The sequence below is a fragment of the Catharus ustulatus genome, chromosome Z, assembly GCF_009819885.2.
Source record: "Catharus ustulatus isolate bCatUst1 chromosome Z, bCatUst1.pri.v2, whole genome shotgun sequence".
In the NCBI taxonomy this organism is placed as follows: Eukaryota; Metazoa; Chordata; class Aves; order Passeriformes; family Turdidae; genus Catharus; species Catharus ustulatus.
In genome coordinates this window covers 20,741,908-20,885,292 of record NC_046262.2, presented here as the reverse complement: position 1 = coordinate 20,885,292, position 143,385 = coordinate 20,741,908, and the positions used below count along the sequence as shown (strand labels likewise).

The 143,385-nt window shown below is 39.5% G+C and overlaps 1 protein-coding gene across 5 annotated transcripts; it reads right to left on the bottom strand.

Annotated features, from left to right (window-relative positions):
• Nucleotides 1-36,368: 36,368 nt before the first annotated feature.
• On the bottom strand, nucleotides 36,369-110,169 carry RNF180 (ring finger protein 180). 5 transcript variants are annotated; one of them, XR_006163154.1, is made up of 9 exons: nucleotides 110,015-110,169; nucleotides 104,807-104,945; nucleotides 102,635-102,730; nucleotides 99,297-100,244; nucleotides 75,963-76,007; nucleotides 62,467-62,692; nucleotides 57,759-57,884; nucleotides 41,057-41,131; nucleotides 36,369-37,387 (listed from the first exon to the last, which is right to left on the bottom strand). XR_006163154.1 is itself a non-coding variant. In XM_042780149.1 (8 exons), the coding sequence occupies exons 2-8, from the start codon at nucleotides 104,906-104,908 to the stop codon at nucleotides 41,112-41,114; spliced, it is 1,563 nt and encodes a 520-aa protein (XP_042636083.1). In that variant the 5' UTR covers nucleotides 104,909-104,945; nucleotides 110,015-110,169; the 3' UTR covers nucleotides 36,369-41,111. The 5 variants fall into 5 exon arrangements, 4 of the variants coding, with proteins under 4 accessions (XP_042636083.1, XP_042636080.1, XP_042636081.1 ...); XM_042780149.1 differs by having other exon boundaries at nucleotides 36,369-41,131; XM_042780146.1 differs by having other exon boundaries at nucleotides 36,369-41,334; nucleotides 110,015-110,168.
• Between the last annotated feature and the right edge of the window lie 33,216 nt (nucleotides 110,170-143,385).

The window sequence follows — 143,385 nt, the reverse complement described above, 5'->3', positions numbered from 1 at the left end:
GTTTTAGCAAATTTAGTCAAATGTTAGAGAGCGTCCCAACGAGAGACACGAGGATGGTGGAGGATCTGCGCGGGAAGCCTTATGAGTAGCAGCTGAAGTCACTGGTTTGTTCAGCCTGGAGAAGAAGAGCCTGAAGAGAGACCTCATTGTGGTCTTCAACATCCTTGAGAGGCAAAGCAAAGGGACAGGTGCCAATCCCATCTATCTCACAACCAATACCAGGACTTGAGGAAATAGCATCAGTCTGAATCAAAGGAGGTTTTAGTTACATATCAGACAATTTTTAACCCAGAAGGTGCTGAGCACTGGAACAGGCTTGCCAGGGAAGTGTCAGCACCAAGCCTGACAGAGTTCAAGAATGTTTGGACATTCATGGGATTCTTGGGATGTCCTGCACAGGGCCAAGAGCAGATTCAGTGGTACTGACAGATCCCTTCCAACTCAGTATATTCTATGATACTATGACTTACTTTCTGTCTCTAAAAAAGTTCATATTTTGGGGTTCTAACAAAATGTTTGGTGTGTGCAATGCAAGATTGTATTTGTTAATTGTAGGAATACTAATTGAGTGGTGCACACTCCTCTGTGCAGTTGCAGTTCACCAGACTGATGCTCACCGTGTTCCCAGGCCGTGGGCACCACCCCTCCATTCTGTGTCTGTAGCTCCCCTCCCTGGGGGCTCTTAAGGACTGCACGGCCCCAGCACGAGCTATGGCCTGAGCCAGCTTCAGGTTCTGCTGGTCCTGTTCCTCTCTGTACCCAGGGAGCTATGACTGTTTAGCTCGCTTCTGGTATAACTGTATTTATTCAGGCCACTGTTATGAACAAGTTCATAAGTTTTTAGCTTCTCATGTTAAGCTTTTCCCTGTTCTGGTTGTTAAAACTAATGTTAGTTGTTAAACGTTAAATTGTTGGCCCCCCCCATTTTGCCTTAGCCCCCACTCTGTCTCACCTCTGTGTTTCCTTTTCCCTCCGTCGAGTGCTGCTGCTGCTGCTTCCCTGAAAATGGCGCCTGGAGGAGGGTGACATCATGGACCCACATGCAAATGCGGGGAGTGCAGGGGGACACAGGGACATTTTCCAGACTTAACGCCCCTTAGGACAACGAGCCCAAATGACAGCTGGAGCTAAAACCAGTGTCCCCAGGCTGGAAAAGTGATGTGGACCATCCCGAGCTGCTCGGATTTACCACCATGATGTAAGAAGTGCCCCACCAGCATGACACCCCTGGACCACGAGCAGACTTGGTCTTCCCAGGGATTCCCGACGAGGACAGAAGACCCAGCTCTGCCTGCGAGGACACAGCTGCACTCCTCCTCCTCCGGGCCGTCATCGGGAGCAGCGGCGGCGTGCGCATCCCCGCGGACCCCCCCCGAGCTGATCTCACCAATAAAGGCCTTTTCAAAGGAGCTGGTCTCCTGGCCCATTCACTTCATTTTGGGGGCTCGTCCGGGATAGCCACGCCCGAAGAGGACCAGGGACGGACCGGCCACCCGCCCCACCGGACCTCGAGGGACAGCTGGCTACGAGGACCAGGAGATCAGCGCGGGTCGACGGACCAGAGGAGCGCCGGGGTAAGTATAGCCGGTGGCGGGAATAGGAGGCGAGCGAGTGGTGTGTGCATGAGACGGGGGCCGGCAGCTCGGACCCCCGAAGTGAGTGCGGACCCTTCAGTACCGCGGTTCCGGATCTCCCGCGAGGGGGCCGGCCGGGAACAAGGGGAAGCGAGTGAGGCCTACCAAGGCCTAGTGAGTACGTGAGGCGTCTCCTTGGGGGTAGGTTTCCCCCCTCCGGGCGTGCGGAGGAAAACCCAGGGTGTGAGTGGCACGCATTAAGCCCCCCTCCCAAGGCAGCCTAGGTGACTCCGGGCGTGCGGAGGCCTAGGCAGTGGTGTGAGTGGCACGCAGTTTTTGGCAGGGTACCCCCAGGTACTGCCGGCGCCGAGCGTCCAGGAGGGCCCCGTTCCCCAGGGCCGGACCAGACGCGCCGTAGGTGTTGCGCTGTCGCAACTCCAGGGGAGGGTGGAGTTTGTAAACCCGCCGCCCAGAGCACAGGGGCGGGGAGTCAGGGAATCGGGTGAGGACTGGCGAGGCAGGCAGCACACACACACCCACGCATCCCTGTTGCCTAGGCCATCCTACTGGGGGAGGGTGGTCAAGCCGGGCCGGCAGACGGCAAAGGGGTCGGGCCCTGCTTGGGTGACTCTCCGGTAACGGAGAGCTCGCCCCCAGGTAACCCTGGAGAGTTTTTTTTTCGCTTTCCCAACTCTCTTTAAAAACTGAGGAAAGTGACGGCACCAGGGAAAGGACTGCTTGTAGTCCGGGGTTGGACACGTCCGGCCCGGCGGGAGGCTAGGCAGGGGAGGTCCTTAGGGAGGCCTGGTGCTAGGGACCCCGGCAGCGTCGGAAAAAGTGCTCAGAGTCCCGCTGGGGCGAGGCGCGGGGGTACGTAGGGGGCTGATCACTAGGACCAGCCCCAAAAGGTTCAACGGGGAGGGTTGGACCTAAAGCCTCTAGAGGCTTGTCGTTCTGTTTTGTGAGGTTTGCAGTCACTTAAAGGATTGCAGGTTCGGTTAAGCATATTTAAGGTTTACGTTAAGAGTTTTTGGCGGTAATTTAAGTGAATTAAAAGGAGTTGTGTTTGTTAGAATTTAAGTTGCAAAAACTTTTGAAAGGAGTTAATTTGAGAGGCCAGCTTGAGCAGTTTAAGTTGTTTAAGTGTTAGGTTGCCCGTCAGTCTATTTCCTTTTGGGTAGGGGCACCGTTAAATTTTTATTTCTGGCCTGAAAAGGTAGATTATAACAAAGAGGTCTTTCTAGTTGTGTTGCCTATTGATGAATTAAGTTTAAGTAAGGGCATTTTAGATTTTTGGTAAAGTAACTTTTGACTTATAATTTAGAAGGGCCAGGTAATTTTCAGTTGTTTAGAGGTTGTGTTGCCTGTCAGTCTATTTCCTTTTGGGTAGAGGCACCGTTGAAGTTTTTTTTCGGCCCGATATGGAACAACTGGCTTATGTCGCCTGTTGGCAAGAAATTGCCACAGGCTGGGATAATGCCAAGATTTACAAATTACAAAAGAACAAAAAGGACAACAAAGAGGATGAGGAGGTAAGGGAAACAGGCAAGAGATGGGACCCCCTTGAATATTTACCACCTCCTCCTCCTGCCTATCCAGCATTGTCTGAGCCCCCCCTTCCAGCTCCTTCAGCTACGCTTCAGGTTTCTTCCCCCACTGAAACCCTGGTACCCCCACTGATGGCTGGCAATAAACCTCCACTCCCATCCCCTACAGAGTCTAACATCTCTGCTTCTTTGCCATCAGCGACCCAGCCATTAACTGCCCCTGGTGTTCCTGTCCGAAACCCAACTCCTTCACCTACCCCATCCACTGCCCCAACCTCTATTCCTCATTTGCCCGTACTACCAACCCCTTCTGTTGTTCCTTCACATACAACCTCGACCTCATCCCCAGTGTCCCCTGTAATATCTTCCCCCTTGCCCAATACCCTTACTTTTCCTCCCCCAGACTGGGAACTGAACCCACAGGCACTGAACACTAACTCAGCCCCTAACACCTCTGTCCCCCAAGGTAGCGCTCAGGGGGAAGAACCTTACTATCATACCAGCTCTAGGGCATCGAGGGTAGAAAGAACAAATAAAACTCTCAAAAATGGTTTAACAAAACTGATTTCTGAAACTCAGATGAATTGGCATAAGTGTTTGCCTCTTGCCCTTCTACTAATAAGAACGAGGCCCCAGTCGGACATAGGCGTTTCCCCCTGTGGAATGGTGTTTGGACTTCCTTTCCTTGTCACCCCTTTCGGTACGGGGAACTGCATAGAAGGAGAAACAGCAACCCGAAAATATCTAGAGACTATTGGGAGGACATTGGGAAATCTCGGAGGAGGGGGATGCCTTCCCCAGGCTTCCCCCCTCAATGCAGACATGCATTGGATCAGTCCCGGAGATTGGGTGTTTATAATAAAGTCCTGGAGTGACCAACTCCTAAGTTTGAAGGCCCATTTCAAGTGTTGCTCACTACACACACTGCGGTGCGGACCCAGGAGCGAGGCTGGACACACACCTCTTGGGTTAAAGGACCAGTATCACCTCCCAGCAGCAAATCAGATGCTGTGGCACCACCGGCAGATGCCCCTGGATGGACTGCTACTCGAGACCCAGAGCATCTTGGAATAACATTAAGAGGGAAACTAAGAGACAGTTAAGAAATTGACACGGAAAGACTGGTTAGGTCTTGAAAAGTTTGTGTGCAAATGGACATTATGTTGTGGTGGGGACTCTTGGAGAAGACAGGGAATTGGTATTTCTTAAAGTTACCTGGAGTTGTGTTCAACCCATTTTTTCTGATACTGTTGTTGTTGCTTAAAGGGTTTTTGAAGTTCAGAGTTGTAAAAGTTGGCAAGTTCAGTGTTTTGTTCATATGCCCCCAATAACTGGCTAAAAACATTAAAAAGTTCATATATTCTTCTCTGAGCCCAGCACTAATCTCCTACAGAATATTCCCCAAAGGGTGACTAAATTGCTAGGGGATCAGGAGTGAAGGGAGCCAGCCCCTGAGAGAGGGACTGTGGTACGCATCCAGAAAGTTTTTCAGTTCCCTGAGAGGCAAGACCAGGTGAGGCCGCAGGAGATGGCTCATACTGGACTCTTGGGAGGAATAATGATAATTTTATTCCTATGCAACATTTCAGGAACTACAGACGATGCCTGCACTAAATGTTATCATCCCCTGTATGATGGGGAAAATCTCAAGTCCCTCTTAAGGGTGCATACCAACGTAGATCCCAAGTGCTTCAATAACTCCCAGTTAAGCACCTGTTGAGAAGATGGGAAGGTATATTGGCTAGTAAATACAGCCTCTTATAGGCAACACCTGTATGGGGAATGTCCTGTAGGAGATACTCGGCTTTGCTTCGAGTACGAAGCAAATGAAAATGGATTGGAAGTTAACTAGCCAAAGACACACCAAAATCATGTTAATGGAAAGTCGAGAACAAAAAAATCAGAAGCAAGAGCAAGAAGGGGCCAGAGAAATATATGAACAACATCAGAAACTAAAAAATTTTGTATTCAGGAATCAGAGGTCAGTGTTTGATGCAGGCTAAAGCCTGATCAAAGAAATAGAGGGGGGAATTGTTATGAACAAGTTCATAAGTTTTTAGCTTCTCATGTTAAGCTTTTCCCTGTTCTGGTTGTTAAAACTAATGTTAGTTGTTAAACGTTAAATTGTTGGCCCCCCCCATTTTGCCTTAGCCCCCACTCTGTCTCACCTCTGTGTTTCCTTTTCCCTCCGTCGAGTGCTGCTGCTGCTGCTTCCCTGAAAATGGCGCCTGGAGGAGGGTGACATCATGGACCCACATGCAAATGCGGGGAGTGCAGGGGGACACAGGGACATTTTCCAGACTTAACGCCCCTTAGGACAACGAGCCCAAATGACAGCTGGAGCTAAAACCAGTGTCCCCAGGCTGGAAAAGTGATGTGGACCATCCCGAGCTGCTCGGATTTACCACCATGATGTAAGAAGTGCCCCACCAGCATGACACCCCTGGACCACGAGCAGACTTGGTCTTCCCAGGGATTCCCGACGAGGACAGAAGACCCAGCTCTGCCTGCGAGGACACAGCTGCACTCCTCCTCCTCCGGGCCGTCATCGGGAGCAGCGGCGGCGTGCGCATCCCCGCGGACCCCCCCCGAGCTGATCTCACCAATAAAGGCCTTTTCAAAGGAGCTGGTCTCCTGGCCCATTCACTTCAGAGCTTTTTTGTGTTTTGATAAAATGTTCTTGAATCCAAAGCAACATCAAACACATCACACAGGCTAACCTAGTCATGCCAGGGAGCTTCAATATGCCATCAATGGCAATTTGGCAGCTTGAGGAACTCTTCAGGCTCTGCTGAACATTACTGTAACACAGACAACCCAATATCTACTTTATCTGGATATGGCCTATGAATCTACTTAGAACTCTTCTTAGAGTTTTCCTGCTATTTTCACAAAAATGTAAGCTACTGGATATTGATTGTATAGATGGATTTGCAGCACTTGCAAGTGCCGTCATCACATTAGTTAAAACTAAAATTATCTTGTAATTTTAACTTTACCCTTGTAAACATACTACTAGATTTTCAGCATTCAGAACTTACTGTTTTAAGGACATCACTTACTTTTTTCATAGTTAATTCTTTTGTAGGAAATAAATGCATGAGATTTTGCTTTGAGCCAGAACATCATATTGCTACAATATAGAGAAAAGACATTTCCTAATGACAAGAAAAATATTTTTAATAATGGTAAAAAGCACATCTCACATCTACATAGGTAAGAAAAAATATATTTGTAAAGGGCAATTGAATATAAAACTATGCTATAACAGTGCTAGTGTTTTATTTTTATATTGTTGCTTAAGGATCATTTTTATTCAAATGTTGTAGTCCCTTTTCAGTCTATTTCTAGTCTTGTTAAGAGCTACTGCAATAGCAATAATGAAATAATGCTAATACTAAACCAAACAACAATAACTATAAATCTATCAGAGAGTGCAGCATGATTGCTTTTATGTTACCTGCCTTGGCTGAAGATCTGGTCCATTGAAATCAGCACCAAAGTCCCACTGGCTTTTAAGAAAGATTATAATTTAGTTCCTGGTGATATATCTGCCCTATATAAAGCTGAGTCACAACTGAATTTTGTCTGTCAGCCAGCATCTGGAACAGTTTTGAAGTTCTGGTGACTTACTTCACTTCAAGTGGTATATTCAATATGTCCACATTTGGAAGTGGACATGGTGGTTCTTTCTGTAAGACTCAATGTTTTCATAATTGTTTTGGCTGACCTCTGAAGTCATCATGGCTGAAATTGTCTTTGATGGCACTTCATCAGCATGACCCAGGGTTAGGTTGCAGAAACATGTAAGTGACAGGTACATGGAGTGACAGGTGTCAACTCAGTCTGGGATGCATAAAATAACAATGATTTTTGTGGACATCCCAGGAATGGGGATGGGGGAAAGAGCTCCAAGCTAAACCACCAAAGGCTGTTGCAGGGTGGGCAGTGGAAGCAACAAGACTCAGAAACACAGGAAACAAAAATGCTCTCTCTTGAAAGCAGAGGTTTATATAAGTTGAAAACTTTCCTGAAGTGAGGGACATGATTCTTTCTTCTGAACTATTAATCTGAACTATTTTTATTATTTTATTATTATTTATTATTTTATTATTGTTTCTGTCAACTTTTTCTTACTTTAGCTTCATCTCCTGATGTTTAATGGATTGCAGGAAGCAGGGTCTTGTTGCTCCCTCCCATGGCATACTCTGTAGACCACAGGCAGGTGACCTTGAGATAAGTTCAGAAAGTGCATGGCCTATTGCAGTCAAATTCTTTGCAGCTCTATAACTCATAATGAATCAAAAGTATATATGTAGGCTTTCCTCTGCCTAGCCTGTATGGTAATCCCAAAATATCAACTGATTTTTAACTTGTGAGCTTTTCTTGTTCCATTTTGTTGTAATCTTTGTCTGATCCATTTGTTGCTCTGGTTGTTGGCTTCTGATGATATTTATCAAGGGTGTGCAGAATGTAATGGACTACATAAGTTATGAAAGAGAGACTGATTTTCTGAGAAATGTGAAGAGATGTACTTGAAGGGAAAAAAAAGGGGGAAAGAGATTTGTAAAATTTAGGAGGAAAAAGGCCATTACTGTAGATACAGATGCATAGAGAGAAAAGGAAACCAAAGAAAAAAGGAAAGTATTTCAGCATGATCTTCGTAAGACAAAAAAATAAACTATAAGATTAAATGTTAAATTAAAAATTTTTTAAAAATTAGACTTTTCCACATTTCTATAAAATATGTATTTTGAAAGAAGTTGAACTGACTGTCTAAGTAAGTAAAGTACTGTTGGCCTGGGAACCAAGAAAGCAACCCAGCTTCTCAGGCTGTTTGAGCCTGGCTCTCAGGCTCTTCAAGGACACAAACCCAAAACAAAGATATAACACCTGTGGTGTACGTGACTACTCGCACGGACTGTGTTTCTAGGGGTGTCTTCTCCTCTATCCAATGAAATGTCTGTAAATTGTTTTCCATGATGTGCACTATTTAAATCCATGATTTCTTTCAATAAATGCTCTTTTCTTGCTCTTTCTTGCTCGTGTAAGGAAGTTGCCATGTTACTGTGACTATCACCGCCCCAGGAACCGCACACAGTAACACAGTACATTTTAAACAGAGCACAGATTTATACCCTGAAAAATGCGGGGTGAGATCAGTGTCTGGAGATAAAGTATTTGATTTTTGTATCAGGCTTCCTGTGGAGTAAAACTGTTTAACTATCACGAATAAGAATGTAATAATGCTTTTGAAAAATCACAATTTTAATGGCCATTATTTTTCATAAATAATTTCATAAAACTGGGAAGTTAGGAAAAGGAGTACCACAAGAGGGACTATTCCATACTGATTACATAAAGTCTTTTATGTATCCAAAATATCAGTCTTCCTGACTTCAGAGATCCTCCAGCAGAGACAGCTCCCAGCACCCTTTCTCTTCAACCTGTGCTCAGCGCAACACTTACCAAGTCAAATTATTTTGTAGCAAAGATAACATACATCAGTGTATCTTCAGTGTGTACCAGTCTAATACCAGGATACAGAAAAATAGAATATTCAGTTTCTTTGGAAGTCAGTGTTTTTGACTGCAGGTACATTTGAATCTTAAAACAATTTACATAGATATCCCTCAAATCAAAGAAACATAGCTGTGCTGAGAAATTTATAGTCAGTCAATTCCACAAACACAGGTAGTGTATCAGTTAAACTTGTAAAGAAGACATGAACATTTTTCTAAGTTCTGTTGTCTTAAAAGTCTCAATAATTTCCAAGTTCACTTAGGAAGCTAATGTCCATGCATTGTATTAGCAGCAGAGATGATGAGGAAGAGCAAAACTTTGCTTGCTGTCAAATTTTTAAAAAATGTAATCACTAGGGAGACTGTAGCTGTCAACCCAGTACAGGCATGTTGCTCTTGGTTAGGAATGCATGAAACAACATGCTCAAGCTAACAAAAATGTGAAAATGGCTAAGTCTGCTTTAGTTGCCTCCTCTGTAAGTGCTGAAAAAGATTGTTTATATTAATATTTAAGTCATGCCTTGAGGATTCTAGAAATTATTATGGTAAGATATTTCACACTTAATAACTATTGCATTTTTTAAACCAGAGACTGAAAGAAATTCTAAATCAGATAATAGGATATGGTCCCACCCTCTCTAGTTCTTTACCATATATATTTACATATGTAATTCCAATATAAACTTACACAGAAATATCTGTGGGAACACTCAGAAAACTATCCAACTTAATTTTTCAAATTTAACTGGATTTGCCCAACATAATATGAGATTTGATGACAAAGAAATCTAAGAAAATGGCCCACAGAATCAGGTAACTTTTGCTTTCACCTCTATATATTTTTTTAAAACACAGCATCATTGTTAACATAATGTTAAAGCCATCAGGGCTTCTGTTAGTAAGAGGGAGAAAAAAAGCAATCATTAAAAACCCAGTCATTAGCACAGAAAATCTTCAAACTGCAGAAATGAAGAATTATTTCTGAAATGAAAAAGGTTAAGATGAGTTTCTCATTATGAAAGTATGAAAGCAAATTATTTACTTTTAGCTCTAATGTAGTCAATGCAATAGAGAATGACTATAAATAGTGTAGACAATGCAATAAATTAATACAATTTTGCCTTAATGTTACCTATTATTTTATTATCCTAGAAAATCTGACATAAAACAAAGCCACTCAAGAAGTAGAATATAAAAGAGACCACTGATAAATCTTCCTATAAAAAAGCCAAGAAAAAATACCTTTAGTTTCATAAAACACAAAGCCAAAAATTATTTTTAAAAATGTATATGAACTAACAATTAAAAGCTAAGGTTTATGATATTATTAAAATGCCTTATGAATCACAAGTCTTATGACAAATTTAATAAAAGACTGCAGAATTAAATATTTGAATAAAGTCTTACAATGAATCTGCACATTACTATTTGACTGGTGAAGATTAAACTCAAGTAAAAGATTACTATTATTAAAGAAGAATAGGAAGTCCTGTGAAAAAGAAAACACCATGGATTTGTGAGGAGCTGTTAGAGAGAGGACTAAGAGAACAGAACTTAAGCCAAATGGATGTTTAAGTAATTAAAGTCTTTAGATGTGTCAGTGTTCTACTACTTAGAAAATGCAATATAGTTTGGCATATAGTGGTTTAGAGAGTGCTTGATGGATGCATAAGAGAAATATGTGGGATTTATGTTTTTATATTAAATGTATTAACTGCAGTAATTTATGCATTCAGGAAACATATACTTAATTCAAGAAAACGAGTATGGTCTTCTGAGAATCTGAGAGTAATGCATAAATACCAAACTCAAGTACCCTTCATCTTGCTTATGTCTAGAGGAACAAAGCCTGGATCAATACAGAGGGCCTCTATTGCAACTTCAGAAACGTTATAAAAAGTCCTGTCCTTTATAAAAGTGGAAGAGAGGGCAAAATTTGCGCTCATTGACATGTACATGACTCTTCTGTAGCGGTTACTAGAAATAAAAGGCCTATACAAAATCTCTGGTTTATTTAGATAAGAAATGGTTTTGCCACTGTCTGTACTGCTTTCTGTTTGTGCAGTTTCAGTGCTCAGGAATGGAACAGCACAGAGCATAAACTATTCCAACAACAGGAATCTTGCTGATAGGCTACATGTTTATGTTTTAAAAAGAAATAGTACTTTTATAAAATTTTTACTGTTCTCTTTCAAGATTTTTAAAAGCAAGAGTCAAATAGGATTTAAAAAAGGACGTATTTTCAGATAACAAAGGCAAGTCAAGGATAGTAAAACTTTGCTACTGTATCTAATGTAAATATAGCACAAGAACTGTGCTGTTACAAGGAATAATCCAAATGTCTCAGAGCAAGTGACCTAATGAAAATCTGAACACTATATCAGACTGGGCACTCAGGCTTACTAATTTTGACAAATTTCTATTTATGTTATAAGAAGATGAGAATACAATTCAAATAAGTGAACTCATTGGAAGCAGCAGAGCTCTGAAATCTGTCCTACTTGCCATCAGAATTTGGCCTTTTGAAACAGCCCTTACTGTCCAGTTGGTATCTCTACTCCTCTGCCGTCCCTGATAACCATTCATTAGCTACATGTTAAAGCCCTACATAAGCTACATCTTGTAGCCCTACAAACTAATATTTTACATCAATTTCAGTTACTCTGTCATATCTGTTACCTCGTTGGAAGAGGTTTTTGAAATTATCATTACTCAACTTTGGAATTAATGTGTTATTGAAATGAACAGAAATGGACCACATCCTTTTAAGAACTATCATGTGGACTGTTACATTGCAGGTTAAATACCCATTTGAAAGATTTATTTTAATAACCACATTTTCATAATTTCTTTAAATGAAAGCTTAGATCTCATGGGAAATTATGTTGTTTCCATGTAAGTGTCATTACAGCACGCCACCATGACTTAATCTACAGTAGTTTCACGAATACAAGCCGCACGGATTATAAGCCGCACCCCCGGTGCCTCGACAATGTTGCTGTCTTTGTCAATAGATAAGCCGCACCCCGAATATTAGCCGCACTTTCGTTCGTCGCGAGAATCCGTGCGCAGCTTTCACAAATTGGCCAATTAGTAACAGGATCGCGGCATAGCGGGCTTTACTGGCTCAGGGCGGGGCCAGGAAGGCTCGGCCCGCTCATGGTTGCCGACGGGGCCGGGTAGCCCAGCTCAGCGCCACAGCTCGGCGGGGCTGGCCGGGTGGTGCTGCCGCCGCCGGGCTCGCTGGCCCCCCTCTCCCGTCAGCACCGCCCCGCTGCCGCGTTCCCTAGCCCTGCCGGCGGGCTGCCGCCGCCGCCGCCCGGCTCGGCGGCCGCGCCGCGTTCCCTAGCCCTGCCGGCGGGCTGCCGCCGCCGCCGCCTGGCTCGGCGGCCGCGCCGCGTTCCCTAGCCCTGCCGGCGGGCTGCCGCTGCCGCCGCCCGGCTCGGCGGCCGTGCCGCGTTCCCTAGCCCTGCCGGCGGGCCAGCCACTGCCGCCGCTGGCAGGCATGCTGGCCGCCTCGCCGCTGCGTTTACGTACTCGCCCTGCCGGCGGGCCAGCCGCTGCCGCCGCTGCCAGGCTCGCCGGCCGCCCCCTCCCGTCTGCACCGCCGCCGCGTTTCCTCGCCCTGGCCGGCACTGCAGGCCCCCGCACCGCCGGGCTCCCCCACGCTGCTGGCCCCGATTCTGCTGGGCTTCCCCCGCTGCCAGGCAGCCCCACCCGCCGGCCTTCCTGCTTCTGCCATGCTCCCCTGCACTGCTAGCCCCAGTTCTCCCGGGCTCCCCCGCCATGCTGGCCTGGGCTCTGCCGCCCCCCCTGCCCCGCCCTGCTGGCTCAGGCTCTGCCGCCCGCCCCCCGCACTGCTGGCCCCGCCTCTGCCAGGCTTTCCCACCTCAGCCGGGGCCGGCCGGGCTCCAGCTTGGCTTGGGGCTGCCGCGGGCTCTCACTTCCGTGTTGGCAGCTTTTAGAATTTTGTTAATGTATTAGCCGCCCCGGAATATTGGCCGCACTTCCGGGTTTCCACCAAAATTTTGGTCAAATTGGTGCGGCTTGTATTCGTGAAATTACTGTACTTTTGGTTCATGGTAACTACAGCATAGTTAGTTTGGATTGAATCAAACGATGAGTGGGGATTCCAGCGGGGGAAAGTTGAGCTTGTACTATGCCTTGTTGCTCTAAGTAACTGCATTGTAATCAAGACATTCTTTATAGGAATTCATATCACCAAATGCCTTTGTTGTACTTGTCCTTAATCAGTCATCAACCTTCTTCCATTAAGCTCATCAACCTACAGAATTTACTTTTTTAAATTCATGGGTAAAATTTTCAACAGGCAGATCAAAACTTGTAATTGTTCTTGATGAATGCTGTGTATTTCTGAGAATCTGGCTGTGCATTGTGACAGACAAGGACTGTAATGAGGACCTTTCTTTATTGTTTGTCTAACTTTTAAATATTTCATTATTTTTTCAAATATATAGAGAAAGTTAAAGAGAAAATGAAGGTGTTGCCTGGTGCTAATCCAATGACATTCACTTGAAGCAGTGAAACTTAAGGAAACTTAAGGAATACTAGAATTTAATAAACTAGGGAATTTCAGAAAAATAGAATATGAAAATTAAATAAAATTTTAAAAACCCCAGCCAACCAACCAAAAACCCCCAAACCAACAACAACAAAAAAACTCACCCAATTCAAAATAAACAAAACAACTCAATTGTGCTGGTTGTATTTTAGTTGGTACCAGGGGGAGAGAGAGAGATGTCTTTTTTCAGAACTTCCTTTATAGGTTGATAGGACCAACTGGAGGCCGGTTCAGTTGTTGACAGCCTGAGAAACCAATTGGAGAATTCAGTCCGCTTCCATGAATTCACATTTTTAAGCAGGAAAAATCCCAGGAAAGCTCTTCATTTCTGGCCTCTCACAGGGTAACAGCGACCGGCCTGGGCTCCACCCCCACCATGCAGCCTGAGCCAGGCAGGGGTGGACTCAGGAGGCCATTGGGCCTCATTTTCAACCAAGATTCCGAACCACACTTATTGTCCATGTGAAAGCAAATGAAAGAGTCCCTCTATGCCCCACTCCACATTATATTAGTATGGTGGAATGGTGGCTTTTCAGAAAGTACTCTCAGAATTAACAATTTTGTTGCTTCATTTTAATTCTGCAAACTTTACTCAGTTGAAGATTAATTGAATTTTATCTCTTTACCTGTGTAGAAAGGATGACAATCATTATTGCGGTGTGCTGGTTTGCTGGTGTAGGCTTCCAGATTCACCATGTTGATTGGTTATTGAGGTGTGGAGAAATTCATAGTGAGAAAAGTGTCCCTCTGCTTGTGATGGCAGGTGCATTGCTTGGAACCTGAGAAACATGTGGATGAAGGCTCTGCCTGGCAACTTCCTTCTCTGATCCTTCCTCCTCTTTTCTTTGCAGGTGATGGAAACAAGAAGAACCCTTTCTGTGGATGATACAATTCCTCCAAAGCCATCTCCCCCTGGCCCCTGGAACTTGCTATAATAGATAAAGTATCCTAGATACCAAGGCTGAGTCAAATTCCTTAAGAACTTGGTCATTCTCTAACACCTTGAAAGATAATTGGTTAGAAATTAGTTTGTGTAATTGGTCAGTTCACCTTTAGAACTTCTCACTTAGATTAGATGCTGTTCTTTGTATAAACTTTTTATTGGCTGTAGTTTTAATCCCCCTAAACCTATAAATATGACTGTCTTCCCTTTGTCTCCTGAGAATCCTACTTGACCACCCTTTCCATGAAATAAAGATTCTTGTAGAATGCATCAAGCAAGGCCTCCAGTCTTTCTCTGCTGGCTAATGTAGGCTCCTGAGAGATGGCTGATCGATATTAGCACTCTCAGGTCCTGGTAAAGCAACGACCAGGAACAAAAAGAAAGCTTACACCTTTCTAATAATTCTTTCTTGAGCTTTGTATCATAATGAATTAAATATCCCTGTAAAAATAAAAAAAATATTAAACACAAGTATAAATTCAGAAGAAGTAGAGTTCAAGGAGACATACTCACTAAGTGTTTCTGACAATGTATTTCAAAGGAGAAAAAAGAAAAAGTGAAGCATCTTAATGAATCTTCCTTTTACTAAGAAAAGGACATAGCATGTGGGAGGACCTGAATGGATTCATAAAGATATACCACATGCTTTTCTTGAAATATACTTTTAAAATTCTGAATGAGGTTGTTGTGCTGCCAGTAAAGAGCTAAAGATCTGAGAATGTATGACTATTCTCCTAAAAATATAGAGCTGAATTACTGTATAGAAGCAAAGAATGAAGTGCTTGGTTCCAATGTTATTTTATGGACTTACATTTTCTTTTTTTGTCTTTTTTTTCCCCCATTCTTTTAAACTTTGTCCTATTATTTCTTTGCTTTATGTAATATATTTTTAATTGGCCCATTTTCTCCTTTTGCCTATTTTTTTGTAGTCTCACATTTTCCTTCTATTCAATGAAGGAATAGAAGTACTTATTTTTCTGGTTTTGTTTCTCACTCATTTCTCTGTTGTCCATACTCATATTTGTTTTGCTATGTGATCAAAGAACAGTTTTGTATTTTGTTCTTCTAAACAACAAGGGAAACTATAATTTTGAGGTTAGCATGTCAGACCTCCAAATATGAGCAAAATTCAAAGCTTACCCTACATAGGCTAAAACTTATTATAAGAGAGGAAGATTTATTATACAAATGAACATCAAAAGTTGCATTAAAAATTCATAGATAGACCCCGACTACATTACATGATAGACTTACAGGGCCAGAACCCTAGTCCTGCCTTTGTTCACCACAGCTAATCACAGAGGACTGGAGAAATCCCATGAAATATATGCTACATATGTGTAGGATATATATAATATAGAATAGTATTGGCTATGTATTTTTTCTTCCGCTTGTCTCTGGAAAGAGCCACAGTTAAGGGAGGAAAAAATACTTCGAACAACAGCTCCACATGTAATCAGTGGGTTACTTTTAACATGAGCCTAATGTAAGGGAAGTTCAGCAGATGCTTGCTGAGAGTCCATCTCTGTGTTCAGTGTTTTCTATGCTCCCCAGATGGTGGTATGAGGAATATACTTATTAATTTAGATGGCACAAATGTGAAAGGACAGCTGCTGGAACTCAGCTAAGAATTCATTGTAATCCTGACAAATTGAAGATACCATCTTCTAAAAAGTTGTGAAATCTTGTAAGGAAATGTATAACTTTGGTAAAAGTTATCCATTATGGGGTAGGTAAAGCCCTGCAGAAAAAGAGCAAATCCATATTTTGCCTGTAGCCTTTTCCTATTTTCCCTTCTCTTTCTATTCATAGAACACCTGCTACTGACATTTGAGAGTGTAGTGTTCTAAACATTGTTCATCTGTTTTGTTTGTAAATATTTTCAGTTATTTTGAGGAAATGTCAAATGAAATATTTATCAAAATCTCAATCAAAGGAGGATTCAAGTCTAGATATGCAGCCTGAAGAATGTGACAAATGGCCCTGGTGGGTTTTTTTTGTTGTTGTTTATCTTGTAGACTTGCAATAGATACACATACATACAAAAAGTTTGATTCCCTGAATCTGCTTACTGGTCTTAGGTTCCCTGAATGCACTTACTGGTTTTAAAGGAGATTGCTTAAATTTGTCAGTTCTATGTGCAGCAATAGTACATGATTCCTGCAGATGTACTCCCCATTTGGTGTCTTTAGTATGAAAATCTAAGTTTAATTTCATAATACCTGTGGTTTGTTGGTTTATTCCAGGTGTGTGGCTTCATCTATGGCTTTCAGATTATAAATTGTCTTAGACACAACCTTACATTCTTAAACATGTGGTGATTTCTTTGTCAATACAGCCTAAATACTTGATGTGATGGGTAGAAAGATACTGTTTTAACTAGTGGTGTCTCAAAATAGCCCTTGTCACAGCAGGACAAGCATACAATTTGTACAGTAGCAGCATCTTTGTAGGCCTTGCAGTCCTCAGGAACAATTGCTTCAGGGAAGACATAAATCCAAAACCATTTTAACCTATGTAAGACTTTTGGTTTGGCCTACAATCTTTGAAATTAACAAACAAACCATATAAAATGTGCTTTTATAAAGAAATACTTTCTAATAAACAGAATAATTAAGTCTCAGTTGAAACAGATTTTGCTTTTGTTGTAAGCAGAAAGTGTTCAGATTCCCAAATGAGATTGTGACAAACAGTAACCAACAGAACTGGCTGTTGAGAACAGCAGTGCAGTAACCTAGGAAATGATAAAACACAAGTTAGTTTGTTTGGCAATGACATATGGAAGTAAACCAAAGGCCCTTTAGAGTTGCTAAACACAAAAGACTTCTGAAGAGCCAAAAAGGGAAAGCAAAATTATGTCAAGGATTTATCTTACTGGATTTTTTGTTTGTTGTGCTTTGTGTTTCCAGACAGATGTGGATTTAGTTGGGTGAAAGATGACATTTAGTAATTTTTCAGTTCCTACTATTTTTGCTTACTCTTCTGCAAAGCTCAGTGACTAGCTAATTTTTAGGAAGTAAATATAATTCCTTACAATAAATTATGTTTCCTGCGCTTGTTTTACATGTATTCCAAAGCATCACATGTGGAAACAGCATATTTTTCAAAGAAAGTTACTGGAAGTGGTTGTGGATACACAAATCTCCCTGTGTACTTGCGGTTCATTTTCATAGTAAATAGTGATTCTGCTAGTACTAGTATTGTTTAAAGTTTAGTAAGTGTGTTAGGTTTCTGTCCTTAGAAATTTTATCCTCTCTTGAAGCAGCTTAGCATCCAGAACCTTCTAGGATAATTCACTGAAAATGAACCTTTTCAGATACTACACCAGGATTCCACTAACTGGTCCAAAAGGCCAGCTTTATGTAGGCTTCTATAACATACATAGAATTTAAAATACTGTGGCCAGTATTTCTTATGCCTATTGTTTTATGGGGTTTTTGTAGGTTACTGAGAACTATCTTTTCCCTCCATATTATTTAATGCTTGATACAGAAAGTAGTATCTTCCTAAGCTGACTTTTTTTACCTTGGTCTTCCGTCTGAACATTAAATATAAGCTTTTTTTCTTCTGAATAAAAATATGCTCCCGTAAGGATGATTTATAATTCTTTCACCTTAGATACTCTGTGAACTGAAATAAATGCACAAGTGTCCTTTACAGTTGTGCAACTAGAGTAGCTTAAAAAATAAATCTAATTGATTCAACATTTCTTGTTATAACAGATAGATTAGCTGAACCTCCTGAATGCATTTATATTAAGGACAAAGTGAAATGTATGTTTTCTCAATCTGTAGTTCATGGTAAATGATACATTGTTCAGATTTAGGATTTATCCTTCTGTTTCTTTCTCTTTTGGAATTTTGTCTCACTTGTCTCTAAGAAACCATAATGACAGGTTTTTGGGAGAGACAAATGAAGTTTCCATGGGAAGGGTGCGGCTGGCTACTCTCTTAGCTAAGGGGTTTCACTCGGAGAGGCAGATACACAGTGAAAATTGGGCCGGGAAAAGGCTCCCTAGATCGATCTCTTCCTCTCTCGGCCCCAGACTGGGACAGTCGAGTTCTGCTTGGGGGGAGCTCGCTTCTCCCACCACTGGAGCCCAGCCCTGCCCTGCTTCTTGTGGTGCAGGTGAGCTTTCGCTCCTGAGAGCAGCCACTGAACTGGGACCTTACTGGCACCATGACGCACTAAAAAAAAATCCTTTGCCATCTGCTGGAGCACCTCAGGGCAAATCCCAGGAAACCCAAGCCCATTTTCCCTGCCAGGGAGCCTGTTTGGAGCTGGGCTGCCTCTGTCCAGTTCCCCTGCTACTGCTCCGGGTTTTTCAGTGCGCTGTAGCCACACGTCCCTTGCCTGCCGGGATGCCCTGTGGTTCCAGCTAAGCTGCAGAGTTTCAGCTGCCTCTTGCTCGCTGCCCCAGGTGAGCCCGCCCTGCTGTTACAGCCGCTGCTCCGACGTTCCTGCTGCAGCTCCTTTTGCTATCCGGAGGGCACCGGGACAGCCGGCAGCAGGGGTTTGTGAAGGAAGCTCCTTCCCATCCTGCTGCCGCTGCGGCCGCCATCAGCCGTGAGGGAGTGGCGGGCCCGCGGCACAGCGCCCCCTGCAGGCCGGGGCAGGCACGGCATCCCGCCCGGCCGGGAGCCGGTGGCGCCCCTGCTGGCCGCCAGCGGAAGTGCAGCCAAGGGGAAGCACCCGGGCCCAGCGCAGCCGGAGCGGGGCCATGGCTCTGTCGGTCTGTAACACCGCTGTGGGTGTTTGTGTGCCCTGTTATACACTCACACACGTAAAGAACTGCTACTCCTTTTCTCATCTCTGCACCTGAAAGCCTCTTAATTTCAAAGGTAGAATAATTTGGAGGGAAGAAGGTCCTATTCTCCGTTGCAAGGGACATTCCCACCCCCCTTGGCAGACACCTATCCTTCAAACCAAGACATACGAAAAAGAAGCATCGGCTGAAATGTAGTTATTTGTATTAACTGGGAAAAGTTACTTTCTGAACTTAAGTTTAGGAAACCATTAATTTGATTGTAGCATTGAGTATTCTGGAAGAATCTGTACAAAATGTGCAGTTTTCCAGGCTTCCTCCACAATGTATGTGCCAGATTTACATGGGAACCATTAGCCATAGAGCAGTCTCAAAAAATGCCACAAAACCCAAACTTATAGGGAACAGTATAAAAACCAGGTTAACAGGCTAGAAGATATGGTTGCTACTATGAGCAAATCAACCTAAACTATACAGGAGATAACAAAGACATTTTCAAAACTTAAAACAGAAAGGGCAGAGCTTATCACAATTTATGACACAAATTAGTGTCAAAAAGATTAATGGAGTAGGCATTATGGAAAAAAAATCTGTGTTCAGAAATTTCTAGGAAAAAATAACCCCCCACAACCTCCCATCTTTTGTTCGTTCCTTAAGTTTGATTTCCAAAGAACTAGCATTCTGGTAAATGCAGAAAAATATTTTTATATGAATTCAGTGATCAGTGAGTATATTCTGTGGGTATGGTTTTTGTAATGATTTGTTTTAAAAACGAATGAACAGCAAATAATAATTAGAGTTTTGTTTTGTTTTAATCAGCTGTTTTCAATCTACATATCAATAATACCAGGAAGGCTCCCTGGGGAAGTGGTCACAGCATCAAACCTGACAGTTCAAGAAATTTCAACAATGCTGCCAGGTATAGGTGTGACTCTTGAGGTATTCCTGTGCAGGGCCAGGAGCTGGACTCAGTTATCCTAATGGATGCCTTCCAACTCGGCACGTTCTATGATTCTATGAATGCTGGGCCAGAAAGCAGTTTCATATTCTTTGATCTAGAGTTTCACAAGTTCTTCATCGTGACTTCACATCTGAGCATGAATCTAGATGGTGGGAAGCTATAACTACTCTCTTCTATATCCTGTATTATTCTAGTTGCAATTTACTATACTGTGTTACCATTGTAGTCTTGAGATTCTCCTGCTTTTTTTTAAAATGCAGTTTACATTCATTTTTAGGAATTTTTGAATTAGTTTACCTTTCTAATCTTGCAATGAGATTTGTATTTTGTCCTAATACAACTTGGCTTACTTCAGTAAACTTAGACCACAGAGGAATGTAGTCTACTTTTTGTGTATTTGTTTCAGTTTAGTTCTTAATGAAAAGTTGCTCTAGTGGTTCTATGAACTGATAAAAACCATAGAATCATAGAATACCCTGAGCTGGAAGGAGCTCACAGTATCTCACAATGATCACTGAGTCCAGTTCCTGACCCTGCACAAAACAACCCCAAAAATCACTGTGTGTTATCATGCCTAAGAGCCTTGTCCAAATGCTTCTAAAGCTCTAGCAGGTTTGGTGCTGTGACCACTTCCCTGAGAAGCCTGTTCCAATGCCTAAACTGAACAACCCTTTCCTGATATCTAACTTAAACCTCCCCTGACACAGCTTGGTGACATTTCCTTGGGTCCTGTCACTGCTCACCAGAGATAAGAGATCACTGCCTGCCCCTCACAGGGAAGTTGTGATTGCAGTGAGGTCTCCCCTCAGTCTCCTCCAGGCTGAACAGACCGAGTGACCTCAGCCACTCCTCACGTGGCTTCCCCTCAAGGCCCTTCACTGTCTTCATGCCCTCCACTGCACACTCTAGTTCTGTCCTTCTTACACTGCAGCACTGACAATCCCTCCCTTGCCCCCAGGACACGGATGGCCCTCCTGGTTGCCAGGGCCTGCTGGCTCATGTCCAACTTGCCATGGACCAGAACCCCATGTCCTTTTCATGGCACTGCTCTCCAGTCTCTCATTCCCGTCTGTCTGTACATCCAGGGCTGTCCCATCCTAGGTGCAGAACCTGGTCCATTCATATGGTAAACTTCATATGGTTTGTGATTTCCCAGCCAACATCACATCATCAAACTTAGTCTTTAGCTCAGCTATGAAAATGGGATTTAGAAATCCTGCAAGTCATGCAGTTTGATTCTAAAACATTACTTTATCTGCATAATATATGAAAGCATATAGTGAAAAACCAGTACCCTATTTGTTACTTGCTGACTTCTGGAGAGAACTTCTTGATTAGAGGATATGAATTATGTGGCATAGGAGTAATATGAAAAGTATATGAATTGATAAGAGGATATTTATTCTTGATAGCTACTCATTAAACAGGTGGAGACTGTTATTTGGCAGAGTGAAAGTATGCAACATCCAACATTCTGTTTTTATGGATGTTGGGACTTTCTAACTGAAAGACTAACATTTATAAGGACTTCTTTTATTATAATTACGTATTAGTAGTACATACTGCAATCCCCAGACCTTTATACTTGAACTACCTAAGTGGTTATTGCTCTTGAGTTTCATTGTTTATTCTTACTGTGAATAAATTATTTTTTACAAAATAATACTTTAAAATAATCTAATTTCTCTGATATGCAGCACTCACACCATTCACAGCCAACCACATTCCTATAAGGCCCACGTCTGAAACATACTGTAGAGCATGTCAAATGCTCTATACAGAGAATATATCTCTCAGACATATTAGACAGTATCAGAGGGGACTCTGAAGAACACAAGACAATTTAAATTAATTTAAAATTAGATCATTGGCACTCACATGGGATGCTAAAAACCAGTAAACATTACAGCAAAACTTTGTTGGATTGACTGTGAAGTTGTCAGCATTCCCTGATCTTAAATCTGCAGAAGTGTTTCTGTTGTTTACTGCAGGTGAATTTGTTTTGAACCTTTAACTGGGAGAATATTTAAGAAAATTGCTCAGGAAATGCTCATGGGTGAGGATGTTCTAAGAATGGATTTAAGCACCAAGATACAATCTGTTAATTTGATGTGTGTGACTGAGCTGTTTTCATATATTCTCAAGTTCTGTCTAAATTCTTCAGTCATCTCTATAGGAGTTATTAGCATAATTAGAATCCTTTTACCTTCATTTTGAAGAGGAAGCATGAAACAACAACAAAAAAAGGGTGATTTTGACTTTTCAAAGCTCACAAGTAAAATCTCAGATACCCTTTGGTCAGAACTGTTTCTCTGCATGAGAACAAACTCCATTAGTTCATTCATCTTCAAAGCTGTCTCAGCCCTCCAATCAATCTTTCTTCTTAAGTACAAAAATGGAAAAAACTTTATTTTTTCTCTTGGGGAAATGCTTTGGGTTTATCATCTTACAGCAGGTCTTCATCACTTCTACTGTCTACTATTTTTATCTGCAAATCATGTGTATGGGATACAATAAAAGAAATGTTAGACTGGAATTTCCTCTGCTTAGATAAACTTGAGTGATGTATTTTGTGGCTTTGCTTAATTTCTCAAAAGCATGAGCATAACCCAGGTGGCTTAAGAAGTGTTGGCACTAATTAAGGGCAAAAATAATGATGCTTTATATGTTTATTCAGATTTATGGGACTAAAGAGATGATACATATTTTTCATGTTTTTGTTTTTCTGACCAAATTTATAAAACAAATCTGTTTTTAAAAACATATTTCTAGAATTAAGGAATGTTTTTTGTAGATAAGTATATTGACAATCTTATTATTCATCATCTTTTAGAAGTAGTCCTTTGCTCAGCGGATAGAGAACTAGATGGTTGTATAAATACTGTGAGAGTAGAAAGCAGTCTAGGAAATTCTATAGCCAACATCATACTAGATGGTGCTTATGCTGATGTAACAGTAACTACTTCAGGTCATAATTTAAAACATTTTTGGGGATCTTCTGAATATATTAATATTTGACTTTAGAAATGTGTCTTAATTATTTAGTTTGAAGTTCTTCCAAAATTAAAGCAAACCCAGAAGTCAGGTATTTGTAACACAACAGGAGGCATTAAAATATAGTTATATTAAAAGAAATCACTGAAGAAATTAGGAATTTAAAATTAGCAAAAAATTAAAAAGTAAATATTGATGTTTTATCTATCAATATACATATTGAAAATATCAGCATATTAACAGATGAACTAATCACATACACTAACTGCTACAGGTTATTACTGAAGTACAGTAATATATTAGTGCATGAATGAACACATAGTCTTACAATAAATAATTTAAAAATTGGTATATAGAGGTTGTAGTTTATTGGTGAGTCCCATAAATTAAATATCTACTTTTCTGTACAGTCTCTATGCTGGCTTTTGGTTTTCTTATTTTCTTTTCTTGTTTGTTTATTTTTCATTTTTAAATTATACCACATACAAGACGGAAATCAAGCATATGATATCTGTACAACAAATATGGTCAGAGTGAAGAATTATGCTAGGTTAAAGTACAGTAGTAACGTAATGAGACAAAGAAGCTTGGTAAAATCCTAGGTTTGGTCTTGAAAGACAGATTTTCACAACTAGTTCCATTACTAGTAAAATAAGGAGCAGTTTGAGAACAAATGTCCCACATTTTCATATGCTTGAACTGAATCTGCAGAACAATTGCAATTGCCAAACATGCTTGAAACCAAAATGCTACCCAACTATTTAAAAAGTTAAATTATCAGCAAATCTTCATATACAATAATTTTTCATGGTATTGCTATCTCTAATTACCTCTTCTTAGCTAATCTCTCTTTTTATACCATTTTTAATGTGCAATTATGATTGAGATTTGACTTCTCTGTCTTCCCAGATATGCAACATTTTCCAAATCAAACAAAACACTTTTAAATACAAAATCATTAACTCAAGATGCTTGCCTAATTTTCTAAGGCTTTTTACTGCACATAAATATGTGTATACACTTTTGTGGTATTGACTCCTACATCCCAATTAAAAAGCTTTTTAATACACATTGCCTCTCATTTGGGGTAACATCAAACCACAACTGACTTTATGTCTTTCAACAGGATAATGTATTATTTAGCCAAATATTTATGGAAGAAAAATCTTACTAGAAATTTCATAATTTTCTGGTTTGATTTTGTATACATGCTTTGTTTAAACTGAATATAACCTGCCGAAGATAGTACAATGCATGTTCTTTTTGCTATCTTTGCTGTTTTACATCCCCTGCTAAGAGTTGGAAATCCAGTGAAGAAAACCACTGGAAGTTTTTTAAAAGGAGTTTTACAGATATTGAACTCTTGATGGACAGTCTGTAAGTGATCATCCAGTCTGTTCTACCTGTGTATATAAAAATTAGTTTTCTTAGATACTTAAAATATTTCATACAGTTTAATTTAATGCTGATAATGGTATCACAAAACTTGTGTTACACTTTTGCAAAGTATGATTATTAGTTCTCTATAATATACATTTCTAACATTATTACTAAATAATGGAAATATAAAAATAAAAACTACCTTCCATTTGTTAGTGTCTTAACACAGATAATCAGTTACAGATTGCTGGCAAAAAAGGTAACAGCTGCTGCTTCAAATAACCTTATAATACTGAATATTTGGTGCAAGTATGACGATTAATCTTATTTTAAGAGCAATGTCTTTTTTGCTCTGAGTCTGGCTCTTACACTATTGTTCTGAATGGTTCATTAATTTGATTTATTCCTTTTTCATATTTTGTCTTCTTAACTTCCACATTTTATCAGGTAACAGGAATAGAATTTGAATTCCTTCCAGATGCAGAACCAGGACACTGAACTGTAGGAGACTTAGTAAAAGATCAGGGACTGCAGCTGAAGGAGAGCAATGAAGGAGACCAACTTCTAATTACAAAATATTTGACTAATGTAAGTTTTGATATATTTATTAGTATTATTTGTGCTTCTGAAGCAAGTAAAACATGATTGAGTTCTAAATCATGACAATATATTGGATTGTAATTTGATATTTTCCTTTTTTCTCCATGAGTTTAAAAATTTGTTGATTTCTGATGCTCCTATGTGTGGCTTTAGTTTGATAAATATTCCTGTCACCCTGGAGAATATTAAAAACCATAACCTTGTTTTTTGAAACTCTCCTACTTGCCTTCTAGTAAAGTTTACACATGCAAATACCATATTTGCATATTCAAATCAAGCATAGCTATTTGTAGTCACAGTCTCTCCATTTTATTTGCAGGCAAAATGTACATGTTCCGTCTGGGAGTTATTTAAGAAGGTAGCTCCAGGCAATTTCAACTCACTTTTCAAATGAATTAAAAAAATATACTAAACCAAAAATTGAATACTTTTATTACTAATGCTTTTAGAACCTTATTATTAGAAAGTAATTTGGAAATAGGCATTTAAATGTGTACTTTTACACAACTGTCATATATGAGAGTATGACTACTTACTTCTCTCAAAGACTTGGGTATTATGGTCATCTTTTAATCATCCAATGTACTGGGAATTTTAATAAAGCAAATAAAGCTATGTAATACAGGAAAAATAAAATTTTTGGGCACCAATCTATGGGAACTTCACATACTTTTTCAGATTGTAGGTGAGAAAAGACAGAAAAGATCTATGACAGCTTTTGAGTACTCAACTGTCTAAGTCCACAGAGCTGCTACTTTATGAATATGGTAATAATTCCTCAGATAAAATCTGCTTCACAGGCTTTTCACAGTTGATCATTTTGGGGCAACCACTCCTGCAGGCATATAGAGCTGTGTTCTAAGAGACATGGAAATGGAGGAGGTAGAAAAGACTCTTAAGGAGGTTAAACCCTGTTTTGAATCCCCCTCGTAGGGACATGCATTAGACATACTGAGGTTTTGGATTCAGCACACAAGGCTTTCAAGGAACAAAACCTTTCTGACAAACTTGCCTCTTCACCTTCAGAAAGAATCTGTGGCACAAATATATGTCTGCTGATACATCCTATCACTGTCACCATCTACTTCCATTTTTTCTCTTAGCCTCTCAAAAATTTTAATAAAAATCCATAAACATCTTCAGAGAGAAAAGATTTACTGCTCTATCTCCTCCAGACACCAATGGCAGAAGCTTTATTGTACTGTGTTTTCCATGGTTACAGAAGTTAGAATTAATTTAAAATAACTTCAATGCCAAAAAAGGTTTCAAAGGGAGATAAGACCATGTTTCTTGAAGAATATCTTCACCTTTGATATACACGAGATTAAGGTGGGATATGTGGATTTTAAGGCCCAACACACTTGGGGAGTCTAAAAAATCCCACCTACAATTTTATTATTTACAGTCATAAATACAGCTCTAAAGGACTTTTTTAGATTCTTATTAATTGTTGAATAAAGGTGTTTCTTTCCAAGCACTGTTTATTCACAAGAAGGGATTAATGTTGATTTAAGAAATTCTTTAGATGACTGCAATATTTAGAGGTCTTCTCTGTAAGACACTTTCGCCACCTATTCATAAATCCTACAGAGTTAAATACATTCTTATTTTCATACCAATAAACTTTGGCTTTGTCCCAAGTTTGACATGCAAAAGATAAAGCTAAAAATTGGAATTTACATGCAGGCACTTTAAGGTAATTAATGAAATGCTTTCAATTGTCCATAAGTAACATAAGTCATAAGTTTAGTCAAAGACAATGATAAGGACAGTAAAACAGCATTTTATTCTGATAAGGACAGTAGAACAGAACAGAACTGCTGTGAAGAAACAGATAAAGGATATAACTCAGGCAAATCCATGCAAAATGTAAGCAGAATACCAGCTCAGCTCTGAAAGGCTGAAAAAGCACAAGTTTTACAAAACAATTATATTGTTCTTACTCAGAAGTGGGGGTTGAGGAACAGCCACCAACAGGACACCAGGTGTTGAAGACAGACCTCAAAGAACCATGGAAGGATAGGGTGCAACTATGTACAATAAAGCGATACAGACACATCAAGCAAGCAGGGATAGCCGATGCATTAGTAATCACTGTGTATGGTAAACACTCTTCACCTGATTCTTGACACACTCAGAGTAATAATCTTCTCAGTGACCAGGCTGTAGGCAAGAATGCCTGCTTTCTAATACTTAAACCATGTTAGAAAGTTTCTATCTGGCTGATTTCAGTATCCACAGACAAACTTTTCAAGAAATGAGGCATTATTCCTTGTCATCTACATTTTTTAACTTAAATGAAGAGTTTGTATTTCATATTCTAATATTGGTACCTTGTGTCTTAATCATTTTCCCCTGTACCCAAAAGAGTATGTATAAAGTACTGTTTCTCACTTTGCAAATGTGAAATGATGCCTCTTATTCAGGACATTGCTTTGCTTCCTAGAGAGGAAATGCAGAGTATGGTGCATGGTTTTAAAATTTGCTATACACTGTACAGAGAGACAGAGAAATCACTTAGTAGTAGAAGCAACACCAGGTGTGTTTTAATCTCTTCCAGAACATGATGGGGAAGTCTATAACCTATCTGAAATTCTGTGATAAGTATGTGTTACCTACACACATTTTGTTCTAATGAAGGGTGTGAAACACAAAGTCAGCTGAAACCATTTTCACAGGTCTAAATTATGTAAGCCAAGTGAATGGTCACATGCTTCTATGCATGGAGCTTGAAAACACCAAAAAGTCTAACTCAAAGCATTCATATAAGCTAAAATTTTCTATTTGTCTTTTTGGTCAAGTACAGTAATTTCACGAATACAAGCCGCACCAATGTGGCTAATACTCAGGAGCGGCTAATATGTGAATAATTTTCTGACATTTACAACCTCAGAAGTGCCAGCCAGAGTGCCGACCCGAGCAGCTGCAAAGTCGGCATTTTGCGATTGTTACAAATTGTTACTCTGTTGCACCGCGGGTGGAGCCTGGCTGCCTGCAGGCAGCACGGGGGGCGGGGAGAGAGGAGGGAGAGCTCTTTCCTTCCCTCCTCTGCCGCAGCCTGGGGGAGAGACGGGGGGGCCCTGCGCCGCCATTGCCGCGGCTCGGGGAGGAGAGGGGGGACCCGGGCCGCCACTGCCGCGGCTCTGGGAGGCGGCGGGGGACCCGCGCCACCATTGCCGCGGCCTGGGGAGGCGGCGGGGGGCTCCGTCCCTGCCTGCCACCACAGGGCAGTGCCGGGCCGTGGCGACCGAGCCCAGTGGCAGCGGCGGCTGGCCCCCAGTGGCCCTGCCGACCGGCAGCGCCGGGCTGGGCTACCTGGCCCCGTCGGCAGCCCCGAGTGGGCCGAGTCTGCACAACCCGAGCCGAGCCAGTAAACCCCACCCTGCCGCCGTTCTGTTAGTATTTGGCAACTTTGTTGCACGTGGGTCCTCGCTGCGAACGACAGAGCGGCTTATACTCAGGTGCGGCTTATTTATGGACAAAAAACAAAATGTTTGCCAACACCCAGAGATGCAGCTTATACTCAGTGTGGCTTGTATTCGTGAATTTACTGTAATCTTTACCCCATATCTGTAAATGTTTCAGAACTTCTTTTTTTAAAGATGGCTTTATTTTGACAAAGGATGAAGGAAATCAGGTCAAAGCTCCATAAAAAACCTGGAAACACTATTAGGATTTTGCAATAGAGAGCTCTAGATAATGTAATAATGAATTAATTGCTAATTAAGGTAGATATCTCAAGGTTCAGTGGGAAACAGAAGCTCCTCATTTCCATTCCCAACCTTTTCATTTGCCTAGATTCACTTTTCCTTTTCTTCCCTCAGGTTCATTGCCTGTGCCTCTTCATCTCTGTACTGCTGTGTGAATGCCTCAATTCTCATTTTTTTCTCTTCGAAAAACTAATGAAAAAAGTGTATTTTTTTTTCCTTTTTTTCTTTTTTCTCTTATGTACCTACTCCTAGCACAACCATCTTTTGGTAGATAATAAAAGTGGCCTTCTTTTCCCTATTGATCCTCTTGCAGCAAACTATTTCTATTCACAGCCTGGCCAAAGCTAATATAGTCCATGCATTACTTTAAATAGCTCATGAGAATAGTGGGCTGGGGCTCTCTAATGGGCTTCCTGATACATGAATACAGGACAAGCCACCTTATTCTCCCCCTCTGAATTCCATACTGACTCCCTCCTTATCACCACATCATATTTAAACTCCTTTTCCTGACAGCGAAAATTAAATTTCTCATTTTCACAATTTTCTCTCTCTCCTTTCTTGTTGTCATGCTTTTTCAATTCACTTTCCTCTATGAATTAATTGATCATCATATCCACTTTGCACAATACATGTACTGTTTTGAGTCTGTGTATCAGCAGTTTTTGAACTTTGAAAAGCTCCTGGGCAGTAAACACTCATGTCCACCCTATGTTAGACTCAGCATGTATGTAGATCTCTAGTGCACTCAGTGCATGGTATGTTAATGGTATTTCTGAAGTATCTGCTTTCAAGCTGTGTGTTTGAGGTCCAAAATCTTAAAAAAGGGCTGTGTATACCTGACAGGTAACAAATTCCAAGAAAAAAGCAGTAGTTAAAGTAGCAGTAGTTAAAGATTAACTTTTAGCTAAAACTCATAGAATGATAGAATCATGGAATGGTTTGGGCTGGAAGGGACCTTAAAGATCATCTTGTTCCAACTCCCTATCATGGCAGAGACACCTTCTATTAGATCAAGTTGCTCAGAGCTCCGTGCAACCTAGTCTTGAACACTTTCAGGGATGGGGCATCCCCACTTTCTCTGGACAACATGCTCCTGGGCCTCACCACCTGTAGAGTGCTTTCCCCCCGCCATTAAAAACTATTACCCCTTGTCCTGTCACAACCGGCCCTGCTTAACAGTTTGTCACCATCTTTTTCAGATGGTCTCCTACTGAAAGGCCAGAGTAAGATGTCCCTAGAGCTTTCTCTTCTCTAGGCTGAACAGCCCCACTGTTTCAGCCTTTCCTGACAGGAGAGGTGCTCCATCCCTCTGATCATCTTGGTGTCCCTCCTCTGGACTCCCTCCAACAGGTCCATGTCCTTCCTGTGCTGGGACCCCAGAGCTGGGTGCAGCACTGCAGGTGGGGTCTCAGCACAGCAGAGCAGAGGGGCAGAATCCCCTCCCTGCCCTGCTGCCCACACTGCTCTGGGTGCAGCCCAGCACACGTTTGGCTCTCTGGGCTGGGAGTGCCATGGCTGGGTCATGTCCAGCCTCTCACCCAGAGCACCCCCAAGTCCTTCTGGGCAGGGCTGCTCTCGATCCACTCATCTCACCAATATTTTCCCTTATGACAATTTAATAGAGAAGTATCTGCATGGTTTTAATAAGATATACTCTGGTTTTGATATTCTTAGTACTATAATTATACCTTCTGCCAACATATAGCAACTATAAAAACACCTAGTAAGCACATTCATATATACTATTGCATTAATTAAATATCAAGAGGTTTTAAGTAGACAGTGGTTTTAGCTGCATTTTTTGATTTTTAAAGGATCTCACATAATGTACTGAAAGTAGTCTCACAAACTGTTGCTGTGTTTTGAAGACTGTAAAGTTTTTTCTAAGAAGTACAAACAAAAGGTTTGTCTAGGACCTGAGTTAATAAAGGATCATTATTTAAAAAAGCTTAAGGTATCATACTCAGATCTTCTACCTTTTCAAAGGAACTGAAATTCAAAATAGGATTTACCTAAAATTCACTTCATCTAGAAGAACAAGATGAGAGTCCAGGAAATGGAATTCACAATAGTCATCTGATGACTTGGGGAAATGGCCCCTCAAATGTGAAAGGCATATCCAAGTGCAGCATTTGCCTCTCCTTCCCTTCTCTCATATACTCCTGACTAAAGTGTTTAACTTACAGAATAAATTTCAGTGAAACTGAAAATTAGAAACTCCATCTTCTGTACTCAATAAAGTATTTAAATTCAGATAGTACCGTAATTTCACGACAATAAGGCGCACCGGACTATAAGGCGCAACCCCGGGAGCTGGCACATTTCGCAACTTTGTAGACCATATAAGACGCACCTTTTTTTTGCAGCGAAGATCCGTGCCGCGCGCTACAAAGTAACAAATTAGTAACAGAATCCCGTGATCGTGGAGTTTACTGGCAGGTGCTCAATTTGCAAACATTTTTCACAGATTGGTGTAGCCTTTAAACGCAGCCCCAAGTGTCCTCCCCGTGTGCGGGGCCCGGCACTCCCACCCACCCCCGGCGCTGGCTGGTGAGGCAGGGCTCGGGGTGGCAGCGGTTTAGGGTGGCTCGGGGCAATGGCCGCAGCGGGGGCCGGCGGTGCTTTCGGGGCCGGCAGCGCTGTTTATGGGGCCAGAGCAGTGGCAGCGGTGGCTGGCGCTGCTTTCAGGGCCGCAGCGGCAGCGCTGTTTACGGGGCCGCAGTGGCGGCGGTAGTCGACACTGCTTTCGGGGCCGGCAGCACTGTTTACGCGGCCAAAGCAGCGGTGGTGGCCGGTGCTGCTTACAGGGCCGTGGCGGCGCCGTTTACAGGGCCGTGGTGGCACTGCTCATGGGGCCGGTGGTGCTGCTTTCGGCTTCCCCCCGGCCGGCGGCTGCACCGGTTCCCGGTTTCCCTCGCCCGGCAGCCACGGCTCCTGTGGTTCCTGACTCCCCCTGCATGGCCGCAGCTCCTGCGGGTCCCGGCTCAGCTCACAGATCGCACTTCTAGGTTCGCAAATTTCCAAACTTTGCACATCAGATAAGGTGCACTGGACTATAAGGCGCACTTCTGGGTTCGGGGGAAAATTTTAGTCAAAAGGGTGCGCCTTATAGTAGTGAAATTACTGTATTATTGAGACTGAGAACAACCCTTAAGGTTCTCAAGTCCGACCAATACAGAACATTTCTTTCATTTGACACTGAAAGAAAGTGGTATTTCTCCCTCACATACCTATATGTTTATCTAGTGCTTAGAGCATTTCCTGTGGACAAGGAAAGTTTTGATTGTAGGAGGACCTGTTTAAACCCTTTTCCTGAAGCACTCTAGCTACTAAATTTCAGAAAAATATTATTGTTATCTGTGATTAACACATGCATTATTATTCGTCACAGATACTGCTATTCTAAGAGTGGTTAGGTGTCAAGGACCTTTGTAAAGTACAGACCTAATTCATTTTATGCTACTGTTAATTCCTGGGAGTAAACAAAAAATATTTGGATAAGCGCAGACACTCAATACCCACTTTTAAAACAGTCACTCAGAGTCTATTCTGGCAGACCATGAGCAGTTTGCATGGTCACCTGACCATGCAAACTGCCATCTGTATGATTTCCTAATGCCAAGTGGTACAGCACACAGCCAGTTATGCTGGCTCTAGTCCACATGAGGATTCCTGCACCAAAAGGTGGGAAAAGCAGAGCAATTTCAGGTGCAGTACGGCTGTGGCAGCAGTATATAAAATGGCCTAGTGAGAGACTAGATTTGTCTGTCACGGTAGGTTAAAAAGAAGGAGCTGATGGGCAATGTTCGTTGTTGAATCAGGACTTCATCCTTACCTGTTTGGAAGACTCTTTTTTAAGGACTTGATATTTTCTCTTTCAGGTCCTTGATTTTGTACTTTTACTTGGTTACTGTGCAGCCATTCAACACATTGCTTTGCCCTTCAGGAAGAAAATTACTCACAGTTCTTGGATTTTGAAGATTTTTTAAAAAATTAACACTATTCATTAAATTTTAATTAATTAATTAATGTTACCTGATAATGTTACCTGATAATGAAACCTGCCATAGACTGCATGAAAAATGGAAGTTCTGAGCAACTTGTTTTTACAGATTAAAAATAATGAGAATTTGATCTGCAAATTACTCTGAAAATGAAATGCTTCAGGAATGATAGTCAGGGAAAGAGAAGGGTATCTTGATTTACACTATTGTTACCATTATATTATATTCCTGTCTTAAGAAGTAGTAGTATGGCTTGACAGTTTAATACCATTGTATCATTTTTGTAGTTTAGAATTCAAATCATAATCTGCAGGACAAATAAAAATTAGTTTGGGAGTTTGGGAGACTTGATTCCTAGGTGTGCATAATAGAAAACTATCAGCCGATTTTGTAGGTCTTGCAATTGCTGTTCAGGCAAAATTGCAATATATGCATTGGAAAAATCTGTGACCACAGAGCTATGTATTAACTTTAATTCCTGAGTTTAAAGAAAGATAAAAAGTGTATAAGATGGAACCAGAGAGGGCTGTAATTTGACTGCAACATTAACTTCTCTGCTTGATAAGATGTAAAAGAAAATTAGCATATTCTTCCTCCCCTGAAGTTTAAATTAAATTATTTTAGAACTAGTTTAACTTCTGACAGCTGAAATGCATACATTAGCCATCTAGAGCCATCTGCAAGGGAAACACATTCTTACCTCGTATGTTTCTAATTGGAACGTGTTGTCTTTCAGGCACCATTAGATACCATGCTCTGATTGGTAATGAATTCTGGAATCATGCATCTCCCCAAGGATTTTTACTGCATGGATTAAGGACAGGTTTTTGTGAATTTCAGTTATTTTCACACTTTGATTGCTAAGTCTAAACAATATTTCTTGGGAAGCAGCCTGATTATATGAAGAATTACTACCCCAAACCAGGGATTACTTTAGGTAGATTGGTATTACATAAGATCTTTTTGAAGTATTATGTTTCCATTTTAATTTACCAGGATTGTCAGCTGAATTATTCTGTCAATATCTAATATCCTTCGCTTTATACAGGTAATACAGTAAAGCTACATGAGATTGCCCATCTTCACAGTCTGAATTTCATTCTCCAGCTCAGAAATAGTGGAATATATTACATGATGAGCATTTTAATACTCTTTTTTTTGAGTAAAAAGGATTTGAAATAATTAATTTTTAATGTTTTCATCAGTATCAAATGACTTATCTTGATCCTTTTATTGGTGGCATTTACATTCTCTGCTTCATTGTTTTGTTTGAGGATAAAAGATTACATATGGAGTTTTTTTTTAAGTGATTGCCTGATTACATGTTAATGATTTAATGGAAATGTAGAAATACTTCAACTAAATGTTGAAAATGTTTGATGGAAAATGAAATAGATTATTAACAAGTTAAAATGGTATCTACTGAAAAGTCAGAATATAATTACTGCAGTTTTCTCATCCTAAAATCAAAGTGCAAATTTAAATAAGCCATCACTAATACAGTAGCATAATGATTTGTATCACTTGTATAACATCATTCTAGAAATCCTGGGAGCAAATTTACTTAATTTATAAATTTGTATTGAGATGTCAAGGGCATGAAGCTGAAGGAGTCTTTCTATATTTTGTAAAGTAGAATGGACAGTAAAAAATGTGGCTGAGGTGAGGCAGCATTGCTTTTGATACCAGAGAGGTATCTGTAGTATTGAGTTCCAGAGTATTTTTTAAACTCAGAAACTAACAGTGACTGCTGATACAATATTACAGGAATTGCTAACAGATATATTTTAAATTTCAAACAATCCTGTGGGGCCTTTTCAGTAGCATTTCCATGTATCATGAACAATCCTGAATGAAGCAGCATACTTTCCTAACCAATTACCAATGTGTAGTCTAGCCAGGCTGTGCCAAGACCTTGAAGGATTTCATCTTCACAATAACAACAAGCAAACAGGTTTACTCTTCTGTTCCTACCAGCCTCAAACAGAACTGAGGGAACAGTCAGTTGTTTTCTAGGCAGTGGTCAGTAAAATAATCTTGTGCTGTTAACACGGATCTGCTTTCACTAAGCCAGGCAGAAGGGCATGCATCCAGTACCTGGCACTGCTACCCAGCACTGCTATCCAGTACCTCCCTGGAAGCAGTTGCTTTGCTGTCCTTTGCTTATCTGCTATTTTACACCTTCGTGGTTGCTTTCTTGCAAGAACCAACCATACTCTGGCTCCTGGCATCTTTTTTACAGAGACAGAGAATTTCCTTTGAAAAGATCTTGAGGTTTTATTTATATCTAGTCCAACAAGGTGTTTTGCTCCTCTTTTTCATGCATATATATGTTCCTTCCATTTATATATGCATCAACTTTCATTAAAGGCTGTAGAATAAGTCAGGTTACAGATTCCCACCTGGGTATAAGTTCAGAATTTTGGGAGAGGCGTATGTCATGCCTTAACAAAACCAACAGATTGAAATAGAAGAGCAGCCCCAGAGGGCACAAAGCAATGAAAAAGAACAGCGCATCATCTTGCCTTCTTTGGACAAATTCCAGCAGTCACAGGTGAACCAAAATACCTTAGGACACCTGGGAATATTGGGGAATCTTTTAATGAAGCAGAAAAGCAAATTCAATGTGAGTCATCAGATGCCCTGTATAACTCCTGAGGATTGTTATAGGACATGTGCTCAATTGAGGACCCCACATTGCCAGGGGAGACTAGAGAGTGCCCTGCACAGCACTCAAAGGAGGGCAAAGAAAGTCATTTGGTCTCCTACAAAACTCTGTCCTGATGAGGGTCTTTCCTTCAGAAATAAACCCTGAGCCTTTTTTTCCCAGTGTCAGTCTTGTCCAGAACTGTTCCTCTGATCAAATTTGTTGGCTTATTCAGTACATTTTCTGCAGTGTTCATCAGAGATGAAGTTTGTCATGTAGGATTTGTCTGTAATAAAATAACTGTAGTGAAACCAAAATATGGGATTATACATACCCTCAGTCTTCTTTTAGGAATTTTTTTTAACAATAAAAAAACCTGTAAAAATACAAGCGATCAAGTGAAAAGTTAAATGTCCTCAATTATCCATGATTACATTTTATGGTTATACTTCCAGAGTGTAATGGTGGAAAGTACTTTCAAATAGATCTACATTTTAGTGCCCTACCTGAATGTAGAAATATTTCAATCAAATAGGATGTTTGCAAATCTTGAAAATGATGGAGAAAATTAAATAAATTATTATAAAGTTATTTTTAACTTTAATTTAAGCTTAATTTTACTAAGTTAATACAAGGAAGTACTGCTGACTCATATTCAATTTGAAGTCTACCAGGACCTCCAGGTTCTCTTCTGTAGAGCTGCTTTCTAACTGGGTGACCTCCTGCATGTATTGAGGCATGGAGGGGCTGTTCTCAGGTGCAAGACTGCTCTTGTTGAACAGCATGATGTTCCTGTCAGTCCATTTCTCCAGCCAGTCAAAGTTCTACTGGACAGCAGCACAACCCTCTGGTATATTATCCACTTCTTCCTATTTTGTCCTCTGTAGCTTGCTGAGGGTATGCTCTGCCCCAAAATCCAGGTGATTAATGAAGATGATGACCAGGGTAGGACCCAGGTTTGCTCTCTGGGATACATCACTAGCTACTTGCCTCCAGGTAGACTTTGTGCCACTAATCACAGCCCTATGAGTTTGACTGTTCAGCCAGTTTAAATCCACCTCACAGTTTGTTAAGGATCCTATTACTGAGAGAAGCCTTGGCCTGAACTAAGGTGCAAATGAGACCATATGCCAAAGTCAATGGTACGGATTTTATTTAACAACAAATGGGAGTGAAAGAGACAGGGGGAGAGAGAGTATGTGAGAAGAAAAATAGGGAGAGAGAGAACAGAAGACAATCACCATCCATGGATCCAGCAGTGTCCTTTTGGTCCTTCTTTACCCAGGGGATCTTGGTGGTTGGAGCTCTGAGGTAATTCAAAAGATTTCGGTATTTATACATTTTTGTAAGCAAAGGAATTAATGGTCATTGGCTACCAAGTTCCCTTATTCTATTGGTTAAATTATTCCCTCACTTCTAATGCTAATCAGTCCCACGCTCATTAATCCTCTGGGTTGTGAATTGGTGGCTGCATCTCTGCCTGCCAGAATTACCTTTTACTGACCTGACATCAGCACTATTGGTGAGTTGGCTTTCCTTGTGGCCCAGAAATTCAGCCATTATCACTTATACATTTTTCTTCTCCAGCTTTGTTTTCCTCCCCTAGGCCTGAGATAACACTCAGACAATAGTACCACCTTTATTTTGTCTCAAATATTCCTCATGGTGTCTTAATTCACAGTCCAAGTTTCAGGTATCCATATTTGGGGGAGGGGGCCTCTGGTGGTTGCAGTTGTCCCATAACCTGCTGATCAGGATCTTTACTTGACCAGTGATAAACATGAGCAGCAGCTTCTTCACACACTTTGCCATGGTGAGAATTTTTGTTTGGATTACCCAGAATGTGCTAGCTAGACCTTGCAGGCTTGGAGTTAGGCATCCTGTCACTCCATTCTATCCTTATCACATGGCAAAGTCTTTCTGTGGTAACTGTGTTTGAGACAGAAAACTGTGATCTTTAAGTCCTTATACTATTACTACCTGTCTTAGAACTTTCTGCCAAATGAAAGGCATCTCTAAGGATAGCTTGGTGTCTTCTTCCAGATCCAGAGCAATCCAAAGTATCCTCCTTTACAGCCTCTGCCTGGGTATGGGGCTCGACACCAGCAGATGCTCTTGATGTCTGTCTTACCTTTCTTTTCTGTTAATCTGTGACCTGGAATTATCCAGAGAAGAGAGCACATCTCATAGCTATAATGTCATGATTGCAAAGAACAAAAGATGCTGAAAACACATCCACAAAAGCAACACTACACACCATGAAGACAGTTACCTGTCATATGATAACTACAAGAGCTAATCTTACTCACAGACTTTCATGTTATCAACAATAATTTTCTCTAAAAATGACAGAATGCACCTAAACTCTGGTCCCTCCTTCTTTTCCATCTCAGTATCACTAATTGAGCTGCTGCTGACGTGATAAAAACATAAGGCATGTATGTAGAATACTGGAAAAAGCTCAACTTGGATCTGAGTTTCTGCAGGCAGCACAAGTCATGAAAGACTCTGTTGTGCTTCACAGCAGCTGCTCCCCAACCAGCTATTGTCTGGGAGGTCTTTTTAGAGAATTGTCTTATGAGACAAGCAAGATGACCGAATCTTTGGCAGGTAGGGGAGCTACAAACATACCCACTGCTGGACAAAAATACCTCACATATTCTGAGTAGGCATGAAGTTCTTTTGCCTTAAAAGTGAAACCTAAGTCTCCTGGATTTCTGCTGTCTTCAACAGCTTAAAGGTCTTGACTAACAGCACCAGTACTGAGAATTCTTCATTATCAGAACGTGTTAAGATCCAGACCATGCCACAAGATGATGACAAAAGCTGCCTGGAAAGTACTGAAACAAATAAAAGGCAGCTAATATAAAAAGAGTTAATCCCAGTAGCAAAAAATTCAGCCAACGTTTCCTGCAGCCCAAGTGGAAGCAAACGAGATATCAAAGAAGACAATGAATGAAAAGAAAGTAATTACACCAAGTAGAATCTAGTGAAATGACTGCAAAAATTTAAAAACAACTCAAATTTTATTGTAAACATTTTAATACTATGGTAGTTAAGAAATACAAGCTTGCTGATCAGGATCAATTTAACCAGAAAATAGCCTACAAAGGACTTGCTCTTGCTCCAAGAGATAGTAACAGCATTTACAGCAGACTTCAAGGAAAACCAAATTTGAGCCTCTGAATTGTTACTGCATTTTTACAAAAGTACATATCTCAAAAAACCCCAGCATATGACAAAAAAATGTGCATCTCCACTCTACAGCTTTTTAGGTGTTTTGCTATGGAGTATCTCTCAGAGTTGGAGTAGTCTTCATTATGTACATTTTTAATAATTTAAAAATAATCTTCCTCTGGAATTAATAACAATCCATATACAGTAAAACAATATTGCTCAAGAAACAGTTTAGGCCTTGAAGAAAGGTAGAATTAAACAATTAGAAATGTCCTGCAGAATTGTGAGACCTACTAACTTTTAGGAAAATGTAGCTACTCTCAGTCATCAATTCTTGTCGAAAATTTTCAAAAGAGGCCAATATTAGATTGCAGTTTTACTCTTCTTTGTGGCCCTTCTTCAAATAAAACCATGGTAACATGCTATTAAAAATGATGTAACTTTTTCTTATATAACTAGCTAGCTTCTATATTAATTGCGTCTGAATATATTTTTGAGTATTTACTGAAGGATATTGCTTTATCAGATATCCTCATTAAAAATGTAAATAACATTATTACTAGAATTTTAGACTATGTCACTAATTTTTCATGACTTTTTTTATTTTAGGTTTTTTGAGATCAAAAGGAAGAAGCAATTTTGTCTTAAGATGTGAGTTGGTGCCTCCCTTTTCTGACATATGAGCAGTAATTTCATAAACTTAGAGAGGCAAACAAAAATTGTAGTTAGAATGCCAATCCTGCCATATATGAGAGAACTGTTTAAAGTTACGGATAATATTTTAGCATACACACCCACACATCTGCATGTAGCCAAACAGGAGCCTATGACTTACACCCCCTAGCTTTTAAAACACTTCAATCAAATATTTTATTACAGCCTTAAAGCTTTTAAAACATTATGCTTAATGCCACTAATAATAGAGCTGGTCCCTTTTAGGCAGAGACAAAGTAAGTAAGAAGATTATTATCATTTCACAAATGCATTTTTGTCAAAACCACGATTATGTGGTGATGGTGAATTTCAGTTCTTACACCTCTTTAAATTTGTATATATAAAAAAATTGCAAAGATTAATTAGTCTAATCAATATAGTTGTACTTGTAATTTTTAATTCTACTCATATGTTCTTGAAAAGATTTTCTTACGCAGCCTGTATGAAAACTTAATATTAGTAGTTGATTTACTGCTGGTTTTCAGATTAGGTGAAAGTTTATGGTCCTGATCCCGCCTGTAAGACACTGACCATGCTGGAGCTGCTCCAGTAAGGGAATATAAGCTCATGCTTAATAAAACTCTGATTTCATTCCATCACATTTGGCAGATGGTACCTTCCACAACACATTTCTCCTTGTTCTCTGCTAGAACAGGGGAGTACACCACCTACTGAAAAACCACAGGTCTCCCACACAAATTCTGAAACTAGAGGGACAATATACCTACACTCACATGCTTTTCTAGATGAAAGTACAGTGTATGGTGAAGAGTCATGTCACTAGAAATACAAACTTCCTTGTACCTTCCTGAAAAGTAAAGCCCTAAACTACCTTGTACCATTCTTCAGCACCTGATTCTCACATTTGTTTCTAGTATCTTTTACTATAATTTAATAGATGCTCTTTCACTTTAAAATATTGTGTAAAGCAGCAAGTCTGGAATGATTGTTTCGGTATCTCATCAATCTATATATAGAATAACTATAAAGTGCTTTAGAACCATTTCACAAGAAAGGTGCAAATAAATACTGTGCCCTCTTATGTACTCTCCCATGAGACATAAAGTCCTGGAGAGCCCACATTTTAAAGTATCAATTATTACAGCAACTTAATAATGATAGTGATTTCTTACCGGAGAATGCTGCCATCTCCAGTATTTATTTGGGTCAGTGTCTCACAGCATCATAACTGGCAGGCCTGCTGCTTGCCCTCCATCAGCTGCCTTGCTGGCTCCAAACACACTCATCTGAATGGGTAAAAAAGCTACAGTGCAACACTGGGAATCTGCACAAAAATGGTCCTCTTATTGCGCAGAACCGGTGGTTGTTAGTTGATTCCTTTTGATTGCTATTTGCTGAAAAGATGAACTGGCAGCACACTGCAGTATAATTTTTCTTTTTGGTTAATAGGCTCAAAATATCCACAGTGGAATGCTGACAGGTCTATCAGTTGTCAAAATTTTCCAGGATTTGGATCATGCCACTGAAATAACTCTGATAAATGTCTATGTAATGCATGGTACAGCACTGCTGCTGCTCCCAAAGGGTCTGAGTAAAAGTAGGAAGCATCTTTACTGCTTTTATGTATGAGGAATTGAAGCACCAATGAGTGAGCAAAGTGTGTCAACACAGAGTCAAACCCCTAAATCACTCTGTAGTTGACATTCTTTTGTAGTACACAGACCTCCCCTAAAAACTGGGAGTACATCTACAGAACAATAATTTTATAAATGAGGGATAAATTCTTTTCCCATCAAAATCTCCCAAAAGCAAAACTCCCACTGAATGAAGTATGATGTGGATTTCACATTACATTTGTAACCAAACTCAAGTACTTTCTCACATATAGCAGAAGTATCAAACAGCTTCACAGTATGCTTGATGCAGTCTATTCCAATTCTGAATGATAAAAATGCATTATCAAACATCTTACCTTTTTCAACATTCATCTATTCACAATTTTTTGGTTCACATGACTGTCACGTTCCTTAACTGTTATTTCTACAGCCTAAAGAGGGAAAAAGAAATAACAAAGGAAACAGAAAACAATAAATCCTATTATCCAGTTGACTGAATAAATGTAGATGACGACCATGTCCATATCAAACCGCCATCCACGGCTATCATCCTCGAAGTCCATATAGTCCATCCTGTGAGCAGCATGGGGGAAATGCCTCCTTGTTACAGGATTTGAGCGCCTCCGAAAACCTGCTGTAAAACAGACTAGGAGATAAAAATCTTTTTAAAAGAAACCAGATTGACTAGCAAAAAAAAAATGTTAACACTCTTTCCTCCAGTTATCAAAAAGACAAATAGAAACAGGAAATCTCACACCGCAATGCTATTTCATCACTTAGTCTGACAACAAGCTATATGTGGAATTGATTTTGTAACATTTAAAGAGTAACACTGTGTTCCTTATAAAGTAACTCTGCGTTCCATGACCAGATAATAATACGTTTGTTTGTTTGGATTTGGAATTCTCTACCATAATAAAGTAATGTTATCTGCTTATGTTTTCCAGATCTATGAACACCTTGCTTTTGGTACCTTTTTTCACTGAGTTTGACTCAGTGATCTAGAAGTGAAAGGCTCCATATACCGTAATTAATCTCTTCAGTATTTAGTTAGGCTGGGTTCCTCAGGTCTACTCATCTGAATTCTTCAGTAATCAAAACATATCCAGATTTGTACATACATAGTTGAACAGGTGAATCATATTTGAATTCCTATTTCTAGAATCTGAGATACTTTTTCAAAACTGTCTTCTAAATAAGTTGTGCTTGCTTTAATATGGTGTTCATTTTCTTTAATATCAGGCATACCAGGTTAAAATAAAAATTTTAAGTCACTGCTTATATGTTGATAAAACCTTAAAAATACGTAGGCCAATGCAAACAAGACAAGTGGAAGTAAAAACTCTGTGACTCCAAGATGGCCTGAGTGTGGGGTCCTGCCAAAAGGTCTGTCTTCTTCATTGTTTCCCAGACTTCTCCATGTTCCAAGAGAGGTAGTGTAGAAGGATAGCTCTTCCCTGTGTCAAGATGTGAGGTCAGAGAAGAGACTGTGTAGCTGTGTCAGACAGTAGGTTGTGGCGTTAAAAAGAGCCTGGGAGCTGTGGTGGAAAGGCAGAAAATTTATTCCATTCTGATAAAGGACAGTTGTACTCTGGATTTTTACTCTGTTTTCACATAATGAGTGATTTTTATGATGTGTTCTGTATGCTTTAATAAATTCTGACAAGAAAAATACCTTCAGATGTTTGTATGTCCAGCTAGAGTGGAAACAAACAATGTTTCTTAGCCATCTGCAGATACAAGCTGAGAACTGTGGAGTTCCTAAAAATCTAAACAGCAACATGGAGTAGCGGTTTGAATTATGAAACAGAAGATCTGAGGGAGCATCAAATGCCTTCTAATGTATTTTCTACATAACAAAAAAAATCCTATCATACACGATTTCAGTCCCCAAATAATGCAGTCTCCAAACAATTTGTGCACGAGCACGTATTTGTGAAAAAAAAATGCATTTTATTTAACTTCCTTGCACATGCCTGTGTTGCTATGTGCCAAACAAGATCTTCTACTCAAATCACATGAATATGCATGCTCAGTGCCAGAAGAGTCTGGCAGACTGTTAGTGGGAACCTGTTACTAGATAACAAAAACAATGTTGTGTGCAAATCACACTTTCATATGCACCAAAGAGTGCAAACCAAAAATGATTTTCACTACAGCATCAGTAGACACATCTGTTACACTCTGCAACCTTCTGTTGAAGTACTAGCAAAACACAAAACAAAACTACAATAAAATTAAAATACTCTCCCAATTTTATAAATTGACCTACTTTTTTAAAACTTGAAAATAGAAGGCATCAAATAGAAAATTTTACTCTAAAACTACTCCCAAATGAATAATGTGAGCAAGCTACAATAGCCATTTACATTATAAGTGCTCATGTAAAATTAAATTACGTATGAACAAGTGTTCTGAGATTACCAGACATACCAAAGTACATAATTTTGGGACAGTCTCTTCTTTCTGCAGTAGATAAAATAGAGTTATTGAAAGACTGTGAGAAAAAATGTAAGTACAGACTCAGACCTTCCCATATGTGCCCTTGCAGCACCTGTCAGCTAAGTGCGCCAGATCTTTGGAAGCTGTTTTCAGAACAATGTGTTAAAACAGCATTACATGTGTCTCTGCATGCTTTTGAACCAGATCTCACTTTTGAAGTTAATAAATTGTTTCCATTTCAGGTAAAACTAGAAATAGAAGATGAGCTCTTAGAGCTCAAAAATTTTCCAGTAATAAGCTTCAACCACTAATGGGCATTTAGCCCTTGAGACTGCAAGTTGCCTCACATGCAAATGTGGACATCTGACCTCACAGCATCAATTTTTGTGCTTTATTATGGCTGATATAATTGCTAATGCAAGAATGCTTGTAAGAGGCAGTGAATAATCTTTTGTAAAACATCTTTATGCTATTCATAATTTTACGGACCTCCTGTATCTGTGTTCTCTAATATGCTTTCCAAATGAAATTACTTTTGAGTTTCCTTTGTATGGAAAAAGATTGTATATTTCAGACTATCCTTTCCACATTATGCTTCACCCTGCTTTATCTTTCTCTGAGATGATGTAATCTAAAATTACATCCAAAATTTGAGTTGTGGGATCACTACAAATCTACACAATGACATAATATTTTCCATTTTGTTATGATTTTAATCATTCCTGCTTACCTTTTTACTGTAGCTGTGCATTAAATTTTTCAGAAAATTAATCCCAGTATTATCCAAATATCTTTTTTTAAAAGGCCAATAGCTAATTTACAGCACATCACAGTGAATATTATGCATTATGGAGATGCATAATACCTCTGTGGCCACCTGTTCCAGCACCTGACTGTGTTCATAGTGAAAGTGTTTCGCTTACTTGCAGTCTGAACTTTTCACATCATTTAATGTTCATCCTCTTGCCATGCATCACTGTGAACAGCTGGTCTGTCCTCTTGGTGGTCTCCTTATGGATATGATAAGACTGACTGGAGATCCTCCCCAAAGGTTACCCTTCCCCAGACTGAAGAAGCCAGTTCCTGCAGCCTCCCCTTCCAGGTCAGGTTCTCCCATTCTCTGAGCATCCCACCTAAACCAGGTCACTCTGCTAAACCTGCTCTAGTCTACTGCCATCTTCCCTGTACAGGAGAGGAAGGCAAAACTGCAGGATTTTAGATGTGGTGTGTTGAGCAGTAGGGGATAAAAGCTTCATCTACACGTTTTCATACATCATATCCCTGTTCACAAAGCCCAGGATGCTGCTGGCCCTCTCCACTGCCAGGGCACACTTCAGCTCATGTACAGCTTGCTCTCCATCAGGATGCCCAGGCTCTTTACACAGATCTGTCCCCAGGCTTTCATTGCCCAACCTGTCTCATTGCCAGGGGCTCTTCCTTCCCAGGTGCACATCTCAGCATTTGTCCTTGTTAAACTTCAGAATCCTTCCAGAACATTTCTACAGCTTGTCTAGGTATCTCTGAATGGTAGCCTTGTGCTGAGTCTATCAATCTGTTCTCTGCAGGCCTGATGAAAACGTATTCTGTTGCCTCCTCTAGGTCACTGATCAAAAGAACTGTTAGTTAAGTTCATATTTACTATTATCGGTGAAGTGAATAATTTAATATCACTATAAATTTTACCAGCTGTATATGTATCACTTTCCCAAATCACATATGAATGTTCTGAACTACACAGACCACTGTGACATTCTGACAAGGTCTCAATTTGGCTTGCTACATGCTCTTTTACACTGCATTTTCCATCTCCTACTTGGGTCTGTTTTAATTTTTAGGTGCCTGGCAAAAGGGTCTTTGTCTGATGAAGTACCTGCATTTCTCCAACTTCCTGTTCTTTCTGAATAACAGCCCCACCACTGAGTCTACCAATTTGTTGTCACCTGCAGACTTGATGACAGCATGGAAGAAAAAATAAAATTTCCAAGTATTCTATAATTTTTCAAGTATACGGGTTGCTTTCACGCTTTCACAAATGCAGTATCATCCCAAACTTCTTGCACAAATGCCAGCTTTCTCCCATATGCACATCAAGAGGTTTTATATTCTGGTTATGCTAACGTAATAGCTAAATTGCAAAATTTGCTAGTTGAGCTGTGAGATTTGTATTTCCAAGAAAGAAAAATCATATATTGCCAGAGAGGTTTATGAGAGAATAGCACCTGTCCTTGTGACTGACTGCAGGCATATCCATTGACTTCTCGTCTCATGCCCCAAGCTCTAACTCAGTCTCAAGCACTCCACTGAAACTCAGGTTCCCAAAGTATTCAATCCTTCCCCAAACCAAGGTCATTCAATGCAACCACCATTTTTCTCAGATCCAGAGATCCATTTCTTTTGTATGAAAAGTTTGAACCTCACCACCCTCTTACCTCAGTATTTCAGTTCCACATGCTTGTTGTCTCAGAAGATGTTTTTTTTCTCGAGAAAGATACACCAAATTCTTCTTTCTCCAGGATGCACACCAGAACCTTTGGCTTTCCTGTGTTAAAACTTCTACTGCCACTTTCAAAGGCCTTTTCCACAGAAAAATCATCTTTCCAAACTTCCCTCACTATCCTGCTCTTGCCTTCCTCTCTCTTTCTCTCTGCACTCTTTTCATATTTCTCTGCTCTTGCCTTCTGATTTCACCTGTGGGTTCTCACTGGCTGCCAGCATCTTATATTCATGACTAAACTTACACGATAGCTGAAACATCTCTCCTTTTCCATCCCCAAAATCCAAGTCCTACTTTCTGATAGCTGTTAGACTTTAGAAAACCTGGATGTAAAATGTACTTAAGGTGTAAAAATGTACTTTCCTTTCCTGAAATAATTTTCACATTCACTATGTTGTCTTCTTACCAGTTATAGACTTTTGCTGGGCTTTCGGTTTAAGTGTTGAATTCTATCACAGTCTCAGAGAGGTAAATCATGCTTAAGCAGTAATTTGTGCTGCTTAAAATATGATTTATTGAACTCACTCTGCATATGATACAGATGCCCTCTGCACATGAACAAATCGGTTGCACACAGTCAATTTAGGGAGGAACATTCAGTAACTGCTTTTGAAAGGTGTCAAAGAATCCTGTCTAAAAAACTCTAGATAAGTCTAAGACCAGTTACTGCGAAAATTTGAAAAAGCCCTGTCCTGAATCCTTTAATACGGGACACATGACTTTATTCCACAAACGACATTCCTTTCCATAAGGCAGGGTTGGGAATCACTGTTACAGCTAGATGTCTATTTTGTGACTTTCATAAGGCATTTAACATGAAAAGAAGAACAACATGCTACAGACAAAACTAAGCAGAAATCCTAGAATCTGGAAGTGTCACTGATACACATTTCATTTGTCTAAACAAAAAGCTTGTAAAAACTTCAGTCCTACATAATGAAACACAAGGCAAACAATGCTTCTTGCTGTCTGCTATAGGCAAAACGATTGGCATTTATATCTAAGAATAGTATCCCCTCTCTTCAAACTTTATAAATCCTATGGATCTGGGAAGAGAATATACCAAAATGAACCAGACATATATCAAATGGAAAGGATAAAAAACCCAACCAAAACAATTAACAGAAGTTCCTGTAATAATTACAGTTATTAAAAAGATTTATTTCATATTGCTCTAACTTCCCATATTATTTTCAAAATTTTAAGTACAATATTTTTTTGGTAGCTAATCTGAGAATTTTTCTACAGAGATGTGTAAACAAAAATAAACCCAGAATTTAAGATCATTAACTACAAATCAATACATAAAAACTATACTTGAATTTAGCATTTCTTTGGATTATTTATGGTCAATTCCTTAAATTAACATCTCTCACGGCCTTAGGACAGAGTGGAGGCAGCTTGCTATTCGAAGTTTTTCCTCTGTGAAATACTGGAATTGCATTCCATCACAATTACAATTATTTTCACTCGACAAAGAGATTTGACAGTTTTACTCTGGATTGGAAATAAACAAAAGATCTTTTTCAATTCAGATACAGCTTGTCAGATTTCAGTGAGAAATATTTATAAGTGAATTTTTTGCACATTCCTACTTTTGAATTCTAAGATAAAGTATCTTTTTACCAGTTAACAATGATCAGAATACTAAGCAAATAAAGAAATAAAAAGTCTGAAGACAGTTACCTTTTATTATTTTATAGCTAAATAATTCAGCTTTTACCAATTAAAATCTGAACCCATGAAGTTATCTTGTGTACCGTGACAAATAAGCAGATTGTTGGAAAAGAAAATGAGGAAGTTTAAAAATTAATGCCAAAATTCATAAAGCCACATTAAATGCATGCATAAACATTTTACATTGGCTATTCTGCATAACTAAAAATCCTACTCATTTATTAAATCAGAAATATATTTACCGAATTTTTACGAATTATTCTATAACAACCACGTCTGGTCCCTCTCATAAATTCAAAGTAAAAAGTAGAAAAACACATAATTTTTATCTTGGGCTGCTTATTTTCCTGAAAATAAAGGAATCAAGAAATGAGAGGACTATGGGAGGGCATAATGACCTTAGAAAACAAACTCAGCGTATGATTTATATCACAGAAAACATAATCATCGGTGATTATTCTACAATTATCAATACTCACAAATAGAAGCCACTTGGCTAGCTTAACTGCTAGGAGACATACTAAAATGGGAGTAATTAATCCACATGTCACAGTGTAAAAGTCACTTGACTTTGGAAGACTTGAAGAAATTTTGGAAGATACTCAGCTAGCAGATTTTTTTTTTAAAGTAACTAAGTCAATTACCTGTTTCCATTTTTTTTCCCCCCCTAAACCACAACACACAAAGTACCAAACAGTCAGAATATTACATAACAGTTGAGGACTGATATCAAGGAATCAAGCTGCATGGTCTTATGCATGTCATAGAGATCTAAACGCATAGACTGCATACATTCTAGACCAAAAAATGTCTTCCTTTGATTTTATAGGTAAGACTTGTACATGTGTATTGATGACATATGAATTACAGTTGTGGTAATTTTCATACAATTGCTTTTAAGATAGAAAGTTGAAATCACTTTTGTCCACATTTCCTTAACGGTATCTTAATTGCAAATTTAACTTGTGGACAACTTCTCTCTTTGCCATGACAATGCAGACAGTGCAAACCAGGGAATTTCAAGAGCAGCTTGAGGTATTTAATTTTCTGTGTATGAGCATCAATAATCTATATTAAAAATAATTTTTAAAACTTCAGAATGTTCTAAATCAATGAGTTTTTGTCTTATTTTTAATTTACTTTCTGTTTCTCTTCCACTCTCTCTTCATTTAATTGCTTACTCATCATCAACATCATTCGTCTCTCTCCTACTGTTCCTACATTTTACCACTGAACATTTCTGGACATCATATTGTATTTGTCATTTTCCCAGAAGACCAAATACTGTATTTCAGCTGCCAGCAACTCTTGCTAAGTTATCATCACAAAAGCCTTCACCTGTTTTGTGTCACCTTGCTGTAATGGCATCGGCTCCCTCTAGTTTCATTCTCCCCTCCCTAAGTTCTTATATCCCTTTAGGCTCCATTTTTATATACTGCTACCTCACAATATACACAGAGGCAAACAATATTGATATTTATAATAAGACATGACTGAAAAAGTATAGAATAGCATTAAAAAAATATGTCATATTGTTTCTTGTCTTTATTGTGAATGCTACTTGGCATGCTGATTAATTCTCTCTAGATTCTTATTTTGTGACCTGCACAATAGCTGCATTTTGTCAAAACATAGTATTTAATACTAATGATGATTTAACAAAAACTTTGAAGAGTTTTGTAACTACTGTTACAACCCTTTCAGTGCTTCAGGCTTTAATGTTTCAAGTCCATTTTAGTGATAACAGTAGATAATAGTAATGCAAATACTTCCTTAAAAATAAATTAATGAACTTGCCCTACTTCTCTTAAGAAAGGGACAGTGTGACAGCAGAGATCAGAGGGAATACATATAATAGGCATGCTTCACCATACCCCTCTGTAAGAAGGTTCCGTGCATTTACATTACTAAATAAACATTTCGTTTATTTGCAAATCTGGCAAAATGACTCCCTTAATTTTTCTGGAGAAACTGGTGAATGACCTATCTTGGAACCATGCCACTGTCTTTAACAAAAGGCATGTTCAGCTTTAGCTAATGCCAATGCCCAAATTTCCTATCTCCCATCTGAGCAAACAAAAGAAACATTCCTCCAGATAATGAAAAATCCAAAGTACAAGATTATATCTTTAGAAAGCTGGCACAGTTTTTCTGAACTGAAAGTTTTCTGATGCTGGCAGTACTTATCCAGCTCTCAGGAAGTTAGCCAAGATTTCTGTCTAAAAAGCCTTCATAGATATTCAACAGAAAATTAAAATAAATTTTCATAGAGCAGGGTTATTAAAAAGTTAACAAGAAAGAAGCTATTTGAAATAAAAATAAAATTATTATGAACTGTTAAAAATTCCTTCCTTTAATCCTTGATTAGATGTGCAATGGTTTTAATCTCTGATTTTTTCTGATGCCATTTCAAACATTGAATTTTATCTACTTAGTGAGTATATTCACGAAAGCTCCTGAATTTACTGTGCTGTTTGCACATCTCTGGCTTCTTTGAGATTGTATGCCTAATTAAAATATGATTACCTTTTCTTGCTTATTATTCTCATACATCTCCTTGAGTGCTTTCATGGTTCCTCTTTCGTCCTTCATCAAATTAAAATGTTATCTTTTGCTTTCAGTTTAAAGGGTCTCCACAACTCTGTATCACCTAAAAATGTTGCCTAACTTTTCACAACTATGCCGTGCAAGCACCTTATTCTTCCAAAAGTCTTGTCAGCTTTCTGTGCAATAAATGCTTGAGGATCAAAGTGAACTTGTGTTTATGTTCAAATTTAGAATGGGCACAGAGCTATCTGTCACTGGTGCAGGTGTATGAAGAGCAATCACAGGCATGTTAGGCAGGAAAAACACTGTATATGGTTGTTCTGCTTTCTTCCTTATCAACTCATTGACAGTGATGAAGCCAACTGATATTTCTACCATCTATAATCAACCAAAAATTATTATTTTTATAGCAAACTGAGTTTTTGTGAGGTATCAAATCAACAAACTGAACAACTGGCAAACTTCTGAGTTAAGATGTATTTACACCAGCAGAGTTGAAACTCTTTAGTGGCTGCATGAGCACAAACTGCTCTCCTAGGCAGTGCATTTCAGTGCTGCAGAAGAATGCACAACATAAAATTTACTAAACATAATAGTTAACTGCTATAGCTATCAATTGATTAAGAATATAATATAACCATTGCCCCCGATTCTCTATTATTCTTGGCATAGTTGGCTAGGATTATTCCCCACTTCCACTAAAACACATGAAAAACACTTGCTAATTCCAGTCATTGGTAAAAAAAAAAAAGACATATTTGTTCACAGAGACCAATCCAAACCTGAACTAATCACAGCAAAATTTTACATAAAACATAAATATTAAAAGCAAGAGATATTTTATGCTCTGAACAAATTCTAGAATGAGAGACTACCACTTCAAAACACTAGTAATTCAAAGTTCACCTAATGTGGTTATACATTATGTATTATGTATTGTTTTCAATTGTTTCTGGAGAGTAATCTTATTTAATAAATAAATTCAATAAAACCCTTTTATGATGGCTTAAATAAAATTGTAATGGAAGATACTATTTTATCAAAGTCTAGAACAGTGTCTTATAATACAGGCATACTGAGTAGTCTAAAGGCCTTCCTACCCTATCATTCTTTCTCTGACAAGTCAAACTATGAGGAATTGGCTGGGATTGAAAAAAAATAACAAGGAAAGCATATTGCAATACTTTTCCCTCTCAGACCTAGGGACTTGCATTTCCAGGAACTCTGCAGACAAATGTGGTATCTTCGAGTTTAACAGGAACAAGAAACAGTCATTATTTGAACCCATGCTCTAGGGTAATGATAATTTTATTTAATGTCTTTTAGTTCTTTTGCACAGCCCTAGTTCTTTTATTACGAGACAGCGAATAACAGCAGCATATACAGCTTTTCACAATCTTAATTACCACAATTATCCCCCCTCTTTTAGTAATCTCTTTCTTTGTGTGAAGCATTCTAGTCTATTTACATATTCCTCATCAGGAAACAATTTAAAACTGACTTTCTCTTTTCTCTTGTCTGTACCCTTCCCTCTAACTACCTTGTTTCGTGATGAAAGGAACACAGCGTAAACACTGCTGAAGAACATTAGGTACCATGACAGTCTCCTGCCACTGCTTATACTTGGTTTTAATTTTTATTATCCAAAAATATTTCAGTACTTTAAGCAAATGTTACATCTTCATATCTCATCAAAAATACACTGGATAATACAAACTGTAATATAGACCCATATAGAAACCATATGATATTCTCTTCAGTGAGAAAAATTTATCTCATATTTCTATTCTTTATTTGATATCTTTTAACTGGCTATTAATTCTTCAAAGGACTTTCCCTCTTATCCTGAACATAGCTATATTTTATCAAGCATCTTTAGAAAACGACCTTCTTAAAAGCTTTTAGGAAGCTGCAGTCAAAACTATGACACCTCTCAGTTCCCTACAAGTTCATTTGGGTATCTCTGGTACAGCTGTGGTTCCATGGCTTCATGAGAGGTCCAAGATGTTCTCAGTTTGTTTCACTAACCAGTATGAACACTTGGTTGCCTAGGCAGAACGGAAGATGCCAATCTAATATCCATTCAGGGACATGTCAAATAGGGAAAGGCTACAATATTCTTTTTTGCCATGGCCATGCTATCACAATCCTTGGTGTTGCGTAATTACAGCTATCAATATTCCTGGTACACCAGTCTTACAATATCATGGTTAAATGGAAACAAGAAATCCTGACATACAAATTAGACAGAATGTCATTCCCTTCAGTGCACTGATGAACCAACAGAGACAAATCAGTAACCATAATTTCTGAGCAGTAAATTACTCTCCTACACAGGCCAGTGCTGGAGGCAGTCTTCAGGACTAGAAAAAGGTTACAGAACATCCTTTTCAAGGAGAATGTGTCTCTGGAGGAGTCCCTAAAGAACAGTTTCTGCAAAACAGCTTAAAAGATAAACAAGGCTATTGATACACAATGTTTTGTATTAACACTGTTGGCAAAGTAACGGGAGGAAGCGGCAGCTCTGAAGCTGAAGCTTAAAACATCTCTGTGGCAATGACTTTTTAATTTCAAACTTCCTCTTCCATTTTCTTTTCCGTTCAGATTGACTTCTACTTGGTGAGGTGCAGAAGGAGAGGCATAAAGGCAAGTTATGCTGTTCCATGGGACCCAAGGGTGACTCTGCAATCAAGAAATCAGTCTTGCATTTTTTACCAACAGGAGCTGAAAGAACTTGTGCGCAAGGAAAATGGGTGCAAGAGTTAGGGTCCAAGTGCTGACAAAAAAATTACAAAGTTGCCATCAGTGGAGGTGACCTAAGACACCCAGCCAGCCAGGCTTGGATTCTGTCTTTTCTGTATTAGTGTACTATAAGCCTAATAGATACTCTGATACAACACTTTCCACACTGTCTTTTTTTAGGCAGAAAATACACTTTCTGTGAAGACTGAGAAATATAATGTGCATAAATTAACTTTTTGTGATTTCACAAGCTCTACTGAAGGATCTTATGAGGAGAGGCTGAGGGAGCTGGGGCTGTTTAGTCAGGAGGATTCAGAGGGGATCTCATCAATGCATATAAATATCTCAAAGCTGGGTGCCAAGAGGATGATGCCAGACAGTTCAGTGGTGTCCAGAGCCTGGGAAAGGGGCAATGGCCATAAAATAAAACACAGGAAGTTCCACCTCAACATGAGGAAGAACTTTATGTTGAGGGTGGCAGAGCACTGGAGCAGGCTGCCCGGAGAGGCTGTAAAGTCTCTCTCTCCAGAGACATTCAAAACCCACCTGGATGAGTTCCTATGTCATCTGCTCTGGGTGACCCTGATGGGACGGAATAGTAGAGCTTGAGAAAAATAGTCCAAAATAAGGATTATTCTGGGACCCTTCTGCCAGCATTAGTCTTTATAGCAAAAATTAAATGCTGCACCTTTGATTTTCAGTAACACTTGTCTTATTTTCTTCTCAGTAGATCACAGTACCTGAACTTGAAAAAGAGTATCAGGTTTTTTGGTTCATTTTAACAAGGAATTCTGAACTTAAAACCTGCACATTTTCTGTTTTTAGCATCTTGCCTTTGTTGCCTATTAAATTGAAACCATGAACAAGAATCTTGAATCAAGAAAGTAAATTTTAGTATTGCACCCCTATTTTAACGACAGAGATACAAAGAAATATACCAACAGCCTTCTGTAAAGGAAATTGTTCACCATTTTCTCTAGAGCATGATTACATAAAAGGACATGGCAGATGTGACCTACTGAGGTGGTGGTAATTTCCACGAGGGTTTACTAGGCTTGGAAAACACTCTATTGTGCAATCCTTGACTGATGCAAAAGTCAATCTTTTTATTAAGTACCTGAAGACATGAGATCAAGAAAGAATCTGCAGAGATTTCATAGTATGCAACACTGAGGGGATGTTTTCTAGATTAAACATTTGAAAATATATAAATAAATATTCTATTTTTAACCAGACTTTCAATTTAATTGCCATATTTTAAATAAAAACATCAGCAACAGTAAGAGTTGGAGGGGATTCCTATTTGCCTAGGAATAATTACAATTTCAATTACCAAGGGCTGCAACTCAGAGGTTTCATAATCCTTTCTCTGGTTCTGAACACCTACCTCTACTTTTCTTAGGCATCTCTGCAATCTTACTCCATATGTAGTTAGCCAGCATCCACCTAGAACGCTACTATCATTATCCTGACTGCTTTGTCCTCTTATCTCTTCTACGTATTTCTATCTATCTCAGATTTATGCAAAAGCTTTTGAAAAAACATTTTTAGGCCTGGTGTACTAAACGTCTCAGTCATTTTTAATTTCTGCACTTGATTACACCAAAATCACTGTCAAATTAAGTATCATATTTGCAATTTAAATTATTCTAATCACTCATTTTAGCCCACATTACTTTTGGAGACTTGCCCTTAGTTGGTGAACTTCCTGTGACTGTACAGCACTTACAGAATGCAATTCCACCTTAATGGCATACAAAGGCCACACTTAAGTTATTCAAATATGAATATATGATAATAGGATCCAATTGAGCGTATTTGCTGTTTAACTCTCCTGTTCAAAATACACTAGTTATTTGTTTTAAAATCCATTTAAGGAAACCAGTAATTGAGACGTTATTTCTACTATGAAATCACTTTTTTTTTTTAAGTTGTCAATACTCAAAAAATGACTAATATACTATCTTTGTTTATCTGATATGAAACAGGTATTTTAGAGAAATATTTAAAATTAGCTTGTTAACTTTTCCACGTATTAAAAATCTGAATGGGAAAAGAAGAATTGCTTTCTTTCTTGAAGAGGGTTTCCATTTTATCATTAACCTATCCTTGACCAAACACAGCATACCAAATAGAAAGCTGGTATAAGCATTACTTACAACATAAGTAATATTTATGAAACAAATGGAAATTCTGTTGATTATTTTATTGGAAAAAATACAGTGCAATACAAGGGCAAAGTAACCTGGAGCAATTTTCATCAGCTTAAAGCCCAAAAGTGCTGCAGTGCTGAGGTATCTTTTTGCATAAGAACTGAAAAGTTATGGTTGGTTGTATTTTTAAAGATAGTTCTACATTCCTCATGGAAAATATGAAAGAAGACTCACATGTAGATTACCAAATATATCTGGCTTAGAGAATCAGTTCAGGAAAAAAAAGTAAGGAAAAAGAGGAAGTGCTTGATTTTATCTAGCAGTCCTGCAATGTTCAGAAAGTAAAAATTAGTTAAGTTGATAAATTCTGTATATAATCTAGACTTCCTAACAGCCATCTTTCTCTTTCTCTCCCAATCTAGTTCTGTTAAAAACCAGTTCTGCTAGTTTTATCTAGCATCCCTAATGAGTGATTTACTGGTTAAGGTTTACTATTTTTATATCCGTGGTATTAAAATGGTATTGTGGAAAAGGTTTTGTGCCAATCAAAGCTGGAATCATACAAAAAGAGCTTCTAGATTCTCAGCTAACACTGGACCTGCTGGATATGACGATGAAAGAGCATATCCATTTCTAATAGGGCTACAGAATTTCTTCTTTGACAAAGCAGTACTGTATTGCAGTATTTGACAGTGCATTCCTATATAGAGGTAGTTATTTTCACATTCAAATTTGCAAGATTTCATTGCTTTCTAAGCACTGTAATCATATCCCTTTTCACTCCAGTCATTCTACTCATGCACCCACCCTATTCCTCTTCCCATTCTCTAAATTTGACTTCTGAAATTCTAACATCCTATTAGGCTATTAGATTCTTAATTAAAAGAAAATTAAGTACCCTCTTTATCCCCTCAGATCTTAGTGGTATCAGGGCTTGCATTTGCAATGGTATCTAATATGTCAGAAGACTTTTGCTGCCACTATTCTCAGTATTTTATGCCTGTTAAGTTCCTAGCAGCCTCTTGAGCCAGAAAACACAAGAAATTATGAAACTCAAATATGGAACTTTAGGTGTTGCCAAGTACAATTTAGATATAAGCTTAAATAAATATTCCAGAAAGAAAACATTACATTTTTGCATTTTGAAAGCACTCAAACTTGCAGTAGTTTTTATTGAAATAAAAAGTCAGAAGATAGATATGGCAGCAACCATTTTATTTAGGAATGTAGAGACAAAGGTTCAGACAGCTTTTTTTATTTGTGTGTCTTGTTAACTAGATCTAACCATGTTCCCACTTGCTGTGTGACTTTTAGGCTACCCTTTGGAGACACATAATTCCAGCATTCAAATTACCTTTGTTGAACAATGTGGCAGATTTTCAGGTAGCAGAATACTGAAACTGTATGATCACTCCAGATCCGTTTTTTATTTCTAATTATCTATGCTTTTTACAATGCTTAGCATTGTAAATTATACCTTTAAGAAAGGCATAATTCATATAACACTACAAAACATAAAAGAACTATGTCACATACATAATATATATTAAAATTAGCTCAGCATTAACACCCATACTACATTAATTCCTGTTAGAAAAAATAAATAGTCCTCTTAGTTTGTCTTGCCAATAGTTTCTTCTCTGAGTAGTACCAAAGATAATTGACCAGTCCTCAAACTTCTCAAGTCTGCTATTTTTGATAGCCATTATCAAATTGTGACCTTACGTGATATGATTTTATAAGTGGAGTACTAGAATTTATCAAATTTCACATTCACAAAGGCCTGGGTAGACTTATAAAGGAATATAAAATAGAAGTTTTGTTTTATTTTTTTCACATACTTTTAGAAGCACTCTCTTCTTACAATAGGAAAATTATATCTGCTAGCAAGACTCATCACTATGCAAAGTATTTACAAGTAACTATATAAATAAATGTACATGAGGCCTGGTGAAGAAAGGCTATTAGATTGAAAGCAGGGAAATATATAAATTGAAAACAGTGACTCCTGCATTTAGGTGGTCTAACTTAAATGTTGTTCAGTTAATAATCAGTCAATCATGAAAATGTTTAAGTGTTAAAGTAGCAATAAGATGACTAAGCCTTCTTCATACAATAAAGAGAAAACGAAACTAAAACACCCATAACTCTATTTCATATGTATTATGTATAGAATAATATTATTATTATCAATTGTTATTCAGTTATTATTCAAAACTTTTTATTTTACTTCTTTCATAAAACACTGATGCTGAATTTTTTTTGAGAGATCTTTATTGACCATTCTCTGAACCATTATCTTTTCTCCTAGAATACAGTAATTTCACGACTATAAGGCACACCCTTTTGACTAAAATTTTGGCCTGAACCCAGAAGTGCGCCTTATAGTCCGGTGTGCCTTATATATGGACAAAGTTCGGAAATTTGCCAACCCGGAAGTGTGAGCTGTGAGCTGCGGGAGGAGCCGGCAGGGCTGCAGCAGACGGGTGGAGGCGGAGCTGAGGGGCTGTGGCAGCCGGGTGGGGACGGGGCTGCAGCCAGCAACTGTGAGAGGGGAGCCGGCGGGCGGATCCTCGTCGCAAAAAAAAAAAGTGTGCCTTATAGTCTGGTGTGCCTTATATATGGGAAAAAGTTCGGAAATTTGTGGACACCCGGAAGTGTGCCTTATAATCCGGTGCGCCTTATAGTTGTGAAATTACTGTAATTCTCTTTATTCCACTAGGCAGACAGAAATTTTTCTAAGGAAGAAGCTACATACAATTATCCTGATAAAGTGCACAGAATTAAAGATTAAAAAATAAATGAAAAGACATACACAATTATCTTTTTACAGTTTGAAGTTTAGATTTATAGCACTGTGTATGAATTGCCCACAAGAATTAAACTCATCTCTACTTTAAGAATCATCCAACTGTTTGCCAATGGCATGTATTAATCAGAAACTTATTTTCAAATATTACACTTGACATTGAATGATATTTAGGCAAAAATTTAAAATCTTACCTTCAAAAACTCTGAATGCTTTCTTGCAGCTTGGTAGAGGCCATTTAGCGGAATTGGATTTTTGAAAATTTTCCTTTAGATTCAAATATTCCATAGGGAAAAAAGATCTGGTAGAGTTATTCAGATCTACAATAATTAAGGGTAAAGAATACATGCATCAATGCCCTAAATAAAGTGATATTTTACATAAATTTATACAAAATAAAAGTGCCATAGCTACTGTGTAATCCTTCTTCTGATTATAATATCTAATTTTTTAAAAATCACATTTACCCAATCATTTCCATATATAGTAAGAGCAAGTCTTAAACAATCTGTTACTTCAGAAAAAAAAAAATTATAAAAGATGATGTCAAGTTCTGGTAAAATTATGTATTAAAGAAATCAAGCTATTCGGAACTTACATAACTATGATGACCTCTATAAATAAAAATTATATCCATAAAAATGACTGTGTTACTAATGCTCAGTTCATATTGCTTTTTAGTTAGCCTCACCACTCAGTAATAGTCAGTAATACAAAGGAAGGGGCCTGAAATCTTTTTTAGATTTTAAAAAATACTTTGGATTAACAGGAACTAAGACAACATTTGTAGGATGATTCATGACACATTGGAATTGGAGTTGGAATTATATACTAATCTCAAGGAATCAACATCTTCTCTACACGATTACAACTCAAAACTGCCAAACTAATTTATCCATAGCAGTGCAATGGAAAACAATTTAAAAACAACAATATTTTACTACCATATAATTGATCTGCTGGTAACAAACAGGGTTTCTAAGCTAGTAGTTAACAGGAAAAACTTCAAGCTCCTGGCCATCAATTCATTACACATTTTGTGTTTCCAAACCAAGTAGGCTCCAGATAAATATTAACAGTAGCTGATACCATAACTTTTTCCGTACCTTCAAAGTAAAAAACGACATTCATGGGTTTTTTGGGAAGGCTTGTGTTTTAGTACTTTATGTGGTCCAATGTAATGGAACATAGTAATCTAATAGTAAATATTTTACGGAAAGATAAAATCTTTTTCTCTGGTAACTTTAAGAAAGTTAAGTTTCTTGTGAGTAGACTCCAAAAAGAAGAAAAAATTCCTTTGGTTCCAGTAGCTTTTTCTATGTAAGAGGAAAATGTCAGCAGATTTGAAGTAAAAACCCCATGCTGCTCTGATTCTAAAAACTATCCTTTATTTCACCATATCCAGTGCAGGTGGAATGAGGCTACACAAGACATGAAGAGCACAGAATCTTCAAATCCTCTATTTTCTTATGTGAAGATAGAGCTACTACTCATATAAACTGTTATCTTTAAAGGAAAAAAGGCCTTTTGCCGTCCTAAATGTAAAATGAACAAACTGTGTATTTTTCACTATTGTTTTTAATTTTTTTATGAAAGAGCTTTATATGCTACTGAACATTTTTGGATTAAGCACTATTCAGATTCAGGCTTCTGATGAGAATCTGCTTGCCTCTCACAGAATAGACAGAGAACATTTTAATTTCCTGCTACAGACCATAGAAATCAACACAGTTCTTTCAATTTTATTCAGATTTAAATACTGAAACCTCTGGTGAGGTATCTAATTCCTGTTTTTCAGAAAAGGCAGTGGAGACAAGTCTTACTGGCTTCTAGAAGGCTGCTTGGCTAGGCTTGCAATGAAAGATGCTCTCAGGCTGGCCAGGTCACCAGTCCTTCTGTAGGCACATGACCCTCTTTCCCTGCCTTGTGCCTGGACCTCCCTTGCACAACCACTACCCTCAACCTGCATTTCTCCAAAGTGTTGGATTTATTGCACATGCACGCCAGATCTGGCCCTTCTTGCAAACATAAATTAAACTTTATGAATGGAAGTGTAGAAGGTCACTTTTCAGGTAAGTGAAGCATTTAAAAGATACTTGGTAACTTACAAAGTTATTTGATGCAATCAGCTCAGAAGCTGTTTTCTTAGGCGCACCCTGGGCCTGCTATCATCTAATCACATGTGAGTTCATTCTGATGGGAGAAGGGGAAGGGCTTCCAAGAAAGCCTTTAAGAAAGATGGGAATGCATAGTAAACACCATCAGAGCAACCTATCTAGACTGGAACTCATGCTTAAGGGATCCTGTGAAAAAGGCTCAGTTGATCAAGGCAACTGGCCAAAGGAATTACCCTCATGAGTCAAATATGGCTTTGTAGCTCTCAGTTAAACACTGTTTTTTCTCCCTAATTGATGGATAATTGAACTCATAACTTTTTTTTTTTAATACATGTTACATGCATCCTTCTGTTGCAGTTCTGTTCAGTCTGAAAGTGAAGCTTTCAAGTTTCAAGCTAAAAAGTGAACTTCTGAATATATCCTTAAGTGTTTTTCTTTTCAATATATCTTTGCAAAAAAATACATGTATACAAATGGAAAGCTGCAGAAAGCATCCAAACTAAATCAGTGAGGGAAATAAGACATCTCAGCTGCAGCATTAGAGAACTATGTAAAGACTACAAGCAGCTTTGCTTTGCTGCCTGCACAAACCTATAGCAGCAGTGACTTTAGCATAACTTTTATAAGACTTAATAACTCTTCTGAGTGAAAAAATAATAAAAATACTATGCTTTATATTGCTCTGGCACCATCCATCTTCTTAATGTGCTGATTTTATTAATTTCTCTAAGGATACAATATCATCCTCAATACCCCTTAGTTAATTTAAAAGCTGTTTGGTATGTTGTGCACTTGCAAATTTCAAAATATATTTGTTAATATATATATATAATAAACCAAAGATACATTAGCACACCTATTTTTAATTATATTGCTAAGTTAAGCACATATATACTGAATGGCAATGTACAAATAGCTGCAGATTTCTCTCATCTGAAGTTCTTAATACGAAATATACACTGTTATGATCCACTATTTTTAGTGGGCACTATTTACTTATCTGTGACACCTTAGTCACATAAATCCTTTCCCTCAAAAAAGCCACATACCTATTTAATATATAATAGAGTGGATATGGTTGAAGAGAGATCTTGAGAACAGCTAGTCCAACCTGCTCATGCAGGGTCAGCTGCACAGGTACCCAGAACCATGTCCAGCTGGGTTTTGATGGGTATTCCACAGCCTCTCTGACCAGCCTGCTTGACACCCTCACACAAAAACACATACTTTCTTGTGTTCAGATGTGATCGCATGCATTTCAACTTGTGCCGAATGCCCCTTGTGCTGCAGTGAGCACTACTCAGAAGAATCCGGTTCCTTCTTCTTCATTCCTTCCCATCAGGCATTTTTACACATTGTACATTAAGTACTTAAAGGCTACAAATAATCCCAGTAATATTTCACTTAGACAACTGTAACATGTTGAAAAGTTTTGCAAATACATTTTAGGAGGCATCTTTATTCTCCCTTTGTGCTCTCCCAGTAGTAATTTTCTGCAGCAAAACTGCTAAATTGCTTTTTTAAAATTTAAGTAGCCTTAGAAAAACCTAACTCTATCAGTGAAACACACTTCATCTGTACATCAAATTGAAGGGAGTACCAAGCATTAGGGAAATGAAATGAAAACAGCTTGAAACCTCTATACACCAGACAGGTTGGAGGTTGAGTGTGCTCGGGCTGCAACTTTCCATCTATTTTCTCAGCTGCAGTGCAGTCAATGCAGGGATAGTAAGTCTCTATCCCTGGCCACCAGCAGCTGCTTAGTGAATCATCTTGGGGCAATAGGTTCATCTGAAAAATGCCTCCTCCCCAGGCAAATGAGTTCTTATTTATCCCAGTCATTTCCTCAAACTGACCTGCCATCAAATCATATGAAGTTATGCCTGTACAGAGACAGAGTCTGTGCACAACCAGAAACAAAAGGTGGGCAGCTCTGCTGATCAATGTGGAACCATACTTCAGTCTGCATGCCTAACTGTCATCATCACAGCACTCACAACAGTTTAAGAGGATCTCTTCAAGATCTCTGTAGCATCTAAAATGAAACAAACACTCCTGCATGGCTGAGTCATTTCCATTACTTTGTGATCAGTTTGTGCACAGTTTTAAGTGCTGTAAATGACCTAACTCCAGCTACCATAGTGCAATTTTATCAATGGTACTTGAATCTATCATATAAGCTTTGGACATAAAAGACTGACTCACGCTGTTCCAGATATTCTATCTGCAGGACTACTTACCCTCTTCTATTTCTATAACCAACCTGACACCAAACAACCCCTACCCACCATATTTTTCCTACTATTAAGAGCAAGGAACACTAGAGATGAGAATATAAGAGGCCAGGATGGGAGAATTTAAGAAGATTATCGAGTGCTCTGCCAGCCTTTATTTTCATTTGTGTCCAAATTTAATGTCATAAATGAACTTTTTTTTTGTGTGCCATTAAGTGAAATTTTTAAAATATTTTCTAATAGGATAGTTTGAGAAATGTTTATTATGTTTGGAGCTTGTTATTATTCAGGAAGAAGAAACAAAAGAAATGTACCAGAACTCTACCAGAAAAGAAAACTATAACAATTTCACTTGCAAAATAAAAAGTTTATAAGTACATGTCCCAAATAGCTTCTTGACATAGAAGAGATTCTGCATGGAATGTTCTTAGGAGAAGTTAAATGGAAATAGAATCTCACAGTGGATTAACATTACCAAAATTTGCTCTGAAGGCATACAGGAAGGAAAAGTACAAATATTTTTCTATGTGTAAAAACTTTCATTTTTATACCTGCTTGGAAAAAGACTCTGGCAATTGTAGTGCGACACAGTGGACATGGAGTGCTGGTTGGATTGTCTTTGGCAAGCATCCTTAAGCAAGGCTCACAAAAGATATGGTGGCATGGATAGCACATGTAAGGATTGAAATAAACATCCAGACACACAGCACAGAGATAGCTTTCTTTATCTCCTCTGAGTTCATGTTCATCATCTGTTAGCAGGTTATCATTTGCAGGCTGCAAGAAGAAAAAGAGAACATTTTTTCCCATTTAGCTCATAACTCCTTTTGATAAACCAATTGTCTGGAACGTCATTTTCAGTAATGCTTAAGAAGATGGTACACACAGGTAATATTCTTAAATTTAATAGAGGTTACTTTTAACTATATGATGAAACATAAAACAGGAATGTCAGAAAACATCCTCTGTGGGAAAGATGAAAAATCACAAGACAGTTAAAGAAGGAAGTAACAAAACCAAAAAGGCTGATTAAAACTGTATTATGATCAGATTTCTTCTTTTAAAATGAATTTTAACAATTTATATGTATCTTCACGACAAAACTCATAGAAACATAGAATGGTGTGGCTTGAACAGGACCTTAAAGATCATCTACTTCCTACCCTCCTGCCACGTGCCTTTCACTAGACCAGGCTGATCAGAGTTGCATCCAAGCTGGCCATGAACATTTCCAATAATAACCCATCCATAACTTCTCTGGGCAACCTGTTCCAGTGCCTCACCACTCTCACAGTAAATAATTTTTACCTAATGTCAAATCTAAATTTACCCTACTGCAGACTGAAGTCATCCCCACTTGTTCTATCACTACATGCCCTTGTAAATAGTGTCTCTCCATCTTTCTTGTAAGCTCCCTTCAGAAACTGAAAGGACAAAATTATGTCACACTTAAGCCTTCTCTATTCCAACCAAAAACTCAATAAACCACAACAAACTTTGAATAAACCAAATGTTCAGTCTTTCCTAATAAGAGAGGCGCTCCATCCCTTTGATTATTTTTCTGGCCCTTGTCTGAACCTCCTCCAATAGGTCCATGTCCTTCCTGTGCTGGGACCCCAGAGCTGGATGCAGCACTGCAGGTGGGGTCTCAGCAGAGCAGAGCAGAGGGACAGAATCCCCTCCCTGCCCTGCTGCCCACACTGCTCTGGGTGCAGCCCAGCACACGTTTGGCTCTCTGGGTTGGGAGTGCCATGGCTGGGTCACGTCCAGTCTCTCACCCAGAGCACCCCCAAGTCCTTCTGGGCAAGGCTCCTCTGGATCCCTTCATGCCTCAGCCTGTACTGGTACCAGGGCTTCCTCGAACCAGTGATAGCACACTTTGTTTGGTCTTATTAAACCCTCATGAAATTTCTATACACCCACATTTTTAGCTTGTCCATGCTCCTCTGGATGGCATCTCATCCTTCAGATGTGAAAATACCTTTACTTTGCCAAGAAAGGCAAATCAAAATAAAAATGTCTAAAAATAAACTGCGGATTGTTCTGCCTTTGAAAAGTAATTTGTGAAGGGTATGTTCCAACAAGAATGAGTTCAAAACAAGCCACAATTTTATTACTAGAAAGCATAATGTAAACCTTAGAGTAGAAAGTCCAGGAACTCCCACCATCTTTGGTAACTGCTGGCTTTTGTCAGCACATGTACTTCAATTTTCCTTGCACTGCTACATTTGCAGAAGACATAGTTGGACTTCCAAAATGGTCCTCATCCCATATGAATGTAACAACTTGTGTGCATTGCCATGTTCCTGCTTTGCACTTGTAACACGCCTAAACCTTTTCAAATAATCTGAAGATCTTTAATTAATGGCATCCCAGGTTTTTGGCTGTCATGATTTAGGAATGGTACTGCTCAGCTTGTGTTCCCACTGAGATTCGCCAAACCATGTGCCACTCACTTGCTCCCCCCTCCCCTCTTCGGAGGGCTAGAAGGGAGAATTGGAGGCACAAAAGGTAAAGATCACAGGTTGAGATATTAACAATTTACTGGGAATGGCAATGAGATAAGAAAATGAGCAGTAACAGCTACAATACTAAAGGCAGAGAAACCCATTATTATTCACTGTGGAAACCCCTGACAATAGATAAACACCCCACTGCTCCCTTTGGCTCTGAACCAGGGCTAGCTGACTGGCCCCTCTAGCTTGTAACCAAAATTATCCAACTGCTCCCTCCAGCTCAGAACTGCATCATGCTTACTAAAAGGGAAGGAAGCCCTTCTCTTTGGAAGAGACCACCTTTCCCTGATCCCAGCAATGACATGAGGTATAAGAGAACAATCCTCCTAGGTCTTAGCCATGGCCCCTCCTGGCTACAGCAACAGTTAACCCTATCCTGACTGGAATGAGGATATTGGCTTAAAGAAGCAACCAATTTTTTTCCTCTTTATAGGAGACACTCAGGAGAAATTTACAGTAATTTCACGATTACAAGCCACACCATTTTGACTAAAATTTTGCTCCCACCCCGGAAATGTGGCTTACACTTAGGAGCGGCTAATATGGGAATAATTTTCTGACATTTCCAACCCCAGAAGTGCAAACCAAGGTGCCGAGTCGAGCACCTGCCAGTAAAACCTGGGACTGCGTGATTGTTACAAATTTGTTACTCTGTTTCGCGGCGGGTGGAGCCAGGCTCCATGCCAGCAGCACAGGGGGGCAGAGGCAGGGGAGCTCCCTCCTTCAGGCAGCGCGGCCCAGGGGGGAGGCGGGGGCTCCCTCCTGCTGGCCCTGCGGCTCGGGGGGAGGCAGGGGGCTCCATCCTCTCCTGCCGCCGCTGCCGTGGGTGCCAGCGGGTTCCATCCCCTCCTGCCACCGCCGCTGTGGGTGCCAGCGGGCTCCATCCCCGCCTCCCACCACCACCACGGGTGCTGGCGGGCTCTATGCCCCCCTGCCACCGTGGCGCAGCGCCGGGCTGGGGCGAGCGAGCCCAGCAGCGGCGGCAGCCGGCCCCGAGCGGCCCCACTGAGTGGCAGCGCTGAGCTGGGCCACCTGGCCCCATTGACAGCCCCAAGCCCTCACAGCCCAAGTCGAGCCAGTAAACCCCGCCATCCCGCGATTCTGTTACTATTTGGTAACTTTGTTGCACACGGGTCCTCGCTGTGAATGACAGAGCGGCTTATAATTGGGTGCGGCTTGTAATCATAAAATTACTGTACTATGTTCTATCTGTTCTATCCATCTCCTTTGTTTCTGTTTCTGGTTTTCTCTTTCACAGCTCACAGAACCCAATATAATCCAATAAGCAAGAGATCCACTAGGAAAAACCAAGCCAGGAGCACACCAAGACACTGCTCTCTCTCATGCTCTTCTCCCTTACTCTAATTCCTAATCCTTGCCTCCTCTGTGCAGCTGCAGTGGGAAGTGATAAAGAAGCTTTGGTGAGTGCCTGGAATCCAGCCAGGGTCAATCCACCACACTATGTATTAGAGAGGTCACTTTTGATGCTGACAGGCTATGACAGACCACTACTGCCTGACACTGGTACCAAAAGTTAATGACAATTGTTAATATTGTGGTTACTGTAGATATGGGAATCTCTGTATGTTTCAGAGAAGATTGTATTTATGGCTTCTACTGGTTTGGATTTATGTGTCTCTCATTACTCCCAAAGAGTATCTCTATGGGAGATACTGAACTCTGCAAATAATGATTAAGTCATCAACAGTATGGGTACTGTGGATTGCATTAAAAATACAGAAAAGAAGTATTTAGCCAGGATTTATTGCTTCTGGACAAACACTTGTCCTGTCATTCTAACTTAGTCTTTGCATTTGCACTTTCCAGGATATTATGTGGCAACAGGGCTTGTAAATTCTGAGCTGCTGTGCCAAAAATGCATGGAGATAGTTTCAGTTTACCACTGTGTCCAAATGCGAGCTCTTGAACAACCATGAATGTCCGTAACTATGTGTCTCTTACCTTAGAACGTAATACTCCAGTTTGATTTTCCACTTGACAGGGCTGCAGAAAACTTCAGTGTATACTGAAATTCACTACAGAGGCAACTAGGCTGTACTGATAAGCAGGAAGCATAGGTCTGGCTGGACTAACATCCACAGAAGGTAGACACAGAGAGGAACAGCTTGGGACTATTACTTCCATGCAACAGGAAAGGCTCTTAAGGCAACATGAAATACTAAAATATTACAACCATCAGTAAAACTGTTTAACCCAGATTGTTTCTACACCTACAGCACAGAGAAAACACATCACAAGAAAATGGCAAAGGGTAATAGAACTGATTACAGCTAAGTAATTTTAGAATGGAGGAAGCTCCATAATACCACGTCTTTGGAAAAAAGTGGAAAATAATTTAGAAAATAATCTCAGGTAATCATGACCTATGACTTCATCAGAAATCCAAAAACATTATTAAATTGCGAAAGTAACAGTCATCTCTGACCCTGCCATGTGGGCATGGCAGCACTGGGTTAGTGTTTGCACTTGATGATCTTAGAGGTCATTTGCAACCTAAATGATTCTATGATCCTATGTAATGTCAAAATCATAACTAAAATCTAGCACAAAAACAAAGTACAGGGAACAGAAAGCTTTTGCTAACTGGTTTTGAGCACTGTTTGGAAAGAAAATATACCCTGAGTCCCAGAGGAGCTGGCTGCAAAATGAATGTCTTTCATATGGCAATTAAGTTAACTAACAGAGCTGGAGGCAAAATTGCTGAGGACTCACGGGTAATGGCTGGTTCTGAGAAGGGTTTGTAATCACTGCTGCTTCTTACCGCTTTCCCGCGGCTGCGCCACTTGTTGCCGCTTTGCCATGGCCGCAGGGGCTGCGCTGCAGCCGCTTTTCAGCGGCCACATGGGCCCAGCTGGCGCCGCTATTCGGCGGCCGCAGGGGCTGCACCGCCGCGGCCGCTTTCCCGCAGCTGCTTGGGCCGCGCTGCCGCTGCTCTGATGCCGCTGCCGGGTGGGCTCTGCTTGGGGCTGTTGCGGGTTCGCACTTCTCGTTCCCTCTGTGCCCGGGCCAGGGCCGCCCGGGTTCTCATTTCTCCTGCGCCTGGTCCAGGGCCGCCCGGCTTCTTGTTCTCCCCGCACCCAGAGTGGCACCGCCCGGCTTCTTGTTCTGCCTGCACCCGGGCCAGGGTTGGCGGCAGCTCCCTCCCTCCCTGCGCAGTTCCTGCCGGCCATGGCCACCCGCTCCCGCCCCCACCTCGCGACTCAGCGCTCCCGTGGCACCACCCCCCCATTGTGGCTCACACTTCTGGGTTTGCGAATTTCGCAACTTTGTCCATCATATAAGGCACATCGGACTATAAGGCGCACTTCCAGGTTTGGGGGAAATATTTAGTCAAAAGGGTGCGCCTTATAGTCATGAAATTACTGTAATTTAAACAGTCATTATTTTTTTTGTTTGCAATTAAGTGCTGCTTATACATATTACTAGAGCCAGAGCTTTTATGTATAAAAAACATAAAAACAAGCATAAACCAGAATGGTTTTTTTACAGGATTAAAGTATGAAAATAGTACCACATTATGAAAAAACAAAAACAACTTGCAAAATCCTTCATTTTAAACTGACCTATTGAGAATGCTTTATAAGCTCAAAAATGTCTGCAGTGGAAAGGAATGATGACTGAAGAAAAATCAGTTCTAATACATGATTATCTTGCAAAGAAAACTGCCTCTAGAATGATTTGCAGCTCTAAACCAGACTTTAAGTCTCCAATTATAATGCAGAATTGGAATCATATGCCTCAGATCTGAAAAAGTGAGAAAGAACGAATAGTGATATTATTTTATACAAAAAGAGAACAAAAAGAAATAAATGCTTCTTAGTAGTTGCTGGGCAAAAATATCAATAGATTCACATTGTCCCACAACAACTTTTGAACCCCTTAGTCAACTGCAAACAAGGGTTATTACATCAGGTACATTGCTTCCTGAAAATTTGTTAAAATTAACAGATATATTGGGTACAGGGACTGAACTGACTGTCACTGTTATGGGAAAATCTTTAGGTGTTCTGTTGCTTCAGACAGAATTTATCTAGCCTCATTTCTGTAGAATAAATTAGTGACTTTTAATGATATTTCAAAAGTAAACTCAGAAAAAAACCATGAATCCAATATTAAAATGCAGAAAAACCCTACCAAAACATAATGCTAGCAATACTAGCAGAAGTTTTTCCAAATCAGGTACACCACAGTTTGTACGCGTTTGAATGCTCTGTTTCAGTTGACTGGTATAATGAATATAAATGGACATATTTTCAGGTGTTTGGCAAAATTAAGCTTCAAACATAAAAATCATAATAGGGTAGACAGACCAATACCTATGGCTTAAATATCTTTACAAACCAACAACTGAGTCTAAATTCCCTGCACTCTAAATTTCTCCCCATACAACACTTCAGAAACATTCAAAGGCAAGCCAAAAAACTTCAAAGCCTAGTCACCTAAGCAGCTGTGCAGAGTTACCTATTGCCATGTTCTCTGTTCAGAATCACAGAACCACAGGTTGAGAGGCACCTCAGTGGCTCATTTCAATCAACACCCCCTACTCTAGCAGGGTCATCCCAGAGCACATGGTGCAGATTTGCGACCAGACACTTCTTGAGTATCTCCAGAGAGGGAGACTCACCTCTCCAGACAACCTGGTCCAGTGGCTGTTCCCCTGCACAGTGAAGAAGTTCTTCTTCATGTTAAGGTGGAACTTGATATGACTCCTCAATGACAGATAAAATGATTTGTTGGCCATTCTGGTTTAATTTCCATGGAGAGAAAACTTTTTTTTTAACAACTTTTCTTTTTTTAAAAGAAGTTGTAGGGAAAAAATGAGATTATTCTTCCTCCTTTTGGTATTATATATCTCCTTTGCATTTTGGAAACTGAAATGATACAGAATTGGCACTATCATGAGTGCTTAACATTCTGCTCAGTTTTACATACATATTGGAACTGGAATGAGAGTCCCAAAGAAGTAAATGAATTGCTGTTTTGTGTTAGTTAGAGCAAACAGTTGCTATGTAGACTTGAAGTCCCCACTCACCTGGCCTGTTGGAACTGGATGGGCTCCATCTCTCTGTTACGGGTAGAAGGATTTTAGCTCATGAACTGGCAAAACTCACTGCAAGGGCTTTAAACTAGGTTTGAAGAGGGAAGGGGATGCAGCTGGACTGTCTGGAAGCAGGCCCAAAGGTGGTAAGCCTGTGTTAGGGTGAAATCAGTAGCCCAGCTGAGGTGCACGTATACCAGTGCACACAGCAGGGGTAACAAACACGAAGAGCTGGAGGCTATGGGGCAACAGCAAAGCTGTGGTGTAGTCACCATCACAGAAACATGGTGGGATGACTCACACAGCTGGAGTACTGCACTGGATGGCTTCAAGCTCTTCAGGAGAGACAGGAAAGGGAGAAGAGGTGGAGGGGTGGCCCTTTGTATTAGGGAGGATTTTGATGCCTTGGGTATTGAAACCAATGATGATCAAGCTGAATGCCTATGGGTGAGACTTAAGGGCAAGACCAACAGGCCTGACATCCTGCTGGGAGTCTGTTATCATCCACCCAACCAGGGAGAAGAGGTGAACAATTAATACAGTATAGGAAAGAATGCATCTGAAATGCTTCTTGCCATTCAGTATAAATTTAAGGCAAATTACAGTGATGCATTAAACAATCTGAGGTAGCAGTATACAACAGACACTTAGTGAAGAATACTGACTCTAATTCACAAAGGTCTCTTCCCCAGCACTATACAGCAGATAGTGGAGTACGCAACATGGAAGTGTGCTGGTCAGATGTGGAGGTTCACTCCTGTTCTGAACAGCACTTATAAATTGTTTATAACTCAGTGTCACTCCACTCAGAACACTGCTTTCCAAAACAGTAAGATTAAATGTACAGATCTTTAGTTTTCTACAGTCTCATTGTTCTGGCATTTGTCTGCTCCAAGGTAAAGTTCTTTCTACTCACAAAGTAGAAAGTCTACAGTAACTACAAAGATTTGTCTGCTAGCAATCAGCAAAAATCAACATAATGAGAGTCACACAGTTTTTGGCTGCTAGATACAGAAGACCTCTTACCATTTGGGACAGAAAGGTAAGTTTGCTGAACTGAACTCTCAGAACAGGTTTTTTCAAAAATGCCTTCGAATTATTTTTAAACAAATTCCTCAGTATTATTACGTAGCCATGACCATCCTTTCAGTCAACAGCTAATGTATTAATAAAATTTGATCACTCAAATTTTATTAATACATTAATAATACGTTTCCAACACAGGCTGAGTTAGAAGTCACAAAATTCTTACCTTTTATTTATCAGATAGTAGAGAATTTAGTTAGGATTCGTAACAACTATGACCAAAGGACAGATTTAATCCAGATAAACTAACTTTGCTTTTATTTTTGTTCACCAGGATGTGCATTATGGTATGACCAATTCTGACCCTTCTTTTGGAAACCTGTGGGATGTGACATCCTTCTTTCTGGGGTGAGTGACCACTGTGTGCCTTAGACTGAGCTCACCATTCACCCCAAAATCAAGAGTTACAATTCTGCAAGTATTCTTTATTTCCACAACTGAGCTATAGTTTGTGAGATATCACATTAAAATAAAGATTCACCTAGTGACATGAATTGCTTTAAAATAAGTTGCCCTAAAATTAGGAACCTAAAGCTATATTTAGACAATTAGAGGACTGTCCCAGTTTCTAAAAATTTTCTTATCTGACTGGATCAACTGAGTGATCATCTTCCTTAGAACAATCAGGCCACCACTTTAAAATGTGTTGGTTAAGTTTTTAAAAATAAATTAAATATTGATTACTTAAATACACTCCATCATTAAACAACAGCATTCAATTGCTCTGAAGGAAAATTAAGACAAGTAAAGGGTTTCAAAAAAGAATATGTCTGAGAAGCTTAGGTAATCAGATTGCATCACTGTTGCTTAATTTTTTTAGACCTACTAAGATGACTATGGAATAATCCTAGCTCCATCAGAATAAAATATTTTAATTCACTTCTTATGCAGTTCAGGATGACTTGAAAAATTCATATACAGTTGTCCCTTAATATGCAAACAAACATATCACTAAAGTACACAAGTATCTGTTTCTACTTTAAAAAAATCAGGAAAATTACATTATATTTTCCATTACTACAAACTCACATTAAGTACAAATCTGTTTGATTACAGAAGCTGTATTGCTTTTCTGGAGATTTTCTCAAAGTTGTAAATGACATTTTTAAAAGTAAAAAATTATTTAAGATTAAGACTCTAAAAGCCATAAACAACAAGGCCTTTATGTCCACTTTCATAACATATTTATCTGACTCAGTAAAAGTTGTAGTTTGTAATCCATCTGTAGAAGACATTGCAATGCTAAATTAAAACAACAAACAACCAAAATACAAAAGTATTTCAGATGTCCTCGTGCAGCAATAGAAAAAATAATGTCCCTTTTGTTTCTTCTTTTCATGCAACCCTTGGAGACTGACACTGAAATTTGATCCTGAGCTGTAGAAAAAATAATTCAGGTGGACCTGCAGTAATAAAATGCAGCCCAAATGTTCTGTATATTTTTTTTCCTGTAAAATAATATCTAGATGCTCAGTTTATTAATCCTTCTGTCGTCAGCTCTTAATCTTCATGATACTTTGTCAGAAGTTTTATCAGAAATATTATTATGAACTACAGTTCTGTATTGGCAACAATCAGAAATAAGCAGTTCATTCCTTCCTTGGTATTTTATTTGGTCATAACCAAAGTCATCCAAATTGTGCAAAAGCTTATTTTCCTCAAATGTAACTGTTAGATGCCACAATCTGAAAGTGCTAAACATGGATGAATTCAAAGGGGTCAGCTGTTAGTATTCTGATACCTGAATAAATCCACTTTCCAGATACTTAAATTAAGCTGCTGTTACCTTTTCTATCTGATAAACAGAGCAGAAATGATTGCTTACTTTTTTATTTCATAGTATAAGTGAAAAATTTTTATGCATGCATCTTTCTATAATTACTAGTAATTTCATATACATGTCTATAAACACTATTTCACGCAGAGCAAACTACATTCCCTGAACAGCTATTGAAAATTGACACTTCATTTTATGCAAGGCATAAACTTTCTCTGTTGTATAAGCAAGATCTTGCACCCTACTTCCTTTTCCCCAGATACTAGTTATAAAGAGAGTGAGGCCATTTTAAATTTTAGGGTGCCAACCTTTCTCATGAGCCTTCCTACAAAACGGGAGGGGTCTGAAGATTTAAATCTTTTCTCTTTGCTACAGTTTAGTATTGCAGATTTTTCTTCTAATGAAGTATCTCACAGTCTTCCAGAAATTTAGTATGAAAATCGACCCTCCCAGAAAAAAAAAAAAAATCAGAGTATGTAAAGCTTTCTTTTGGAATTGAAGGATGCCAAAACAAAAAAATCAAGCTGAACATCCACTATTTCACATTTCTCTGCCTGGATTAAGAAAGTAGGATGCTACGACAAATGTTGGTGCAACACACCAACAAAAAATTGAATCTTAGCAGTTACTACTTAACTTTCAACGAAGAAATGGTACCACAAAATATTATTTGATTTAGATGAAGGCAAAATTCTTGTTTGAGGGTTAAAATTTTTCAAAAAGTAGACCAGAAAAAAATCATCATGAGCGTGGTCATCTTCTCATATCTAAAATGAATCTGAACTTTTGGATTTAGCTTAGCACTGGTAAACCTTATCTGAAAAGCTTAACTGCTCATGCTACAAGTTGCCATCTACATTCATTAAAATTCTCAAAATACAAGGATTTACTGAAGTGAACTGCCCTAATACTTCACATATTTGACCCAGCTTAGATATATGACATAATGAATACTTGGATCTGGCTGTGATAGCCAGCAGGTAAAATAATCATCAGAATACAAGGCATCTTAAAAATTTCACTGCTGACATCCTAAAAATACTTGCAAGACTGACATCAGGTAGATATAAAAGAGTTTGGAAATTTGTAGAAATACAAAGAAACTAGAACACACAGCTTACAATGTTTTCACATCAAGAACAGTTCAAAATATATACAAGAAAAAAAGAACACCTGGAAAGGTTATTTCAAAAATAAAATTGCAGTTTATTTTACACCATGTATTGTTCTATATAGCGTAAAATAAACTGCAATACATTTTTGTGGCAAAGTACTGTACTGTAATTTGATATTAGAATATCTATCCCCTTTCTGAAAAATACAATGGTTTTCTAACACTGCCCACTACTATTAACATATTAGTTAAAGATTGTTTCATTTTAAATTATCTATACTGACATTAAGCAAAGATACTATTTTGTACTTCACATCTAGTATAACAGTGAGGAGGAAAATGGAATTACTATAAAATAGTAGTAGACTAAGGTAGAGGACAGACCTCACCCAACAGCCTCCCTCATAATCCTAGCAATCTCAAGTGAGGTCCTAGAAACTTTCTGATGTTAGCTAATAATTTTCATCTCCTTAATGTGGGCAGCATGCTATGTCCTAGTTTAGCAGAACAGAGAGAGTATTTTCTAATGAGGAAACATAATAGGCAAAGACAAAAGATCCAATACAGTGAAGCACACAAAGCAAACCAATGCCATTTAATTTGATTGTGTTGGGTTGGTTGCCTCCTTAATGTAAGTTTATAGCTGACAAACTGTGAGCATTTTTAGATGTATTATTTATGTCAGTTCTTCAGGAAAAAACAGGGCATGTTTGAAGCAACAAAGCTCACTTTTACACTGTTCAAAAGCCTGCCAATCTTATAAAGAATAAAACTTGTTCAGCTACAAACTTTTCATTTTATTACTTTTACAGTGCACTCAATGCAAGGGTAGCACTTAATTTTGGATCTTAAAGGACACAAGCTAAAGCCTTCAAGCAGAAGATGTAACATAAAGCCTTTGTGAAGGGTACAACCAGCACAAATTCTTAGAATGCATGACAAATTCAAATCTTCTAGCACCTAATACTCTGTTGCTAAAAAGAAGTCTTAGTCCTCATTCTACAGATAAACCTTCAAAAGTAATAAAATTTAACTGATGGAGACAACCTGAAAGAAAAACTCAGCGATGCGAGCTCTGTCCTGCTTAAGCCTGACTGCAGTCTTAGCTCTGAAGTCCATCACTGTCAACTTTAGTAATTTAACCATGATCATCTAGTGGATATACAGTATATGAAGCAGACTCAGGAACTGGAGATGCTGCTGAGAAAAAAATGCAGAGAAAAGCTGGAAGGTGTGTCAAAAAACTACTCCAAATGCAGAAATAAAAAAATTCTTCATACATAGGATAAAGATACCGTGCTTTGTATTTGTTGCCAAAAGAGTGCTGATTGCACACCTGTGTTTTGGCTATTGCTTCATTCCTTGGAATGCTTCCTTTCCTATTTCAAAATAGTCTGGGACTGGGCTTTAAGTGGGGAGCTGATAGAGTCAAGACAGGTGACCCACACCACCAAGTGTCATGCTCAGTAATAAGTGCTCAGAGAGATGAGGAGGAATGGGTGAATGTTTGTGGTTATACTTCTCTTTGCAAGCAACCATTACACGTGCTGAAGCCCTGATTCCTAGGAAGTAGTTGGATAGCTAACTGCTGATAGAAAGAAATAAATAAACTCCTCTTTTTGCTCTGCTTGCACACAGACTTCCTTGTTAAGTTGTTACTATCTTGATTTGTGAGTGTTCTCACCTTCCTTCTATTTGCCCCCACAAGAATGGCTCCCCTATCTGCCTTTGCAAGAGAGATGAGTGAACAAGGGGCTGGCTGGGGCTGCTTAGCTGCTGGCTATTCAGCCTATCACAGCCCTGAAGGTACTGAGCAGATCATTATTAAGTGTTTAATTATTCTTCCAGAGACTGTATCTTGTCAGGAATAACGAGCCATACAAAAATAATTTTATTAAAAAACAAACAAAAAATCCCAAAACAATAAACAAACAAACCAAAACAAAAAATCAAGTCACTTGTTCCACAATGATGGATGATAATTGTATAATAAAAATATAAGAAACCATTATAACACTAGGTTAAATGATGTACACAAGTCTTTAACAGTTCTTCAGCCTTCAGCCACAGTTCACTTACACTGTTCCTTACATTACTGTATATAAACTTTGAGTTTCAACAGTTACTTTCTCAATACCAGAAGAGACCAATTCATATTAAACACTTCAAAATATTATGTAAAAAGATCTTGTCAAAAACCCAATCTAATTCTATAATGTAATAAAACCCAGTGAAATCTTACTTCTATGATTTTTATAAAACCCACCACCATAAGTTCCCCAAACTAAGAGGAAGGAAGGAAATCAATGACAGGTAGCACTGGAAAGGAGACTATGAACTTGTCCTTAGGCCTGTACTACATACATGCTTTCCCTAGTTCAACCTGTATTCTTCCTGGGACCACATCTCCTCGCTAAGATACTCCTGAGACTGCAAAGAAAACAGATCAACACAGAATCTGATAAATTAATGCCAAAATATTATGCCTGCCTTACCTCTACGTGTTGTAGATTTCCAGTGACTGGTAGCCTTCTGAATTCCTAAATATGGTACAAACAAAAACTTAAATCAAATAGTCTGCCTTGGTAGCAATGACACTTTGAAAAGAAAGGACCTCAGACATTACCCTTGACAAAGAATATGAGTTTGTTTTCATTTTTTACAAGAACATCTAATTTTCTGTGTTTTCTGCAAAAGCACATGATCTGACAGTCTAAACAATACAGTTTTCTACATCTATATGTCAAAAGGACAATCTTGTAGAAGTTTAAAAGATATACACACTAACATCAAACAAATGTTGGTGGCTCATTTTTCTCTTTATACTCATTTATAGAAGAGATACCATCATACCATCATTAGCTCTCTACTTGTATCAAATGAGATTACAGTAATTTCACGAATACAAGCCACACCAATTTGACCAAAATTTTGGTGGAAACCCGGAAGTGCGGCTAATATTCCGGGGCGGCTAATCTATTAACAAAATTCTAAAAGCTGCCAACACGGAAGTGAGAGCCCGCGGCAGCCCCAAGCCAAGCTGGAGCCCGGCCGGCCCCGGCAGAGGTGAGAAAGCCTGGCAGAGGCGGGGCCAGCAGTGCGGGGGGCGGGCGGCAGAGCCTGAGCCAGCAGGGCGGGGCAGGGGGACGGCAGAGCCCGGGCCAGCAGGGCGGGGGAGCCCGGGAGAACTGGGGCTAGCAGTGCAGGGGAGCATGGCAGAAGCAGGAAGGCCGGCGTGTGGGGCTGCCTGGCAGCGGGGGAAGCCCAGCACAATCGGGGCCAGCAGCGTGGGGGAGCCCAGCGGTGCGGGGGCCTGCAGTGCCAGCCAGGGCGAGGAAACGCGGCGGCGGTGCAGACGGGAGGGGGCGGCCGGCGAGCCTGGTGACGGCGGCGGCAGCCCTGCCGGCGGGGCGAGCGAAAGCGGCGGTCGCGAAAGCGCCGCTCGGCGAGCGAAAGCGCCGCCGCTCGCGAAAGCGCCGCGAGCGAAAGCGCCGCCGCGAGCGAAAGCGCCGCTCGTGAAAGCGCCGCCGCGAGCAAAAGCGCCGCGAGCGAAAGCGCCGCCGCTCGCGAAAGCGGCGCGGGGCGGGCGCGGCGCGGGGCGGGCGCGGCGCTCGCGAGGCGTGGCGCGGGGCGAGCGAAAGCGGCAGCGGGGCGGGCGGCGAGCCCGGCGGCGGCAGCCCTGCCAGCCGGGCGAGCGAACGCGGCAGCGGGGCGGTGCTGACGGGAGAGGGGGGCCAGCGAGCCCGGCGGCGGCGGCAGCACCACCCGGCCAGCCCCGCCGAGCCGTGGCGCTGAGCTGGGCCACCCGGCCCCGTCGGGAACCATGAGCGGGCCGAGCCTGCCTGGCCCCGCCCCGAGCCAGTAAAGCCCGCTATGCCGCGATCCTGTTACTAATTGGCCAATTTGTGAAAGCTGCGCACGGATTCTCGCGACGAACGAAAGTGCGGCTAATATTCGGGGTGCGGCTTATCTATTGACAAAGACAGCAACATTGTCGAGGCACCGGGGGTGCGGCTTATAATCCGTGCGGCTTGTATTCGTGAAACTACTGTACTTTATAATGGAAAAAACACTTCATAATGGAAAAAAGTTATTTTATAATGGAAAAAATATCCTCAAATATTACTTCATAAAATGTGTAGCTGTACGCATCATAAGAATTGTCATATGGCTATCTGATAGTGTTCCTTGTGCCAGAGCTGCAATTCTTTGAAGAATTCAAAGGTTAACAAGATTCTTAGAAGAACTATGACTCATTTCAGTTACAAATTGCAATAATTTTTACAAGGTATAAAGAACCCAGGAAGAATCCTCAGAGAACATAGGCTCTCCCAGGTTTTAACTTCAGTTTTCAGTATAGCAAAACAAATGTATGTTACCATCAGAACCTAGCTTATATACAGCTACTGTCTACGCTTCTAGACAGTTAACTCTAGAATAAAACCCACTTGTTTTACCCACTTGACAAAGGTTATTTACCAATTAAAGCTTTAAATAAAATTACTTCTTCCAAAGTGATTTTCAACAGTAACCCAACAAACAACTAATCTCTTAAAATTTAAAATCTATTACCCGAGTCATAATATCTTAAGCACTTCTGATAATATTTATTTTTAGTTTTAGATTATGCTGGTTTTGAACATACTGTTTTATGAAAATAAAAATTAGATATTCACTTAAAACTTTCAAATACAGATAATAGCTCTGTGAAAGCATGTATCATAATTTATAGCATAATCAATTAAAAACTACTCTACCTGTAAAATTAAACTAAATTAATAATTCAGATTGCTCCACATTACCATAATTAATGCAGCATCTTTACTGCTTGTGAGAAAAATACTACATAAAATTACAATCTTTCAAATTGGAAATGGTTTGTGGTTTGCATCAGGCATACACTTATATACATTCACACACACAAAAGAGAATTCTTGCAATTGAGTAAGATGATCTTTCAATCAAAGTTTGGGTTTTTAATCATTTTTGTCCCTTGAAATACACCAGGATTCCTAGTGCTTTGATGAATTACCTGCACTGCACTCAATACTTTCATAGAAAATACTGCCTGGAAAATGTAACATGCTTAGCTTTGCATCAGTTCAAACTTAAATTTGAATTAGAATACCCTGGTCTTCCAGCTTCACCACAGCATGTCATTATTCTCACACCAGTCACTACAAACTTTTTCTCCAGCTGTAATCTCACTGAACTACTTGTCTTCAGAGCAGAGCCACTAAGATGATCAGAGGGCAGAAGCACGTCTCCTTTGAGGAGAGTCTCAGCTGGAGTTGTTCAGCCTGGAGAAGAGAAGGCTCCAGGGAAACCTCATAGCACCTTCCAGCACCTGAAAGGACCTCCAGGAAAGATGGGGAGGGACTTTTTAAAAGAGCATACCATGACAGGACGAGGAGGAATGGCTTTAAAACAAAAGAGGGTTGATTTAGATCAGGTATTTGACAGAAATTGTTTACTGTGGAGGAAGTGAGGCAGTTGACCAGAAAAGCTGTAGCTATCCCAGTCCTGGAAGTGTTCAAGACTGGGTTGGATGGGGTTCTGAGTAACCTGTCTAATGGAGGTGCCCTGTCAATAGCAGTGGGTTTGGAAACATATGGTTTTTAAGGTCTTCTCTAAACCAAAACATTCTGATTCTATGATTTCCAGAACACAAAATTCTTTATTTCTTTTTCAGAGAATATTTTTAATTCTGACAAGACACTAAAAATTTTCTACAGAGATAAAATTAAATTACTCCTTTTTTCTGCTATCAAATGTTAAAAATATAGTCAGTTTTGTAATTTCAGTTCAGTTTTAAAAATATTTGCAGAGAGTAGTTAATTCTGTAGTTAATATGCTTATGATGTACAGTCACGTCCACTCAAACCAAATTTAGTACAAAGCAAGGAGTCAAAAAACAAGAGTGAAAAACTGTCTTTCCAAGAATAAACTGAGGTCTAAGTTCAGTCTTAGGGTTATCCAACATTATCAGCATGCAGGTCACCCAGGCTCAACAGCTAGGTAGGATGCTCCTTTTCATTGTTCTTGCATCATTGAGTGTAAATTAAAATGTATCTCCCCCCCCTAAAATATTTTAATATCTCAGGAAATTCTGGATTCACCAGATATATAGTTGGCATCATACTTTTGCTGTGTTACCATACCCATTTTTTAACACAAAAATATGCTCAGTGATTTGTGGAAAGAGGTCAATTGCATGACTGGATGAGCAGGCTATTTTAGTGCCTAAGAAGTGCTCTCTAAAGAGATCACTGTTAAATACTTTTTATTACAGAAGTGGAACAGACAGCTGGAACTGGGGGTGTCAGATGTGTCCTTTCAGAAGTGAAAAAATAAATACTTGTATTAGTATCTTTTATAAATTCCCTCCATAAATGGCACTGTGCAGGTGCTTAAACTGCTCTTAATTAAATAAGAATCAACATATCTTTCCACAGCTCTAGTTCTCCCTATCCCAGCCCTCCCCCTGTTCCTCCTCCCCACCTCCCTGGTATTTTAAGATTTCTTACATAACATGGGAGGAAATTTACTTTCAGAGTTTTTAAATATTGTTTTAGACTCTTGTAGAAAAAGTAGTCCTTCTTAACACCACTCCTACCCAGTAATAATCCCTATCATTTTTATAGCAGTATAAAAATGCTATAGAGGGCAAAACACAAACTACCAAAGCAACGTATCACTGTATATACTATATGATTCAAGAATGCATTGTTAAATACATTAAATATGTGAGGCTAGAAAAGCTCAAAAACAGATACAAAAGTCCATCTTCAAAATTTCGAGAGATTGAAGCTATATCAGTTTCATATTCACATTATAAAGTCAGGGTTTCAGTACACGATGATTATACTCCAGCCCTCAACTTAATTTTGTTCACAGCAAATCAGTTCTGGATAATTTCTCATACACTTCCACTGAGAATAATTACATTTTTATAGCCATGACAAGAAACATCCATCAAGTGAAGATGATTTGCTGATAGGAAATAGTATGACTCCAAACAACCAAGACTTCAACACAAGAATATTTCCTATCAAGATTGTTAGACTGTGGAACAAATTAGTAGCAAAAATCAAAAGTATAAGCCAAATTCTCAGGCTCTAGCTCAGCTGATTTACCAGCTAACATTTGTTTACCTCCAATCACACAGTTCAAATTATACTCTTATGCTGGCAACAGCAAACTAGTTAACCCAATATGATCTGATGTAGTAGAGAAAGCAGTAGAGAAGTATTCAGTTTTAGTTTTTATTCCTCTCTGAATCAGGGCAATATGGGTCAGATGAGACAAGAGAAGCAGACAGTTCCGGCCAGAATTGCATGGGCGTTCCTTTTCGTTCTCTTTAACACGAAACCACCACCTACGCTGCCTACCCACACTATCATTTAAACTAAAAAAGCAATCAGATACTGGCATATTTTGGCACTGCCATGTGGTTCTGATTGTGCTGGTATTTTGAACAAAGAACTGTGCAAGTTTCCCAGAATATCATTCATAAAACTAAATTGCAATAGTGTATCAGTGAGACGGTGAGTCATATACTTTTCATTGATGTTCTTGCTTGACAAAAGCAAAACATAATTCCTGGAAATTTCTGGTTCAGTCACAAACACCCAGTGCCCATCCACCATTCTGACAGGCTGGTGTTGTTCAGACAGTCTAAAAAATCACTAGTAGGAACTTTACAGAAGGGAACATGACACAGCATATTACAATTGCATACCTTTTGTTCTTTCTTGTGCCAAAAATCAAAATAGTTTGGTTAGTAAGTTTCAAAAGGACTATTTTGTAAAGCAGCAGGGACCTTGAACTCCTAGTGAGCTTCCACAAGAATGTGTCATGGAAGATTCACCTTGCACCAACAGGCTCTAAATCAGGAAAGGTGAGCTACTAGCATTGATAAGAAGTTTGAACTTCAGCACAAATTTTTGATGAAACAAAATTTAAACAAAGCACTGCTTTTTTTCTTCAATAAATCTGACATTAACCACAAAATTTTTGTAAATATAAACATTCTACACTAAACTGGTGGGGGTGCGCCGGGGGTAGCCTTAGAAAATTTCCTTAGGTCAGACAAAAAACCGGTGAAGTTCTTGTGCAAACTATGGAATGGCTGCACTTGGTTATGTACTAATATGTCTTAACTTCTTTTTTAAAAGTAAAAAGATAGAGCTAAATGAAAAAAAGATACTCTCCATCCTGTGTGTTCCATATATACCCACAGGTTCCTGGTCTATTACTTCAACATCCAAATACAAGTTCAAGTTAATGGTCAGAACTCTGTTTTCTTCTTAGATTTCACTTGCGTAAGTGGTTTGTGATAGCCTCCAGTGAACTTGCTCTGTTTCACCCCATTTCCCCCTTTTTTTTACAGTCTAGCTTCCCAACAAAGCATAGGAGAAGCAAGGAAGGTACTTGCATTTGCAGTCAAGCTCTGCTACCTTTGTTGCTCTCCCACCTTCAGCTGCAGTCCTGCGCATCACAGCAGGAGCATGACAAGAGACAGCTAAAGAAAAAAAGCTGAGTTAATTTTCTTAGGCTGCATGGTCTCACTCTTGGATTCTAGAGGTACATTCTGTCAATGAACTTAAAATCAGCTCAGGTCTCTTCCCTCTCCACACATAAAGGACTACTTACAAACTAGAATGGGACATAAAGGAGTGCTGACAGTGATGTAAGCTATGCTTTGGCCATAGTTCACTAGCTGCGGGGTTTTGCTGCAAAGTTTCTATACCTATGGCACTAAAATGTAACCGTTCACAGTCCATACACCATGTATATGGCTGGAAAATACTGACAAAGTTTTTTATGATAACCATTTTGATGGATAAGAATCGTTTTCTTCCTCTATGCACAAAATACCATTTTCTGCCTGTTTTCCTGAAGAATTACTTGCACAATTGAATGCTACATACAATAAATGATGATGATAAAAAGCACACTACATACTAAAGTACAGCAAGTCAGTTCCCACAGCACATGCACAACCATATTTGAAAAACGAGAAAAGATTGATGGAAAACAAGTGAAAAAACACCCCAAATTATTTAAAGTCCAAATAAGAAATTGAAGATAAGATGACAAAACACATGAGAATTCAAAAAAGCAGCTGGTCAAGAGTCTTTTGATATGATGTTGTGTACAACACATGGAAGAGTAAAAAAGGCAAACTGCTGCCAAGAACACAGGTAGAGTATTAGACAGAGAAACTTAGGACAGATAAACAAGCAAGAGAAGAATGTATTTTTGTAGCTGTAACTACTGAAATAGTGGTAAAGATAGATAAAGAGAAACAAAGAATCATATAATGTTCTGCTAGTGACAATAAGATGTTCACTGCTGCTGCCTCTAACAAGTTTTATAAGTTCAATCTAGAGAAAATGCAGAGAACTACTGTAAGCCTATCTTAGCACTCTGGCTGAGCAACTACATTCTACTTCATCTTTCCATTATAAAGTAAGATTATATTATACTAATAGCGGCACAAGTTAAGCCAAGGAGATCCTCAAAACATTCTGTCCCCACTGTGTTGGGTCACACACTGTACTTTTTCGCATTTATCCCAAAAATTCAGTACTGCTCACACATACGTATCAAAACAGTTTGCATGCACTAGTCAGTTACATTTCTACTTAAGGTAAAGGGGACTGAGTTAGCTTTAGAACAAAAGGAATCCAAAAGACAGACTCCCCACAGTGGCTAATACCGTTCTAAATATGGATTCCATGGGTTTACAGATTTCAATCCAGTAAGATAAATCTAGTAGTGATTCTAATACATTACTTATATCCTCCTTAAACAGCTTACTTTTTGAAACCAGATCAGTTTGTTGTGCTGTGCTGGAGATGGAAACAGCAGCAGATTGTCACAGCAACTATAAAAATGGTGATCTGACTTTCAGTTTAGTGGTTCCCTGATGAAGAGAATTGATCATCTGGCAGAATTCTTTCTGTTCAGCAGTTTTTCTAATTCATAAACTTAAAATTCAGTTAGCTAGTACACCAAGAGCAGTATTCCTCTTTGCCATAACATAATTAACATACACGATTCAGTCTGGATTTTGGACCTACATCAAAAGAAGCACTACTTAACAGTACAAGCTGTGTCATTATGTAGCCAGGAGGAATTACCAGGTCTGTCCATGTCTACTCTTTAAACAATCTCTTCACATTATTTTCTTACAACCTTATCTGTCCTGTAGACAGTGAAACGGAACATCAAACCTACTTTATGTTTTTTTCTAGAAAAATGCAAATTATAAAAACCATATGCAATTGCCCACATCCAATGCTGCCCTTTTCTCTTTGCTATTCTAGAATCCTATTTTCCAATATCATCAATTAGTTCTCTAAACTACATATTTGGTATGCATCACAGTAGAGGAGTAAAAGACGATTGATCTGACTGAAGAGCAACAGGTACTATGCAGGAGGACACATTGCCAGTGCTGACTGGTCGGCTGCAGTGGGGCTTAGTTTCTACAGATTTTTGCCTTATGACTTCTATCTTTCCCTACTAAAAAGCTCCTATACAGCGTTTCACACAAAGTATTTAGGAGTCTCCTAATATGTGTATACCTAATTTCCTAAAATGTGCTAAATATTATCAGTCATCTGAATGAAACTCACCAAATCATAAATTGTGGCTGGACTGAAAAAAGAGGGCAGAAAATATTGAGGAAACACACAAAAAAGAAGATTGTAAATTTTTTTCCATACAAATGCTCAGCCCATAGTTTTTAGCTTTTTCCAGAAGAATGACTGTCCCCCAGCTTTTACATTCTTCCAAGAATCAGAAGTGTAATTTTTCATGCTATTCACATATGTTTGTTTGTTGCTTTTTTTTAAACAAACATTTTGCTACATCCAATTGGAACAAAGTCAGAGTGTTCCAGAGTCATCTACACTTTCCAATTCAGGCAGCCCACTTAATGTAACACTTCACATTGCCTGGTTTCTTTCACTATTTAATGTATTTTAGTTCCTTCACCATGTCTGACCTTTTTGATGTTTTAATGAATATTCTTTGCTCTGTTTCTTATTAATTAAATAATTCCATTACTCACTTTCTTAATCTGTAAATTGCTTGGCTTGAAAACTAGCATGACAAGAAAAACAACGGGATAAGCAGACAGATGGAGTTCTGTTTTTCTAGTAAAGAGTATTTCAGAGTTGCACTATAATTCTAGCTCTCCTCTTCCTGAGATATACTGATTTTAATCTGAAAACGGAAACTGAGATATTCTAGATTACATCTATTTTTTATTTTCTAATTTTACTCTTTCAAAAGTTCCTAAAATTCTTGTTTCTCACATGTTTTTTGTGTGTGTGTGCTTGTTTTTGTTTGGTAGAGGTTTTTTTTGGTTAGTTCATTTTTCCATTTTCTGTGCATCTTTTATCAAAACATGAATTAATTTTTTGCTTTTATGGATGAAAGTGAGAATCATCATTCTTCACCAGTTGCTTCCTCTCAGTTTCCCTTAGGTAAAATCCCATTTTAGTTCCCAAGCTGCTAGCTAATTATTTTCAATTTGTTTCAGACACTGTATTGCAGTGTACTTTAGCAAAAAAGTCTAAATCCAAAACAAAATTCAAAATAGCTTTTAAAAGCTATTGAACAAAATACAAATGAAAGAAATAATGCCATTACATTTGGAAGAAGCATCAAATTATTTATTCAGTTGAGTGTTCATAATGTCAAATATTTATTTGATTGTACATAGTCCTACTAATCATACAAGATTGATTAATCCAAGCAGTGCAATCTCTCCTCACACTGTAGACAGAAGAAAATTAGATACACAAAACATGAAAATCAGATCTTGTCAACTTTTTTACCTACAAATATTAAGATTTGATTAACCTTTTGTAAAAGTATTGCATTTTTTTAATAAAGACTACAGGGAGAAAGTCTTGTCTAAGGAATAAGATTCCTCAGACTGGTACCATTTTCAAAAAGGTAAGATCATTAGTGAACCAGGATATTTAGTAGCTTCTTTTCCAATATGTCCAAATGTTTTCTTGCTCATACTGCAATATTTAGCCCTTAGAAACAATACATCCTATCTCCTAATGCTCAAATGAAAGGTAAAATAACTTTAAATAGAAGCTTGATTACAAATTGCTAATAAGGGAAACTGACAAATTTCTAGCATTCTCACATAAGGCAGATATACTCATGAAAGGAAATTAAAACATAAACAAACCCCTCCACATTCCATCCCCAGAATTCTAAATCGTGTAAGTGTGAAGCGTGTTCAGCTACATTATCTGTAAAGGAAATCATTCCCTTCTGATCTGTAATCATTATAATTTAGGTGTTCATATAAAGTATTAGAGGATCATGTGATATCAGAAAAAGCAGTGTTTCAAATAAAACCTTGGCAACAGCTAGCTTTAAAAAATAATGTCATAGCTTTACAGACAAACGAGTATTATATCATAGCATAGGAAACTTTTTTTTAATCTAACTTTTTGTGGTAAACTTGTTATTTGTATGTTTCAAAGACATTCTTATACCTGAAAGACTGCCAGTTTCTTCAGCTGTAACAGTAGGTGCTATCATTCCTTACTGCTGAATTATTTCCTTAATTCTGAAATGCTATTACCATACAACATCTTTTCAGTATTTTGCATTACTATATATAAAAATTCCTTTCACGAATTTGTTACTTTAACTTTGCCATTTCCTGCTGGAATCACTGATTGTGTATCTACTGCAGGAACAGTTTTTATGAAATCTGATCTGTACTATTAGTGTGATGTCTTTTGGATGTGTACAATGACTTTTGCTCAGTGTTTGCATGATGAAAGAAATGTAAAGAAAAAGTTATTTTTGGAGAGCATTATTTTCTCTCAGAAGCAGACATGAGGAAAAAAAATACTTTGGAGTTGAATACCATTAAAGTTAATGGGAGACTGTGGATGAAAAACATTCATAGACACATAGACTGCTACAAAGCATGAAGAAATAGCTGTGGTTTCCTCATCCCTGGAAGTGTTCAAGACCAGGTTGGATGAGATTTGAACAACATGGTCTACTAGAAGGAAGACAGAGGGGCAGAGGGTGAAAATGAAATGATCTTTCATATCCCTTCCAATCCAAACCATTTTATAATTCTGAAATAGTAGAGAGCTTTAATTATCCCAGATATTGGGAAATTTTTTCCCAAAAAACCATTACAGAAACAAAAAACTAAAAAAGTTGAAGAACCAAGTCCTGCACTCAAATATCCATACAAGCCACATTTAATTTACCTCTGTTATATGTATTCTGAGAACTTAATACCCTGAAACTTATCAGAAATACAAAACCTACTCGAACTGTTAGTCACTGAGAATGAGTCAGTAACAATTTGTAGAAAGGAAGAACCTGGAGCACAAAATTCGGGGTTTTTTTTGTAAAATTCTATCTTGAATGATCTCCTTACTGTGTATTTGACGTTGTTCTTCTGGTTATACACAGTAAAACACGTAATACGAGAGCACTCTTGTATTACTGTTCCTACCATTGTTGAACTTTGATTTTCATCTGCCACAAAACATCTTATGTAACAGCAATTTACTGTGCTCTTCATTCTATCTATGTAATAAGAATCCCTGCTGAAATTACGGGATTCACCTAACTGCACAACACTGCAACCTACCTCTGTGAACAGGTCATTACCTTTCTCAGCTGAGAGACTGCAAATTTCATAAATTCTTATGATCTAAGTTGCCTGTGAGCTTCTAGAGAAACTTAAAAAATAGTTTCTAAACCTTACAGGATCAGCAGCAAAGATTCTCTGGTTATCTATTGAAAAAACACAATGTTTTGGTGGGTTTTTCCAAGACAGTCAGCAATAAAATATGAAATTAATTTCAATGAGCTGTTTCTTTCTTTTATTGTTTTTATCCAGCATCATACAGTGCCTGTGAGGATGGATCAAGATCTTATTTGTGGCATGGGACATTACACCAGCCATTGACCCTTTGAGCTGTAACACTACGAGGACATTACTACTTAAGCAGAGGTGTTGCATTAGTAGATTTTCTGTGTCCATCTTCAGAAAAACTACACATTACCAAGGATGCAAGAAAAGCACAAGTGTGTCAGTGAACACTATTGCCTCTTCTTAGCATACCAACCACCAGTGCTGGCCTGGCACAGCAAGTAGCAGATGATCCCCTCCCTCTTTTGCAAGATGGGCTCCTAATGTGTAAGAGGACGTTGAGACGCTTGAGCGTCCAGAGGAGGCAACAAGGTTGGTGAGGGGCTTGGAACACAAACCCTGTGAGGAATGGCTGAGGGAGCTGGGGTTGTTCAGCCTGGAGAAAAGGGGACTCAGGGGTGACCTTATCTCTCTCTGGAACTCCCTGAAAGGTGGTTGTAGTCAGGTTGAGGTTGGTCTCTTCCTCTAGGCAGCAACTGACATTACCAGACAACACAGTCTCAAGCTTCATCAAGGGAAATATAGGTTGGATATTAGGAAAAACTTTCTCACAGAAAAAATAATAAAGAACTGGAATTGTCTGCCTGGGGAGGTGGTGGAGTCACCATCCCTGGGTGTGTGTAAAAAAAAGATTGGATGTGGCACTCGGTTCCATTTTCTAGTTGAGGTGTTAGGGCATGGGTTGGACTCAACGACCTTGAAGGTCTCTTCCAACCTAGTGACTCTGTGAATTCTGAGATAATTGTATAAAATCTATGTATCCTAAAAGCATTTTATAGACAACCAGCTTAATAACATATATTTCATTCAAATGAAGGACTTAATTCACAGCCAGCTATTTTGGCCTTCACTAGAGCTACTGTGACAGTGCAGCTACACTATATTCTAGTCTAAATAATCTAGCTTCAAGATCATAATAAAATATATTAAAGAACATACAGAGACACTCAGACAATTCTAATATACTGTTTTTATCCAGTAGCACCCTGAGTAGTTTTCCCTCCTCTCCAACACAAGTGTTGTTTACAATACAACTCATAACCAAATGCAAGTAAAGGTTCTTTCTGCAAGTTTGAAGAACTATCTATTCCTCTAGTTATTATTAACACCAAATTGTGTAGATGATATGTCAAAGAGTAGAAGAAGTCAGGTCAGAAAATACCCTCAAGAGCTGTAATCACAAATACTGGCATAAAAAGACTGCAGCTAAATGTAATTAAAACTCTAAAATATTGATGTTTAAATGCTTGCAACAGGAGACTCAGGTGCACCTCAGAAAACAGTAGCTTTTACATGCTCTTTTACTCAGATACAACTTCCACAGAAATCACAACTGTGGTTTAACAAAGGCATGTCATGCATTTGGGCATCATTCTTAATACCTTCTTAAAAGACATGGTTCTCAAACCATCTTAATCCATTTTAATCAGTGACAGAATGAATTTGCTAACAATAGCAGAGGTCTTTGAGAAATGGAGACCCAAGACATGATATAGAGGAGTACATGCATGGGATCATACTGGGGTTAGCACTGCAGACTAAAACAGTCCTAAGAAACTTCCCAGAAGTCTGTTAAAGAAATGCAGACTTGGCCCTGCACAGAATTGGTTTTAAGCATAACAAACAGAACATAGTAGCTGTATCTTACATACATAAAAGGCACCACATAAGGTACTTTGAATGTGGCATGAAGGTGCAGTTCAGTGAAGAGACAGCAAAGGTACAAAAGTTACCAAACACACAAAAATAACCACAAACAGATCCTGGTGTAAATAAAAACCATCAACATGAACTTCATTTTATACTCAGTGAAGGACTTTAAACATAAGAGCTTCCCTTTTTGCTCTGTATTTCCTCTGAACTTATGTTAAGTGACTTCTCCAAGTCCTCGTATTTCCCTAACAAAGATCTTAATTGAAACTTCATAGGTACTAATTTCCTTCTCTAGCTCTGATTTCATTTCACTCCCTCCTCATCCTGCTTTGCTTAGGTGCCAACACGAAATAATGTTTCAGCCCAACAGTCAGCTGAGAGATCCATAAGCAATCTGAGAATAAATCTTGTTGTGAGTATCACCAGAGAAAGAGTGAATGAAATCCAAGTACGCAGTAATTTCACGATTACAAGCCACACCTGATTATAAGCCGCACTTCCAGGTGTCGGCAACGTTTCATTCTTCGTCCATATATAAGCCACACCAGATTATAAGCCACACTTTCATTCGCAGTGAGGATGCTCGTGCAACTTTCACAAAGTTGCCAATTAGTAACAGAATCATGGGATTGCGGGGTTTACTGGCTCGCAGCTGGGGCCGTGCAAACTCAGCTTGGCGCTGCCCTGCTGCCGGGGCTGGGGAGCGCCACTGCTGCCCCGCCGCCAGGGCTAGGTGGGCTCCAGCTCGGCTCGGGGCTGCTGCGGGCTCACACTTCCGGGTTGGTAAATTTCTGAACTTCATCCATATATTGGTCGCTCCTGAATGTAAGCCGCACTTCTGGGTTGGGACCAAAATTTTAGTCAAAATGGTGCGGCTTATAATCGTGAAATTACTGTACACATGAAGGATTTGCAATTTCAATAACATGCAAGAAAAACAAGTGTAAACCAATGTGTTCATGAAGAAGAGACTTGCATAGATGAATCTAACTTTGGTCACAAGTTAAACATGGAAAGCCTAGCACTTTCACTACAAGTCTGCCTGTTGCTAGAAGGTATTAGTATGAACTTGAAAACTCAAGGCTGTGGGGCAACATAACAGCACCCGACAGTGTGGATAAACAATGCTGTATCTCACCCACTTGTATCCAGAGTTCACATTATCACTGGGAGCATGAAAAGCAAACTGACTTATTGGAAACTGACCACTAGCCATCCTTATCAATAAAACACTGATGTTTTCAATATGATACAAAAGAACCAGAGAAGTGCCATTAAGAAATGAAGCTAAACTGCCAGTATTTTTCCCTACAAATCAGGATCCTTTCCAAGAGGATTCAGCAGTTTTGAAGCTGACTACAGAGCCTTCCTCTACATAAAACAATTGTGAGAAAAAAGGCAGTATCGCTGGAGAAGTCACAAATGGTATTTTTCTGAGATCTTCCAGAAAAATATTACATGTTTTTTTATTAGCAAACAATGTAAACATATAAGATACACACAAAAAAGAATTTATAAAAGAAATACTTAATCTATTTAGCTGCAGCAACCATAACAAGAATCATTACTAATATTGGCAATTCCTAGACTTAAGTAGCTATTATCATATCCTAACAATTCACATAATTACCATGTGCTAAAAATATAGTCATATTCTAACAGAAGTCTAAAAATCCCCCATGAGCACAGATATGCATACACACACACAAAATGCAAGCATCCCCTGCACAGGCATGAAGAGTTAGCTGTCTTTTGCGGAACAGACAGAGGAAGCTTGGGTCCCTCTACTGTTAGCTAGTTATTTCAATACCACACCTACACCTCAGAACCTTCATCAGTTCTGGAAGTGCACACCTCTGCAGGAAGTGTAAGTCAGGAGCTCACAGAATCGCTCCTATTTACAATTTAAGTTTTATATACTTCAATTTAATAATGAAGTGCATTTTGCCACCACACAATGTTTATAGCTGCACTTTGCTTTTCTGCAAGGCAGAAGAAAACCTTTTACATATAGTTATCCCACAGCAAAATAAACTGGGTAAAGTAATCCTTGAATATACAAAGAAATTCCAAAATCTGAACAGGTTTGTTATCTCAGCCTCCAGAAAAGCTTTAATTAAAGATAAAAGTGATATGCTCAGTACTTTCGAGACATCTTTGAAAATATTGACCTCAGTGCTCTGCTGCACTGAAGTAATTCTTACTCTAAGAGTACCTAAATTATATACTTCTCACTGCCATTTATTAAAACTCTTTCACTTCATCCAGCCAGAGATTTTATTATTTTTTCTTTGTGAAGTTCTATGGATTGCTTAAGCATATATGCTATGTTAGAAATCATGGTTACAAAGTACCATAGACCAGCTTTCTATTGAAACTACTGGAGTGACAAAAATCCACATTTTAACAATGAGGATTGTAAGAATACTAAAGAAAAAAGGATTAAAAGTAAAACCTACAAAAAAAAGGATACCAGACTGACATGAGAGGAAATCAGTCATGAAATGGAGTGCGTGGCAGAGGGCCATTCCCATTAAGGACATGTCAGGCTCGACATAAGATGTGACTTTCTAGATTCACACTCTCCTGGGAAGATACTTCAGCACTATGAAACACAGTTGCACTAGCCACATGGGCAGCTTGACATAGTCTAAGTAGTAGACCCATTTAAATATTCCCTGCCATAATTGCAAACTCTCACCAAAGACAAAACAATCAATCCAAACCAAAGTATCTTTTTCTGCAACCTACCTGAAACCAATCACTCAGTTTGCGCATCAATTTCAAAATTTTTGTATTTTGTAAACTCATCAATATGTTTACTGTTGAGAACTAACAGATTTATAAAATGCATGTAATTTTTTATATTATGTTGTAAGAGGCTTAAAAACCAAAATTGCCTCAAACACTGTTAAGATCACCAAAGGACATTGCTCACTACGGCAAATTATAGCAAAAGGCAACTGCTCATTGATGACCACCTTTCCTCCTGCTACCCACCCTACCACTGCGGGATATGCCTTTGTGAATCCCTGAAAATTTGGACAGTAAGTTAAGTCACATGACAGGAACTAGAGATGAGACAAAAGTGCTAATATTGTCTGATTATCTCTGACTAGGAAGAGGTAAAAAATCCTGGGAGAGAACTGATAATGAACACAAAGAATCCCCTCCTCTCTTTTTCTGTTTCTTTCTATCTCCCTCTATCTCTCATTTACTGTTAAATGAAATCCATACTCTTCCCTTCAGCATATGGTCTGCTCTCATTTGCACCTTAATCTGGGTAGAGGCATCTCTCAAATAATGGGATCTTAACATTATTTTGGCATAGTTGGAAGGATACTGTTCTCTGATCTGAATTGCCTTTGACAGGGGGGTTGTGTGGTTCCTTCCCTGGGAACTGTTGGAAACTTTGCCACAGCTTTCATCTGAGGAAGGTTCATGTTTTCTCCTGTGCAAAATTTTGAAAAAAATGGCTGTCCAGGGTGGCCACTGCAAAAAAAAAGTATTTTATTATCCTTCCTTGAAAAATTTAGTTGTTAGTTGCAAGGGAAACTTGTTAGTTGCCCTTCTACCCCACAGGTGGGTTGACACAAAAAAATTGAGCTACTCGTTCCTCATAATGAGCTATTGGATATTCAAAAATCTGAAGACGAAATAATGTTATCCTTACAAGATTTGGTGAAAGACTTGTACTTTCACTTTAAAAATGAAAAAAAGAATCCAAGTAGAGGCATTGCTAGCTGTCAACCATGATGATGCCCAAAAGCTCCAGGCACAGCTTTGGAACATGCAAGAGAAAGAGGGAGAATCTTAGGGAAAGAACTACAGGATGTAGAACCTCTAACATTCTCTGAAACACTTGTAACTCAACATTTTTTTGTTCAAATGAGGAGTTGGGAGACAGTACATGAGTCTGTTGTTCTGCTAAAGAGCAAAATGTTAATGTGTGCATTGACATCTGATGACAAGGAAGTAGCATGTTGATGCTTAATTAAAATTGAAACCACAAGTGATTGCCAGGATCAGCAAACAAGCAAACAGCAAATGGTGCTTTACATAATTACAAAGACATCAAAGCCTGGCCATAAATAAGGCAAGATTGAAATCTATTAATATTTAATGCATTGGGATACCAAAAATCTTGGTATACTTCCAGGATGGCAAAGAGATAAAGTCACTGGAGTAAATTGAGCCAGTGTTACCTGCCAAACTGATAAGGTTAATTCATGACTCCTGGGTGAGAAGCTGAAGTCAGCTAATCTTAACCCTAAAGGAAATCCAGGTCAAGGCATTAAAGCACTCCCTAATTCACAAGTGGTGGCACTTCTCAAATTTTTACAAGCAGCTTCCCTCCACACATGAAATTAATTGGAGGAAACCCCTGTGAAAAGATGAGAGAAGCAACAAGAGGAAAGCACTGAACACCTAATGAAACAGAAGTTAAAACTCTTAGGGGTAACCTGCCAGGAAAGTTTGTGTTGCTTTCTTTTTCTGCAAGTGCCAGCATCCCCTGCCCAGACTGAAGATCAAAAGAACCAGCTCAGAGCAGCGAACCAGTGGATTTACATGAGAAAGTTCACAGAAGTCACCTAAAAAGATATGATAATAACTTTTTCTTTGGCGCCTTTAACCTTTGTTGTAGACACTGGACCTTTGAATCAACACTTCATGGATTTTCCATCCTTTTAATAATCCATCTGTAGTAGGCTGAATTTCCAGTTTTCTTTTTAAAGGAACCCGCCAACATATGAGACTGAGCTGCACAGAACCGATGAAACTTTTAATAGCTAACATATTTGCTTGCATTATCAGCTTATTAATGTTTGTGATTTATCTGTGTTTTCATTGCAAGTGAACTTGCAGGGAGACCATACGTTAATCAAACCATTTAATGTGTTGTTAGTTTGATTTTTTGCCAAGTTTATTTTATCATTTACTGGAAAAAAAATGGGGTGGGAAGAGCTTTTACTTTCTTCTCATGAATGTATAATTTTGTCTAAATCAAATTTAGCCTGGGAGTTGGCATAAGAATTTACGCGTATTTGGAACAATACAAATATGTATTAACCAGTTCTGTCTCAGAAGGCTTTAGATTTATGATGATTCTGCTAAATTTTTCAGCGATATTAATGAGTGAGCTGAATAAACCTAACAAAACAAAAGAAAATGTTCCATGGGAACTGGGTGACCATTCCCTTTCTATACAAGAAAGACAGACAGCCACGGACTGCAAAAGGAACACAGGTAAAATAAACAAAGGCTGTTTACCAGCTCTTAAGCAACCTTACTTGTGACCAGTTTTGGAACCAAATATGTTATCAATCACGAGATATTCCAAATCAAATCAGAGACTTATATTCCAAACGGAACATGTCTGATGTACACTGGCTTTCCTACCGTGTGTTCTAACAGAGTATCTTATTTTTTTATTATATTTTATTTATGGTAATCAATATGGTTATGCTACTACATTCTGCACCAAACATGCTTCTCAGCTGTGGGTGCAATTTACTCTGGCAGCAATTAAAAAGGAATGTAACAAGCACCATTTGCTCCATGAAATAAAAATTTAAGAAAACAACAAAACCCAATCAACCAAAAACAACAACTCCCCCCCAATTAAACAAATAACCAACCAAATCAAGCAAGCAAACAAACAAAAATCCCACCCCCCCAAAAAAAAAAAAAATTAAAATGCAACCTGGGATAATATGACTAAATCTGAAAGTTTATTCTAGAAGTTAATTTTCCATGGTTTATAGAATTACCCAGTTGGACAGGAACATTACCTATAAAATTCTTCCCACTACATGCAGATGGCAAAATAGTATTTGAAAGACAACACTAGTTTAAAAACTTTGAAGTATGGAAGCACACCTTATCAACAAACCCATTCACACTTATTCCCAGTGTGCAATTGTGTAATCAACTGTACTAAGAGACCTGAAAATCTGCCTCACAGTAGGTTGATTGACGCATCTTAATACATGACATATGTATCTGTTGGGGATACCCATCTTTGTGATTTAAAATTCAAGATCCACAGTCTAACTTTATGGCTAACTTGGGTCCACATCCTACAGACACAGTACTGCAGAATCCATCTGTGTTGGCTATGCATTGAAGACACCTGGGGAAGTGCCAGATACTTGGAAGCTTTTCTTCCCGAGAACTTCCTCTGTGAATTGAAGGGACCAATTGGAGGCTGGTTTGGTTGTTAACAGCCTGAGAAACCCATTGGAGAAGTCAGTTCACCTCCGTGAATCCACATTTTAAAGCAAGTAAACCCTGGGGAAAAAACTATCTTTTGTTTCTGGCCTCTCACACGGTAACAGCGACAGGCCTGGGCCCCCTTCCACACGGCCCGGGCAGGGTGGGCTCGGGAGGCCGCCGGGCCCCGTTTTTAGCCAGGAGCCCCGATAGCCAGGGGGAGGAGAGGCTCATTGCTAAGATCTTGGCTCTCCCCGGTGTGGCCGAGCCCGCCCCGCTGCCCTGGGGCCTGAGGGGGAGGCGGCCGGGCCCGGTTCTGCAGAGCCCCTCCGCAGCCCCGGTTACTCGGCCGGTGGAGCACGACTCCTGGCCTGCAGCTGGAGTTGGGTGCGGTCGGCGCCGGACGGCAGCTGGTGGAACCACAGGCTTGTCACCGTTTTTTTTTTCCCCTGGCTGGACTTTGCAGTTTTCGTCTGGCCCCTCCCTGGCGTGGCAAGGGTGGCCTGAGATCCTAACACAGCTCCAGCACGGCCTGGTCCAGCCCCTGCGTTTTTTATGTGAGATTTTAACTCTTTCAATGCTCAGATAAGACTTGTAGACCTTCAATCCTCCCTTGAGTGAGAGGAAAAAGAACAGAGGGGATACACCAAAGTCGGTGAAGCAGGAGCCAAGTTCTAGATGGAAGGAGAATGAGAAGACGTTGTGAAGTTGGCTGAAAATCCTTTTGTAAGCTATACAGATGGACTGTACTACACTAAAAAAATCCTAAAAACCGTGGAAAAAGACATGGGGGGGTTGAAGTGTTTGGAAAATATTTTGTCCTGAGGGAAAAATGGGATCTCTGCTCTTGGGAATGAAGTGTGAACAGAGGAAGGAGAGATGAAGAGAACTTTTGCTTTTGAACAGTTCATGTTCACACCCCATGAGTTTAACATGGCCCATAAACACAGTTTGGGAGAGCTGTGAAGATTATTTAAGTTGGGAACTGACTGAAGTGTTTCTGTATGTTGTTGTTAAGAAGGTGTGCTGGGGGGAGAAGGGTGTGGTCTGAAAGTCTTATTCTGAATTTATTATTTTCTTTGTGTTGTTAATGAAGTTTTTCTGTACACCCTTTTTAAGTTTTAGGCCTGCCTTGCTTTTGCTCCTAATTCTATCTCACAACAGAAAATGAGTATATTGAAATTGGTAAACCTAAACTCTTAACATTTTTTGGTGCATTGGCCGGGAAATTGAACTAAACCTAGACTCTAGGTTCACTAGACATTCACTACTCACTAAACAACACTGAGATCCTTGGGAATCAATGGGTAGGGCAGTGGCTAATCAGAATTGAGTTGATAATTGCAATTGGATTTGCATTTTTAATGATTTGCGTAGCTATTGTACATGGTATCATTACTTGGGTTATTGTTTCTGCTGTTTCTGTCTTTTCTCATAGTGCCCACTATCTCTATCACTCCCACAGACAACCCATAAAACTGAGGAAAAGTCCCTGGAACACAATGTTTGAGCCACAGTGTGGTGTAAGGAAAGCCAGCTCAGCAACTATGCTGACAATCAGCTCGGTTGACTGAGTCCCTCTCTGAAGGAGGGGGCCGTGGCCCATTGACTCTGAAGAAGAGGCAAGACTGAGCATGGGACTGATCAGCATTGGAAGCATGTGAATCATTTAACCAAGAGAATAGGAGAACTCTGCACCCAATGAGCACTGATTCCAATCCACGGATTGTTTGCTAAAATGTACAAGTAGGGAGAAGTTTTGAGTGACCTTGGACCCCCACTACTGCAAAGACCAGAAGAGGACCAGAGGGATGATATCTGGGACCACGGGTGGTGATACCTTTTTACTTAATCTGTGTCTATACCTTTTTCACTCCCCTCCTCTCTTTTTCTGTTTCTTTCTATCTCTCTCTATCTCCCATTTACTGTCAAAAAAATGTATACTATTGCCTTCAGCATATGGTCTTGTTTGCATCTTAATTTAAGTAGAGGCATCTGTCCAATAACCGAATCTTAATAAATGTAACTAAAATAATGTAGGAATTGGTTAAGGATGTTTAAACAAGAGAAAGGTCTGAAAGTATCTTTCTTTCTTAGCTATCAAAAATTCTGAAAACCTGTACAATGTTTTATTCTTGAAAGTAACATCTAAAGATTAAAGATTAAGTCTGGGGAGACTGTAGATGACATGATAGTGAAAATGCTCATATATACTGCAATATATGTTGTTATAATTCGTGTTTATATAATATAAGAAGGTTGTATGAAATAAAATAAAATAAAATAAAAAGAACCTCTTAAACACCAAGCACCCAGGGCCATAGACAACGGCCATAATTAGCATATCAACAGACCTAGCCCTGCGATCTCCAGATCTCCACAACGGAGCAACGGAGGGAAGAGATCATCGATAAAATACCTGCCAAGTACCACATACACATCAATATGGAGCAGACACAGCCTTCATCAGCATGCAGGAAGGACCTTTGTCCAGGGCAGCACCAGAAAAAGGATTTTATCTAAATATGAGAATCTGCAGCAAAAACAAAAGAAACTCTCGCCTCAGGCCAGAAAAACTGTATAAAAGCTGGGCTCTCCGAGATGGCAGGGTGTGAACACAGGGGGATCTGATGCAATAGAGGTCAGATCAGCGTATGTGATCACCCAGCACTGATTACCCAGGCCGGTGCTGTCAGGATTTTCGTTTGTGGCTTCCCAGGACCGTATTTTCGGTTGCAAAAATAAAAAATTGCTGTTTTGCTATTTAATTCGGTTTGATTCGATTATTTATCTATAACAATACTGTGCTTGTGCATCATATTCCATTTACCAAAACAATAAGATCTGAAAATTTTAAAGCCGTTTTAGGGATCTGGACAGCTAAGAATCTTTATAGATTTATTAAAAAACAAGTATTCAGTATTAAGATATCCAGACTCTCAGCTTTAGAGATGCATTTTACAAGGGCAGGTTTTCAAAAGATCACAGTACTAGTTTAAGTCTTAAAGCAAAACAAAAATCCTTCCCAAAGAAGAAAGAATATACGCATACCATACTGAAAAGACTCATATTTCCCACACCCATTACATTTTCAAGCTGGTTCTCATATAGAATTAAGAGAGACACCCTCTAAGTACCTACCTTAAATCTTGAATTCACAATGAGAAAACTACCCAAAGCGGGAATAATTGCTTGAGTAGATACTACTTCTCTGATTAGTTAGTATGTTTGCTCTTGCTTACCACAGTTATTTTGTGCAGGAAATTTACAATGAAAAAATTTCTTTCAAAGGCACATTTTTCATTAGTCAGTCTACTGAATTTGAGAGCAAACCAAAATTGTGTTAGTAATTTTATGACTTCCCTTTCTTTCCAGCCTTCCACCAAAAGCTGTGACTGCCTATGGACTTTAATTCTGGTGTGCTTTAAATGGTTTAAAGAAGGAAACCATTACTGTATAATTGATAAGAATATGTAACAGTTTGTGTTAGATTTACAGACAAAATATTTACCTACTAAAGACTAATAACTTTAAATAGCAGTAATCAACTCTTTACTCATAGAAAAATGTTTGTCTTATAACAAAATATAAACACATTTAAAACATTCTTAGCTGTAAAGTTAACTCAAAATTTCATTTGTGTAAAGTTAGAAAATTCCGACATGATAGGGTTTCTCATTTAGAAGATTCAAATGTTTAGTTTTTCTTTTCCACTGATTAAATTTCACTGTGTTTTTTCTCATTTCAAATCTATTTTTACATCACAAAACAGTAAGAAGGCAGTGAAAACCCATCATGTTTTGATTTTGCATAGGAAAAAAACCTGATACGATGGAATTAAAAAAAAAATACATGTAGGAAGGAGTCATAAATCTTTGCTTGCCTGATACCTGATTCGATACAGTTCCACATTAAACCAGTATTAAAAGACAACATTTAAAAAAAAAAAAGAATGATTTCTAAAAGCAAGTCAAACTTTACCAAAAATGTAGCATAATTAATTTTAAACACTTACTTGCTTCTGTAGACATTGCTCTCGCTTTCTTTGTTTTCTCCTCAGGCTTTGCGACTTGTTTCTTTCTCTCTTACTCAGCTTCTGGTTGGAGAAAATACTTGTAGGCTGCACAAAACCACCAGGTGTGATGTACTGTTTGTCTTCTACAGCCCTTGTAATCGAGGGAAGATTAATCACAAATGGTGACCCATCAGCAATGATGCTCCCAGAAGATTGTCCAGTAACTTCAAAATCACACTCACTTTCTGTTTCTCTGTGTAGTAATTTGGTAATGGGAGTAACTTGAAATTGGTTTTGTAGTATGTCAGCACTGGAACTATACAGATCCTGAAAGGAACTACCATATTTCCTATTAGACTCTAATTGCAAGCTCCCTTGTATGTAAGCAGGTGGATTTTCATTTTGGCCACGGTAAAGTGTTGCCACACTGTAAGTATTATACAACACAGGTGACATAACAAGTCTTTCTCTGATACTTAAATCCAAGCTATGTGATCTTCTGTGTAAAGGATTCACAGTGCATGCACCTTTTATAAGATGGGAAGAAGGGAGATTTCTTTTTTCATTTAATGCCTTTAAGGGAAGGTTTTTACTTGCTATCTCATATCTGGGAGTTCTTGCTTCTAGACAAAGTGCTTCTGTTAATCTTCCAGCACCATTACTACTTCCAGCTGTATAGGAAAGTCTGTGATTTTTGATTTCTAAAGTTGCAGTTACCACTTCATGGCACATACCCTTGTTAAAACCAGACTGCATTTTGAGAAGCAAATGTTTTTCTGATGATTCTGACAATTTAACAGAGAAAGGTGGCGGAGGCTCAGTCCAAGTTTTGCAGAAATGTCTATTTACTAGCTGTCCACAGGAACATTCTTTGTTGCAAACAAAGTTAAAGCTCCCTAAGCAGGCCTCACAGAATGGACAGTGCAGTTTTCCAATTGTCCACTGTGCCTATTGACAAAAGGAGAAAAAATAAAACACACAACGTGTTCACTGAAAATAAATGAGCAAGAAATAATTACTGTAGTTATTTTCTCCTTTAGTAGGAAGATTTTCTTCTTGTTTTTCAAACACAATAAAAGACACTTCACAACAGAAAGCAAATCCACCATGAATAATGTTCTGGTCAAAGCTCTGCTTGCTGGAGTGATAACTAATTTCAAGAAAACTAAAACACACATTGTAAAATGTAGGTGCTCTGAAATATGTTTAAAATCTGTCCACAGATAGAATAATGCTGCAATATTAATGAAAACATTAGATCTTTAAAACAGAAAAATCAATTTCCCATGTTAATCTGGAATTGGCAAGCAGAGCTTCTCAGCTGAGGGTTCTGAATGCTTGCATACTAACTACAGTGGAAGGAGATTTCTATATTCTAAAAGAATATAGCTTTTTACTTTGATTACTCCACAAAAAGCTTAAAGTGGTATTTGTATTCTGGTGTATGTAGCATTACAACATAACCTCTGTGTAGATACCATGACAAATCTTAATACTCTATATATAAGGTACAGTTATTTTCATTATTTATAATTCTATGAATTTCTTTTCAGCCCTGAAGGCACTTTTTCAAAAGGAAATACATATCAAAGATCTATAAACGCCTACATATTAATATAACTATTAATCCTCCTACATATTTAGACAACTATTAGTATTTTCAGCAATTATATTCATCTATCAGCAGCACTACTGAGGACTAAAATCATGCAAGTGTTTTTAGGATCAAAGCCCAGATGAGAGACAACATTATCAACTCCAGTCACATTTTGCTCACTTGAGTGTCTAAAGAACCATGAATACTGAAGCTGCCCAATATCTCTAGTTTAATCATTGCTTTCAGCATCAAAAGTAAAAGTAGCTAAAGTAGCAAAAGTAGCAAAAGTAATTTGGAAAAATATGTCAATAACTGATGCTTGTCCTATTGAAAGCTACAGAAAACGTCAGAAAAAAACTCCAGCAACTTGTGTGGAAAAAGTTATTTTTCACACACAATGCTAGAAGTTATGGAAATACTTATTTGAGAAACTTACTCCTGCCTTGTGGGTTAAAACCTCAAAATTACACAAAATATCAAAGATGTGTCTTTCATCACACCTATGGGAACCTATTTAAATCTGCAAGGTTTTTAGCTTGGAGGAAAAAGAATAATTTACATATAACCCAAAACTTTCAAATTCTTGAGAATTCTGTAAACGTGCACAATCCCTCTCAGTTTATATAGCTGACCAATGTGTACACAGGCCATTCACAAAGAAGAATTAACCTTGTTCAGAGATTTAAGTCTCCTACACTCCATTTCCCAGATGCCAAGGGCTAGACACCAAAACTAAGGGAAAATCACTTTCTAGTGACTTTATTGGGTCTCTCTGGCATGGAATATCACAGTGAATCTTCAAATGGAGTGATTCATGAAAATTAAGAAGGCTAGGAGCCTGGAGAAAATGGACATGCAAGACATAGAATGGAGGAAAAAGGACATCTCTATGTCCCATGTGCACAGAGACTGGGAGATGAGGTGCAGTACCAAGGAGGCTGGGACTGATTTAGCATGAGTTTGGCAACGGAGTGTGGAAGCATTGACTCAGTAAAAGAAGTAACAGCCTACTAGTGGAGGAGGTGGTAGGGGGAAAATCAGCAAGATCTGAAAGGGAGCTGAGGGTGATGGACTGCATAAAGAGAAAAAAAATGGAAATGGTTAGAAAAAGAAACCAGAACAAGCAATAAGGGATAGGTAAAAGAAAATCCAGGTCAATAAAGGTCACTAGCAGCACTAGCTACATATTTGTAATTATTGAAGATTATCTATACACTAACATGTACATGAAATCCAAAGAGATTGGTTAAGAAGAGGGACAGATGGCAAAAAAGAACCGGCTGGGAAGCAGTGGGTTTTTACAGCCTGCAAATAGACTATGTGCTTATGTAAAATGATTTAGCCTTTGATTCAGGAGTCATACAGGAGAAAATAACACATGATCACAAAATTATTCAGAGTCCAGGAAGATCTGGAGATAAGTCAGAATTGTTTAACACCCCCCCACCCCCCAGCGTTTATCCATAAAAACACAGGTTCTTGCCAGAGAAGACAAAGTGAAGGAGACAAGAGTTCCAAGGATATTAAATAACACAATGAACACAAAGGTGTACACAAAGAATTGCATTGTCTGCCTTTCTCAGCAGAGGAGAACTCCTGGTAAAGATAGAAGTTCTTGTGAAGAATTCCCTCAATTATAAAGTCTCTGTAACATACCTTGCCAGAAAAGTGTCCTTGAAATTTGTCCCCCTTAATTATTTTATGTTGAATAATAAAGATGCAAGAAAAAAAAAAAATCTACCTTTTCAATGACACATTTCACCCACTCTGGAATGGCATCTAAGCTCACATGCCATACATTGCAAGGATTCTGAGCTGCAGCTGAAGATTGTGATATCTGTTAATTAAAAAATTGTATTCATACTCAAAATTTATGCATGCTTTTTTTTTCTTTGAATATAGCTAGAAGTCAGCTCCCCAAAATCTGTAAACATTAACAAATTATAAACCTCAAATATGATATGCTTCTTTAAGCTAAAAATCAGGTAGATACTGTCAGTAATTTTCTATTTCTGAATCAAAGAACATTGGGCAAACTCCACTGTGGAAATGTAGGTGTCTGGAGGTGGTTTTGTTTTGTTTAGAAGAACAGAAAGTATGCAGTTTCAGGCCTTCCAAGAATATCTGGAAATTGATTCTAGAATCACTGTCAGCTGGCATAATTCTTCAGTAAAGACAGAAAAATATAAGTTACAGTTTACACGAAGACTGTGATCAGCAACACAAAAATGCAACAAGTAGAATTAATTTTCTAATGCTTTTTAGAACAACTAACAGAGTAACCGGGTAATCTTAGCAACTTTAGAGTTTTTACTGGAATAATATGATACACCGATGAGAAAAAAATCTAAAAATCTGTTGCATTTCACTAATTGATAGTAAAATAGAAATAAAAGCAATTACATAACTAAAGTAGAGTTACAGGGATGGATAAAATTTTAAAGAAACTCTGGTGAGAAAGTCCTAAAATCAGTTGTTAAAATTTATGAATATATAAAGTTGTGGATGCCTACATTATTAAAGTTATTGGAATAAAAATTTCATTCTGCTGAAAACTAAAAGTGGGGCTATAGAGAGAGATAGAATCTTTTAAAAATTCTCCAAGTATTGACAGAAAACAGACAGATCTATTTATCATGTCTATGCTGGTTTTTTGTCCTATCTGTGAAGACCACCTGCACTTCAATATGGATACAATTATTAGTGTTTATACTGTGCTTGTAACTTCAACATTTGTTTTAAAATTTGTTCTGTATTTTTTTCATTCATAATTCAGCTACGTCCTTGTCTGAAGGTCGAAAATTCATTTGTGAAAACATGCTCAAAATATTACTGTTCTCATCACAGTATTGTCTTTACTTTCCAACCTCTTTAGATACAGCGTTAAATTACACTTTTTAATTTGATATCTACATAACTGGAGAAGAAGCTCCTTCAGTCATGTGTGCAATGATGGGGGGATCGCCACTCACAACTGAAAAGTCTACCATGGGGAGCCTGGACAAAGATAAGTCTTTCTTTTCACTACATTTTTTCCATGCAAGGAGTTGGAATTTCCACATTACCCCCTAAAAATCACTTCAAACCATGAACAAAAGAAGTATCAAATATAAAGTGTGAAAATTATTCCAGAACTTCAAGCTCTGTATGCAGAGTGATTAAAATGGGGTTTATTGATAATACTATCATGATCCTAAAAAGTAACTTTGTTTCTACATCTATTGGCTGTGTTTAATGTATCTACAAAGGAAAAATGTAAACACCTGAGTCTTAGCAGGTACACACAAAAATAGCTTTTGACCAATGAATTAGGTGGCCAGAATACTACTAGCCTATCAGAGTTGCACACGAGGTCTGTGTCTATGAAAACTGTATAAAATGAGTTATGTAAATAAAGAATTGGGTTTTCCTACATGAAGAAACTGAGCCCCATCTGCTTATTACTGCAAGTGCATAGACTATGGCCTGTATTAAAAAAAAAATGAAGAGTAAAATTTTCTGATGCAGGGATATTTAACACACAGTTAACTACCACAGTGGAAATTAGAATTAGTCTTTAAAATACACCTTAGACACAAAGAGTTGTCCACTAAGAGATACTAAAACAAAAAAAAAGGCTTCTATAAAAGCATCAAAACCAAACCCCATTTTTATATTAGAAATGTAATGCTTTATACGGGCTATTAGTCAAGTGCTCATGGATACCACCCTGCATGTTGCAGAACATCAAGGTAATCACTACTTGGCCTCACTAAAATTACTTCCTACACTACCCTCTACAGAACTGTTTCTACTTTACTACTTACATCCACAAGAAATTAATTACAAAGTGAGGCTAAGTCTAATACTTATTCATTTAAAATAAATGGCACCAGAAGAACTTACAGACTCCCTCAGAAGAAACTATACTTACTTTGCATGTTTCTTTCGCATTACATTTTGCAATAAAAACAGAATTTGCTATGTATTTCCTACATCTCCAGCAACGTAGAACACCAGCCTCTTGGTTGTTCATTGTATCAACTTAGGATTTTGCAACTCTGTATGTTGACCTGTAAAGACCAGAAAACAGAATTTGGTAACCTGTTGAAACACCACTTTACTCTTGAGACCTGAAAGTCTATAAAATTCTCACCACTGTAGAGAAGTTTAATACTTACAAACATTCTCTGATCTTGTATAGCACGGCATCTAGATATTTTAAATAGTAAGGTGAAACAGATGCTTTTATTTCCAGCTTTCATAAAGAAATAGAAAGCAATAACAACAAAACAACTAAAACCAAAATAAAATAAAACTAAACTGACCAATCAACCAAACAAAAAGCTTGTCCATTATTTGGACAAAAGATAAAAAAACTGAATACATCCATAGGAATAAGTCATTGCTATGCTAACTAATAAATAAACAAACATACACACATATAATTCTACATAACAATAATGAATGCCAACATAAAACTATAGATGACAGACTATTTTCTCAACATGCCCCTGTACACTTGCTCCCTTAAATTATTTAGTGTGGAAGGATGAGCACTGCTGGTGCAATCATTTTTCATGGACCTGTATTAACCTCCTTGTGAAACAGGACCTAAATTAAGAAAACCATAAGGATAAGACAAATACTCTGTTTTTCTCTTTTTGTATCTTGCTGTGTCCAGATTGTCTCTCTGGTCTTCTCTAGTTTCTTCCAAAGTCTTCCCTTTTTTCATGTTTTCTCCAAAGATCCTCCAACTCTTCTTTCAAAGTACTTACATTTTACCCCCTTGTGCTAGCTACATGAAAAAAAAATTAAGAAAATCTTTTTCATCTACATGGCAACTCAAGCCCTCAAGAGTTAGGCCTCCTCAGAATGCTAAAGTGCAGAGTGCTCACTGACAGGCATGCTGGAGTACAAAAGCAAAAATCAGTGTCAAAAGTTTGAGTGTCTAAACATCTGATTTTGCAACTATTTTAACATTCAATATTTTTTTAGTTTTCACTAACTAAAGAAACTTTGAGGTCTTCACTACAGGCTCTCTGAAGAGCAGTTTGTCTTGTTGAAACATATAGACTTCTGTATTTTCCCCATTTCTACCTTTTGTTTTTCTGCCTTGTTTTCTGATTTAATCAAAGACAAACACACAGAGAGGTTACTTATTATCTTTTATTTACGTCTGAGGTCTTCATTCGTTGTATTTTTATCTTTTTACAAAAGTAAAGGTCTGAAATATAGTTTGACAAGGACAAGCAGAAATGTGTGTACATACAGCAAACTCTGAGCTCTAGTGAACATGCAGTTTTTAACAATCAGATCCACTCTCAGCTTAAAAAGCAAAATTAAGGCAAACATTAAATATTTTCCTGCAATATCACAATTAAAATGAATTTTTGTTATGGGTCCATAGTGAATCTTAAGACAGCCAAGCAAAAGATCATGCAAGAGACACTTAAATAAAAGCTAAGAATTTATGCTATTAACCTGTCTCATTCCTGACAAAAATTCCAATGCTTTGACTTAAGCAGAACTTCAGTTTTTACTTAAACTTAGCATTTACTAATCCACATATGTCAATGCTGCTACTTTCCCTATTAGATATTTCAAAAGTGGAATGTATAAAATAATGAACCTGTCTACAAATTATTTTTTTAAAAGTAAATTCCTTCTCTGACAATTTCCAGAAGTACTTTGTATCACTTTGCTATTATAACATTAAGCACCACAGGGTATGTAGAAAATTATTATCAGTTATTAATTTCTTTATATCCCTCAAACTTTTAAAATGTTCTAATTAATTTATTCTTCAATAATATTCTTCTATAATGAATTTCATTTTACAAGAGTTCAGTGAGACCCTCAAATCTAAGATCAAGCAGGACTGGAAGATGCTTTGCAAGCAGCTAGCTCAGACATTCTTTTTAGGTACAGCCATATCCTCATCTACCCAAATACTTCCTTGAAATGAGGTGATATATGCCTTGCATCACTTTTTATGCTGTATTTTTTTATCCAAATGATATATTTAAGTCTCTATATAAATTCTGTTCCTCTTAGACAAGAAGATATCTTGCTATCTGTTCAACAGCTGCTTCATTTGAAGCTGTTGACTGGAGCAGGGCACAAAACCACTTGGTGACAGACAGCTCAACAATCAGATAAAACACTGATGATAAATGCACTTGTGATATTTAATACAAGGTTCAAGTCACACAAAGGCTCTCTAAGGATCATTGGCATTTGAGCTGTTGTAAACATCCTCCTCAACTATATAATATCTTCCAAGCTTTACTGCAAAGTAAAAGGTCTTTCATTTATTTATTTTGTTTAGTTAGTTGTACCCTTTGAAAGGTTCTTCTTAATTCAGCATATACTTTCTATTTAAAATTACACTTACAAAAGAGAAATGAATACATAGTATATGTGTATTAACACATATAGAATGGGTTGTATTTTATATAACCAAGAGTGGTGATAGTGAACTACATGGAAAAAATCCAACTCAAGTGGATAAATTTTTTAATATTATGGTACAGCAGGCTGAATGTTCTTCCGGCCTAGGAGTATTTAAAAATTAAAATTAATTTAGGTATATTAAAAATCTGCATGTGTGTGTTTTTTGCAGTTCTTACAAAGGACAGAAGAAACTCTACAGATACACGTTAACACATTGCAGATCATGTTTCTCATTTATCATATCGGCATTCACTTTTGTTTTGCACATAATTTCAAATAAATGCATACAAAAGCAGGATTTTAAAATTTCTCTTTTTTGTTAAATGCAGTTTAACCTTAGTGTTTTGGATATAATTTCCTAAGTTTCACTTGTCTTGGTTTGCATGTCAAACTATTAAAAGGCATCTTGCTCTCCTTAAGCAAAAAGTACCTACATAAAGATAAATTTTTTTTCATTTGGAACTCTAAAAATAATGTCAGGCCCTAAGTGGGCCTTTGCATCTTAGTTCTAGGTCATGTGTTTTGTGGCTCTACTGCTTTCAGGTTGCTTTGCATGAGCACATGTTTGCCTCCGAAATAGCACGCAGACAGAATGTTAAAAAGCCTATATTCTTACATAGCTTTTGTCAGATGACCTTCAAATTCTTTTCTATTATTTAGTCCCAGTAAAACCAGTAGCAGGGTCCTAAGACTTCCTTTCCAAGTCAGTCTCAGTTCCCTTTCTTGGAAATCATTGGTCTGATCTTCTCTTGGAAGATCATTGGTCTTGATCTTCTCTTGACTTTTGGTGAAGATTTTACAGCCTTCCCAAACTATTTCATTGTCTCCTTATCTTTTATTACTAACATTTCCCCTAATACTTCAATTGAATTTTCTTGTAATTTCCCTTATTTTTTTCTTGTAATAATCCCCTATTATGTGAATGCAGGGAACAAAATTGCTCCTTTTCTTCTGTGCAGGGCATTTTACAACTTTAAACACTTGTTAGATATTAGAATCCCTTCCATCTTGTCTTTGAACTAAATAAATCTCTTTTTCCTGAGAGATAATGCCTTCTTGATCTCCAACTGTCACTGCTATTTTGTAAACTCCTTCAAATAGATCAGCTATTCTTGCTGAATGCAAGTTCTGGATGCAGAACTCACTGAGGTTTTACCAGGTGAGGAGACTAGACAGATTGTATAAATTTTCAAGGGAGAAAAAAAGAAGAATGCCTATTTATATCTAGATTTATTATAAAATCAAAATTTTATAATGTATTATGTTTTGGTCATTCTGTCTGCAAAAAGATTGCTAAAAAAACATGAAGTACAACTCCAATTAAAATTTCTCATATGTTCACAGTGAAGAACTAAACACAATCCCCTAAATTTCTGTTGAAATCTGGTCTAGAATTCAACTAACTAGACCTTCATTCACAAACATATAAAAATCAGAAAGTAAGTGTAGCAGCACAAGCAGTTATAAATGTCTTTTCTTCAAAAATCACCTGTGACCCCTCCAGAATATTGCAGCCATGAAAATTGCAATAATAATTAGGTTGCAGTAAGAAACTAGTGCACTGAAACTTCAGCAATAGTTATTGAGAGTCTTGAAAAAAATTAGATGAGTGTCAGCTTTGTAGGAGGATGACAGAGAAAAGTTAAATGAGCTGCCCCAGCCAACAAGAGGCCATGCCGAAGTTCCTGCTCCCAGAGGAGGAACTTTACCAGACAGAGAAACCACGGAAGACATTAGTGTACACTTAAAAACCTGCTGCTAGTTTCTGATCTCCAGAGTATTTTTGATTAAAGAGACGCTTTTCAAAACCTACTTCAACAAGTTTCTCAATGAAATTGGACTGAAGATGGCTAGACAAAAGAAAATTTAAAGAACTGCCTCCAGGCTGCCCAAGAAGAGAAGCAGAAAGATGCATCGTTTGGTTCTGTGCATCTCATTCTCATCCACGAACTCATCTACCATTTCAGCATTGTATTATCAGCTTCAGTATCATGGAAGTTAGAACAGTGATGACTAGCCGATGTCAGAGGGTGGCCAGTGTGATACTTTGTTTCGTAGCAAGACTAACCCAAAAAAACCCTACTAGCAACGTTATTTCTTGACTTGCTAAACCTCCTATTGCAATGAATGTTGCTTAAGTCAACAGGTCTTTCAGGCACAGTCAGGATATGAAACGTGTAAATGGCTTTTAAAGGGAGTTGCCCTGGCGGGTCACTGGAAGACCACGAATCGGCGTGGTCTCGTTTTCCCAAGAGATGTCAAGATCACAGCTGCCCGTTTCATGCTCTTTCACACGCAGGCATTAGCTGTTGCACAAAGTGAAGCCCGAAACAAGCAGGAACAGGGTGCCCTTGTCCCAGCATAGCTCGGGACACCAGGCTGAATGAGCACCGCCGCAGCCGCTGGCTCCGGACACCCCCGAGCCCGCCCAGGCCCGACCGGGCGCGCAGGGCGCTGAGGGCCAGCGGCCCCGCCGAGCTAACCCCGGGCCGGAAGGCACGGGGCTGCCTCTCGGGCGGGCGCCGGGCTTACCCGGGGACGGGCAGTCCGGCCGCTCCGCCCGGCTCCGGGCGGGTGTCCGCCCCGCCGCGTTCACCCCACAACCCCCGCGCCCCCCGGCCCGGGCCCGCCTCGGCCCCACGGGCGGCTGCGGCGCCTCCCGCCGCCCCGGACCCGCTCAGCTCACCGGGCCGGGCCGCGCCGCGCGAGGCTGCGAGGAGGAGGCGACGGCACTGGAGCGACCGGGCGGGCGGGGAAGGGGTTGCGCAGCAGCAGCTGCTCCCGCGAACGGGAAGAGACGGGAGACAAACGGCGCGGAAAGCGCTCCGCCAGCGCGGCCCTGCGCTCGGCCGGCACACGGCGGCGGCCCGGGCCACCCAGGCGGCTGCTGCGGCCGGCGGGTGAGCCTCGGCGGCGGTGGGCAGCCCTGCTGTCCGGGGACGAGGGCAATGCCCGCGCCAGCCTGCTCCACGCCGAGCCCTGAGGCTGGCACGTCCTCTCGTCTCCTGACTGGTGGAGATGGAGCGGGGTGGGGTCAGCGCCGGCGGCAAGCTGTGACCAGGGAGAAGAGCGGCGGAAAGAATTAAGGTTAAGGGAACGAACGAAAACTTTTCAGTGGGCGCTGGGACAGAAACTGGCCTCATTTTATTCCTCAGGCCCGAGGAATAAACCCAAACCCAGAGATCGTACTCTCATAGGGCGAGACCAGGGACATCGCAGGGACCGGCGAGCGCCCGTCGGCCGTCACCGTCTAGGCTGCTTGTCCTCAGCAGCCCCCGACTGTCCTAATGTGCAACAAGAGAAAGCAGGAAGCATTAAATGGAACGGGGCGAGGAAATGAAGTACACTTATGAATTGTAGGTGTAGGAAATTGCTGCACATCACGCGGGGCTCCACGGCAGGAAGGGCGGCCCGGCGGCCCTGGCCGGTGAGCGGCTGTGCCGAGAGGAACGAGCCGGCGCCTTCCACCCTGTGGCGTCTTGGGCGCCTCACCGCGCATTGTCTCTCTCAGTGACGCTGCGACTTGACCGGGAGCTGATACGTGCTCGTAGCTGACAATCTGCTGGTGATGATAATGCTAATGACAATCTTTAAACACGGGAAGCGAACAATTTTAAAGTAATGTGAGAGTAAGAAAGGCTGGAAGATTGCTGAGGAAAATTACATTAGAGTCTATTCGCTTCTTTGCCTGTGGAGGTGATTTTGAAAACTGAAACCTCAATTACAGGCTTCTTCTATATTTATGATATACAATTTCTGTGATCTTTCTTATATTTCAGTATACAATTCCTTCAGGTCAAGACTGTATTATCAGGTAGCTGTTTTGGATAATGTAGGACTCACAGTAAGATCTGGGCTCTCATGGAGACCAAAGTCCATTGCATGAGATTACGACATCAGATGTTATGTTAATTGCTACTTTTTCTTTCCTAGGGTAGACTCAGTAAAGAACATCACAAGCAGGATGGTTCCAATAACTTAATTCTGTTTTACTCTACAGATACAGTACAGCAACAACATGTAGAAGAAACAGACTGTTATTTTCAAATAATCTATAGTATGCTACAATATGCTGAAATCTAGAGTAAAATGACTATTAGAAAAATAAATATTTATCAGTCATAAAGAATTGCAGCTTATAAGACACATTTTAGCAAACTTAATTGATAAGGCTATAGAGCTACACGTGAAATAGATAAATCAAAGAAATAAAATACAGATTAAAATAACAAGTTTAAGACATTTCAGGCCTTCTGACATAAAATAATGTTGAAAATATTAGGAGAGAGATATTTAAAAAAATTTTATCTGATTTGCTTCAGTTTAAGTAGGATGTAGGATTGGACTACTTGAATTTAATGGAATCACACAGATAAGGCGAAATAGTCATGAAGGTGGCACTGGGGGTAAGAAATTAAAAGGACTGTATAGCTCACATCATAGCAACAACAAGTGGAATGAGGAGGAATGAAACTTTGCTGCTGGCTACAAGACTATATTCAGAGCCTTTCAGCTGTACTGTGTGGTTAACTGTATTGATTATCTTATAGACAGTGTTTGTCTAACACAGGGCAGCTGGACTGTGGAGGGCTAGAGGGGATGAATTGTGCTGTGGCCTTCTGACTCATGACAGGCTGATGCAGTAGTTAATTCCAAGGTGGGCTATATATGAAATGCCTTTTACTGGGATAGCCCCTTAAGTCTGTGGTGTGAGTTCAAGGATCAGTGCCAAACTAACACAGTAAGTCAAAAACCAGAGAGTGTCTTTGCTGTTCTGAAGCACTGATCATGTTGGGAAGACATTGAATGCTGAAGCACCCTGCATGGCTGTAGCGATTAGTGCATACACAGTGGCACATTCTATTTTCATGTCCATGACAATGGAGAGTGTATCCAGCTCACAGGTACTCTATGACAATCTCCAACAGGTGGTCATGTATTCCAATAATCACACCAGGAACATGTCATTTCCATTCCTCTTGTGTTGATATAACAGCCTAGGGGAAGGGATGCCCTAATTGTCATTCCTGTAGAGTTTCTTTCTTTACCAAAATACTTCTTCAATACAAGAAGTTACATGTTCTGCAGCTATTTGGTAATGCACAAATGACTACCCAAGGCATTAATCCAGTCTGTAATCCCTGGTTCTTCAACCCATTAGGCTGCTCCATTATGTAAGGTCAGCTCCAAGACCTGCATATCTATTATTTGGTCCTGTATTCTGGAGGAAAATACCTTAGAAAATGGCCAGAGAGGGAGCATTAGGAGAAAAGAATGAAGAAGTATAAATTATTGGGTAGAACTTTCAGGACTTGATACTGAGCACAGGAGGAAAATCATCCTTGCCATTACCTGTTGGGGCTTTTTTGGTTTGGTTTGTTAGTTTGTTGTTAATTGGTTTTCTTTGTTTGTTTGTTTGTTTGTTTGTTTGTTTGTTTGTTTGTTTGTTCTCCCACCCTCTTTTAAAATTTTATAACCAGTATGCATAACCAGCATTGCAAGCCCAATCAGCAGCACTGGCTTCTTTCGCCCTTCACTATAGGATTAATTGTTGAATAAACTTTGTTAACTTGGCACTACAATAGCCGTCAAGCAAAACATTTTTACTGTATGGAGATTATTATTTTTGTGCATTATTTCAATTCAGCACACTGTTGGAATTCTTTCCCTATTACAAAGTAAATTATAAGAAAATGACATTTCATGCCTTTTTACTTGAAGATAAAGGTTTATATTTGATTTGTAAATATATTTGATTTTAAAAATAATCAAATCCATCTAAAATTGTGATGATAGGCTGGATTATAGTTAGGGAAAGCATTTTTTAAGTCACATAGGACTAGATCTAATAAAGTAATTCTTAAAATAGTTTTCTTAATTTGTGGTTGCTAATTCCCTGGAATAGACTCCAGAGCTATGCTAAATGTAGGGATCCTTTCTGTGCTTCACAGTCCTGCTGGTCAATGAATCATGCTATCTTGAGAGAGGACAAAAGAAAACATTTTAAAAAGTATACTGCAGATATATATAGTAACTCACTGAACTTTATTGCTAATCAGCTGTTGAAAGCTAGTTCCTAGAAGGGAAACTACTTATACAGAAAAGAGATTTATGCCACATTTCCCTTAACCTGGGAGAACAGGAACTAGTTATCCAGCTGAAAATAAAAGCACTGGGTTTTTTTCCCCCATGGTGGCATGGTTTCAAAGAGTTTGTGATCTATGGAAATATACAGGATGGAAAAAAACCTGTCTGTGCCCAAAGAATTGTGGAGCTTACATCAGAACACGAATGTCAGAGATCTTCAAGAACTTAGGTGGTTTTCACTAAACAGACATAAAATTGCACTAACAACCCTTTGGAGAGGGTTTTGTACTACATTGTATTTAGTTTTCATAAATAATACTATTAAGCCAGGGCTTTTGATTAAGTTGGTTCAGTTTAGTTTTCAGTAAAGAAAAACCAAAGTATGTCTTCAACTTAAGTGCTTGACTTATAAAGTGAGCTTAGAAAAGCTAAAGAAATACAGCCAATCTGAACTGCTCAGGAATTTGGGGAAGATACCGGAAATTGCAGTTAAATTTCTCTAAAACCCAAGAATATTTATCCAGCCAATGATAATACTTCCAGAAATAATGTTAAAATGAAATGGATAGTTACTTAAAGCAGTATTTTCAGCAGACCTTCAAGGAATAGAAAAGAACAGAAAGGAATCAAAAAATAATGATCAGCAGGTCTTTTTTTAGAAAGGGGAATAGCAATTAAAACCATTTAAATTTAAGCTAGATTAGAACATGCAAAGAATATTAACTTTATAACCTTGGCTTATTGGAGAGAATTGGAAAGTGAATGAGATTCAGGTGAATAATATACAATGTTATGCACTCTGAGATTGCTGGCAAGAATTTCTGCTACCAGGTGGTGACTCATCAATTGGAAGCAGTAAAATGTTTAAGTAATGGAGTATATTAATTGATCACAGGGTGTCTGTGCATTGGCTGTGTGATGTAGCTCTGAAGAGACTAATTCTGCCCTGTACTGTGAGTATATTTCCAGTACATGCAGATCATGCTCTGGTAATTTTTATTTTGAAATATAATAATAATAATAATAATAATAATAATAATAATAATAATAATAATAATAATAATAATAATAATAATAATAATAATAATAATAATAATAATAATAATAATAATAATAATAATAATAATAATTTATTTTGAGCTAGAGTAGACACAAAAAATACTAAGGTGATTAAAAATTGGATAGAGCCTGGCTTATAGGAAAACAGAAGTGGTTTTGCTTACTCAGTTCAGCAAAACAAATGCCGTGAAAAGTTTTTCTTGATAGGTTATCACTGAGGAAAAAAATATTATTGCAGCTTTATATAACTTAACAAATGTATAAAAACAAAATTAAAAATTGACCAATAAGAAATTTAGTTATTGAAAAGCTATAGTTGTACTACCACAGAGATTATCGGAAAAGCTTCCTAAAAAAAAAAGGTTGGAGGAAAAAAGCACAAATTAAGTTTACTGAAATTCATGGTGGCTTTTTAGTTTTAATTTTACACTTTTTGTGAAAAGAAGATTATACCTGGTAATTTGCTATCTCGTGACTTTGTTTTCTTAGTCCTGATTTCCTTTCCCATGAGAGGCACTGCCTTGTCAGTGCTTAATATGTAGATAAAGAGAATATTTCCCAAGTAGTGTAAAAATATCTTATATCCTTCAGGGGATAAGAATAAAGGAATTAAGTGGGTTTTTTTTCCCAATGTTGCTGTCACTCAAACATTTTGAACACCTCTGCACAGTAATTCCTATTTAGTGAAGTTTAATCTTCTATAACACTCCAGCATCATCCTCTGTTTTACCATTGTCTAAATTAAATAATTGTAAATGTATTTTTATTGCAGCATTATATGAAGCAGTTTGAAATGCATTTCTTTTCTAGAATTATCAGTTTAATTTTTCAATAGGAATGGGTAGAAAAGAGTGAAAATTTCTTTCAGTCATTAATGCTAATACCTATATATACCAGGCTTGTTCTTAGGTTAAGATATAAAGAAAATAACTATGGAATGGTTTGGATTGAAAAGAATCTTAGAGATATCTGTGTCCAAACCCTCTTGCCATGGGCAGAAACTTCTCCCATGAGACCAAGTTGCTCAAAGCCCCATCCATCCAGGCCTTGAACACTCCCAGGGTGGGGCATCCACAAAGTCTCTGGGCAACCAATCCCAGTGTCTCACAACATTCATTGTGAATAATGTCTTTCTAATATCTAATCTAAACCCTGGGGCAATTTATGCCAGTGTGTCACAACACTCATTGTGAATAATGTCTTCCTAATATCTAATCTAAACTTGCTCTCTTTCAGTTTAAAACTGTTACCCTTGTCCTATTGCTACTTGTTCTTGTAAAAAATCTCTCTCCAGCTCTCTAGTAGGCTGCCTCCTCTAGGCCCTGGAAGATGCTATAAAGTCTGCCTGGAGCCTTCTCTTCTCCAGGCTGAACAGCCCCAACTCTCTGCCTTTCTTCATAGCTGAGGTACTCCAGAAGTTTGATCATTTTGTGTCTGAATTCATTCCACCAGAACAGCTTTCCCGTGCTGGGACCCCAGAGCTGGGTGCAGCGCTGCAGGTGGGGTCTCAGCAGAGCAGAGCAGAGGGACAGAATCCCCTCCCTGCCCTGCTGCCCACACTGCTCGGGGTGCAGCCCAGCACACGTTTGGCTCTCTGGGCTGGGAGTGCCATGGCTGGGTCTCTTCCAGCTTCTTGCCTGGTAACTATCCTGTTAAACTGAAAATTGTTTTGAGTTTAGCTTTTAAGTAGTGTTTGTCTTTTATGTATGCTTAATGTATTTAATCTTATTCCAAATATTAAATAGAGAGTAAGGAGAGAGAATTATTAATTTGTTTGACTGCTGAAGAAAACAGTGTAGTCCATTTTTAAAAGTCCATTTTTAAAGTCCAGCTTTAAGAATCACATTTTCCTTGAGAATAGCTCAGAATATTAATTTCATATTACCTATTTGAGTGGATATATACTGTGAACAAAGTATATTTTTAGAAATAATGATTTCCACAGATTTTTATGTTGTACTAAATTATCTTTTTATTTCCTTTTAATGGCATTCTGAACTCTCTTTATTCTGTGAAGTTGCTGAAAATTGGCAAATAAAAATCTTGGAACATAATACATAAATGGCAATCAATTAATCTCAAAACTACTCTGGACTTAGCTTGCTTATGTGTTTGTTCCAGTTTCAGTAACATAATTAAAATATATAATTATGAAAAACTTACTTCTCTTACACTCAGAAGACAATATCCTCATTCAGATACCAATTTCAGTTGAGGACATGAAGAATTTTGAGATAATTTCTAGTTTCACTTTTTTCAAAATTATTTATTTATGTTTCACAATTTCTGAGTTGAGCAATATGGTCTAAAAAATTCTGTGTTGGACTTGCCATTTGCAATTTGACGGCAAAACAAACCTAAGATTGAGATCTTTGAAGTTTTCTAACATGAGACTGTGTTCAAATACTCTTTTGTTGTAGTTGAAAGAACCTCCTACACTCATCCCTGATTATGCATAATACTTTCATTATTACTGAAACAAGATGCCTAGGAATTGTCCTGACAGAACTCATAGAGATCTAAAATTCTTATCATAGAGTAATCTAAAATATGCAGTATAATATGATGCTACAGTAAATAGTGTTTTCACTTCAGTTATTTATCTGTTACCAGATCCTACATAAATTGTTTCCTAACTGCTTTTGCCATGGAACTCCTCCTCCAATCCTTGAATGTAAACTCTGGTTTTATCCCAACAAACGGGCCTGTTAAAATAACCATTTAAATTGCCAAAACTAAGTAATGATGGGATGAAAAGGAAGCTCTCTGCTTTACCTATGCTTTTGCAGAGTCAGTGCAGAGGAGACTTCTCAAAATGTTCTCTGTTCCAGCAGGACGCTGCTGAAGCCCCCAAGTAGAGCAACCAACTATGTAGCTATGACTCTGAACTCCAGGTAAAAGCAGTACTGCCACAAACAAACACTGCTTTTATGCCTTTTGACAAGGTTTAGTCACACTCTCACTTCAGGCTTAAGCCATAGGACAAATGCTTAAGGAAAAAGCTATGTGCCGACAGTCTCTGAGCAAGACATTAGGCTTAAACACTTTTAAAAATCTTGTCTTTTATATTATGGGCATTATAAACTGCAGACAATTTAGGAACTGCTCGGCCATGGAATTCTGGTATTCTGAGTCTCTTTTGTGATTTTAATACAAGGCTTGATTGGGATGCTCACACATACGTCTTCAGTGCTATTTAAAATTCTCACTTGTTTATGATGTTGACAGATATCTAAAGCAGCACTTAGAGTCCAGATTTTGTTACTGAAGGCATTTCATATGGCTCTAAGAGTTTATGACTGGCAGCTGAACAGAGTCCTAATATTCAATTTTAGTGTATTTGAGATGCCTAAAAAAGTAACTGCTCTTATTTGCCTAAATATATCAGTTTATAAGGATGATGACTGGGAAAAAAAATCAGAGAATGGTTTTTTTTGGCATCAGCTTCCAGTAGTGAACACTCTGCAAATCTCTGAAAGTGAGATTTGTGTTTCTGCTTAATCCAGGGCATTTTTTGTGTAAACTATGTCTTTGTTTTTGAGCTTCCTAACAGGTCTTATTAGGTCCCATTGAGCCTGGAGCTGTCTGTATGGGGAGTGCTTGGGATGTGCTTGGGCCATGAGGAGCTAGGAAAGTGTCCTTCCTGAGGGACCTGGGCTTTTCTTACTCTGTTCTGTTTTACCAGTGAAATAAGATGGTCTCCTCTGTTGTGCGGTGTGTGACACTGCTGTGGTACTGGCAAAGGGATGCAGCTGCTTGTTGTCAGGTTTTTCTAGCCTCTTGCAACATGCAAACATGATTGCAGAGACCAAGAGGAGCTGGCTATCTGCTGCAACGTCTATAGGCTCTTGCTTATGTTACTTCCTGCCTTACCAGTTCTGCCTGGGATGCATTGTGTGGTGGACAATGAGGAAAACAGTGTCATCCTTTTCAGGCAGGCTGTAAACACCAACATTTACTCCATGTAGTCAATTTTGGGAGATGGCTCAACAGCACCCTCAGATGTGTCAGTTGCCAGCCACCAGGATCACCAGGTGCTGTGGGGCAGGAGGCCAGGACTGACAAGGTCCTCCTTCCAGCCTGATGTCTCAGCAGGCATTTCCTGGGAACTGCTCAGAGGAAAGAGTTGCTCTAGGGGGCCACTGGTGGGACATGGCTTCGGCCACATAAATGGCCAAAGAGTAAATCTGTAGTGCTGGGTGAGGAGGCCTTGGTTTGGAAGTTGTAGCACTTTCTACAAAACCAGACAGTCATTCTTGCTTGTCAGCTCATCAGTATTGCTGGAGACAAGTGCCCCCCAAAGAGGAGGGTCAGTGGCCCCCAGGACACCTGCAGGACACCTCTGGCAACACTAGGGCAGTGAAACCAAGGGCAGCTGGGAAACGTGCTGGCCCCTAAGAGGACCTAAAGGCACTTGTAAAAGCAGAATATAAAGCTATGAAAACTGCAGGAAAAGCCTTGTCTCCCATTAAAATAGTGTAGCTGTGAAGTTTTCTCCTCTTTTTCTGGGTGCTGTGCACACCTTTCCCCTCATGTGTCTGCAGCAGCCTAGGATTGATGGAGCCTGTCTGGTGGGATGGAGTACAGCCATGTACTCCTTTACCAGAATGAGGAGGCCTTCAGGTCCACCCTCTGCCTCATGTCTCATGAGCCTAGACCCGGCCTCCTCCATGCCTCACTCTGTGCTGGCATCTTGAAGCGCTTCTCCAACCTTTACTGGTCACTACAGTGTTGATATGGTTGCACTCAATACTTTCTGCTTGGAAGCACAGGTTTGTCCTGGTCTTTGTGTAGAACTGCCACTACTTGGATGAGGTGAGCAGGAGAAGCACCATGTAGAAGCACCATGGCTGCCCAGTCAGTAGGGAAGGTGTTACCGCAGCTCACCCTGGTGGCAGCCCATCTCTAGGCTGGCCAGACCATACCCTGGCAGAGCATGCCTGAGAAGTCTGAATGTGAGGTCTTGAGCAGACTGCAAAGCCTGCATCTTGCTGCTGGCAATGGCTGTGGCCTGATCCTGTGTTACGGAGCTCAAGGGTGGAGGTGCAGGATCCCCCTTTCCACCCCAACCATGTGGAAGGCAGGCAGGTAGTGACAGTGGAGGCATGACTGACACCAGTGTCAGTTCCTTATTATCTTAAAAACTCCTCATATCTTCTCTCTGTGGGTTTCCCACAGGCAGGTCCACACAACAACGACTCCTGCTTTCCTTCCCCTCTCATCTGTCTCCCCCTTCTTTCTGCACGACCGCCTAACCCTCTCTGTCCCTTGCATGACCCTTCTCTTCACACCACAACAAGCAGATTCCTCAACCAGCTAATCCATTCTCTTATAACACCCATCTCATTGGATGGCAAGGCTGTTTCCACTCTTTGGTAATTAGTACAGCTGTAACTCATCAGGGGAGATTGCCTTCAGCTTTGTCCTTACAAACATACATGAGTCTATGGGACCTGATGAGGTGCATCCCAGAGTCTTGATGAAATTGGCCAATGTAGTTGCCAAATCTCTCTCTGTGGTATTTGATAATTCATGACAGTCAGGTGATGTCCTGAGTGTGTAAATAAAAGGCCAACATGGAACCCATTTTTAAAAAGGATGAAAGGAGCTACCAACACACCAGCATTACTTCCGTGTCTGGGAAGATGATAAAGCATCCTTCTAGAAGCTGTGCTAAGACACACGGACAGTAGGGATGTGGTTTGAGGCAGCAAGCATGGCTTCATCAAGGGCAAGTCCTACCTGATCAACCCACTGGCTTTCTATGATGGAGTGACTCTATCAGTAGACAAGGGAAGAGATACAGATGTTATGAATTTCTGTAAAGCCTTTGACAGGGTAATCCCCAACATCCTTCTCTCCAAGTTGGATTTGATGGATGGACAGTGGATAAGAAGTTGGCTGGATGGTTGCATCCATAATGTAGTGGTCAAGGGTTCACTGTCTTTACAGAGATCAGTGGTAACTGGTGTCCCCCAGGGGTCTGTACTGGGACCAGGATTGTTTAATATCTTCACAAATAGCTTAGACACAGAGACCAAGGGAACTCTCAGCAAGTTTGCACCAAGGTTAGTGATGTGGCTGACAGACCTGAGTGATGGAAAGTCATCCAGAGGGGCCTGGACAAGCTTGAGAAGTGGGCCCACAGGAACATATTATTCTATGAGTCTATTATATTAAACAGATTGCAGTAATTTCACGACTATAAGGCGCACCCTTTTGACTAAAATTTTGGTCCAAACCTGGAAGTGCACCTTGTAGTCCGATGCGCCTTATATATGGACAAAGTTCGGAAATTTGCCAACCTGGAAGTGCAAGCTGCGAGCCGAGCCAGGACCCGCGGGAGCTGCGGCCACGGAGGGGGAGCCGGGAACTGCCAGAGCCATGGCTGCTGGGCGGGGGGAACCGGGAACCAGCATGGCTGCCGGGCAGTGGGACGCTGAAACGCGGTGCGGCTGTCGGGTGGGGGGATGCTGTGCAGCCGCCAGCTGGGGAGAAGCGGGAAGAAGCCACGTGGCCACTGGCCGGAGGGACACAGTGCGGCCGCCGGCCAGAGGGATGCAGGGAGAAGCAGAGAGAAGCGGCGTGGTGGCCGCTGGCTGGGGAGAAGTGGAGAAGGAAGGAGCCGCCGCCGCTGGCCCGGCGCTGACCGCGTGGGGAGGCAGGGAGGGAGCTGCCGCTGCCGGCTCCAGCCCGGCGCGAATTGCATGGGGACAGAGGAAGCCGCCACCACTGGCCGAGCGCTAATCGTGCTGGGAGGCACGGAGGGAGCTGCTGCCACTGCCTCCGGACCGGTGCTAAGCGCTCGGGGACGGAGGAAGCTGCTGGCTCCTGCCTGGCGTGAATTGCACGGGGACGGAGAAAGCCGCTGGCTCCAGCCTGGCGCAAATTGCACGGGGACGGAGGAAGCCGCCGCTGCTGGCCCAGTGCTAACAGTGCGAGGTGGCACGGAGGGAGCCACTGCCGCTGGCTCCGGACCGGCGCTAAGCGTGCGGGGAGGCACGGAGGGAGCTGCTGCCACCGGCTCCAGCCTGGTGCGAATTGCACGGGGACGGAGGAAGCCGCCGCCACTGGCCCAGCGCAAGCTGCTCGGGGAGGGAGGGAGGGAGCTGCTCGCCTGGCGCGAGCCACGGCCACCCCAAGCCAACCCGGACCATGGGCAGCCCCAGGGCAACCTGGACTGCCACAAGCCGCAGCCACCCTGAGATGCGCCTCGCCAGCCGGCACCGCAGGCAGGCGGGAGTGCCGAGGCCCCCAGCATGGGCAGGGCGCCTGGGGCTTCGTTTAAAGGCTATGCCAATCTGTGAAAAATGTTTGCAATTTGAGCACCTGCCAGTAAACCCTGCGATTGCACAATTCCCTTACTATTTCGTTACTTTGTTGAGCGCAGCGTTGCTCCTCACTGCCAAAAAAGAAAAAGTGCACCTTATAGTCCGGTGCGCTTTATATAATGTACAAAGCTGCAAAATTTGCCGGCTCCCGGAGGTGCGCCTTATGGTCATGAAATTACTGTAAATGCCCTCAGATATATCAGATATATCTGAGTATCAAATAATAGATGGGAAACCGAGTCTTTTCACGGAATCACATAGTTGCAGAATGGCTGGTGTTGAAAGGGACCTTTGGGTGTCATCTAGTCTAACACCCTGTTAGAGCAGGTTCACCTAAAACATGTTGCCCAGTATTGCATCCAATCAGATTTTGAATATTTCTGGAAGGGGAAACTCCATGCCCTCTCTAAGCAATGTGTTCCACTACTCTGTCACCCTCACAGTAAAGAATCACAGAATCACGGGATAACCTGGGTTGGAACAGACCTTAGAGATCGCCTAATTCCAAGCCTCTTTCTGTGGGCAGGGATGCCTTTCACCAGCCCAGGTTGCTCAGAGCACCACCCAAACAGACCTTAAACACTTCCAGGGACGGGGCAGCCATGTATCTTCTGAGCAACCTCTTTTAGTGGCTTACCATCCTCACAGTAAATAATTTTTTCATAATATCTAACATAAACCTACTCTCTTTCAATTTGAAACCACTGTCAAAGAATCACATTCCCCACCTTTGTCAAGTTGGCAGTGAGAGTGTGTTAGTGTTTGCTGTACCCCAGGAGAACTGCTGGAGAAATTTGTGGACTGGAGTTCTCCCTCCCAGACACATGCTTGCTCTAAAGTTTTCTCTTTCTGAGTAGTCACTGTGTGTGGGCAGCACATCTGACAGTGCTCTGGATGCTTCTGTATGATCCTGAGACATAGGCACCTTCTGAAGCAACCCACCTATACTGAGGCCTTCAAATATCACATCACTGACCAAAAGAGCTGAAAATGCTATTTCTCCATGAGGTAGTTTTATTGTCTGACTCATGTCCATAACCATGTTCACACATCTTCTAAGCTGGGAAATCGGATGTACAGTAATTTCACGAATACAAGCCGCACCAATTTGACCAAAATTTTGGTGGAAACCCGGAAGTGCGGCCAATATTCTGGGGCGGCTAATACATTAACAAAATTCTAAAAGCTGCCAACACGGAAGTGAGAGCCCGCGGCAGCCCCAAGCCAAACTGGAGCCCGGCCGGCCCCGGCAGAGGTGGGAAAGCCTGGCAGAGGCGGGGCCAGCAGTGTGGGGGGCGGGCGGCAGAGCCTGAGCCAGCAGGGCGGGGCAGGGGGGCGGCAGAGCCCGGGCCAGCAGGGCGCGGGAGCCGGGGAGAACTGGGGCTAGCAATGCAGGGGAGCATGGCAGAAGCAGGAAGGCCGGTGGGTGGGGCTGCCTGGCAGCGGGGGAAGCCCAGCAGAATCGGGGCCAGCAGCGTGGGGGAGCCCGGCGGTGCGTGGGCATACAGTGCCGGCCAGGGCGAGGAAACGCGGCGGCGGTGCAGATGGGAGGGGGCGGCCGGCGAGCCTGGCAGCGGCGGCAGTGCCTGGCCCGCCGGCAGGGCGACTACGTAAACAACGCAGTGGCAACGCGGCCGGCATGCCTGCCAGCGGCGGCAGTGCCTGGCCCGCCGGCAGGGCGACTACGTAAACAACGCAGCGGTGACGCGGCCGGCATGCCTGCCAGCGGCTGCAGTGCCTGGCCCGCCGGCAGGGCGACTACGTAAACAACGCAGTGGCGACGCGGCCGGCATGCCTGCCAGCGGCGGCAGTGCCTGGCCCGCCGGCAGGGCGACTACGTAAACAACGCAGCGGCGACGCGGCCGGCATGCCTGCCAGCGGCGGCAGTGCCTGGCCCGCCGGCAGGGCGACTACGTAAACAACGCAGCGGCGACGCGGCCGGCATGCCTGCCAGCGGCGGCAGTGCCTGGCCCGCCGGCAGGGCGACTACGTAAACAACGCAGCGGCGACGCGGCCGGCATGCCTGCCAGCGGCGGCAGTGCCTGGCCCGCCGGCAGGGCGAGTACGTAAACGCAGCGGCGGGGCGGTGCTGACGGGAGAGGGGGGCCAGTGAGCCTGGCGGCGGCTGCAGCACCACCCAGCCGGCCCCGTCGGGAACCATGAGCGGGCCGAGCCTGCCTGGCCCCGCCCCGAGCCAGTAAAGCCCGCTATGCCGCGATCCTGTTACTAATTGGCCAATTTGTGAAAGCTGCGCACGGATTCTCGCGACGAACGAAAGTGCGGCTAATATTCGGGGTGCGGCTTATCTATTGACAAAGACAGCAACATTGTCGAGGCACCGGGGGTGCGGCTTATAATCCGTGCGGCTTGTATTCGTGAAACTACTGTATTCTTTAGCATATTTTTAGCATTAAAATTTTGAAATAGAGATATCAGAGTATTGAATTTTCAGCTATTCATATTCTTCCCAGAATGAATTGTCAATGACTGAGAGCAGTACAACCTTGATGTAAGCTGATGGTCCTGCACAGTTAGGATCCTGCACTACACAGGATATATGCATTTCTTACCTTGCCTTGCAAGAAGCACATGCTTGGGGTAGCCACAGAATCACAGAATGGTTTGGGCTGGAAGGGTCCACAGGGATCATCTAGTTCCAGCCCCCTTACAATGGACAAGGATACCCCCAGTATACCAGGCTGATCAGGGACTCATCCAACCCTTCCTTGAACACTTCCAGGGACAACTTCTCTGGGTGACTGGTTCCAGCATCTCACCACCCTCAAAGAAGATAATTTCTTCCTAATATCCTAAATTCCTAAGCCTTCTCTTTTTTCACTTTGTCCTACCACTGCTTGCCCATGTAAAAATTATCTCTCCAGCTTTCTTGTAGGCCCCTCTAGGATGTGGAAATTTGCTATCCAGTGATGGTATGTGCATTTGGGCTTTTTTTTTTTAATTTTCTCTTTCACCTAATTTTTGTTTTTACCTAATGTATTTTTAGGCACTTCTGATAACTCCTTAGCTTTTATGTGTTTTCTGTAGTATCTGTTTTAAAACATTTTCTGTGTTCCACTTGCACATATATCTCTTATTTTGGCAAGGTGTTAATATTATTTTGTTCTGGTTTTTACTTACCCTTTTCTTATTTGCATTTTTTTTTTTTCTTTTAATCTGGCAGTGCTTTTTTCTTTCATTTATCTATGAAGTATCTTTTTTTTACATTAGACTTCTCTCTCTCTCTCTCTCTCTCTCTCTCTCTCTCTCTCTTTTCTGAGCTGAGCAGAAACATGTAGACTGTATCTTTTGCTGATTTTAGGAATACATATGAGATGACTACTGGATGTGGTTTCAACAGGCCACCAACACATAGGGAGATGTAAACCCTCAATTGAGATCCATTTGATAAATGTTGGATTGAGGTTGGAGTAAGAGCAAGAGGCTCGAATATCCAGCAGAGGGAGTGATTTCCTCAGCCAATATCCCTCTGCCTGGGATGCCTTAACTCCAGCCTCTCAGAGAGAGCATCAGCAAGTCGGCAGAGGCATGAGAGTAAAGCTTGTGAGATGTGTGGCAAAAAGAGAGAGCTAAACCACAATATTTAAACTGCCTAAACAGAAAGAAAGAGCTGTCTTGAAATAGCTATAATTTTTATCTAACTAGTAAAAAAGTTTGAAGAATTTAGGAGGTAAGATTCAAAAGTAATGTTTACCTGGCATGGTGATCTAGCCCCAGTGGACAACTAAGTACTGCACAGCTGCATCCCATTCCCTTGGTGGGGAGGAAAATCAGAATTTAAAAAAAAAAAAAAAAAGTAAATTCGTGTTATGACATAAGAACAGCTTAATAATTGAAACATAAGAAAATATTATTACACTACTACTACTGCTGCTGCTACTACTATTACTATTCCTCCTATTAATAATATCATCATGACAAAAAGGAGAGAGAAAGAGGAATAAAACCCAAGGATGCACAATACACAAGGTCTCACCAGCTGCTGATCAGTGCCCAGCCCACCTGCTAGCAGCAGTCAGCCCCTCCTGGCAGTCAGCTCCCCACAGTTTACATCCTGGACATGGTGCTCTGGGGTGTGGAACTTCCTTTTGGCCTGTTCAGATCCACTATCCCAGCCATGCTCCCTCCCAGTGCCTTGTGCACGTGTTCAGTGACAGGGAATGGGACCCTGAAAGGTCCTTGGCTGGGGGTACACCCTGCTCAGCAACAGCTGAAACATCAGGGTGCTACCAACATTACTCTCATGAATCCAAAACACAGCGCTGTACCAGTGACTTAGAAGAAAATTATTCTATGCCAGCTAAACCTCAGGTAACTAGAAGTGAGATACTGCGCAAGAAATATTTTTAACCAGTAGTGGTGGTATTTGTCTTCACAAATTGCCACAAATCAAATATTGATGAAGTGATATTAAGTCTGTAATAGGGAAATTAATTTAATTACTGGAACATGTAATTTATCATATCAGTTCATTGAAATGTAAACTGAAATGGTATCTCTTTTTGTTGAAATACTTATTGGTTAAGAAAAATTTTACCACTAACTATGATAATGATGTAAATAAATTATAAAAACAAGCAGTATATAAGAACTGACCTATGTAATGAGAAATTAATTCACTGGTAGTGCCTGGAACTTTTTGAATCTCAGTTTGATCAGTATGTACTAACCAAGTAACAAGACAAAAGTCAAGGTAAAATGAGTGTTTTGCAGAATGCTTTTTAATAATGACTCTGAAGATTTTCCTGAGGTAACTTCTTGGGAATGAATGGAAAAGTCAAGTGGATTTATCCATGAGCTATCAACATTTTGGAAGCGGTCATTGGTGTAATTAGCATTAAGAAAGGTGTTGACTGTACTGAAGTATTTAGATATTGCTTTCTCTCAGTTTTTACTGGAAGCAGACAAGGGTGAATAGAGATGAGACACAGACAAAATGGACTGACCTGAAAAGCAACCCAGCAATTAAATTGTCCCAAGTCAGCTTTTGATTATGTTGGATATCCTTCCTCCCTTCTATAATTTACTGAAATGAATTTTCAATTCTGTAAAAAATAAGGCTGCTGGGCAATAATCCCTCAGTACCTCTAAACTGGAAATAAAACTAGGATTGGAAACTTGGTTATTATGATCTATAAAATAATTATTCAAACTTTTTGGAGAGGTAAGTGTCAAGATTCAAAGAAAGTCAATGTTAGAAAAAATATGAACTTGTTAAGGATTCAAATAACATTTTAATGTATGAATTGCCAATGTCCTAGGATGCCATTTTAGATCAAAACACAAAATAAAGGAAATTACAGAACAATATGTCATTTTCTAACAGCATTTGTTAACAATAGGGAATAATAGGGAATACTAACTCACAACCTAAAACACACCTAATGGAGTTCTGGATAACTATCCATTCTGTAATATGTATAAATTGATTGAAACTTGGACAAAGCAAGGATGCTTAGTCTCGGGTTTTTTTTTTAGATCATGCAAAATGCCAATGTAATATTTACCTAGACTGTTGTCACTGGGGTGGGTAGTAAAAGGATATTTTATTTGGTTGGAGAAAGGACCACGTTGTTTTTATAACATTTTCTCAGTCTATCAAAACCATATTATAAAGTTGGCACAACTATTATGCATTTAATACTTGGAAATACGTCTATAATTCAACAGAAAGCAGATGGAAAGTCTCCCTCCCCCAGCAAAGTTATCTGAAAATTATCAACGTTGCCTACTTTTTTGCTATGTTCTTGTTCAACACCTGCCACCATAGAACTCAGCATGGCTTTGGTCATTGGGCGCTACTTTTAGGATATCTGGTATTAATATTCAAAGGGAGAATGCAGAAGCATCTTGCTCACCATAATTATTTGCAAAATATTGTGGTTATTTCACAGGAGCCACAGCTGAGGCAGGGAGGCAGATTGTGCTTCATTCCACATCAAGACAGAATGTTTCTCCTAAAAATCTCATCTGAAACTGTGAACCATCAGTGAGTAATACAGGTATTGTTATCTAATAAAATAGAAACATTATATCAAGTGATGAACACCTGTGACTTATTTTCACAGTCTGTCGCAGTCTGAAAATAAGGCTATAAATTAGTGGTTTGATAACATTAGCCAAATTTTTATTCTCAGAAAGCAAGGTGATACTAGGTAATGTTTTCCTAATTTCTTTTGTTGACTAGAATACCTATAATCTAGATCTAAACAGAAAGTCAAAACAAAAGTGAAATTGAAACTGTTAACAGTGAAAAACAACAAAACTGAAGTGCTAAAAGATGGCAAAGACTGTATGCGCTGGAACTCTCAAAAGGATGTGATGATTACCATGAAGATTTCTGCATTATACCATTGGGTATGAACAATGTAACATTCACAAGAGCAGACTGAAATACTGGCAGACTGATCACTGGTGGGTGCTCCACTAGCTATTTTTGTTTCTACCTGCGGTAATTATTTTTATTTAGAACTAAGGAAAGCAATTCTTGCGATTTTTTTCTTAATATAAGTTTAAAAGACATAATATGATATTGGTATATGAAGGACTGTTTCTGACAAGAGTGAGTGTTTAGGAGAGTTTTGGCAACAGGTGTCATTCTTAGGATATTTTTTAGATTTGAGAGGATTTTTCTTTTTTAGAGGAAGAGGGAGAACATGTTTCTGAGGGAAGGTTTGATAGCTTATCTTAGGCTAAATTGTATGATCAGGAAAAAAACCAAAGAGTATTTCAGAACACTGCTCTTCTGAAAAAATAAAAATCGATAAAAACGGACTGAGGAGAACATCCCAATACCATGATGTAAATGGCTTAGATGTATGTGAGGACAGGATCAAGACAGAGACTTTATTCAGACTTGTATCTATACTTACTTCATCTTCATTAGCAGGGATATTTTGACAAATTGTATGAATTTGCATTGATTTTTGATCCTCAAAAAACGCCTGCAGTGTCACCAGAAGGTTAATTAATTTTTTGATAATTGTGTAATGAAATACCTTTTTTCAATGTGAGATATATCAATGACATTTTTATAATATATGTTAACTCCCATCATTGTTTCACCATCAAACTATCCTCCTCAGGCCATTTGTGGTGAGGGCACCCATTATGCTCTGGGGCAGAGACCTCCTGTATCAGTAAGGAGCTTCCATCCATATCTCCAGCAGGGATTTTTAACTGGGGCCACTGAAGAAAGTGCCAGTCCTACCATCCCTCAACTGACTTGGAAACAAGATTGTCCAGTGTGGGTTGATTATGGCCCTTTTCTGGGTCACTGGTGCACTCTGTAGTCCCTTGCTGAGGAGCAGCTTGCCAAGGGGCACATTAAAGGGACCAACAGCCCATGGAATTCCCCTGTCTTTGTCCTCGAGGAACCTGGCAAAGACAGGGGGAGGCTCCTCCATGACCTCAGGAAAATAAATGAAGTAATTGATGATATGGGTCCCCTGCAGCCTGGTTTGCCCTCGCCATCCATGCTCCCTCAGGATTGGAAACTTACCATCATTAATATAGAAAACTACTTTAACAGTATCTTTCAGGAAAGTATACTGTCCTGGTCACTCTGGTGTTCTTTCTATAGGCTCTTAAACTATAGAGGTATACCAAATCTGTTCTGAAAATCAAGAACTACCCACTCAAAGCAGCATTAAGTTAAGAACCAGTATTTACCAGGACAAATTGTTTTTCTGCTGAGCTATGTGACTGTGAGTAGACTGTCAAAGGTTCCTGAGCCAGTTTCTTTAAATTTGTTGTGATGATTGTTAGCACTGCTGGTGAATGGTGATGAGAATGCACAGACATGCATACATGAGGGCTTCCCAAGCACCACTGCAGTAGGCTTCTGGTCTGAATTGTGGTTTATGTTTTTTTTATTTTAATTAGTTTAAAAAGTTATCATTTTTATAAAGTCAATTGATAGGAAATAATTCATTCACTTTATCTAGTGCATTCAAGTTAGGCTGTATTTTCAACTAATTTCTGTCAGAATTCACCCTATGACATGAAAAGTGCTTTCAAACATATAAAAAACTTGAGGAATAACTCTTTGTGGGACACCTCTAAATATCTAGTGTGTTTCTTTATGTACAAACTGTAATGTATCTTGGTACAGGATACTACAAGTGTGTATTTACTAATTTTACTGGTTTCCTGTGTAAAGTGTATGTGGGTCTGGGTGCACTGTAATTGGCCTCTCCAGCATGTCTGCCATAACTTAAGAATTTTCATCACACTAAACAAACAGAACAAATCAACACATAATTCTCTGATTATTAGCTCTTTTAGCTCTCCAGAAGTCACAGAATTTTCTATAAATAGAAAAAGACCATGATGAGCCATCAATACTGTGCAATGAACCTTCTTCCTTCCAGGCTATTGCTGAGGGGAAAAAACTAAAGATAGGTGCCCCTTTTCTTCAACAAAACTAAAACAAATGGCTGCCAGGAAGGATGATGGCTTTCATGGCTTGTCTTAAAGCACTTCATAGCTCAAAACAAGTAGCATCACAGCCACAGCTGCTTTGTATGGGCTAGGTACCGGCCGTCCTTTTCCTCATTTTGAAGATATGCAGGAAAATACTGAGCCATAATTTGTCAAACAGAGCCCCTTCTCAGAATTCTAAAACTGATATAGAGATTGCAGGGCTCTTCTAGGCTGCTTTTATTGCAAGAATATTTCTGGCTTTCAGTACGATATTCCAATTCTTTTTCTTACTCTGAAACCTAATGAAAGGCTCTTACTTCTTCATGGATATAAAGGTATATTTGTCTTCATCTTTGGCAGAATGAGTTTCCCTTTTGGTTGTTTCTCCCCCATCTGTAGAAATCAACTACCTAAATGAAGAACACAGAGAAAAAGGTATGAGGTCATTGAGAAGGTCATAATAATAGTGCAGCTTGGAATGAAGAGGCACAGAGGAAACACTTGTCTTACATTGCGCCCAAGAAGGCTTCTTGAAGTTGCCAGCTGTCTTATGGATTTGAGTATATAGCTAAATGCTAATATTAATGCTAATTAATGCTAATTTAACATGAATATTCTTAAAAGCTTATGGTGGCCTTTCCCCACTTCTTTGGAGATTTCAAATCTCAGGGCACAGCATGTGACAGACTAGAAAACTAAATAAATTTGATAATTTCTTTAATATAATTTTAAATTTTGGTCAGATACCATCTTCATGTTAGGGATGAGTGCACTGCTTATTGCTTTTTTGGAACCTGTCTTGGATTCATTACACTGAGACCTAACCCTTCTTGCATTCCAATAGAGTAGTATCAGTAATCAAAACAGAAGGATGGTAAAATTGAAGAAGCACATGTGGTAATAAATCCCCTGAAAACAGCACAGGCTATACCATACATCTACCATCTGCTCTCTCCCATTTTGCTTACTAGATGGCAAACAGATTACCCAGCCTATTACCCTATGATGAGAAGGATTTTTCTGCTGTCTCGTATAAAATTAGCTGGACTGAAATTTGCCTTATACTTGGGCTTGCTCAACTGAGCTTCCTCAGTGGACAAAAGAAATTCAATGTGTTAATTCTGCACAACAGTCTCTCTTCCCACAATGAAAGGCATTACTCAAAAGTCATTGTTATACCTAGTGGTTTCTTAAAGCACGCTGAAAGAAAGGGTGGGCAAAAGTATCTACTAATAAGGCAAATCAGCTGTAAATCCACATTTACAATTTAGAAAATGTGGGAATGAGAGCTCAGTGGTGTCATGTTTAGGTTATACATCACCTTGCCGTGGCTATGTTTTGAAACTGGGATCATGGCTCAGTAGAGTCCTTTTGCTCTAGGTGTTGCCCAGAAACATAATGTGGTTACTTCTACATATAGGTAATATTTACCTCTGTGCAAAAAGAGATCAATTCAATGCTTTGTGCTTTCCAAACCTTCAGTTAAATTTCCTCATTTTTGAGGAAGGTTCATGCCGCAGTGCAAGACCAGAAGGAAGCTGTTTTCCACCTCTTCAGAAGTGGTTGCTACTTACTTGCCTTTCACAGAATCCTGCTCCATGAGCAGGAGTCTGCTGTCAGAACTATTGAAAACAAGTGGCATAATCTCAGTGTCTATGGAAGAAATTTGAATCAGTATATCCAAAGCTTAACTCTTCCACTTCTATCCTGTGTTAACTCTTATAATTAACCAGAGCACAGCCCTGGGCAAACACACCAGTGTTAACAACTCCATTTCCTCTACTTCTGGAGCTGGTAATTGTATTCTTAGTGAGACATAACACCCTCAAGCCTAATGATTTGTCATTCCCCCCAGAATGTCCTTTCAGATTAATTTTTCTCATCTGAATATAACATAATTAACAGTATTGGTATTTCAAATGTCTACATTTGACTCCAGATTTAAGACCTCAGATATCAATGGGCCATTTGAAGTCTTTTCTCAGAACTTTGGTTCCCCATCACTGATCTGCATTCTCATTTGGATCACACAGATGTTTCAAGCCCAGAATCACAGTTACTGTAGAGGAAATAGAATCTGAAAGGCCTGATCTGCAAGACTGCTAAGCACACAAAATTTAAGGAAGTCCTGATACAAATATTTTATATTCAGAAAACATGGAGAAGTTTTTCATCTTCCATTAAAAAAACTAAAAGAAAATTAAAAGAAAAAAAGAGAATAAAACTCCCAACAAACATCAGAAAGGAGGAAGCCAGGAAGTTTAGGTGCTATGTAGAATTTTAAGATATACTAAAAATGCACAGATAGATCATTGATCTGTTTGGTTGAACTGGATTTTCATAACATTTGACATTTATCTCTCATACAGTATTTTCTTAGTGGAAGCATCATAAGTAAGATTATTTTATTTCTTTTTCTATCTCATTGAAGATTTCTGCTGGAAAGCTCATTAGTTCTACTTTTTCCTGGTTTGAGAATTCTTAGGCTCATATGAAAATAGGAGATGGCCTAGAAGGTGGATGGGAATAAAAAAAATCATTCTGAATATATCCTTTTCATCTCTAAGATACTTTTTCCTTCTAAATGCAGCTTTAGCAGTAATACCCCAAATGCTTTTAACTTTTAGATAAGCAGCAAGAATATGGATCATAAAGACATGCTTAGGTCAGTTAAAAGTTGAACTTCTTTAATATCGGTCCTTTTTTATTGCTTAGAATACTTTTGGGAATACAGGCTGTTTCAGGCTAGACTTTCCCCCACTTCTTTCTTCTGTAAATTTTGAGAAAACTCTGGAGAACTGTTACTGCATCAGAGACTTCCTGGTTCTCTGTCACTCTGCACAGGTGTGAATAGGAATGTTGGAAAAAACCTCTTGATACTGTTTACCATGTAGGTAAACAGGTATTCTTGCACAGAAATTTTGGGGAATTGCTCATACAAGGATGCAATTATAGCTATCAATTTCTTGTAGAGAAAAACAAAAATGTAATTTGCTCTTTCTTTCAGTGTGATACCTACCTAACACACCCTTGTCTTAATGATTGTTATTACAGGAATTAAGTGTAGCCATTACTCTTTACACACAGAGACATTTGCATCACTGTCTAGATTATGTTCACAGTTATATTTACTGAATAAACTGCCTCTAACAGTTCTAATGGGCATCACTGTTATGAGTTGTCTTTTTGAAACCTTCTAGTAAATTGAACTGTGCCAGGGAGCACTCCTGAGAGCTGAAATTCATACTGTGAAATTTTTGCTGTGGTTCTGTTGGGGTTTAACAGCAGTGAGCAATCAAAGTACCACACAGCCACCTGCTCACTTCCCCACCAGCAGGATCTGGGACAGAATCAGAAGGGAAAAAGCTGGAAAACTTGTGGGGTGAGATAAAGGCAGCTTAACAGGAAAAAGCAAAATTGTGCACAGAAACAGAGCAAAAAAAAAATGGAATTAATTCACTGCTTCCCGTGGGCAGGCAGGTGTTCAGCATCTCCAGGAGAGCAGGCTGTCGCATGTAGCAGTGACTTGGGAAAACAAACTCCAAACATCCCCCTTCCTCCTCCTTTTTTCTCCCCACTTTATATACTCAGCATGATGTCACATGGTCTGGAATATCCCTTTGGTCAATTGGGGGTCACCTGTCCTGGCTGTGTCTCCTTTCAATGTCACAGGCACCCTCAACATCCTCACCACTGTGGCACTATGAAAAGCAGAAAAGGGCTTGGTGCTGTTTGAGAATTGTAAAGTGATAAAAAAAAAATCTCTGTATTATTAACTCTTTGTTCAGCACAAATCCAAACCACATCCCCATGCCAGCCACTATGAAGAAAATTAACTTTACCCTAGCCAAAGCGGGCATAAGTCACTGGTATATTTTTGTCCCACATGAAATTGCACTGTTCTAAATAATTTCCAAGCTCAGCTTGTGATACATTATGGATCATTTCCACTAGCCAGTTTGCATGTCCCCAAGACGCTTTATAGGCCAAAATTATTTAGGAGTGTGGAAGTAAGCTGTTCTCTCCTAGCTGGTATCAGCAACCATAACTCAGGCACATTTAACTAAATATTTATTAACTAATTACAGTATATTAAATGTCTCAAGAGAGACTGCATAATTTTTTTCATTGGCATAATGAAGGGCTAGTAACTTTGTAAGGCTCACTAATTCCGCTTTTCAGAGCAGCCAGCCAGAATGACCTTGTCTCCCTGACATCTGACTGAGCACCCTAGCTGATACACAAATCTTCTTATGTCCTTCCCTCAAATCTCAACCAGAAGTGACGATGCTCGTTTAAAAAATTCTCTGCTCATTACGGCACAAGAAACCTGTTACCAGCTCTTAGTCTTAAGATTTACTAGTGTGAAAGCAATGATCCTGCTTGTTAAATTGCATCTATCAGTGCATTTTTCTCACTTAAACTAGGCAGAAAACACCAACCTACAAATGCAAATGTACACTAAAATTCACAGACAATATAGATTATTGCAAGAAAGTTCATTAAGTCTATAAGAGAGAAATCCCAAAGACATAAACCAGACATTGTACAAACTGTGTTTCTAAATATCACTTTAAAACAGGTTCCTGTCTGTTCTGTGCATACCCATCCAATTTAGGTCAACTACTAAAGATGTTCAAAGTGCAAACTACTCTGACGTAAGGGACTTTGGGAAGATAAATTAGTTTTACTTTAAAACAATTGCTAATACAGTGATGTAGCTGAATGAAAATAATTAACTTATTCTCACGGGCCATTTCCTACATGCTTAAATATAAAGGTATCAAAGAAACTCTTAAACACATAGAAGGCAAGAGTTTTACAAGTTAATCACACCTGTCAAGTTAAATAGATTCTGCAAAAGTCTGAGATAAATAGTCAAACATTTCATATTGCCCATGATAGTAATGGAATTCCTCATATTGTAATGCTAATTCTTAAGGCGTTCTTTATCCCTTTTCCTGATGCCTTCTTACATCCTGGAGCAGCCTCACTCTTCCTTCTGGATAGCACAGTATTCTGCTTGTCATATACTATGTTTGTGGTGTTGCAGCTTCTAGCTAAAAAAAAAAAAAAAAAAAAAATAAATCACCAAATAACAAAGGTACAAAATCAAGAGTGGCTGGAACTTTATTGCTGTAAATGTGGGAAGACCTGGGACTATTTCTGAACAGCATTTCTTTGTCTTGTCCAGAAAACAGTTTTGAAGACTTTAGTAATTTCAAGGATTATCTGTTTGAAGATAAGTTTCAAAATTTTCTTTCCTTCTTGCTAAAGGTAATTGATACAAAGTATAGGTAAAACTAGAATGGAGATTGCATATTAGTGTGGTGTCTATTCAATGACAATGTCTGGATTGGCCTTTAATCTATATAGTATTTTTTAAAATAAAAATAAAGTTGAGTGTATTTCCATCATTCCACCTTATAATTAAATTAATGTTAAAATTGCATACAGATGAGATATTAGGAAGGCCTGTGGAATACAATTACTTGTTTTTTGATTTGATGGAAGGGGAGGCAAAAATATTGCAATTCTTCTGACTGCAAGTCATATATTCCACAAATAATAAACACCTCAGAAAAAGTACACAACCACTTCTGTTATGCAACTGCTTCTGCAATCCCTCCTTAGACTTAGTTTTATCTTTTCATCATTCTCAGACTAGTGTACCCTGAAGAGAAGCTAAAAGCAAAAGTAGTTGGACTCACAGATAGAAAAGATTTGGAGCATAAGCAGAGCCCTTTTGATCCTTCTTCTCATGTGAAGTATACTGTATAGCTCTGGAGAGATGAGGAAAGGAAATGCAGTATGTAGTCAGTGCACAGTCACAAGCACTATTTTCTTTACATGGATTATGAATTACAATAAACTGACTGTCAAGTTTGCCTCACTGATGATTTTCACTGAACTCTTGAGAGATTTGAGTTTTGTCATTACAGCTTTTTATTACTGACATCCATGGGAGTCAGACTTTATATATGATCTCAGAAGTCTAATGAACACAAAAGCAAACATCCTTGCTTGCTTTTTAAATGGGAAAACACAACTGTGCAGAATCCAAATAAATGTTTAGTCCACTCTTACATAGACCTGCAACAGTATTATGTTGATGACTCTCTTGAATTTGCTATATACAAAGCTATGGCTTTGTATATGAATTTTGATATTTTGATATTTTAATTTCTGATTTTTAGAATGGGCCCTTCAAGTAAATAAATCAAAACACCACATTATGGCCACAAAACAAGCTGAGCACAAAAGATCGAGGTAAAACATTCTTATGAGGACACTTTTTGGAACAATACACAAGATTTTGTATTGCAGCCTTGGCTTGGAACTGTCTTACCTAACAACTTTGAAGGTTAAATTTACAAGGGAAATCATAGGCAAAAAGGAAACTCTTTCCCACCACTTTGCTTACAGTTGCAGCGACATTGAAGTATTCTTTTTGTTGTTACTCTGAGGACCAGAGTTTGAACTTTTCAAGTGTTTCATCAGTGTTGCTGATTTCTGACAAAGTCTGAAGGACATAGAAAAGCATTGTAGAATGGAACAAATAATCTGAAAAATGATCTCTAGAAATGGTTAAAAATGGCAACCATCCAAAATGAAATATCATCTGAGAAAGAGAAATTATCAATACTTTTTCTGCGTAGAGGAGTAAATGATGAAGTTTCTCTGTGTCTATTGCAAATTATTTTCTCATAGGAAAAGAAAGAGAAAGGAGTTTTGCTCCTTTTATTGCTTTTTCAGCTTTCACTGGGTCTCCTGGTAAGGACAATGAAGTGGACAGCCCTTTGGACTTTGAACATAATATATTTATTCTAGTTAAGCTTAAGAATTTGATACCACACAGTTTCTTCTATTTCATACTATTTTAATGTTGCGTGTCTGTAGTTATAGTAAACATAATGATACTATTAATACATATTATTATTTATTTTTATTAAATTATACTAGAAGATTATCATGTCATAGAGTCTTAGAATCATAGAATATCTTAAGTTGGAAAGGACCTCCCAGAATCGTTGAGTCCAACTCGTAGCCCTGCATAGGACACCCCAAGAATCACGGAATCACCATATACCTTGGAATATTTTTAAATGCTTCTTGAACCCTGGCAGACTTGGTGCTGTGACCACTTCCCTGGGGAGCCTGTTTTAGTGCCCAGCCACCCTTCAGGTGGAAAGACTTTTCCTTATATCTAGCCTAACCACCCCAGTACTGCTTCATGCTGCTCTCTTTGGTTGTATCACTAGTCAACCAGAAAGAAATCAGCGCCTGCCCCTCCTCTTCCCTCCATTAGGGAACCATAGACTGTGATGAAGTATCCCGTCACTTTGCTCCAGGTGGAACGGACCAAGCTGTTTTGCTCAAGCAGCTATTCAAACAGTCTGCCCTCAAGGCCCTTCACCATCTCCTTTGCCCTCCTTTGGACACTCTTCTAAATAGCTTTATGTCCTCCTTCTACTGAGGCACCCAAAACTACAGACAGCACTTAAGGTCAGTCTCCAGTACCTGTGCAGAGCAAAGTGGGAAAATCACCTTCCTTAGCTCTGCAGCAATGCTGTGCTTGATGCACCCTAGGGATTTTCCACATATGGAGAGTCCATAGCAATAGATTTGGCTGGCTGGCTTGTTTATATGCTTGCACACATATTTGAGTTTCCTCTTTGTGCCTACCCCTTCAAACCATTGAAGTTTGAGCCAATTCTTAGCTCAAATTGCAGCAACCTTGATTCTTCCAATTACAGAAATCCTTCATTTTGTCTTTGTGTGCTGAACAGCAGGCAACCTTTACAAACTGTGATCCTTTTGGGTTTTCCACATATGCAAAATGTTGCAGTGGGGCAGACTGAAGCTTACATGGAGCAGTTCAAAGGCCTAAAAAAACCTGAAGTAATTATCATTTGTCTGAACTACCTTGAGTCTATAAGTTACTTGTGAAAAACAGATGTAAAAAAGTATTCAACTTAAAAGTATTCAATAATTTAAGTGTCTCTACAGTAAGGGCCTTTTTTGTAGTTTGGTGACCAGTATGTAAAAATGTGAAAATGCATGTCTTCAGAGGCTTCAGAGAAAATGGAAGTCCAGTAAATATGTTTTTGTACTTTGGCTTTAGAAATCTCATCTTATTAGGGCTAATTAGCAGAAGTATGCAGGAGCAAAACATTTTCCAAAGAAAAATGTCCTTCTTATTCTGCAGTTTAGTTAGAATTAAGATATCCCTGTGCTGATATAATAGGCTGCACTCAATAAACCATATAAATCACATATTTTCCTTAGACTTACAGACTCTGCTTCCCTGTTGTCCTGGTTTTTGGCCAGGACAGTCGCCATGAGGGGCCAGAGATTGCAGTTGTGTGTGTGTCTAGGTTGTTATTCTGTACCACCTCATGTCACTCCTGGGGCCAAAAGAAAGGGATTTCTTGTATAGACACAGAGGGTCCATCCATCATGGTTAGCTGCCTCAGGGTGGTGCCACTTTGGATCAGTTGGTGAGGGTTTTTTGCTTGTAAATCTCCCTCTTTTTGTGTACTTTTCAGTATTGTTTCTGTCACTCTTTGTTTATTTTTCTGGTGGCTGTTTCCAGTAAATTGTTCTTATCTCTACCCAGTACTTCAGCCTTTTCCCCCTCTCACTAGAGGAGTAGGGGGAGTGAACAAGCAGGTCAGGTTTGGGAGAGTTTTGTCTGTGGGGGGCACTCAGCTGGGGAATGCCATTCCTAAACTGTGATGGCTGTGGGCCTCCATGGGCTGCAGGGCCTCGGAGGCCTTCCCATGTTCTTCACCACGTGCTGCGCTGCGGGAGAATCCCTGGATTGCCTCCTTCCCTTCCTTCTGCATTGAGCTTGGTGACTGCAGGGCTGATCCTATCACCCATTCTCACTCCTTTCTTCTGGCTGCAATTGCACAACGCATTTTTGCTCCTTTCTAAATCACATTATCCTGAGGCAGTACCTTGGCCTGGGCCTGCAGTGGCTGTGACTCGGACCCAGCTGGCCCTGGCTCTGCCAACCATGCAGGGAACTTCTGGCAGGTCCTCACAGAAGCCACACCTGTAGGCCACTCGCTACCAAAACCTGGCCATGCAAACCCAGTACACATGCTTCCAGTAAAAGCTAGCTTTCTGTAAAACAGTTTTATCCTATTGATTTTTCTGTAAGATAGATTTGCCCTTGGGAGATACCACTTTCGATATCTTTTTAATGGTTAAGTGTCTTAACCAATAGATTGTGAATGGGACTGTGCAGGATAAAAAAGTAAAGAGGAATTGTTTAAGTAGAATAAAATAGAGACATGAAATCACTGAAGGTTTGATCAGGGAATGTGTGTTAGTGCTGCTGTCATCAGCCTATCATGGGCTTTGTTCTCAAGTATTCTTGGCCCCTGAGTTTCATCATCTTTATCTAGCTATTAAGACAAAGATGCTCTTAATACCCCACTATCTGTTCACAAGTCTAAAACTGAGAACCTATTTTCTAGTACATGTGAAACCTGGAGTACAAGAAAACAATAAAATATTACAATAATAGAGTTCTTTTATTTCCCAGTGCTCTGGAAGACATTGAACTTTCTGCTAGGATTGTTATATTCAACTGTCAAGGACTAATTTCTGGTTTTAAAATGTTTATGTCAAATTGACTTATCCTAATGTCAGATACTCTTCACTTTTTCTGAAGTAACATTTATAAGGGGAAATATCAACAGAACTTAATGGGAAAATAATTGAGTTTTTTATAGTACAGTAATTTCACGAATACAAGCCGCAGCAATTTGACAAAAATTTTGGTGGAAACCCGGAAGTGCGGCTAATAGTCGGGGGCGGCTAATATGTGAATAATTTTCTGACATTTACAACCCCAGACGTGCCAGCCAGGGTGCCGAGCCAAGCACCTGCCAGTAAAAGCCGGCATTCCGCGATTGTTACAGTGTTACTCTGTTGCCCTGGCTCCCTGCAGGCAGCACGGGGTGCGGGGAGAGAGGCGGGAGAGCTCTCTTCTTCCCTCCTCTGCCGCAGCCCGGGGTGGGGGGGAGGGGGCGCCGCCATTGCCGCGGCCCGGGGAGGACAGGGGGCGGGGCGCCGCCATTGCCGCGGCTCCAGGAGGAGGCAGGGTGCTTTGTCCGCGCCCGCCACCGGCGCCACGGGCACGGGAAAGCTCCGTCCCTGCCCGCCATCGTGGGGCAGCGCCGACCCGGGGTGACCGAGCCCAGTGGCAGCGGCGGCCGGCCCCGAGCGGCAGCACCGGGCTGGGCCACCTGGCCCCGTCAGCAGTCCCAGCGGGCTGAGCCTGCACAGCCTTAGCTCAGCCAGTAAACCCCGCCCTCCCGCGGTTCTGTTACTAATTGCACGCGGGTCCTCGCTGCGAACCACAGAGTGGCTTATATTCGGGTGCGACTTATCTATGGACAAAAACCAAAATATTTGCCAACACCCAGAGATGCGGCTTATACTCAGTGCGGCTTGTATTCGTGAATTTACTGTAATCAAAAAACATACCTTTATTTGAATAAAATAATTTTGGAGGGATGTCTTTCTAGAGTATAAATGATATCTGGTTTGAGCAATTTCTGCACTCTGATTTTCTAATATTCTTCCTTGTTTTCTTCACTATTGCATTCCATAGGACTTTCCCAGGGAGTTGATGTTAGTCTAAACAAATTGTGGCATCCGGAATCATAATTGATGTCTGGATATCGAAAAACTGTTTTTGTTTTGAAATAAGAATCTGCTGGGTCTAGAAGATTGTGCAACTTTACTCAAGATTAATGCCAAGGTCGAATTTTTGTTTCTTTTTTTCTTAAACCAAAACAGAAAACTTCTTTTTTTTTTTTTTTTTTTTTTTTTTTTGTTTCAACATCGTGGGCTCTTCATTTTCTAACTGGTGTAAAGAGTCAAGTTAAAGATACAACCCCCCCTCCCCCTCCTCCCCACTTCATAAGGATCAGTGCTACATTACATTTGTTAACAGGCTTTATCACCAAGAAAATAAACCAATGCTTTTGGGAGAATAAGTTGGTTTAGATTTTTTCAAAAGATAGTTATCTAAAAGTGACTGTACTTTAAAAGTAGCAAAACTGCGGTAAATACTTACCACAGAATCATCGGGAAAATGTTCCTACAGTTGGAGGGAAGTCAAAAGACCTGTTTTCAAAGGACAGCCTAATCTTGGTCTCTAATTTTATGACTCTATGCCAGTGAACCGCATAGGAGAAATCACTCTGGATAAAATAGAGGTGAGGAAAACATCAATGTGTAACAGCCATGAATTTTAATCAAATAAAGGACAAATGTGCAGAATCACATTTCTGTTAGTCCATATGAAAATTCTGTATTAATAGAAATGTTTATTCATCTGTGATCTAAAGAGAATAAAATTTCATACTGTGGATACAGATAAAAGCATAAAATATACAATATTTTCATTCCTGGGGGTATAACCAAGCCTTATTTTGAGAAGAAAGCAATTATTTTCACTGCTGTGAACTGTATACAAAAAAGATGCAACTGCTTATTTTAATAATGTAATTTTAATATTTTATTTTCTATTTTTTCAGCTATCAGTGACATTTGCTGTCTTTTCCACATTTTCAGGTCTTGAGAAAATATTTCCTGCACATATTTCACTTTGATCTCTGTCCATCTTCATACAAAACCTTGCACTGTTATGTACTGATGGAATAAAAATATACTTGTTAACATTTGCTTATGGTACAGAATCCACCTCACCCAGTGGCAAACATTGAGAAGGAAGTATCTTAACTAAAGGGAAAACAGATCCTGAAATTCTCATGGGAAGAACACATGAAAAATATTAGCATACAGATATGAACTTGCTTCTCACAGATAATACTGAAAGTTTCATTCCTAGAATATTATGCCACAAATATGCTTCTGTGTCACTGTGGAAGAGAAAACTGTTTGGGATTTCAATGTCAATTACATTTCATTAGTTATAATTGTATAAAATTGTCCATACAAGTGTGGTAAATGTCAGCATCAAAGACACAGGCAAAAGAATGAGTGAACAGAGCACCCCAGGGGAGAACAGGCAAGCATCTCCCACAGATTAAAAATTTTAGTTCTAACTGGTTTGATTAACCGTGGAATTAGCACCTATGATACCAAGATTTTTTTCTCTGCATTTCTGTTATACTCAGCACAAGGTCACACCTTGAGTGCTGTGTCCAGTTCTGGCTCCTCAGTTTAGGAAGGATGTTGAGATGCTGGAGTGTGTCCAGAGGAGGTAACAAGGCCGGTGAGGGGCTTGGAACACAAACCCTGTGAGGAACAGCTGAGGGAGCTGGGGTTGTTCAACCTGGAGAAAAGGAGACTCAGAGGTGACCTTATGACTCTTTACAACTCCCTGAAAGGTGGTTGTAGTCAGGTTTCTCCAGGCAGCAACTGACAGAACCAGAGAACACAGCCTTAAGCTGTGCCGAAGGAAATATAAGTTGGATATTAGGAAAAAGATTTTAATGGAAAGAATAATAAAGTATTGGAATGCTTTCTCTGGGGAGGTGGTGGGGTCACTATCCCCGGATATATTTAAAAGAAGACTGGATGTGGCACTTGGTGCCATGTTCTAATTGAGGTGCTAGAGCATGGGTTGGACTAGATGACCTTGGAGGTCTCTTCCACCTCGTCATTCTGTGATTCTGTGGTTCTGTGATTTCTCATATAGATATGCCAGAATACGCAGATTCCTTCTGAATTTATACCTGGCAAATATTAATAACAAGGGAAGGATTCCTCCCTTGTGCCGTTGTTTTGCCATTTGGATTACCTGGGGCCCATGAGGATAGTCCTTGGGAAAATGCTAATAACACAAGTAGAGACCTGTAAGAGAATGACTCCTGCCAGACATCTGAGCGCAATGCCCACAAGAGAACTAATGACAATCCACCTATGGCATCAGCGTGATATTTGAGATCCTGCTTACAGAAACACAGTGATTGCCCTATTTTGAAGGATGTCACAATGTGTTACAGATCTACATGTTGAGAAGGAAAGAGGAACAATTTAAGGGGTTTCTCGTTCCATATTAATGGGATTTATTTGTAACAAGCATGAGGATTGCTAATGGAAAAAGAATTTTACTTTATTGTTGTGTGTCTGGCTGCATAGTTACTAT

What these genes read in the sequence shown, in the direction of transcription:
- RNF180 (XM_042780146.1), bottom strand. Translation starts at nt 104,908, where the DNA reads ATGAACAACCAAGAGGCTGGTGTTCTACGTTGCTGGAGATGTAGGAAA. An exon ending in TGAAATGTGTCATTGAAAAG is followed by an intron (nt 100,245 to 102,634) that starts GTAGATTTTTTT and finishes TTTTGTCAATAG; the next exon opens with GCACAGTGGACAATTGGAAA. An exon ending in AGCAATGTCTACAGAAGCAA is followed by an intron (nt 76,008 to 99,296) that starts GTAAGTGTTTAA and finishes TACCATATTTAG; the next exon opens with GAATTCAGAAGGCTACCAGT.